The 144,179-nt window shown below is 42.9% G+C and overlaps 1 pseudogene; it reads right to left on the bottom strand.

Annotated features, from left to right (window-relative positions):
* Positions 1–38,581: 38,581 nt before the first annotated feature.
* On the bottom strand, positions 38,582–87,856 carry LOC107529469 (mitochondrial inner membrane protease subunit 1 pseudogene; annotated as a pseudogene).
* Between the last annotated feature and the right edge of the window lie 56,323 nt (positions 87,857–144,179).

Genomic DNA, 144,179 nt, shown 5'->3' with positions numbered 1-144,179 from the left:
TGGACATGATCTGCTCATTATTTTTAACTGTGAAGAAGAGTGACTTTTCATTTATTTTAAACCAAGATGGTTCAACAAATGAGAATTTTTTCTAGTTTGGGATACTCAGGAATAGGCTACCTTCCTTTTTAATAGCAATATGAACAAGTGGAAATAGTAATATTACCAATTTCAAAACACTTCAAGATATAAAGCAAGATGTTATATATATATGTAAATGAATGTATATATGTTTTGGGGATACTATATATATACATATGTAGTGTCACCCCACACACACCCTTATTGTAGCTTATTTAAATTAATATATGGCAATAGAATGATGCAACTCTTTTTGTTTAATCTTCACCTGAGGATATGTTTAGAGAGAAGAAGGGGGAGAGAGAGAAACACTGATGAGAGAGAAACATTCATCGGCTGCCCCCTGCACATGCCTCAGCTGGGGACAGAACCCCCAGCCTGGATGTGCCCTGACCAGACACTGAACCTGCAGTCTGTTGGCGTGTGGGCGACGCTCCAGCCCACTGAGCCACCTGGCCGGGGTGAAGGATCCCCCTCTTGGAGCAGCCTGCTCTCAGGTTACCATTCATGCAGACTGCTTGTAGATGAACGGAGGAAGCCCTGTTCTCTGTTAAAGGCCTTCTCTGCTGAGGAAAATCTTTCCAGGGCCCTGGATATATTTGACCAATCGGAGGTTGGTTTTCTGGCTCTGAGATCGCCTCCTATTGAGTCAATTCGCTCTGAATAAAATAAATGAGCAGAAACTTTTCTCATGCTCCACAGTGATTTATCGCAGAACAGAAACCTCAATTTGGCAGATCTTGAGCCATCATTCACAGTGTCGGTTCTCCTTGTAGATGACATTGCATTACGCTCACGTACAAAAATCACGCTGTCGGGAAGTGTATTGAAATCAAATCACAACTTTAATTATTTCACTTCAAATAGAAAAGAAAGCCCCTTGTTGGTATGTGTTTTGGTGTCTTATTGAATAAAGTAGAAATGTTCTTAGGATAGATTTAAGGCAAGATGCATTTAGGCATAAATCTGAGACTTGGACATCGTAGGAGTTAACACTGCTAGAGCATCTACCAGGCTTTATGTATTGCATCACCGTGAACTTCATGAGTAAAAAAAGACACTACAAGTAGTATGAGACTAAGGGCTTTAATATGTGAATTAAGGCTCACATAAGTGTAATAAGGTCTGGGAAAGTAAAGACATGCAAGACTACATCTCCCGGGATTTGAGACGTGTTCATTACAGAGCCCGAAGCACTGGATTTGGGAAGCAGAGTCATCAATCCGGAATCGATCCACTTAGCATCCTGACCATGAAGGGGAGTGTGTAAAGCGGTCTGGAAGCCTACCTCTTATAACCGCCCCAGCCTTCCAGCAAGCCATCCTGTCTGCTCGCCTAGCCTTCCACGGAACACAGGAACCCCCTCATTGGACAGCTCTCAGTTGGGACTTGGTAGCAAAGGGGATCCTAAAAATCGTAGTTTCCATTAAAAAATGGGGGTTGGTGGTGATGGTGCCATGTTGACAGAACCCATTCAGGCACAGTGCCCTTTGTCAACTCAAGGTCTCTATCCATCCCCTTGTCCCCATATATAGGCTCCAAATAAAAATTGTCCTCTGCTTCCGTTTAATGCGATGCCACTCTCCCATGTACAACTGTCTGTATTCTACCCACAACTGAAGACAAATGAGCGTCTCCCCAGCTGAGGAGACGGGCTGGTGGACTCGGTTCATCTCTGGTGGTCCGCGTTCCTCTCCCGGCTAATTTCCACTCCTCTGAGATTCTGTTACGATACTGAGATATGGGCTGGAACATTATTTATAATAGAATGGGATTAGGAGAGAGGGAAAAGAAGGAATGGGTAAATATATCCTGCTGTGATCTGAATGTTTGTGCCCCCCCACCCCCAAAAAATGGTATGTGTTCAAATCCTAATTGTCGATGTGATGATATTAGGAGTTGGGGCCTTTGGAAAGTGCTTAGGTCATGAGGGTGAAGCCCTCATGCATGGGATTAGTGACTTTATAAAAGAGGCTCCAGGGAACTCCCTTGGCCCTTCCACTATGAGAGAACACAGGAGAGGTGCCACTGTGGGCCAAGAGGTGAGCTCTCACCAGCCACCTCATTACATCTACTGGTACCAAATCCTGGATATCCCACTTTCCAGAGATGTGAGAAAGAAATTTCCATTGTTTATAATCTCCTCAGTCTATGGTATTTTGTTATGCAGCCCAAACAGATTAAGACAATGCAAATATCTTAATATCAAAGCAAAAGTGAAAATTTATAAAATGATTACAGTCCTTCCTTTTTCCTGAACTGGTCACATCATTTATAACTTCCTGCTTCCACTTCCCCGTTCTCTGTTTCCTTTGCTGAAACAATGAGAATCCCCCTATGGTTTTGTATTAGTCAAGGTTAGCCAGAGAAACAGAACCAATAGCATTGACTGACTGATGGATTGCATGGAATTGGCTCATGGAAGATTTTAGAGGCTGGCAAGTTCAAAATCTGCAGTGTGATGGGCCAGCACGCTGGAGACCCAGCTCCAGTCAGCAGCTGGCAGGCTGGAGAGCCAGGGGAGTTGATGGTGCAGATAAAGTCTGAAAGCAGGCTGCTGGAGAATTCCCTTTTGCTTGGGGAGGCTAGTATCTTTTTCTTTCCAGGCCTTCAACTGACTGGATGAGACTCACCTATACATATGGAGAGCCATCTGCTTTTCCCAAAGTTCACCAACTTAAATGTTAGTTTCATCCACAGACTCCCTCCCCCATGGTGAGACATGAAGTTAACCATCACAGGTGTGTCCACCACTTCTAAAAAATCTTACGAGGCAAGTAGTATATTATCCCTTCTTTATGCATGAGGAGCTAAGGTACAGAGAAATTAAATAATTTGGCCAAGGTCAGCCTATGAGTTAAAAATGAGGCCAGCATTTGAATCCAGGAATTCTGACTCCAGTCTGTTACCTACTGTACTCCTTTGGTAGAAATACAATGACCACCTGAGGCAACCCTTTCCTGCTTGTTTGAAAGGGTTGTACCCTCAGGCAGTAACAAAGGAAAATGTGATTAACACAACTAGAAATTTAGAATAGTCATTGAAGATAGACTTGTGACACCAAATTCCTGCTGGTTTTTCTGATGGAATGTGGAGGGGCTTGAGTTGTGTGAAGGATCTTCTCCATGGCAGGCATTCTGAAGGCTTTTTATCTGTATATCCACATTTTAATCTTCTTTGTTGACCACTTAGTAAGACAGCCATTGTTCTTAATTTACTTATGGGGAGAAAGGTTGAAAATTGACTTGTGGAAAGCCATGCATTTGGAAAGGTCCAGGCCAGAACCCAAAGCCAGGTCGCCTCTCCCCAAGGCCTTATAGGCCCATTTCCTTGACCAATAGTTCATGTCTACATATTCTGGTATATGAAAGAAAGGCAATGACTTAGTAAAAAAGCACAATGCGGGTAAAAATATTCAATGATGGTGTAGTTAATTTTTCCGTACGTCTTTATCTAAAATATTTTCTATCCTCTATAATTTTGGTCACTCAAGATAGTATTTATAAATACTATGAGTTTGTTTTATTGTTAAAATTCAGTGTTAAATATATGCTTAGCAAGTGGCTAGCTAGTAGACTTAAGCCTTTAAAAGTCTGTGTTTACCTGCCTAAGACACAAGTTATATGTTATTTTAAATTAGTCAGAAACAATAGCAACTCTCAAATCCACAAATCAAAGATTACTTCCAATGGAAATAATCACACAAATGCTCAATTTAAATCTAATTTATCAACCAAGACCAATTTTAATGTGTGCTTTTATTTATTAGCTTATCGTTGGTATAGCAAGCTACATTACTTTGGAAACAAGTCAAGTGAGCTTCCTTCTGGATTCATTTTAGTACTATGACCTTCCGGGGTTTCAGAGTCAGTTTCCCACAGACAGGGTTCATGCGTCAGGGGAGCCGGTTTGCAGAGCTGTGCATATTGTGATCGTGGTTTCTGAAGCTGACTTTGGAGCTTGTCTCTGTAGATAAATCTCCAGGATGCTGGGGCACTGAAATGTTCACTGTTATCTCTAACATGCTGCTATAAATCAGAACACTGCCTTTCTTTCAGTTAAATAAAATTGCTATTATTTTATTCAGTGCTTTTGAAATAAAAACTTAAAGTTGAATGAATATTGATGACACTTTCACCATCAACTTACTTTATATTTCAGGACTTGCACATTTCTCTGTGTGAACACAATGGGCAGGTTTGGTTGCCTAACCCAATGTCCATTCCCAAGCCCATTTCACTTGACCATCTCTAACACAGAATCTGAAAACGCTAGATAGGCACCCTCCCCACCTACACTGGAGGACATGCGATATAATTTTGTTAAGAAAATATAAGTGGGTGTCTTGTGAGAGTGGAGGGATGGCCATTGGGAAGAAATTACTTCTCTAGTGAAAGGGACAGTCACCACTTACACTGCCCCTCGGGCCTCTTCCTCTCCTTTCCTGAACTGAATGTAAGTGTGAGTGCTGGATCTCTAGCAGCCATTCTGAGGCCATGAGAATAAAAGAGCAACATGCTAAGCATACTGGAGTAAAAACAAAGAACTTCGGTCTTTGTGGGTATCATTGGGCCATGGAACCAAGGCCGGGAGCTGCCCATATCCAGGCCTCTTATTCCATGAGGAAAAAGGATCTCTCTCTTTGCTTAAGTCACTTCCCATTGGATCTCCGTTACTTGTTATATGCTTTAAGTAACAATAATGATAATATTAACACTAATAATTAATGCATATAGTGCTTGCTTGCTATATGACAGGCAAGGCTCTAAGTACGTCATGATTGTTATCTCCTTTAATCCTCTTAATCCTATAGGACCTTCATCAGTGTTACCATGCCCATTTTACAGACAAAGAAACAAAGGTTCAGTATGCTCAAGGTCACATGGTTAAGCATTTGCCAAGAAAATATATTTACCTCAAGCAAAGGGGCCAGGATATGAGGCAAAGACCTAAGATGGGGGCTCTTCACCTTGATTATGAAAGACCCACTCATTTCCCCACTCTGTAGGGCCGATCAATCACAACAATGGCTGCAAAATCAGACAGACCTTGGTTTAAATCTAAGCTCTTTCACTTGTTCCATGTCTGAGTATGGGTGATATATTAAAAATTTCTACGTCTCCGTCTATACATAGGCTGAATGTATAACTTTTTTTGCATTGTCTCTTAAATCTTTTTTAAAATTTGCTTTTTGATTACAGTTGACATACATTATAGTAGTTTCAGGTGTACAACATGCTGATTAGACATTTATATAACTTACAAAGTGATCACCCAGATAAGTCTATTACCCATCGTCTGAGTGTAACTTTTTTATATAAGACACAAAAAATATAAAAATATCCTGTGGCATTCACCAGTGTTTATGTGCCAGAGTAGCTCATCACCATCTTCAATCTCACCACCCTCACCACGTCTAACCTCCTATTGAGCATTAACTATGAGTCGGGGGGGGGGGGGCTGCAGTTTTATACCTAAACTGCCATTTGAACCTCAGATCGCCCCTAAGATGTAGGCAACTATTAATTTCCCCTTTTGCAAATGTAGGAAGTTGCAGTCACATGGCCATTAAGTGAGATAGGCAGGTTTCAGACCCAAATGTGGCCGACTCCAACATTCAGGTGTCCAAGCCCTGTGCCTTTCAACCCCAGGAGGCACTAACTAGAAACATAAGTAACACCCCAAGTTCCCATTCCCTGAGGAGAGTCTCTGCAGGGAGCCCAGTAAGGAAAGGGTGCTTTCAGCCCCGCTGGACGGTGCAGGAGGAAAGGCGCTCCATTTGGATGTCTACTTTGTGCCCGGATCCCATATTTTGCCAATAAGACATTGCAATTAAAATTGCACTGTGGGGAGCAGGGCAGGGTGGGGAGCTTTTCAACTGTTTTGCTAGATCGCATGTGTCATAGGCTACTGGCTGCTGCTTTTTGGAGAATAGAATGGAAGGGGCCAGGCAGGCTGGTGTGGGGGGAAGGGAGTGAAGTCCTTTCCAGTTTATTCGCTCCCTACCCTTTGAGTTCTAGAGTCACACTGACTGTGTCCTTGCAGAAAACAAAGAAATAATTAAACCCATTAATACTGAAGACTTTACTAGGGACATATGCTACCCTTTCTAGAAACTCTGGAATGATATTGTTCAAGTGATTTAAATTCCCTAAAAGATCATTCAGTTGTGTTATATGAAGAGCCGAGTGACAGAGAGAAGAAAATAAGACACTTGCAGTCTTCCTCCTGGATTCCAGGCCCAGCTCCTTTAGCTAAACAGCGACGATTGTCAGCTGTATCTTGATGTTTTCACGTATTTCAGCTGTGCAATTCAGTGATAGACTAGCAGGATCTACATGCAAATTTTAACAATACTTTTAAAACTACTTGGCAATTTGCAACAATTCTGACAAATTAAGTGAACATTATGCCCAGGAAAAATATTAACGAGAGGGTGTGGAACAATTAGTCTTTGCACAGCCACTGGGAACATATGGTGATGCATTCAAACAAAAGGCCACGCTCAGGGCTGAAACAGCCCTTGTGCAATGGGGCAGGTAGTGACTTCGGGCATTGATTACAAAAAGTGCAGCTCCGGGCTTCTCTCCTGGCTCACTGTTCTGTAGGTCCAAACTGACTAAGTCAGGATCAGGATCAGGAAAGCTGGGTGTGTGCTTAAGACTCACTAGGCAAATGGTCCATCTCTTCATCTTTGATTGACTCTTTTTTTCTAATTCCTTTCTTATGAGAGGTAACATGTATTGACTTACTGGGCCACCCTAGATATGGGAGTTGGAATCAACCCAGTTCACTCATGCCTAAAGAAATAAAAACATCTCTCTGGGGTCATTATATCCTTCTAGTGTTGACAGTAAAGGTTGGTTTTGTGTAGGCCTTTTAAAATTCTTGTTAAAGAAAAAACTTGTCATAGAACTGTGTCTCCTTATAAATACATGTTCCATAATCTCATTATAAAACAAACCTTAAGTCCACCAGCAGAGGTATAATTACACTACTACCCCTGTGCTAAGGACTGTCAAAACTATAACACATGGACCTTAACTGCAAGAATTTCACACACAGCTTAATTAGCTAGAAATCTTTTTTCCATTATCATCTTTGGTTGTTGCAAACTTTCCAAAATAAATTCTGTTTTAATAGGTGGAATATACTGAAAATAATTGTATTGTTCTTGGATAAGTGACCTCGAACTGGTTTGCATTTATAATTCATATTTGATCATTTACTTATTCATAAATCCAACAAAGATTCATTGAGCATCAACCGCTTTTCTGGCGTTATAATAGAGACAAGAGCTGAAACAGTGAATGAATTAGCTATGGCTGCTGCTCTCATGTAGCTTACAATTCTAGTGAGTAACTTATTGTATACGAAGGGCATGTCAATAAGACCGTGGGATGCCAGGAAACCTTGCGGGAGAGGCAGCAAATTCAAATTTGCATGATTAGGGAAGGCTTTCTGAGAGATGTCTGATGAGAGACCAAGTTAGTTATGCAGAGAAAGAGGTGCGAAAGAATGTTCTTGACAGAGAAAACAATAAGAATCTCAGGAGGTGAAAGCAAAAGAGAGTGTGTAGTGGTTTCCAAGTATTGAAATACATTTAGTCTGAATGGATGGTTGATTTCCAGATGGGCATGAGAATCGAGAAGGCTAAGGGAGCATGAGGCCAGAGCGTGCAGGACCTTATAAAGAAGGTCCTACATGTAAAGAAGTTTATAAATTACCCTGCAATGAGACAAAATCCTTTGAAGTATTTTAAACAGAAGAGTGACAGGAATAAATTTGTGTTTATCATTTTTTGCTGTGGATATGCAAGGGTGAGGATTTGCAGGGAAATGTGGACATACCACAGACAATACCCAAAGATGTTGATTACTTAACTTAAAGAATTGATTTCTGCTTTTTTTATGACTCGCTTCTCCCCCCTTTCTTCACCTCAACCTAAAAATAGAGAGGAATTAAAAATAGAATGTCATCTTACTTTAAGAAAGATAAGACTTGTTCTTTGCCATTTAGAATGAAAAGCATGTTAGAGGAAGAAAGATTCCACCTCCAACTTAATAAACAATGACCCAATGATTATAACTTCAGGAATGGACTCGACAACCTCAAGAAGCAAGTCCCCGTTCCTGGAAATATATTTGCAGTGGTAAGATGACCACAGATAAAAGGATATTGAAGAGGAGAGTGCAGTGCTGCCAGACGCTTAGACTAAACGACCCCTAGAGTTTCTTCCAGTTCTTAGTTCACTTTAACGTTCTCTTTGCTTAAATTATTGTTAACCAAGGTTCTAATATAATTTCAGGTTGCTGCAGTGTCTTAAATTTTTGAAACATCCCTGCTCTTTCTAGGCATAGAGGGTAAGTTATTTAAGATGTAAAGTCCCTGTGTTTTATATTATGGGACATGCAACGAAATGAGTTAGGAAATGAACTGTTTGTGTGCTGCGCTGAATTTTTATAGACCGTGATGCCTGGCGTAAGGATTATTTCCTTGGGTGCAGGTAGTTACATCTTTTGAAACTGCTGCCCCATTTTGAAAACATCTTGGAGAAACAAAATGAGCAGCATTACTCAAAGACATAATCCAGGAGGTAGCATTCCCCGGGGTTTATTACACACATTTGGGCATAGCAGTGTTTATCCAATTAACTTACGTGTGCAACCAAGACACTCTGTCTTCTGTCACTCCTCCAAATGCATGCGCGTGCCAATAAATGAACAAATGTATTGGATTTTCATGGTTGATGTAACAGACAGTTTTGCAAGATTTTCCATGAGCTGCAAGGAAGATACGGGGAAATAAAAGCTTAGCAGTCTCTGAATTGCCCGTGGTATTTAGCGCTTCTGTGTTTGTTTGTTTTTTAAGTCTGTGGCTTTTCAGTGGTTTCAAATTCACCAACCATACTGGAGGTGTAACTGAAGGTAAACTGAGTTAGGGTGACTTCACTTCTATCAATATCATGCTGTATAATTATAATTAAGGAGGCCTTTACATCCTTAAGATGCATTTAGCATATTTTTCTATGAGGACAGTAAACACAGAGGTTATTAACCAGCCTGATAAAGACTGCAGGATAAGATTTCTAGGATCAAATACACAGTTACTTGCTCCCCAGGTAGCTCATTCTTTTTTTTCTTTTTTTTTTAATTTCTCTTTACTGTTGAAGGTATTACAATGTCCCCTTTTTCCCCCATTGGACCCCTTCCACCCTGCACCCAGTCACCGCCCCAGGCCTTCCCCACACTATTGCCTGTGTCCGTGGGTTATGCATGTATGCACATAGATTCCTTGGTTAATCTCTCCCCACCCACCCCACTTTCCCTCTGAGATCCCTCAGTCTGATCCATGCTTCCATGTCACTGAATCTCTTTTGTTCATCAGTTTATTAAGTCCTTTAGATTCCACACATAAGTGAGATCATGTGATGTTTGCCTTTCTCTGCCTGGCTTGTTTCACTTACGTTGAGACTTGGGGTGAGTTAATTCACATATGATGCTCAGAGGACCAAATAATTCCATTGCACTCTTTACTCCAGAGGACGTTTTGACTTTGAAGTAACCTGTGTGTAGGGAATCTGTTCTGTTTGTGTTGTTAGGAAATGCCTGGGAGGATGAGCACATGAAACAAGTTCTAATTAAAACTGTATCATTTGACGATACTCTGCACTAAGGACACCACTAGTGAATTTAATAAACACAGATATTTCTCACGGCCGGCATGGCTCAGCGGCTGAGCATTGACTTAGGATCCAGGCGATTGGGGTTCGATTCCTGGTCAGGGCACATGCCCAGGTTGCCGGCTCGATCCCCAGTCAGGGACGTGCAGGAGGCAGCCGATCAATGACTCTCTCATCAATGATGTTTCTATCTCTCTCTCTCCCTCTCCTTTCTTCTCTCTGAACTCAATAAAGATATATATATATCTATATATATATCTTTATTGAGTGTGTATATATGTATATATATATATATATATATACACACACATATATATATGTATATATATATATAAACTTAAAAAAATACAGATATTTCTCAGTTACTTGCAGTTAATTATTTGGATATTTCTTACCTGTGCCTTTATATAGATTAAAAAGGGAGCTAGACAAAAGCACATGGAGAAAAAGGGAATTTATCATTACTCTTCTATCTCTTGTTCCAAAAGAGGGAGGTAGAATCATATAAACACTTTGCTTGTGGTGGTGATTTTCTATTGTGAACAGTCCAGCTGAGATTATGGGAAATCTCATGTTTCTACCGGCTGTGTTTAAGAAGGCCATGCTCAATGAAGGGGGAAAATTGCATTGACTTGGGGATGGAAAGTTCCTTGGTTTTAACTAACAAAAGCCTGTTTTACCCAGAATTTCATCTACCCCTGTGCATCCCATGAGACTCAAGGAAATTGGAATTGAGGATCCAAGGTCTTGGCTTACTTGGTCCTAGAGCAGTGATCTTCCTTGACAATGATGGACTCACTAATGAGAATTCATAGGATTGGGTGTGGGGGGATTCATATGGAGATCGTCATTTATGAATGACTTTCTATTTGTATTTGTCTGGATAGGTTGGGCTATCAGTGAGTTACAATAACAAAGGTGTATAAACTTCTCACATTAATTTCCACTACAAGTGGGATGGGGTTTTCCTCTGCACTGTCCTCTCCCCAGGACCTGGGCTGGCAGAGGAGCGACTATCCAGAACATCTCTCACCACTGTAGCAGAGCCCACAACCAGGAGTAACTTACATCACTTCCAGTCACCTTTTGCTAGTAAAAGTGGGTCACATGACCATACCCAATGTCAAGGGAGCAAGGATATACAAATCTACAGGTGCCAAAGAAGAAACCAGAAATATTTGGTAGCTAATACTAGTGAGGGCCACGTTTTCCCTCTGGGCATCATCCTTGGTCCCGCTAATGGACAGAGCAGGATGCCATCACACAGAAGACGGCATTGCCCAGAGGCTAGCAGGACACTTGGCCGGAGACCATAGAGTAAGTCAGCCTGGGGCCCATCCTGCCTCTGGATTTCTAACCTTTGGAAGTGATCAGTTTATGTAGGTTTTAAGCCATTCTCAGTTATGTTTTCAGTAATTTACAATCAAAATTACCTAAGCAGTACTTATTCATTATCAGATGCTTTTGCAGTTGATATCATCTGCCAGGTCTCATTGTAAAGAGAGAGATACAGCAGTTTATTGTTCAGGCCAAGTCCTCCCTTGAGGTCTTATACTCCAGTGAGACTTACATTGGAAACTCAGGGTGGTAAAAAGCAAACCCTAGCTCTGCACACAGGTAGTGAACTGCTCAGTTATGCTTCACTGGAGTACTTTTTCTTTTATATCGCCTATAAAATCCCTAGAAATCAGCAAAGGAGAACTTGCTAGATCTAACTGGAGAAATTGGAGATGCCTGCTCTCTATTTCCTGGCTTTGGATTTTGGCATGATTGACAATTGGACGTCAGGGACCTGAACGTCTCATCAAACTCTACCCTTTTTGAATATCCCAGAGAAGCAAAAAGTTTTAGTGGGAACTTGTACAATATTATAAGCTCTACCTAGGGTATGTCTTTGATCCATTTTGAATGATGACTTACAGCTCAAAAGGTCAAATAAAACCTGAATTAGAGGTGGTTGTTTTCTTTATTTAAAGGACATAGAAACTCAGAACCGTAGTCCCCCCTTATCTCTGGGGGAGACCTTACAAGATCCCCAGTGGATGCCTGAAACTCCAGATATGTTTTCCTATATATACATACCTATAATAAAGTTTAATTTATAAATTAGGCACAGTAAGAGATTAACCGTAATAACTAATCATAGCATAGAACAATTATAACGATATACTGTTATAAAAGTTATATGAATGTGGTCTTTCTTTCTCACTCTCAAATTGTCTTACTTGCCCTTCTTGTGAAGATGTGATATGATACAATGCCTTTGTGATGAGACCATGAAACATTATTAAGTAAAATAAGGGTTATTTGAACACAAGCACTGAGATACCACACAGTCAATCTGATAACTGAGACGGCTACTAACTAACGCAGGACAAAGGATGATGCATGTCGTGGGTGAGAGAAACAGCATGACGTGAGATTTAATCGTGCTACTCAGAATGGTGTGCCACTTAAAATAATGAAATATGTATTTCTGAAATTTCCCATGTAATATTTTCAGACCATGGTTGATCATGACTAATTGAAACCCCATATAAGTGGGGACAACTGTACTGTGAGTTTTTGAGGGAGTAAGAAGAGAGTGAGCTGGGGAGTAGACCTGAATGAACCATGAATCCCTCGCATTTTCTAGGTTCCATCATGCCAATCTCTATAGATTCTTACTCTGTTTGATCTGCACTCTGAGTACCATCCTGCCCTCAATTTATGCTAAAGCTATCAGCACACTCAGAAGCAGAAATTACTAATCCATCTAGATAGAAAGCCTGACTAGCCCTGGACTTACCAGAGGAGAGGCCCATTCATTCTCTTTATCTGTGTTCTCCATTTCGAGTTGCTTGCTTTTTTTTTTTTCTTCTTTTTTGACCATTTGAAAATAAAAGATCCCTAACAGTGACTTCTACAATCACCTCGCTGTTGTACACACATCACAACTGAAGAAATACTGCTGTGATGCAGAGGCATAAGTTGAGTAATGCAATGATTAGACCCTGCAGTAGACTACTCGACCTACCATTAGTAATGAAGTTCTCCCTGCCAACCTTTTTAATAGCAGCTTGTCTGCCTAGGCTCACATCATTCACATCACTCACTCTTTGCATTTTCTAACACCACTCCATCAAATTAAAAAGGGTTCTTTGTCTCTCCTATCACCCATATAATTAGCCAATGCTTTATTTTATCATAGTACTTTTCATACTTTGGGTAATTTTTCTATTTACATATATCCCCAAATATTGGGAGCTTCTTGAAGGCATACAATATGTGTATTTTGATTGATTTGCACAATATTGGTCTAAATGGAATTTAAAGTGATATGTAAATGTGAATATATGAAACATAATAGAAGTTCAAATGGTGGTAATGTATACAAAGATAAAGAAACAGAAAACCATAAAATATTACCAGAAATAAGGCTTAAAATGCAAATCATGGTGCTTTGTTGTAAGAATGGCAAATGGGTTTCATCCCTTGTTTTATCTCCCATAAATTGGTAGCAGTTGCCTGAAGAGCTATGTTGGGAAGGATTCTGAGTCTACACTTCATGGGCAATAGTGCTGTGTCTGATCAGTGGTGTCTAGAATAGAGACAGAAAGGGGGATTTTGTACCCATAAAGTGCCGTCATTTGCTATCCAGGATCTATGTACTTGCTATGGATGGAGAAAAATTTGGATCTAAACTTTTGACAAAAGAGGGAAAAGTGATTAGTTACACAAATTGCAGGCCCCAAAATATAAAGATGCACATATTGTTTAGGGGGAAGCACAATTTTTCTTGGTAGTCAATGAGACAGGATATTTTCTGGCAATCATTGTAAAATGGACACTTAGATATAATGAACATCATATCTGACAACATTCTAAAATGGGATATAGTAAGACAATTTATAATAATTGTTGTATCTGATATTCTTGTTATGCCTTACACTGATCCTAAGTAAAGGTAGGGGGAATTAAATCTAGTACAATTCATCAAAAATAACCATTGGTATGACCACTATGATGATGTAGCCTAGGTATTCTGTTCTCCACCCATCTAGGTAGATTAAAAATATATGTGGAGGAGTCAACAAACTGAATATTCTTTAAGCAGCCTTATATGAAAATTATTTCTAGAATATAATCTTTAATGCATAAGCTTAATGTTTTGATACTTTAAGCTTAATATTATGTTTAGTGATAAGAGAACAGGTACCTAAAGTTTAGATATTCTATGTGGCCAGGTAATTATGGAAGGTGACATTTGACTCCTATGGAAAATTATGTTTATATATAATTGTAATAATATCTAATACCTATTTAACACTTAATCTATAAGTAAATGCTGCTCAGCTCTCTACCTACATTATATCTTATTTAACTTTTACAAAAAAATAATTTTAATGAAGTGTTTTTGTGCTATTTTTTGAAAGAGAAAATTAATGTTTGGGAAGATTAAGGAATTTATATGGAGTTTGATGTAAGTGGGAAGAGGAGAATAGCAGCATCACACGATTTGAGTCGAGAGTCCATAATCTGAACATGACCCATTCTACCATAAATACATTTCAGCAGAAGATTGAACTGGGTGTACAATTACCATTATCTTGAGAAATATTAGTTGCCTAATAAGCCAGAATCATTTTAAAAGACAGTCATTCAGCACCAATTGAAGATGGGTGTCTTTTCAATTTCATGTCTATATTCCCAGTACCCAGCACAAGGACACACTCAAAAACAATGTTGGAATTAACTAATTATCTAATGAGTGAGTGACTGAAGAAGCGAAGATGGACATTTTTGAGACTCTTGTCCAGATAGACACTTTTGCCTGCATATTTTCAGTCAACAATAGATAAGCTCTATACAGTATCTGCCCAAATTCCAAGAGGTTTTCCTATAGAGGGGAAATATTTGGTTCTGTTAGTTTCAAAAACATTGTCTAAACATGCTTACATTAACTTCAAATACTGCAGGTAAGTTAAGTCTACTGCCTGCATCAGATGGTAAGGGGGTTAGTTAGGACAGAAGGATCCTTAAGTACATAAGTGTCATACTAGGAGTATTTTATGTCCAAGTATCAGTTATCTGACTTTTGTCTTCACTTAACACTGAGGTACACACCCAGAATAGTGCCAGTGTTAAATCAGACCATTTTTTCCCCACATAGTAATCTGAGGCAGGCAATTCAGCATGATCTTAAATGAGTCAATTTTTGTCTGGTCACTAGGCTTCTAACCAGAGAGTCTAGCAAAGATTCTAGAAACAGGAAAATTATGTTTTATTTCAAATAGGCTTCATAGTGAGAACTCACATATATTTGAAGTCACTCAAAAGTATAACAATTGATGAAAAGTTGATTAAAGTGAAGTTTGGGGACTACTGTTGATCTGTGAAGGTGACATTTGACTGCCAGCCATTTGTCCCAATTCTATCGCTTTATGCCATCTTCAGGGACAAAATCCTTGTTTTCCTCTCTGTGAATTGACCCAGGGTGATGGTTTTTATTTGCACACATTTGGCTGAAACTTCCACATAAACATTTCAATGGGTGTTTCATGTTTACCTCTTTAATACTCATTTTCTCTTTCCTTCTTCCTAGCAGGGCTCCAATTTTCCTAGCCATGTAGATGAGTAGAATTGAGCTCTCTTCCAGTTCTGTGATTTGTCCCAATTTTCTTAAGTCAGTCAACATATGTTATCTTCCACGCCACAGCAATAGACTCAGACATAAGCAAAAGACCCAAAAATGGGTCACTAAAAGTCAGTGAGACTCAAAGGTGTTCAGTTAAGCTATGAGAAAGCAGATAGGTGCTTCCCCAAGTGGCCGTGGACTAGGAAGCATGGTACTGATATGCTGAGAGCCGCCTTGAGATCAGATGGAAAGAGCCTCCCTGAGTAAGGAGCTAAGCAGAGAACATGTTGCTGAGAAGTGGTGTGGGGTGAAGGTGGGGGCAGTGAGAGAGAGACAGAGAGAGAAAACCTGAGAAAGTAGGAAGCCTTGCTAAGAAAAGGAAACTAAAAGAAGAAAATGGCTCTGGGATCATATGATTTGGTTCCTTGGTAGAGTCACATTGAATCTATTTTAATCCCTAAAAATCAGGAATTTACACCAGCTCTGTGTTTGTGTGTGTGTGTGTGTGTGTGTGTGTGTGTGTGTGTGTGTGTGTGTGCATGAACATGCGTGCTCATATGTTGTGTGTCTAGTCTGGAAACTTCAAGCCCCAAACCCTACTTATGAGAGTTTGTGAGTTTTATTTGAAACCCTCGTGATTTGCATTGGAAAATTTGGCAGACAACTTAATACAATTGACTCTTTAAAAAACCTGAAGTTCCATTTCTGAGATACTAATGAATATTAATAAGGCTGCAAATGATTTGTGGAAAAACTAGGGGAAAAGGGCAACAGATTGCAGCATTGAGAAAATGACAGTTCAGATTTTTAAAAAGTCATTTTAGTTTCATATTAAAATATAAATTGGACTAAAGCTTATGTCCTATATTGAAAATGTGGTGTATATATACACACATTCAGCACAGAGAAAGAAAACCCTGCCGTTTGCCACAACAAGGATGAAATTGGAGGGCATTGTGCTAAGTGGAGTAAACCAGACACAGAAAACAAATGCTGCTTTCTCGCACTTATAGGTAGAATCCAGACTATCGAACTCCTGGAAGCGGAGAGTAGGATGGTGGATGCCAGGGGCTTGCGGGAGGAAGAACTAGGGAGGGATTCGTTTTATTTGTGTTGCTGCTGCCTCTTCATGGATAAAACCACTGATCCATAGATGTGATTTACCGCTGGTGACAGTTTTAGTCCCCACATTTCCGGATGTGCCCATTGTGCACAGCTGGCTGGGACACAACATGGCCAGATAAGGAACTCCATCAGGCCATGGCCTTTATTTATTTTTATTTTATTTTTTTTGACAGGCTCTTTTTGCCATGTAAGCAGAAATTTGTAAAATTGAGATTGGGAGTATATTGAATAAATTAAATTTATATAATTTATTTTTCATGAGCAAATGAAGCCAAAATGATTGCAGAATCCTGGCTATGGTGCCCAACTTTTCTGTATCTGGTTCTCACCTTCCTCTCTTAGGCCCTTTCAGTTCATTTCCAATTGAATTCATTTGTTTACTTGCAGATACGTTAATTTTTTCCCCTTTTTCGGGTGTCTTTCTAAAGGGGTCACAGGAGAAAAAGACTGAGAGGATTCTGGAGGCCGGAGCCAGCGCTCACGGCGTTGGCAGGGCCAGGCCTCCTCTGCCGCCTGCGGGAAGGGCCCTGCCTTGCCTTGTCCTCGCTCCTGGTGGTCCGCCAGCGGTCGCTGATGTTCCTCGGCTTGAAGGCAGCAGTTCGATTTCTGCTTCTATCATCACACGGAGTTCTCTCTTCACATATCTCTGTATTTTCACATGGCCATCTTTCCTCTATTAAAAACATCTCTTCTAATAAGAGCATCGATCCTATTGGCCCGGGGGCCTACCCTGCTCCAGTCACCTCATCTTAATTTAACCAATTACTTCTTCGATGAGCCTATTTCCAAATTAGGTCACATTCTGAGGTATTAGAGGTTAGGACTTGAAAATATCTTTTGCGGGGGACACAAGTCACCCCATAACACTTGTAGTAGTGTACCGTATCTTCCAGGATCATCCAAGTTCTGCGGGCCATACTGGTGAATACAGGGCAATATGAAGGAAACCTGCAGCCCCGCACTTCATAGCGCCTTGAGGTTGGGTTGGTACGAATTTCGCCATCTCATGAGCTACCACAATGTGATACAGATTTATTTATTTTATTTTTATCTTGGCGAAAGGTGGTTGTTTTAAGGCTTCTGAGACCTGGGGATGGTTATCAGATATGTCTGCAGACCCAATAGATCCATCATAACCAAACCTTGGCCAGGACTGCCCACTGTCTCTAGCATTGGGTGCTACCAGTGTTTTGGATTTTGACCATCCTGATAGAGTAGTAATGTTTCCATGTGGTTTTAATTTGCAATTCCCTAATGATATGTGATGTAGAGCAAGCATCTTTTGATATGCTTACTTGTAAGCTGTATATCTTCTTTGGTAAGGTGTTTGTTCAGGTCTTTTGCCTATTTTTTAATCAGTCGTTTATTTTCTTATTGTTGAATTTTAAGAGTTCTTTATATAGTTTGGGTAGTCCTTTATTAGATCTGTTTTTTGAAAATACTTCCTCCCTGTTTGTACCTTATCTGTTTATTACCTTGACACTGTCTTTCACAGAACATAAAGTTTCAGTTTTAATGAAGTACAGCTTTTCAATTATTTCTTTCATGAATTCTACTTAGGGTGTTGTATATATAAAGTCATCATTATAACTAAGGTCATATAGATTTTCTCCTATGTTGTCCTCTGAGAGTTGTCATGGTTTTTTATTTTACATGTAGGTCTATGATCTATTTTGAGTTAGTTTTTGTGAAAGCTACAAGCTGTGTCTCAATTCTTTTTCCTTTCCTTTTCTTTCTTCCTTTTTTTTTTGCATGCAGATATTTTATTGTTCCAACACCATTTGTTGAAGAGATGATCTTTGCTCCATTTCATTGCCTTTGTTTCTTTATCAAAGATCAGTTGATTACATTTATGAGGGTATGTTTCTGACCTCTCCATTCTGTTCTATTGATATAATTGTCTATTTTTTTCCATCAATATCACTCCCTCCTGATTACTGTAGCTTTATAGTAAGAGTTGAAGTTGGGTAGTGTCAGTCTCCCAACTTTGTTCTTACCTTGCAATATCGAGTTTGTTGCTTGGGTCTTATGACTCTCCATATAAACTTTAGATTCAGTTTATCAGTTTCCACAAAATAACTTTTGGGATTTGGGTTGAGGTTGAATTGAATCTGTAGATCAAGTTAGGAAGAACTGGCATCTTTGCAACTTTGAGTCTTCCTATCCACAAGCTGGGAATATCTCTCCATTTATTTATTAATGTCTTTCGCCAGAGTTTTGTAATTTTCCTCATACAGATCTTGTACATACTTTGTTAGATGTATACTTAAGTAGGTCATTTTTTGGAAGCAAATGTAAGTGGTATTGTTTTAGTTTATTTTGGATTCCACTTATTCATTGATGAAATATAGGAAAGAGATTGACCTTTGTATATTCACCTTGTATTCTGCAACCTTTTACCATAACCACTTGTTAGTTCCAGGGTTGTTTTGTGTTTTGATTCTTCAGGTTTTCTACATAGATGATAATGTGGTCTGTGAATAAAGACAATTTTATTTCTTCCTTTCTAAGCTATACATATTTCCTTTTTGTATTACTGCAGTAGCTAGAACTTCTAGTACAATGTTGAAAAGGAGTACAGAGAGGAGATATCGTTGCCTTGCTCCAGATCTTAATGGGAGTGCTTCGAGTTTCTCACTGTTCAGTATGATGTTAGTTCTAAGTTGAAGAAATTCTCCTCTATTTCTAATTTTCTGAGAATTTTTATGATGAATGGATGTTGGGTATTGTCAGTGCTTTTTCTACATTTATTGATAGATCATGTGATTTTTTTTTTTCTTTATCTTAGTGAAGTGATGGATTACATGAATTGATTCTTGAATGTTGAGCCAGCCTTACATAAATAAATCCCAGTTGGTTGTGATGTTTAATTTCTTTTATACATTGATGGATTAGATTTGCTGATATCTTTTGAGGATTTTTAAATCTACATTTATGAGAGATGTTGGTCTGGTTTTTTTTTCTTGCAATGTCTTGGCCTGCTTTTGGTATTAGGGTAATGCTGGCCTCATAGAATGAGTTAGTGTTTCCTCTGCTTCTGTCCCCTGAAAGAGATTGTGGAGAATTGATATAATTTTTCCTTTAATGTTAGGTAGAGTTCACCAGTGAACCCATCTAAGCCTGGGACTTTCTGTTTGGGATATTATTAATTATTGATTCAATTTCTTTAATAGCTACAGGCCTATTCAGATCATCTGTGTCTTCCTGTGTGGGTTTTGGCAAGTTATATCTTTCAAGGAATTCGTCCATTTAATCTAGGTATCAATTTTATGAACATAGAATTGTTCTGTTTCTGTGCTGTTCCCTTCTGTCTTTTTTGTCTTTGCTTTTCAGTTTGGGAAGCTTCTACTGTTATATTTTCAAGCTCAGAGATTCTTTCCTCAGTTGTGTACAGTGTATTAAACAGCCCATGAAAGGTATTCTTGCCCTGGCAGGTGTGGCTCAGTTAGTTGAATATTGTCCCATGCACTGAAAGGTGGCCAGTTCGACTCCTGATCAGGGCACATGCCCAGGTTATGGGCTCCTTTCCCAGTAGGGGGTATGCAGGAGGCTGCTGATGGATGTTTCACTCTCACATTGATGTTTCTCTCTCTCCCTCTCCCTTCCTCTCTCTCTAAAAAAATTAAGAAAATAAAAATAAAAGTTTTTTAAAAGGTAGTCTTCATTTCTGATAGTTTTCTTTTTCTAATATGTAATCCTCACCCAAGCATATGTTCATTGATTTTAGAGAGAGAGGCAAGGAGAGAAGGAAAGAGGGGAGGGGGTAGAGGGAGGGAGAGAAAAATATCAATGTGAGAGAAACATCAATAAGTTGCCTCCTATACACGCCAGACTGGGGATCAAACCCGCAGCCTAGGTATGTACCCTGACCGGAAATCAAACCCGCAACCTTTTTGGGTGTACAGACGATGCTCCAACCAACTGAGCCACCTGGCTGGGCATATAGCATTTTTTATCTCTAGCATTTCTTTCTTATTCTTTCTTAGAATTTCTACCTACTTACATTATCTTCCTGTTCTTGCATGTCGTCTACTTTTTCCATTAAAGTCCTTAGCATATTAATTGGTTTTTTAAATTCCTCATCTGATCATTCCAACACCCCTGAAATATCTGAGTCTCCTTCTGATGCTTGTCCAGTATCTTCAGATTGTGTTTTTGCCTTGCATTTTTTGTTGACATGTGGACATGATATACTAGATAAAAGAAACTTAAATAGGCCTTTAGGAATGTAGTGGTAACGTGAGGCGGGGAGGGGAAGCATTTTATGATCTGTGGTTAGATCTGATTCTGGTGAGCCTGGGACCCTAGACTGAAACTTTACTGGTGCTTCTCAGTGTTTTTCCACCCCTTTAGGTGAAAGCTGGAGGAGACTGGAGTTGGGTTATTTCCCTTCCCCCAGGTATGTGAGGCTCTGATAAAACTGCAGATTAAGCTCTGATAAAATAGTTCCTCCCGAGGGCAGGCCTTGTTTAGAAGAACCCAGTGTTCTGACATACAGTATTTAAAAATGGTTCATTTTCCCTCCCTTTCTGGAAGCAGGAGGGGACTTTTCTCCAACCACTCTGAGCACCTGGTAGAACCTACAGAAGTGTGATTGGGCCCTCCTAAAGTTTTTCTCTCTCAGACATGTCCACACTGAGCTATAGCAATTCAGCAACAGCTCTGGTTCCTGTGGTTTTCTGCTCTGGTCATTTGTGATCCTCTGTATGTGTCTCTCCAATTTTTAGGGCAGCACTTTGCCCTATGACTTCACTTTTCTGATGGATGTAAAAAAAGTTGTTTATTTTTTTCAGATTGTTAGCTTTTTACGTCTTATTTGTTCTTTTTCATTATTATTTCTCTTGTACTTGGCTCATTTCTTGCAGAGTGTAGGTAGTTGATAGAGTATGTGAAAGAATGAATAAATGAATACACAAGGGCATGACTACCTGTAAACCTTGATTGACTTTGCTGCCGTGCAACTCAGTGTAGCTCATAGCTACTAGGAGACACACATCGATTCCTTGCTGCATCCACAGACTCCATCTCTGGGCCACTGACTGGTGAGATCCCCCTCCCCCCGACATCATCCTCTTCACAGTGGCGCAACTCCAAGAGTTAGGACACATGAGGTAGGACAGAAATCTCTGTCCATAGTCTTCCGTAATACTTGGCCTTTCTCCCTTCTGTAGATGAGTGATTTGTTTATTATGAAAGGCAGTCATTTCCAGCAAGGGAGAAATTTGTGTGTTGGAGATGCTCTACTCTGAAGCATGGGAGGGCTCTAAGTTAATGGGATTTTGAGACCTCAAACACAGGGCCAGTAGGAAGATTAAAATAAGACTCTGGGGGAAATGACAGAGGGGTAATAAATGAGGCTGAAGGAAAAACCAAGGTGTGGGGACCCACCATATATCATCGAATGTGAACTTGGCCTACACTAACTAACATATAATCTAGTATCTCTCAAGGGACACAGAATATATGTTCATCAATGAAGAGTACAATTTAATTAGGTTCTTTGCAGTAGGGATCCTTTTTCAGATTCTTTCAGACATTATAGGCCATAGCAACAGGGTTGCAGAGGCTTGGGCATCCTGCCTTCTGTGGAATTTCTCACTGTTGAATGGAATAGTCAGAAATTCTCACTTATCCTCTGAGAAGCAGCCTGTCGTTCCCTTGCTAACAACCCTGGGATTTGGTCGGCATAAAGAAAGCTACAAGATATTTTTGACCATGCCTCTCATTTGAGATCCTTTTGGGAAAACAAAACATGTTTTGTTTCTTGGCCAGACAGGACAATGAAAACATTAAAAATAAAAGAGCCACTCAAATGCTGGCGCATCAAACCGCAGCACCTATCACCAAAGAACAGGTGTTTCCTTGCTCCCTGTGCCCTGTCAGGAACAGGCAAAGAAAAAATAGAACAGTGCAGTTGAGATCAGCCACTTTGTCAGCATTTTAAATACCATAACATCAAAGTCGTATTCTTTCTTTCTAGCCTTCCTAACGATGTATGCTGACACCCTGTTTTTATAGGCATCTGTGAGATGAACGTTAAACAATTCTGGGTGCAGGTACAAACTTTTGGTAGCTGAAAACTAACCTCTGTGCCTCTACTTCCTCCCACGTGATAGCCCGTAGAAGGTATGGGGAGAGTAATACAGCATCACCTAGAGCCACTCAGTAAAGCTCAGGCTGGCATCCAAGGCCCCCTTGCTGTTTCCGTCTGCTAGTCACTAGTGAGTCTAGTGATCTGGTTCCAACCTCGCTTGGCAACCTGCAATGCTCCCAGGGTGTAGTCGTTTAGGGTGTGTATTTTCGCCTTGAAATGTCTTCCACTCTGATCGACCCACTCTGCTTATGCTGTTCAACTGGAAACTCCCCAGCCGCACACTTTAAAAGGCATAGGGCATGCGACTACAATTGATTTGCTACTAAGCATCTTGCTAAATGGATTCTTCTGTAATGTGATGAAAGACCATCTCTTTTGTAAACAAACAAATGTGAGGAAAACCATTAAGTTCTGGAGTGTCAGTTTCCCCATTTGCAGCTAGAAAAAGTAGTAAGGACTGTGCCATGGAGTCATCAGGAAGGTCCAACTTATGTGAAGTGTTTTGTATGGTTCCTGGCATATAGTTGGTGTTCAGAGTGGCTTTGAAAAGTAAACAAATTCAAATAGAAAGTCAGGTGTTGCAGAGGTTTAGGGTATGGGGCAAACATGCCTGAATTATATAGGGTTGATGTTTTAAAGGACATAACTAGTTAGCAGGGTGTGTGTATCTCTGAGTCAGAATTTTAGCATGCAGCTTAATGTATCCAATTGTTCAGAATAAATGAAATATCCTGCTGATTGCTGATACTTCAGTTTTGTGCCAAATAGAATAGTGTTCTTGTCAACAGAAGTCCAGCATAACACTTTTAAAACTATGCATGAACTATTTTCTATTTGGGGAGCTATGAGAGATTTGCTTGGCCATTTTAAATGAATTAGGTTGTTCAGATCAACAATTTGGGAAAATAATGCTACAGAAAAGTCACTGGATTGACCTTTTTTTCAAACTGGCATTTTTCTCTGAATAAACACAGCTGCGGGAGTCACAGTATTTTAGGGTTTTTTGGTGTGTTTTTTTCCTGCTTTTTGTATATTTTCCCAGAGAGGCCACCTTTCTCCTAGGATATGTTCTGCCATTCTCTGCACTGTGTGTTCATATCTCTGCATTTCCACTGACACTAATAGACTTGGAATATTGACTCTTTCCTGGTGGGTTGGCAGAGCAATGCTCTGATCACTTTTGGCTCAAGAAATCTATTTTGGGGGGATTCTTTATAGTCAGCTCAATCTTCCGAGGCTGATGGAGCACACTGTATACAGCTAACATTTATTAAAAATCATCTGCAAAAGGATCCTGCTGCTAAATTTCCAACTGACATACAAATGCCCCATCAGGTCACATAGCTGTTGTTGATAGATTCCAAAGAAGACATCATTCTTAATGTGTGGGTCTGTGTGTGAGATGCTGCCTTGGGGAGTTGGCTCATGAATGTGTTTCTGGATTGGAAGTTGATTTTCAGAATTCAGGCAAGTTTTTGTTTTTTTATGCTTGCACGAGGCTCATCATCAGGGACTCAGTCACACCCGACCTGTGAATGCAACCACATTGTTCCTAAGCAACCTCACGCATAAAAAAAGCAACGACATTTGCCTGTGGCTGTGGGGGCGAAATTTGATAAGGAAACAGATGGCACTTTGTGGCTTCCAGGAATTTTCAATAAACAAGCTGATATTGAAAGAGGTTGGGGGAAAAAAATCACATAACACCTTAGCGGTATGTATGTATTTTTTGAAATTGAGTACACACTTTGAGTGCGGAGTAGTATCGGTGTCAAAGCTCACAAACCTCAGGACTTAATAATTCTGGATTCACACTCTGGCACCCCGGCCCGTGAAGTGCATTAGTCTTCCTTTGCCTTGATACATCCATCACCTTCCGCACGTTGGAGCCCTGAGCACCACTCTGACTCCACAGCAGGTGGTAGAACTCCTACTACCCAGTGAGTCAGGAGTGAAGCACATTTTCAGCAAATGGTTGTCTCCCCTCACAAGAGGTATTTTTCAGGGGACACCAGCATCTGCACATGGGAGTGCATTAAATATGAGTATTTTGAGTTTTCAGAAGACATGCCCTAAATAAATAGTCTCATCATACAAGTATTTAACATATATGAAACCATATGTACTCACGCCTGTCTCATGGTATGGAAATATAAAATGATTCATATGTACACCTTATTATATTTTAAATGTTAATCTGTATATTTTATACACGTGTGATTCTACAAGGTTGAATGTAGTCAACTTTCTGTATGTGTTTATGGAGAAGTTTTAGACATTTTTAAAGATAAAATTGATCCCAGGTGATTTTTGCTGGTGCACAGTTTAGATCTCAAACACTTTTGTATAAGTTTTCCCTATTTTATTTTATTTTATTTTATTTTATTTTAATTTTATTTTATGTATTTTCTGTATTTTCTTTTCTTTCTTTCTTTCTTTCTTTCTTTCTTTCTTTCTTTCTTTCTTTCTTTCTTTCTTTCTTTCTTTCTTTCTTTCTTTCTTTCTTTATTTATTTATTTATTTATTATTTTTATTTTTTGCAGGTGTAAGTTTTCCCTCTTTCTGATTCCTCCCTGCGGCCTGCAGATGTTTCCCGGCCCACGGTTCTCACCCGCAGACTGCTTCCCTTTGGCCCCCTTCCCGGCTCGGGGCCTCGCCCTGTGCTCAGGTCTCTGCAGCTTCAGCCTCTCCCTCTGTGGTCACCGACACCTTCAGCCCTTTGAGCCTCCCCTCAGCTTATCTCCCAGCGTCGAAAGAGCACTTGTATTATTCACTTTTGGTGTTTTGTTTTCCTTTGACATGTTTCTAGAGTGCCTCGTCTAAGATAAGTGTGGGAGCTAGAGCAGTGAGTAGAATAGAGGCGGTCTCTGTGCTTCCGAATAAGCTTTCCTTCTGGTAGAAAGTGAGATCATGGGCAAGTACGCGGATAAGCAAGGAAAAGAAATTGTGACAGAATCTATAAAGAAAAGAGACAGCTGAAGAAGACCATATAGGGAGCCCTAGTTAGTGTGAATCCGAAAGCGCTTCCACCCAGCCCGGGTTGCAGGCTCGATCCCCAGCGGGGGGCGTGCAGGAGGCAGCCCATCAGTGACTCTCATCATTGATGTTTCTCTCCCTCTCCCTCTTCCTTCCTCTCTCTGAAATCAATAAAGATGTATTTTTTTAAAAAAAAGAAAGTGCTTTCACAAGAGGTGGTATTTAAGCCAATACCTGAGCTCAGGATTAGCAGAAAACATTCATGAAGAAAGTGAGGTCAGCAAGAGGTGAGAGGATGTGAGGTTCAGCAAACTTTGGCCTTCCAGAATAGCTCGGTCAGAGCTCTTGGAGGGGACTTCATGGGTCATGGGCCCTGACTTGTTTTTTTATAGTAGACAATAAGAATATGAAAGGAACTAATATAAAATGATTTGGATATTGCTTTGCTCCTATAATTCCATTTAGACCAAAAAAAATTACTGCTAATTCGACAAATCCAGTATTTCATAACAGAACAAAATGCATTAGTTTTGAAAAGGCCACCGCTACCCTGACGAGGTGTGGTCACTCGAAGTAATATGTAATTGTTTTGGGAAGTGCCCTCCTGGCAAGCTCAATAACCAGTTGCTGCATAATAAGCTGAACTGAGCCTGGAATTATTGGTCCAAACGAGCAGACTAGAGCTAGTCCTACATTCCTCAACACAGGGGAAACTCAGGGCTGAACTGAGCCTGGAATTATTGGTCCAAATGAGCAGACTAGAGCTAGTCTACATTCCTCAACACAGGGGAAACTCAGGGCTGGGCATGTCTACACTACTTCGATTAAGTCCTTTCTAATCTTGTGCAATAATACTTTTTATTAATCTCTTTCCAAAATATGTAAGAGCCCCAAGGAGTTTTGCCATGCGAGGAGGGACAGGTTAGGCTATCTTCATCTCTAAGTTGTTATGGGTAAGCAAGTATATCCGTTTTAGCTCTTTCTGTTGTAAGAGGTATGAACCCAATCCAAATGAAATCACATATTTTTTGTATGTTTGCTTTTTCACTGATGTTTGCAGCCAAACTGTGGAAAAGGGAAGAATAGAAAACATTTTGTGTAGGGTGGACTCAAGAGCTTGCCATCCATCAAGTTCCTCCCCTGCTCTCTGGCTATAGGCTGGATTCTCCCTGTTGCAGTTGGGTTTGTCCCACAACAATTTATTGAATCCTGTAAAAACTTAGTGAGTACCTACATATGTATGAGACGTTGTGTTAAGCTCTGGGCCTAGAGCAGTACTCAAGTCAGCTCTTTGTATGAATATACGGAGGTCCATACCCTGCATACCTTTTTATAGAGGGTAAAGATAGAATTTAAATTAAAAACAAATGCATACACAGAGGCATGGAGGCATGGAGCAGAATGACAGATCTCAGAGAGGAGGGGAGTGCAGGGGATGGGAAGAGATTCACCAGAGAACATACGCATACGTGCCTAACCCAGGGACACAGACAATAGTGTGGGGAAGGCCTGGGGTGGGGTGGGAGCTGGATAGAGAGGAGCAAAGGGGGGGAAATGGGGGACATCTGTAATACTGTCAACAATAAATAAAAATTTAAAAAAGAAATGCATACATGATGAATTTAAAATAGTAATGCATTCTAAAAATGAATTCATGCATGATAAAGTAATGATCTATAACTGAGGGAAGAGAGTGGTTTACTTTAAATCCAGCGGTCAGGGAGCCCTCTCTGAGTGGTGATATTTGAGCTGAGACCCGGGGGATTAAAGAGAAGCAGTCGTTCAGAGTTCTGGAACAAGAAAACTCCAGCAAGACGGCTCAGCAAATAAATAGACAGACCGTGATGTGAAAAGGATCTGAGAGCGCGTAAAGGGTGTAGACAAGGCTGGTGTGAGTGGAGCAAAGAGACCTATGGGGAACGTAGGGAGATGCTGGACTGACAAGGACCTGTTATCTCAGGCCCACATGAGTCCATTGTAAGGAGTAGAGACTTTATGTTCACTTTAGCAGGAAGTCATTGGAAGATTTTTAGCGGAGATGGAAAGAATTAGATGTAATCCCTAAAAACATCTTTCTAGTGGAGAACAGACTGTAAGAGATTAAGAGTCTTAGCAGAGAACACAGCTAGAAGGTAGGCGCTACAGTCCTCGTGAAAAGTTACAGCGGTTTGGACTAAGGGGGAAGCTAGTTTAAAGCAGTTTGGACTAAATTGGCGAGAAATCACACCATTCGGGATATATTTGGAAAGTAGAATTGAAAGGACTTGCTATTGGATTGGACGTAGGAGCTCAGAGAGAACTAAACTGTGCAGTTCACACAGTCTTTCCCTGAGGAAGTGGATGGTTAGGAGGCTGGTTGAGCCGTTTAGCGGTGTGGGGAGCATGGAGGGAAGGGGGGCAGGCTTGAGGAATACAGTGGGGGGCAATCAAGGATCCAGTGCTGGACGTGTTCAGTTCAAGATGCCCATCAGCCAGAAAGAGAGCGAGGGTGAGTGCTCTCTCGCGGCCAACGAAGTCTGCACTGGAGACAGATTTCAGAGCATCACTGTTAGAAATAAAAACATCATAACAAGAGCAGTTCTCAGCTCCCATCCCCTTAGCTCAGGAGCTCGGTGAGGAGAGAGCTTCTCATTCCAGTTTCCCTTAGAAGAACACGAGGCGGGGCCTCTGACTGGCCTGGCGTGGACCTGAGCTCCCTTCTCACCTGGATGGGTGAGAGGAGATGGAACAGCCCGGGCATACGGGCCGCGCCCCTGCCGCGGTGCCAAGTGTGCCAACCCAGCAGGCGAAGCAGGCTGCCTCACCTCCCTTGATTGCGTAAGAACACCTCCTCCATAGATACGCTATTCCCTGTGTTTTAAAATAATGGCGGCTTCATTAAAGAATAGTTTGTACTTGTAACACAGACCATGGAATTTGAAAGATGACCTAGATGAAATGTTCTCAGACTGGAGCCCACGTTAGAATCACAAGGAGGACTTGCCAGTTTCAGGTGCAGGAGGTCTGAGGTAGTCCAGGAATTTGCTTTTCTGGCAGGTTCCCAGCTGATGCTTTGGGGGTGGGGTCTTATCGGTGGGGTGCCTCCTGTGTCCCCACCTGTCACTGGTGGAGGTGGAGTTCTTGCGATGTCACAAGGAAAGGAATTTCCTGAGACTCGCACAGGAGGATGAGTGAGCTTCATCTCCATGGAATCAAACCCCTGGGTTTCTGATGTTGCATTTCCATCCAGCCTGCCATGGGAAAAGTCCAATCTTGTCTTCAGCAAGATGTGAATTAAGGCTGCTGCCCAGAGTCTCTGCTCCATATTACAGTCCAGTCCAGTCCAGCATCTGGCTAGGTTAGCTTGTGTTCCCAGCTGCAGTCCATTGCGTGTGGGGTCTTCATGGTCGAGGGCCATGTGGCTGTTTCAGGGTCAGGGAGCAAGAGAGTACAACAGCAAATGAGAGAGAGAGATGCCTTTGTTTGGGGATTATAACCAGGAGCTTAACCAATTAACCTTTCAAGATTTTGTGTACTTCCAGTGGCTTCAACCCCCAGCCAACGATCTTTTTCCCAGGTTAGACTGGCAGGCAAACACCTTCCCTACATCACCCTGACTTCACTGCGCATGTGCCCATCTCCCCCTTAGTTCCATCCCTTCCCCCAGTGATCTGCAGGGAAGGGTCTGGTGGTTCCCTGGGGAGCATGAAGTTTTAACTTCCTGGTGAAGCTTCCTAGATGACGACACTTATAATATCTGGCCTCCCCTTTGCTCTTTTTTTATTATTATTACTAATAAACTAGCTAATTATGATAACAGTACCACACTTTGAGAATGATTGATTTAGATCATATAAACCAAAGAAAATTAGTAATCAAGTAACTGAGGCAAAGGTTCTGCTTTTGTGATGATATTTATTTTCCGTTTTTACTTTATGCTGTGCATGTCTTTAATACCAAATTTTCGGATCATGGAAAAGTGCACACTACAGCCTGCCATTAATATTTTTTTCTATGTGATTTGGAAGAGCTCAGTGATTGAGTCAAGCGCCTATTATTTTTCATCCTGCAGAGTGTGTGTGTTGCTACTTTATTAATCAGTGCTCTCCAGAAATCAGAACCAATAATTATCAGAGAATTGTGTGGACTGCCTTTCTCCGTTACTAATGGGAGTGGGATACTTGGGGTGCTGTTGGAATAAGAATTTCCAGAGGCCCCCATGGGAGGATGAGGTCTGGTAGAAAGCTTTAAGTGGAATTACATCCCTGGGTTTCAAAAGTCTCAATTCCCTTAAACCAGTCCTGGAAAAGGTATAGCTGGGGATCCAGCAGATCTAAAAGCAAAGCCAGCATGCAAAATTTCTGTTCCTTGGTGGAGTTGGTTCTGATGTAGCATCGGGCTAGTTCCAGTCCATCAGTCCATTGTGTGTGGAGTCACATGACTGTGGGCCATGTGGGTGAGGGTAGAGTGTGAGAGCCCTGCAGCCAGGAGTTAGGTGGGAGCAGCAAGAGAGCAAGGGAGCCAAGAGAGGGAACCCCTTTGTTCAGGAGTTTATGTATCTCAGATTTTGTGCCCTTGCAATGACCTTGCCCGTCCTGCCAATGATCAGCTCCCAGGTGTGATTGACAGGTAATCATCTTCCCTAAGCCGCCCAGACCTCACTGGGCATACCTGTAATATTCGGCCTTCCCTTTTTCCTTTCCAGTTAATTAATAACTGGGTTAATTACAACAATATCAATAGCACATATATAAAAATATATGCTAATATATATAGAATATATTTTATATAGACAGAGTATATTATATATAGAATATAATTAAAATATATTTTCTAGCCCAGCCCGGTGTGGTTCAGTGGTTGAGCATCAACCTATGATCCAGGAGATCTCGGTTGGATTCCTGGTCAGGTCACATGTCCGGGTTGCAGGCTCAATGCCCAGTATGGGGCATGCAGGAGGCAGCCGATCAGTGACTCTCTCTCATCACTGATGTTTCTGTCTCTCCCTCTCCCTCTCCCTTCCTCAATCTGAAATCAATAAAGATATATTTTAAAATATATATATATTTTTCTCTATCTACATCTATATATAGATTCTATATATACATACTCCTTTATAGTCTATATTGATATAATTATACTCTATACATATAATTTAATTATACTCTATATTATTACATATTTTCTATATTATATGACTAAGTACTGTATATAGATATATGTATGCTAATCTTTATAATCTATTGTAGATATTATATGTAGGTATAATATCTATTTTAGATTATATATTATAGATATAGTATCTCTATATTTTATGTATGTATATGTAAATATATATAGAGAGAGATTTATTATGAGAAACTGGCTTACACAATTAGGCCTGAGAACCAGGGGAGTCGCTAGTGTAAATCCCAGTCCAAAGGCAGAAGGCCTATGTCCCAGCTCAAGCCAGGAGACAGACAGAAAAGGGAGCAAATTCTTCCTTCCTCCACCTTTCCTTCCCTTCAGGCCCTGGATGGATTGAATGATGGCCATCTACTTTACTAAATTCACTGATTCAAATGCTAATTTCATCCTTGGGAAACACTCTCACAGAAGCACACAGAAATGATGTTTAATCCCAGCACCCTGTGGCCAGGCAAGTTGATACTGTTGTTCTGCTCAGAAATTCAATTCATGCCACAGGAATCAGTCCATGCAGCTGACCAATTCTGTAATGATGATGAAAAATACCGTGTTGGGATAGCAGCAGGAATAAAAGTCCTATTGCAGAAAGCTCTCAGAGAGGTGATACCATTATCTCTTCTTTTTCATACAACAATTACCCAGGAGTGCCAGGCCCTGTGCTGGGCCCTGAGGAGATTTAGCTGAATTGTATATTTTGTCTGATTCTTGACATTTTTTTGTGTAATCAGTTTTATTGGCATCCTTACAGGATAGCCAAAATAATTTTAGGTGTAAGATATCGAACAAAGTGAATGAAAATAAAATACTTTACCCTTCGAAAGAATTATTTTGGCTAAAGAAGGATTTTCAGAAGTGAATTATTTCCTGTTCTCTCTTCAATTCATACATAGCCAGGGGCAAGGAACTCCCAATAAAGCATCTCTACTCCCACAATAGGTTGTAGCTTCCCCTGGTGCTGCACAAAATTCATTTCATTTGCAGCAGGCAACACTATTTTGCAAAGCTCTAGCTAATTATAGGAGATTTATCTACGTGGAAACACAGGGATTAAGCGTGCAGGAAAAATAGAGAAAATTTATTTGGTGGCCGTGTTTAACAAAAGACAATGAAGACAAGGGTTCTAGGAAGCAGAATCCGCCCCGAAATAAACACCCGAGCGGTGAAGGGAGTCAGGAGCACGCCCTGGGTGCTCTTATCCTGCCCTAGCAGAAGCTGCTGCCAATAATGCAGAAACACAGGACAGACGGTTTGCCTTCGAGCCAGTACTAGGACCTCCATTAACCTTCTCACTTTGACATACTTGTTACTAAACTTCTCGGTTCTTATTTTCAGTTTATGCCTTGGTAGAACTGTTGCTAAAGCACCTTATGGCCGTGGTATGCTAATTTTTCATATTATTTTAAGCATTTTTCATATTACTTAAAATATTACTTGAACCTGCAGATAATTACTTAGAATTTACTGCTTTGTCTGTAAGCCTTAATTTTTTAAAAAAATATATATATCTTTATTGATATCAGAGAGAGGAAGGGAGAGGGAGAGAGAGATAGAACATTAATGATGAGAGAGTCATTGATCGAGCCCACAACCCAGGCATGTGCCCTGACCGGGAATCGAACCCCGATCGCCTGGATCCTAGGTCGACGCTCAACCGCTGAGCCAAGTCCGGCCGGGCTGTAAGCCTTAATTTTAATTGTTCAACCCCCCCAGCACACATACACACACACACACACACACACAGAATTAGTTGTTTCCCTCTTATTATCTAATAATCACATATTATATCCTACTCTAATTTCATGTTACACAATTATTTCACTTTATCGAGGGGGAAAAAGAGACTCCAGTGTTTTATTTTGCTTAATACAGGGTTTTAATTTCCTTAATTTGCAATCTTAATATTTCTCTTTTCTTTCCTAGGCTTATTTGTAACATTTATTATCTGTGATGACCCTAATCTTTCAAGCATGAGAAAACAATCTTGAAAGCGCCCCGTCATTGCCATCTATTGTTTATTTGGGTGACATGCCTCTGTAATAAATCAGGATAAAAAATATCTGTTATTTGTCCTGGTTAAGGCAAATTTAACATATTTTCAGAATTTAATGCGCACCAATTTCTTCATCTTTACCATTCTTTTTCCAGAATGTTCTTCAAAGTAAAGCCATCCCTTCTGCTTGGAAAGGTAGCTACAGCCCTGGCCCATGTGGCTCAGTTGGTTGTGCATCATTCTGTGCACTGAAGGTTTGCTGGTTCCGTTACTGGTTTGATTCCTGGATTGTGGGTTCGATCCCTGGTGGGAGTCATGCAGGAGGCAGCAGATCAATGTTCCACTCTCACATCTATGTTTCTCTCTGTTTCTCTTCCTCTCCCTCTCCCTCCCTCTCTCTCTAAAAACCAATAAAAAATATTTTAAAAAACAGAAAAGAAAGGCAGCCACATAGTGGGCATCAGTATTGTCTGCAGTGGAGCAGGGTGCTCTGTGGCCTACTTGAGAGTTAGGGTTAAATCATGGAAATATCGGGAGGGGAGTACTTTGTGACATGTATGATTGTCTGACCACGGGGCTATACAGCTGAAACTAACACAAAACAATGTTGAATGTAAATTATAACTGAAAAATAAAATTTACAGAAACGAGAAAAAAAGGGTTAGGATTAAATCAGATCATACAGACCCCAGGATAATTTCCTTCCTCTTTAAGGCAACTGCTGTGAAATTGTCATTTTGGTGCAATACAAAGATTATTGCTCCTCTGGGGTCTGAAGGCCTGCAGTAGGCTCCTGGCCCCACGATCAGGGTGAGGGGCCTCTCCAAGTCACATCGGCTCTCTGTGCTTTCCTGGGACTCTCCTCTGTTACAGTTTCCTCATCTGTGAAATACAAAGAAAAAAATTATTTAAGGGGTAAATTGCCAAGAAGGCTAATGAGAGAAGAAAGAATGCAGAGAGAAAATGCTAGAAGAAGAAAGAATGCCTATTATGTTTTTAGGTCACTGTCATATAAAACTGACTAAGCTAATGTTCAGTTGAAATCTTTGTTTTGAGCATTGGAACTGCCAATAGTGCTGCATCCAGGCAGGTGGTCAGAGAATGTCCTCCTGGAAGTGTGTGATTTTGACTTGCACTTACGTGATGAACACAGTTTTTACTGACATTAAAGTTTGTGAAGGGCACCGCCAGGCTCCTTCTGTCTCCTTCACCCGGCCCCCTGCCCTCCAGGCCGAGGCTGAGCTGCGTCGGTGTCATCAACGAGCTCTCTGCGTCCTGGCTTCCTAGTGGCTTTGACAGCGGTGGGCCCAGCGCAGGCACTGGAGGGAGAGAGGAAACTGAAGCTGGAACATTCTTCCCCACAATCCCATCTTACAGAGCCCCTCCGGCTTGCTCATCTCTTGACCGAGCTAACAGCCCCTGAAAGGCAACCTCTCCAGTCAACTCTCCCTCTTTCTTTGAGTTCATTTTACTTCTTTTGTCTTCTCCTGCAGACCTAGAGGTGGTGGTTGTCCCCGTGCTGCGAGTCCTGACCTACTGCAGTCACTGGTCGCCTTGAAGCCTGTAGTAGGGACGGCATTGCGTTCCTAGAGTGCCCCGCGTGTGTGCTTTTTCCACCCCGGGCGGGAAGGATGAATGGAGGTGACTGAAGAGGCGAGTTTAATGTTGTAAACGAAGCCCAGAGATAGTTCAGATCTGTTTCGGTCCCCTGGACACTCACTTCTTTGGGGGGGGAAAATACAGATATACAAGTAAATATTTCCGAAAGATGCGGAAAGGCTCCAAGGTGGGGCTGCCAGAGGCCCCGGCACCCAGAGCACCCGAGCGTGGGCAGTGGCCGTGGTAATGACGATCCCTGCGTCCCCCTCGGGCCGGGTCCTGTTGTCTGTCACCCGCACTGCGGCAGTGGCCATCCAGTTGCCTTCTCTGCTGTCCATCTGATAAAAACCACTTTTCTGTTTACGTCGTTCAGTGATGTTTCTCATTGGTCTTGGTATAAGATACCATCCCCTTGTCGCGATAAATAGGGTGCCCTCCTCCATCTCGCTCTCGCTTACTGCCCTGGCCTCACCTTGAGCCCCACCTGGACTTCGCAATTCAGCAACATTAGGAGGCCAGTGATGTCCCAGGAATGCTTCCTGCAATTACCATCGCATACATGGGGGAGACCTGACTTGGGGTGGTAACATACCATGCTGGGGTCTGTGTCCATGGGTCGTTTCTTGGTGTGTGTGTGTAGTCTGTTCACCCTTCTCACCCAGCCCCCCAAATGCCTTCCCTCTGACAGCTTTTGCTCTGTTCTCTGTATCCATGAGCCTGTCTCCACTTTGTTAGTTTATTTTCTTCATTAGATTCCACATATAAGTGAGATCACGTGGTGCTTGTCTTTCTCTGCCTGGCTTATTTCACTGAGCATAATCCTCTCCAGGTCCATCCACGCTGTCGCAAAAGGTAAGAGTTCCTCTTTTTTACAGCTGAGTAGTATTTCATTGTGGAATACTGATGGGCACTTGGGCTTTTTCCAAATCTTGGCTATTGTAAATAACCCTGCAGTGGACATAGGTGCATATATTCTTTTGAATTAGTGTTTCGGGTTTCTTTGGATGTATTCCCGGAAGTGGAATCTCTGGGGTCAGATGGCCAATAGACATATGAAAAGATGCTCAACATTACTGATCATCAGAGAAATGCAAATTGAAACCACATTAAAATGTCACCTCCCACCTGTCAGAATGGCTGTCATCAATAAATCAACAAGTGTTGGCAAAGATGCACGAGAACCCTCGCGCACTCTTGGTGGGAATGCAGATTGGTGCAGCCACTGTGGAAAGCAGTGTGGAGTTGCATCAAAAATTAAAATGGACTGCCTTCTGACCCATCTGATCATTTAAAATAGGTGCAATCAGGATTTTAATGAGAATTAAATGGACTTTACATGTCAAACAATTAGCACGATGTTAAATACATGCAGAATAGAAGACATGCAAGAAATTTCAGTTCCCTTCTTTTTCTTGAGTATCTGATAGGTAAGCATCACTTTCTTCTGCATTCTTTTATCTCTATTTTAATAATTGGGAAGTGTGGGGGTGAATGTATGCATTCTGACATGTAGCCTGGATTCAAATTTTGGTGTCAGTCAAACCTGATCTTGTCATTAGGGTCAATTCCTTAGCCTCTTTGAGCTTTGGTTTTCTTTATCTAAACATTAAGGAGAGAAATCGGGTTTATATTGAAATTTTATGTTAATTTAGTCCAGATTAGAATTTTAGTAAAGTCTCTGACTCAAAATAAGAATTCATTAGTTTGCTGTTATCAACCAGAAAATATACATTGCTGGTTAGTGATATAGTTAAGTCTACTAAGATTAGGAGCTATCATTTTTTCATTATGTGTCATGCACTGTGTGAAATTACATTTTTTATGTATTATCTCCTTTCATACTCACAACTTGGTAGTTAGATACTATCATTATCCAATTTACAGATACAGAAATGGAGCCCTGGGGCCTACACGAGCCCAGAGATAAACGAAGAATCTGAATACAAGTCTGTCTGGTTGACTCCAAAGCCCAGGATTTTTCGTCATTAAGTTCTGTCTGCTAGCTTTATGCTCCTTCTTGGATGTCATCCTGCTACCTTATAAATATATGGTGGTGATAGAGAAATGAAATGTTGGCTCTGTTTACCAACCAGGGAAGTCGTTGTCTTGTGACACGCTGATGCCTTTCTTTCTTTCCTTCTTCCTATGGGTTGATGAGCAGTTTGTCCCAAATTGGTACTATTTGTGGAGATGGTTACGGATGTAGATTTTCCTACTGGAGTTTAATTTGGCCAGTTATTTCTATCAGTGCTTTTACATAGAGGTCTGCTTGGAACAAAAATATGATGGAAGTGCATCCAAAATTTTAAATTTTTTGGAGGATTAAATCTGTTGCACATGATGATCTAACTGGCAATTTGTTCGGACTTAACTGTGTTTTGTGTGTTTGGGGTTTGTATGGATAGATCAGTGAAAAAAGAATCAGTAAGCCAGTAGCTTGACATTGTGGCAGGAAATGACCAGCTAATTTTTTTAACTTTATTTTTATTGTTGACCCTTACAAATGTCCCCATTCCCCTCCCCGCTTTGCCCACACAGCCCTCACCTCCCAACTCGTCCCTCTGGCCATCACCACACTGATGTCTGTGTCCATGGGCTACGCATAAACGTTCTTTGGCTAATCTCTTCATCGTCTTTTATCCAGTCCCTCCTCCCCCTCCCCTCTGAGATCCCTCAGTCTGTTCCATGTACCCAAGCCTCTGTTTCTATTTTGTTCATCAGTTTATTTTGCGCATTAGATTCCACATATAAGTGAGATCATACGGTATTTGTCTTTCTGTGACTGGCTTATTTCATTTAGCACAGTGCTCTCCAGGTTTGTCCATGTTGTTGCAAAAGGCGAGGTTGTCTTATACAGGCTATGTTTTTATTTTGTGAGAAGGGCACCTTACACAGTTTGAAAAACAGAACAAAAATTTTCAGGAGAAATGTGTGTGTGCTTGAGTGTCGGGAGGAGGGTATACGGTGTTCATTCGGAATGGCTACAGTCGGCATTTCCAAAGTCATATTTCATCAGAGTTTAGAGACACTTGAAGACGCTGTCTGGGAGATAAACAGACTATCAGTCTCCGCATCACTTCAGATCACACGGGTCCTATATCAGAAAAAGCAGAACCATTTTGTATTTGGTTGCTTAGATCTGCTTTGAAATTTTGTAGGTCAGATAAGGCTTGTAAAAAACCTTGTTATGGCCATCATCGACGGATCCTAAATTTGAATAAGATTTCATAATAACGTGTATGTTTATTAAAATCTGCTTTAATTTTAAAAAATTAAAATATAAAATTCTGTAGATTAGGGTTAAATAATATTATGGATATTAATAGAAAGTGACAGAATATATTAATATTTTTTTCTTCTCATTTTCAAGGTGCAAAGGACTAGTGTTCAGTTCATACGAGCTGAGAACTTAGGGCAAGGCATCTAGTTATGTCCAAACTCTTGCCAGGCTTTAGCTATGTGCAATGCTTTTAGTCTGCTAGGCTTTACCAAAGTATGATTTTCCCCTTTGGGTGTTCAGAGATATGTCACATGACAACATTCTCTTAATATTTTTTACCTTAGGCTGAAGCACATGATGTTTTTCTAGTCATTACTATCTCTTTCATAGTTGCAGACATTCTGCAATGATGGGTGCCCAGGGCACGCACGCAGTTCTGCCAGCACATAAATCCCTACCCATCCCTGCACCATGTGGAGGTTTAACCAGTTCATGACATGATACGTTGCTATGCATCTTACTGATCTTCTTATATTTTTACTGCCCAAAGTCTCTGCATAGTATTTTCATTCTATCCACAGTTATAACTCCTTGAGAATATGTATTTAAAAAAATTGAGATGATTTATTTTGGATTACTTTTATCCATATATTTTGAATTAATATATAGGTTGCAGATTGTGTTATTCTTCTTTTTAATCCTCACTGAGGACATGTTTAGAGAGAGGAAACGAGAAACAGAGACAGAAAGAAGCATCGATCTGTTGCCTTTCGTACGTTCCCTGACCAGGGATCAAACCCACAACCCAGATATGTGCACTGACCAGGAATCAAACCAGCAACCTTTTGGTGCAGAGAATGCGCAGCCAGCTGAGCCACTCCAGCCGGGGTGCTACTTATTCTTTACATTTAACAATTTAAAATAACTAAAACTGAAGAGTAAATAGATTATTAGTAAATACATGGTTTCAGTGTCAATAATAAACTCACTTGAACAGAAGACAATAATCATATCGAAAGAATAAATGCTTGCTAGTCATCAGGAAATCTGTGGCCGTTAGGGCTATCACACAGAAATCCAAAGTCACTCAGAGGCCAGATCTTAAACAAGATACATCCTCTTATCCATAGGGTATCATAGATCCATAGAGTTCTATAGATTATCACCTTCTAACCAAACATGACTTGTTGGCACGTAACTATGGCTTTCAAAGAAATCTGATGGACCGGACTGTTGGTGAGGATCTGGTCTCCTTCCAAACCAATTACTCTTTTATAAATATTTGATTTTGGATCACTGGGGCTTTTTGCAACCACAGAGTCATCTCTTTGGATACCATAGAAATGTTGACTAAGATTTTCTGCAAAGACAATATCTGAATTGTTCATTGGAGGCTCCACTGATGGCCCAGAACACATGGAAACACCACCAACGTATTCAAAAGCACAGTGAGCCCCACAGCCACACTGAACAGTAGAGCCAAAAAGTTGAAAGCTTTTCCCCAGAACACCACGAGGCGTATTTCTGTGTAGACTCTGCCACCCTGCGCCATAGGTCTGTTGTACAGTACATTCAGGTTTTTAGGTTAGCTGCAGGGTTTCCAGAAAAAGCATCTAAAGCATGTCTCAAAGCGTATATGGCTGACCCACAGTTTCAGGATCCCTGGGTCCCACAGAAGTCTCCAGAATATGTCTTTTTAATGGTGCTCTTCTTTAGAAGCACTTTAGTTACCCAAAGTGACCTCGCCGAATTTATGAATAAAGAGCGCATTAGACTATCTGTTGTGTAGAATCTGTGAGAATCTGTTAAACTTTAATTTGGATGAAGATACTACACCAGTCTAGTCACTTTTCAAAGTCCCATCACTGGCTTTCCTACGAACAAATCCTAACAAATTGTTTGTTGTTGTTGTGCTTAATAATGAGAATTTTACCAGAGAGGCACCGCATGAATTATGTATTCAACAACTTATTATGTTCCACATTATTGGCTGAGCAATGGAGATACAGCAACAAACATGAAAGGATCCATGCAGTTGGGGAACGTACATATCTGTGAAGAAAGGAAACATCTGCTCCCTTAAATGAAGCTGTGAGCCCATTGCTTCCCAAACAGAAAAAGCAGTGATACCTGTAATGATATGAATATAGAGTTGCTTTTCAGTATACCCAAAGAGAGACAATACCCCTTCTATTTTCACAGCTAATTAGCAGTAGGCTGAAGTCCTAATTGAGAAGGGATGAACTGTTTGCTGTCCATGGATCTGAATACATCCAGTAGCTACAAAATACATGGGAACATAACACTGTTTATTCAACTGCTGGACTGAACATTTAAAAAAACGTTTTGAGTAATTTACTGAACATTAAAATTGTAAAAGCACACATGGCACAGTCATGATCAGAAAAGTGTCCTAGATCGTTACTATATTAATTATTCAAATAATAGTTTTCGTTCTAACTTGAGTATGTGCTACTTGAGTAGTTCAGGAGACCGAATAAAACTATTACTTGTGGACAGTGACCATACTGATTAACTTTCTTCATCTAAGATTTTTGCTACAAGTATATTTTTGCTACAAATGTTAAAGCGATAACTAGATAAGTATTTCATTTTTCTTTTGAATCCTCACCTGAGGATATGGTTGTGGATTTTAGAGAGGGAGGGAGGGAGAGGGAGAGAGAAACATCAGTGTGAGACAGAAACATCGACTGATTGCTTCCTGTACACCCCTGTGCCCTGACTGGGAATTGAACCTGCAACCTTTTGGTGCACAGGGTAACGCCCAACCAACTAAGCCACCTGGCCAGGGCCTAGGAAAATGTTTTAATAGTGGGTAAGCCTAATTTATTAACTGGTCAAATGCAGTAGTATTAGATACTTTTGCTACTTAAGGCCTTTATGGGTAAGCTGTGACTTTACAGTAATTTCATTTACTGCCATGGAATCAAGTATTAAATATATTAGGAATCTGAACCCTAATGTGATTTTAAAGTAACACTTTATAAATTTAACTTTTAATTTGCCATTTTCAGTGCAGCCATATTATATATATGTCACAACACATATTATATGTCACAGCCATATTATATGCATACATATGTCACAACACAAGAGTTCTTAAGATAGTCAAAATTTGTATAATGAACATATTAAATATATAAAATAGGTAACAGTGTAGAAATAATGAACACATGTGCAGATTCTGGATACAATTTTCACATGGGAGGAAAGTTCTAAATGTCCCTGCGTCTCTAAATTTGACATGAGCTTTGAAATATTGCTAGGGGACAATAAGATTTTCTTAAAAGTAGGCATGTTACAGGACTACAGCAGAGGAAAATTTCTTGAATATTTACAAGACAGAAGGTAAATAGTGATGAAACGTTCAAGTACATATTGGTGAAAGACAGAGTTAAGCATGTCTCCCTTACATTAGCACAACATAAGTAATGTGTGGATGGCTCCTTCAATGCGATACTATACTTTTAATGTAGAAAATGGAAAGGAATATAGCTCTTCATTGCGTTGGTTCGTGTATGATTATAAGTATCCCAGAGAATATTAATATACTTTATGGCAGCCCACTCTCACAGGGGAAACGTCAGAATTACAGTTTCACAAACTCAATGATTGTCCTTATAATTACTTACCTAAACAGACGTAAATGAGCTTAAGCATCTGCTTTCCAGGGTCCCGCTGAGGCTGGTGGGCTCGTCCTGTCCCTGAGCCCCCTCACAGCACCGCTGAAGCTGGTGGGCTCACATGCTCCACGCAAGGGCGCCCCTTGGGCACCTGGCTCTGGTGACACGGGGGATGTGGGGTTTGGGCCCCAAGAGACTGACTGAGTCTCTCGATCCCTCAGTTTTGCTTTCTTTCGTATTGGCTCATTTGCAGGCAGCCTTTGTCTTTGGGATGCAGAATTCAAATGCCACTGTAAAATAATTTGAAGGGAAAATTTCAAACCCTTACAATTTATGATAAATACCCTTGGGTATTAAATACATAGCAATCGACTACAGATTACGATCATTACTCCTGAGTCTTTTGAAAAGGGTCAGGTCGGTGACATTCCCCACTGAGATATTAATATGACCTCTTCTGACAGAAGCTCAGCCAAACTCCCCTCAACCACGTAGTTCTGCTACAGATGACAGAAAGTCACCGGCCGGAGACATTAAACCAGATTTATTTAACGTGCACCATGGAGGAGGCTGGAAATGACAAACGACAGGAAGGTTTTTATATCCTGTTCACCAGAAAAGAATGTAACCTGTGATAGATTTTCTTTCTTTTCACCGAGAGGCAAGAGACTTTGAAGGCATTGTCAGGCCACAGGCCACCTGGGGAGCTGTGCTCTGGCCCCAAACTCCACTGTGTAGCATGAATACCTGGGCAGGGGGGCTGACCTGGGATCACAGAACACAGATATTAATAAATAATGAAAGGTAAAGTTAGATCAAGGCTGCTCACAGAGCTGGAGTTCAACGATTCAACAGACAGAGGAGGGATGTATTTTTAGTTTCCAAGCTAATGCATATATTTCTGAACAACAACCATTGTGTGGAGACATGACTGGGAATCAAAGCGCCTTCTAATACAAAGGGCAGCATGAATAAGCCAACTGAGCAGGACGGCACAGAAAGGAGCTGAGCTGTCATGACAGGCGACGCGCAAGGAAGAGCTGTGCCAATTACCTTGTGCTGGAAAAGAGAGAATTTTTTCCCTTCTCCCAGTTCCCAAGAGTTAATACCTAAACTTGGGTTTTCTGAGTTGAACCTCAGACAAGAAATGTACCTTTCATGATCATCGACTTCGGGACATCTTCATCACACTGAAAAGTTTGAAAGAAATAGAAGGGGTGCGATTATGCAGTTCTTTTCACAATGGTTAATGCGACAGAAACTCATTTTCCAATAAAGTGTAACCAGAACCCCTGCGTACAGGTCAGAGAAAAGAATCAATGCTCTGAGCACAGATATCACTGGGTTTGGAGCCGGGAATGTGGATTTGAATCCAGGGCCTTGATAGCTGGGTAGATGAGCACAGCCACCTGTCTCCCTCAGTACTGTTCTTCTGTGGTACGGTGATCTCAGTGTGACCATGTACATTGAAAACCACGCACGGCGACGCAGGTGGCAGCCCTGAACGATGTCTGCGATAGAATGCAGGAAGGGGTCCTTGGTGGGCGCTGTCCTAATCATCTGTCCCTGTGCCATGAGTGCAGGTAGGTAAGCGGCGCTGACTCTTAAGACTTCTTCTAAGTCTTCTAAGAGAGGAGAGATCCACAATTAATTAACCTGTTGGTTGACCCCATTGAATTCTTGGAAAAATTCATTTTGATCATGGAGGAAAAGAATCATGTCAAATGTCTTCATGGGGCAAGTTGTAAAGAGATGGGACAACTAGGTAGGGGAGAAGACTGAGGCCTGTCATGGTAAGAATCCAAAAGACAAACTCCAATCCTTAAGGAAGATATTTGAACCATACGACAAGGAGGCAGATGGTGTTGTAACATGCTTCTAAATGGCTGGCTTTTAATTTTTCCCCCCAGATGTTTAGTGCCTTATAGAAAGAAAGTATGTGCATATGTAGTTAGAGAGATGGGTAGGTAGATATTATAAACTGTGTTGATGTTGTGAGGAAAAACAAAAAAATAAACAAGATGCTTGAAAATCCTAAATACATATTCTGGTTTATAGGCGCACAAAGATTGACCAGGACTTTTTCAGTTACAGGTGACAAAAAGCCCAACTCAAACTTGTTCATGGAAAGAGGGGCAGAGGGATGGTGGTGGGGAACCCGACCAGCATTATCCCGGGGGACCCGAGGCGGGCGTCTGGCTTCAGGCGTGGAGGGTGTGAGGTTCAGACGATGCCGTCCGTCTCCCCTTCACTCCCCGTCCACTTTCCCCTGGGTTATTCTGTTTTAAGATCGCTCCTCTCTGTTGCGTAGATATTGTAAACTGCTCCAGAGTTATAGTCTTAGGTGTAACAATCCCAAGAACCCTCTCCCCCTCAGTGGCTGAATCAGTTATTTCCAAAGAAGCACTTACCCTATTTGCTCCCTGTCCTGGATGGGACGCTCTGCTTGGCCAGTCTGATTAGATGCCCATCCCTGTGGCTGGGAACCGGGACCCTGGAGTGATAACCTTCGTCTCAGCAGCACGTGGAACAGAGGAGGGATGGTTCTTAAAAGGAATAAAATAAAAATAATAGCACAACATGGTCACTATATTTTATAGGCATAAGTATTGAGAAAGAAAATGATGACTCTTCAGTGATGCAGGGGTAAGCCTGCATTCCTTAGTCGGGTTGGTCCCCTCGAACGGTCATGTGCCAGTGGGATGTCGGGGTCTGCTGACAGCAGCTGGGACTTTATAAGGAGGTCAAAGCTGAAGCACAATTTGGAAGTTAGGGAAGTCAGACAATCCCTTTGACCCAGAAAGGGATTCATGGAGAGAAGCAAAGCATGCACTCCTTTTGCATCGGGTAGCAGAGCCCTGACCCCACCCTTGACTCTCAGGACTTCGCCCTCCAGGAATGCAGTGGCTCATCCCGTCGCATGCATGGGGGAGACTGAAGTAGCCTTTAAAATAGAATTTTTAAAAATGAACAGACATGTTCGGTCCTTAACAGCAGTACCCTCTTGGAGGAGTCGAATGCAGATGGAGACTATGAATAACAGTTTTCAGATTCATTGACATCAAGAAACAAAAACCGATTCCAGATATCTTAATAAAAAAGTCAGCTTAGTAGTTTCAGATGCACAAAATAGCGATTCAACATTTATAAACCTTACAGTGTGAGCACGCACTAAGTCTAGTAATCGTGTGTCTCCATGTAAAGTTTTCACCATAGTTCTGGCTCTGTTCCCCTTCATCTTCCAGCCATCCCCGCACACCCCTGCCCTTTGGCAACCATCAGTTTGATCTCTGTTTCTGTGAATCTGTTTTGTTTTATTCGGTTTGTTCATTTTTTAAGATCCCACATATAATCGAAACCATATGATATCTGTCTTTCTCTGACTTATTTCATTTAGCATAATACCATCTAGGTCCATCCATGTTGTTGAAATGGCAAGATTTTGTTCCTTTTTATTGCTGAGCAATATTCCTTGTGTGTGTGTGTATATATATATACACACACACATACGACTATGTATATCACATCTTCTTTATCCATTCATCTATCAGTGGACAAGGCACCGAGGTTGCTTCCATGCCTTGGCTTTTGTAGATAACGCTGTAATGAACACAGGGTGCATATATCTTCTTGACTTAGTGTTTTCCTTTTCTTCAAATAAATACCCAGAAGTGGAATTGATGGCTTGTATGGCAGTGCTGTTTTTAGGGTTTGTTTTTGTGCAGAATCTCCATACTGTTTTTCAGAGGGGCTGTACCAATTATGTTGTACACCAACTATACTTAAATTTTTAAAAAGGAAAAAAAGTCAATTTATTAAGAAGACTATGGTGCAGCCAAACAAATGAAGGCTATCTGAAGAAAAATGTAAACATAGGTAGCCCCGGGGATCTAGGCGGCAGGATGGAATGGACCGTTTCAACAGGAAACCACTGCTGGGGTGAATCACTCTAACTGGTGTTTTGCTGTTGGGTCCCTATACACCAAGAAGCAGTATAGCCTAATGGTAAGAGCATCGGCTCTCACATCAGACAGGACTGGGTTCAAATTCTGCGTCGTCACTTAACCACTGGCTCCACAGTCTCGGATATTTGGTTCAATTGGGATAATAATAGTGTCTAGTTTTTTGGGTTGTTGAGCGACACCAAAGGGCTTAGATCAATGCCGGTGTATATTCAAAAGTATTTAGTAGTAGCGTTATATGTAAGATTCGAAGCCCCAGAAGGTGAAGTCCAGGTGGTCAAGCATATCATCTTGAATATTGAAACTATCACGACCACACTGAAGGAGAGAGATTTCCCAAGAGAGCATTAAGGTACATTTATAGAAGGGGTAACGGGAGATAGGGGAAAGATGCAACAAACTTCCACCCGAGTTATCAGCCCAGGGAATTTGCCATTTTATTTGAATTTCCCATGTATTTTATCAGGTATGAGATGCAGAAGGGCAGTGGTTGGGTTTCGTAAAGGAGATCTGAACATTTGCTGACCTGATGGCAATAAGATGTTGATGTGGAAAAGGTCATCTCAGTATCACGTCTACACAAAGGACCAATTTGCACCAATGTGTCGTGATGCATGTGAGAAAACCAAATGATACTTGTTGGGTAGTACAGACAAGCTTTTGTTGGCTTACTCAAATGCCATTATATTGATCAAAGATGGGGGGCCTTGTTTCCACCTCCCTCTGGTTCCAGTCAACACAGAAACAGCCAAAAAGCGCTCTGGGCTAAGTCACTCTCGAGCTAAACTTTACTTGTTCGCTGCTGACGCCTTGGCTTTTTTGACAAGTTATTGAATGAAAATAAATAAATATGCAGTTGATTCTTTAGGGCTTACAAAATTTGGTAAATGCTCGTTTAACTTGTGAGAAATAAATAAGTTACGAGAAATAAATAAAGGAGCACCCTGAAGAAGGTTTGTACAAAACTTGCTTTGGTTTTGCTTACACAAAATCCCTGGGAACAGGGAATTGGAATATGTTTCTCCACTTGATTTTTTTTTTTTTTTCTTTCATCACTGAGCACATTTATTTACGCTTTTAGGCGAGGGCTGTTCTGGGCGGTTAGGTTGCTGCTTTGATTTATTTTAGTTTTCGTTTCACAGTGGAAGGAAAAATGAGCTATTAAGCACTTGGCTTCGGACGGAAGATCTCGCAGGATGCTATGAACGGCGTGTCTTTCCAAAACAGGCTTGAGAAGGAAAGGTAGCAATTCTAGAAAGTTCCAAAATGGGCTTGAGAAGGAAAGGTAGCGATTCTAGAAAGTTCCAAAATGGGCTTGAGAAGGAAAGGTAGCGATTCTAGAAAGTCTACAGTCTGGTTTGGGCAGCGTAATTTTAAGATACTGGGAGCCATGGGTCTGGATCTGCGGAGTAAGGAGACAGAGTTATTCTAACCCTCTTTTCCGTTGTCTAAGCCAGGAAAGTGTGTGAATTCACTGCTCCAAGGGCTGGGCGTGGGTTATCTCATTTCATCGCTCACTCATTCATTTGACAAGTCTTTCAGCTCAGGTGCTGTTCTCTGGGCCAGGGGACAGCAATCAGTAAGAAAGACAAATAGTCCTGTCCTCGTAGAGCTTACTGAAGGCCACCGATAATAAATAAGAGAAGTAAGTAAAATACAATGTTTGTTAAAGAGTGCTAAGAGTTGAGGGGGAAAGCCAAGCAGGGAGGTGGAATAGGAACTGTTGAGGGTGGGGAGGTTGATATTTTGGAAGGATAGCTAAGAAACTGGGGTTCAAACCAGGTCTGTGAATGCAAAACAGAGCTCTTAACCTGGCCTTATACATTAAGTGTCTACCTATTTCAGTCTGTATCCAGGGTAAGCGTAGACCACTCATAAATGAGGGAAGGGTGACAGTGAAAGTAGCAAGACAGTAGCCACCAGAGTTAAGGAACTTTCTAGAATCGCTATAAATACTCCTGGCGAGTATCGTGTTATGGGCACAACAGAAATGAGTGAGTTGTTTTCAATATCCACACTAAAGTTTCAATTTCCTTTTGAGGAGGCATATTTTTTAATGCTTCCGGGAACATCTTTGCATGTATCACAAAACTGAATATTTTTCTTTTATGAAGAAATCTCTCTGCAGCCAGCTTATCCAGCAGAAATACTTAGCAAACAAGGAAATATGTGCGTGAACTATAAGCACAGGTCAGAGCATCCTCTGGAAGTGGACCAGAGTGAATCAACCGAAGGCGATGCAACCGGATGGAATATTCCGCACACGGTATCTGGTTGCACGTAGCCTCACGGTGAGGAGAGATTAGGCAGCTGAACCCAAGGAGCTGTGAATTCCTTGAAGAGCTTGGCAGGATTAGGCTTAGCTGTGGGTGTAAATTAATTCACCAGAACAGTGAACAGACCTTGGAGACAGTGAGAGTCACTGAAAAGAGATTTTGATGGACGTGTCTGCCCTGGGTGCATGGTGCTCAGAGGTGCCCACGCGCCTCAGGAGCAGCCGGGCCAGAAACTGGGCACGTCGCAGGCACTACCTGGGTGTTCTCAGTGGAAAATAATTATTAGGAGTGGAAAGAGAGCCAGAGCTTGGGAAAGCTGAAAGGAGAGGTTAAAAAAAAATAAATTGGTGTTTTTTATCCTGGAGCAAGAGGCGGACATGACACACTGGTATTTTTCTATTGGAAAAGCTAATTCCTGTTCCAAGAGCAACCACCACACTGATGGGGTTCTGGGGGGACCAAAAGGTCTTTCTGTCCCCTATCTCCTCTTTGAGCCTGTTATACCTAAACCCCTTACTATTATTTTTTAAATTATTATTTTTAGCTAATATTCAGCAAGAATCCTTACTGTGGAAAATGCTGTACTAAGGACATTATATTCTTTATTTCAAAAGTTTCCAGAAGCCCCATGAGGTACAGGCGATTTTCCACGAATTTAGGTGACAAAGGGGAGGGTCAGAAACATTGCTTTTTGCTCAGAGCACCCAACCAACAAGTAGCAAACCTCAGAGTCAAATCCACAACGATCTGACTCCAAAGCTGGTGTTCTTTCTACTCCTTCACACTGTACTTAATTTTCTTAAGACAACAGAAATGTCTCTCTCAACCCTGTGGCATCACCAGAGAGAGCATGTGCTGTAGAAAGGACACTGGACAGGGAGTTGGGGGATGGAGAAGGCATCCATTCCCCCCTTTAACTCTTCCCTTATTTATCTGTGGGAACTTGGTCCTCAATTTCTTCTCTGTCAAAGGAGTGACAAAGTAAATAACTTCTTAATTTATCTCAGCTCTAATTTCTATGTCTCCAGTCCTCTCTCTAGTCAATAGGGTTAGCAGATGGTAGAAAACATCAAGATGCAGAGATTAGGGGATACATTAATAAAAGAAAACTTATTCTTTTTTATTATTTAATATTAGATGTGTTAAATACCACTGTAGGCCTGGTAAAACATTATCTCTTTGTGATCCTATAAATTTTTGTGTGCAGTAAATATTTTAGCCAATAAGGAAGCTGCGTCGTAGAGAGGCTACCTTCCCCAGGGTCATACCGCATAAAGCTGGAGCTCGGGGCTCGGTCTTTCTGGTTTCAAATTCCACCTTCTTCAGTATCAAATGGTAGCCTTTGGTGACTGCCTTCAGGCACAGTCAGTGACGGTCCTTTCAACCAATTGTTTTATTCTGGCAAAAGTACAAACTATGAGTGTCTTCAATAATGGGAAAAAGCACATTGTTTTCAGAGCTTCAAGAGCAAATCCAAATAAAGAAAATCCTCCGTATGGAAGAGCAGTGCACAGGCCTTTGATCAATGACTTGTAATTTTTTTGATTTTGTTGGTATCATTTGGGGGCCAGTAAAGCAAAATGATGGCGAATGATTAGGAAATCGGTAGTTTCACAGCATGGCTCATAGGCTGCTCAAAAATGAGCTCAAAATCAACCAGAACACAGCCAGTCTGATGGGTGAAGTGACAGCCGAGACTTGATATGGCTGCTCTCTGCCACGAAATAAATTGTGAATCAGGCCACAGGGTCGGGTCAGGTCGGTGCTGGGGGCTTTTCACAGCCTGGTTAGATCAGCTGCTGATTACTAACTATTCCTGAGTTATCACCTACCTTCATCCTCTGCAATCTCAAGGTGTTCTTCAGTGGTGACTGATGAATTTGATGGAGAGACTATGCTAACTGGGGGAGCAGCTCATTCGGTTTTTGGGTAGAAGATTCTGAGGAACACCAGGCTTCCTGAGATCGAACTGAAAGTTATTCCTTCATCTGCGCCTCCTCTATTCCTTCATCTGAACCATGTAGTCTTTACCTCACCTTCTTCAGAAATGCGTCATAGTTTTCCAGTGATTTTTTTTAAAAATTATTTTTGAAATTAAGGCCCTGCTGTCTTATAATTTATTAGATTACTGTGGATTCTTATTATTCCTTTTAGACCTAGGACCTACACAAATATAAATTAGAAACATGATCGTTTTACTCTCTCAGCTAAAATATATTTGTTTTTACTCCCAGCCATTGCAGGAATTTTCTTACATAATCTTCGCAGCATCCTTGTGACTTCTCATGATTATCTGCTTTCTGCAGGCAAACAAACTAGGATCGAGGGAGATTAATTAGCCCAAGTCCCACAGCTAATAACGTGGGCTTCACTCCCTCTGCTGTTCTGCTTCCTCCCAGACCGTGAGCCTCTCGAGGGCAGGGTCTGCGTTTTACTGGTCACAGTATCCCAAAGGGTAATGAAGTATCTGCTATGGCAATTAGCACAAATGACTATATAATTAAATTGGACTATAAATTTCAAAAACTATTCATTTTAAATCTCATATCACAAACGTTTGTCAGAGGATTCAGTGTAGCCCTTCAGTATTATCCGTGTTCAGCTTACAGATCTATTACTTCTTTCATCTCCCTTTGCCTTTTTTGTGTCCTGTAGAATATTTTAGAATACTTTGGAATGTTTGAAAAAGACGTTTAGTTTGGAATACTTGAAATAATTTTGCAAACCTCAGGTCATACAAGGCTATAGCTTCTTTTTACATGTCACCTCCATATGTTTGGTTTCATTCAGTCCCTTTATAAAATTGTAATATATCGCAGTTATGGCCAGAGAAGGAAATACATTTACCCACGAGTTTCCCTAAAAGGATTTTAAGCGTTGGCATTTTAAACCTAGAGTCATTGTCCTTTCAGGTGATGAAAAGAATATCATCAAAAATAGCTTCGTTAAAATGGGGATCAAAAAGTCATTGTCATGCCCAGCCAGCTGGTGTGGCTCAGTGGTTGAGTGCCAACCTGTGAACCAGGAGGTCATGATTCGATTCCCGGTCAGGGCACATGCCCGGGGTTTCGGGCTCAATCTCCTGTAGGGGGCGTGCAGGAGGCAGCCGATCAATGACTCTTGTCATTGATGTTTCTCTCTCTCTCCCTCCCTTCCTCTCTCTGAAATCAATAAAAACATTTTAAAAAAATTCAGAGTTTCAAGGTTTGCCAAGTAAAGAGGGATTATATGTTTTGCTAAAGAATAATTTTGTGCAATATAGGTATGATAAAAATTCTGATTATTTTTCTGTTTTTTGAGATAAATAATTGTTTTGAGCCTGTGGCTGCCGTAAGCAGCAGGCATGGGATGTGATGGTCGGCAAGTCCATTAGGAGGAGCCACAGTCTGCTCTCTCATTGACGCTTCAGAGCCCTGGACGTAGACTCCTTTGTACTGATATTGATGATTCTGATTGTAAACCATCGCAGCATCTTTTTTTTTTTAATTAAGGCAAATATCACTCAATTACTTCTGTTTTCATTCATTCATCAAGTTTTTAATTAATACCTGCACTATGTCAGGCAGCCTTTTAGGTGCTGAAGACAGCAGGAAGGAAGAGTTTTGTCCTACGAGCCTGCAGCTTAGCGGAGGGACAGACATGTGAAGAAACACATTACAATACAAAACAACACTCACTATAATGTAGCTCCTCATAGGATGGACGAGGCGAGAAGGAAGATGCCCCTAAGCTTGGACCAGGTAAAAGACAGTGTCCCAGACACAGTAGGGTTCGTGTTAAGACAGGAAGGTTAAGAAAACAGTCAGTTGCTTAGAAGCATAAAGGAGCCTAGGGTCTTTCAAGATCAATAAAAGAATTTGCAATATTGGAATGTAAGTAAAAGCAATGAGGCTAGACGAACTGACGCATGGAGGACCTGAACGTCTTTCCTAGGAATTTCTATCTAATCCGGCGAGCAATGGGGAGCAGCTGTAGAATTTCGAATGGAGAAATGACATCATTAGAAGTGAGTGCTCAATGCCACATTTATTTCAGAGGAATGACATTTGTGCTATTGACAGTGAGTCAATCTTAGGTCAGCTTTAGTGATTTGTGGGGCTCACTGTCTTGCTTGTTTGTTTGTTTGTTTTAAATATGTCTTTATTGATTTCAGAGAGAGGAAGGGAGAGGGAGAGAGAGAGAGAAACATCAATGATGAGAGAGTCATTGATCGGCTGCCTCCTGCACGCCCCCCACTGGGGATTGAGCCCCAAACCCGGGCATGTGCCCTGAATGGGAATCAAAGCGCGATCTCCTGGATCCCAGGTTGATGCTCAACCGCTGAGCCACCTGGGCCAGGCCGAGCTGTCCTGTTTTCTTGTACGCTGTAACCAGCGCTAGATTGATGAGAAGTCTTGTTAGAAGTAAGCGTCGCTGTCATTTTGGCTCTTGCGCGGTGTTGTAGGTGTTACTTCTTCTGACCTTCCATGAGCGTATTGTGCTTACATTGTCATGCAGCGTGATTCAATCAGACTTTCCCTGAGCCTCGATTCTCAGCTAATACCTGGAATCACAGATGCCTACTTGCCATATATTCCAGAGCTGAATGCTGACATTTGAAGAGAAGTAGAGCAGTAGACAGCTAATTCTCATCTTTTCCTGCCCAGAATCCTGATTATAATTTGCTTTCAAGAATACTGGCATCGGTGGCTGGGGGAGAGATGTCAGACACGGAGCACCACTGATAAATTAAGGCAATATAGCACTCCACATGTCAAAAGAACACAGTGGATAAACTTATGACATGACATGTGTATAGTTTTATTCATACCCACGAAGTCCCAATTTCAAACTGAAACTCGGAGGTCATTTTCCAAATGTTATTTTTTAAAAAAAATTCATTTTGGAGTCGTAAGAAGTAGGAAAAATAGTACAGAAAGGTCCCATGAAGCCTTCCCGCAGATTTCTCTAATGCTAACATCTTCCATAGGTAATACTGCTTTATCAAACCCAGAAAACTGACATTGGTACAGCATTATTAACTGAGCTGCAGCTCTTAAATTCAGGTGTGTGTTTTTTTCAGGATTTCAATCACAAAAATTCACCCACTTTTTAAAAAATTCAAGTGCTTCCTGATCCTTTCTGCCTTAAACTCTCACATACACTGTTCCATTGGCCTTGGACACTTCTCCCCCTTTCACCAGCTCCACTCCCGTGGGCATTGAATGTGCTTCCTAATTTAGCTGCCTGCCGCCTCTTTCAGTTCTCTAGCTCGTATATCATTTCCCAAGGGCAGCTTTCCCACAGCCTGCCCCCTCACATAGGCTATATCTGCCTGCTATGTACCCTTATGGCCTTCTGTCATTCTCCTAGCCACTTATGATCCTTAAAAACATGTTACCATCTAATTCATTTCATGACAATATATGAGAGTTATGGTGGTTACTTTTATGTGTCAACTTGACCAGGTAAGGGATTCCCACGGAGCTAGTAGAACATTATCTGTGTGTGTCTGTGAGCATGTCTCTGGAAGAGATCAGCTCTGGAATCAGTACCCTGAGTAAAGAAGTCGCCCTCACCCATGTGGGTGGGCACCCTGCAACCCACCGAACGCCTGAACAGAACAAAGCCAGGGGCAGGGTGAATTTGCTCTGAGACACCCATCTTTTCCTGCCCTTAGACACTGGTGCTCCTGGCTCTCTGGCCTTTGGACTTGGACTTACACCATCAGCTCCCCTGGATCTTAGGGTTCAGACCCAGACTGTTATACCTCCAGCTTTCCTGGTTCTTCAGCTTGCAGACGGCGGATCATGGGACTTCTTGGCTTCCATAATCGTGAGTCGATCCCTACAATAAATCTCTCATATATATTTTTATATATCTTATTGGTTCTGTTTCTCTGGAGACCCGCTGACGATACACAGATGGAGAAATTAGCTGTGTTGTTTTAGGGTTTCAGTTCTATCATGAAAGAATGAGATACACTGTTCCCTTTCTCTCAAGGTAAAGGAGGCAGGGCCTCGCTGGTACTTTCTGGTTTCAAGGCAGCACTCCCTTGAAAATCCATAAATGACATTGGGACACAATCGGGAGAGTTATAAAGGTTGACTTATAGTGTTGAAGGTTTTTAGCAAAGGAAATGTTTTATTACTTGCTTTGATCTTGGAGCCCCTTAAATACAGAAAAGTTATTTTTAATTCAACATTCAGAATTTCTGTAGCATTACTGGAATAAGTATACATGGAAGTGTATCTGTCTTCATTTTATTTTTTCTGATGAAGTAAACATAAGGTAAGTGAAAACTAGCAAATGCATCATTTATTTTGTTTTTTAAATTTTTATTGAATTTATTGGGGTGAGATTGGATAGTAAAATTATATAGGTTTCAGGTGTACAATCCTATAATATATCATCTGTACATTGTATTGTGTGTTCACTGCCCCAAGTCAAGTCTCCTTCTATCACCATTTATCCCCCCTTTACCCCCTTCTACCTGCCCTTCAGCCCCCTTTCCCTCTGCTAATCACCTTCCTGTTGTCTGTGTTTAAGAGCTGTTTTTTTCTTTGCTTATCCCTTTACCTTTTTTACCCAGCCCGGCAGCCCCCCTCCCCTCTGACAGCCGTGAGTCTGGTCTCTATCTATGAGTCTGCTTCTGTTTTGGTATTTAGTGTATTTTGTTCATTGCGTTCCACGTATAAGTGAGATCATATGGTGCTTGTCTTTCTCCAACTGGCTTATTTCACTCAGCATGATACCCCCCAGGTCCCTCCACACTGTCGCAAAGGTAAGAGTTCCTTCCTTTTCACAGCCGAGTCGTGGCCCGTCAGTAGATGAGTGGGTGAAAAAGCTGCAGTGCATTTCCACAGCGCATCATTCATTCTCGAATTCATTTACCCGTCCGTTCACATTCAACAAATCCTGGCATAGCAAAAGCTCTGTTTTAGGTGCTCCAAGGAATATCCAAATGAAATTAAACTCGTGACCGAAAAGAGCTTATAACATAGAAGCAATATGAAAAGTTGTGTGGGGTGATGGGGAGAAGGTGGGTGAAATAGAGACCGATAGGAATTGAAAAGTACATGTTAAAAGTTTTCATCTTAAAGAAAAAAAAGTGTAACTGTGTCTGGGGATGGATGTTAACTAGGTTTATTATGGTGATCACTTCACAGTATATGTAAATATTAAGTAATTATGTTGTGCGTCTGAAACTAACATAACGTTATATGTCAGTTGTACCTCAATTTAAAGAGCTCATGGATACAGAGAACAAATTATTGGTGGTTGCCAGAGGCTGGGGGAGGGAAGGCAAATGGGTGAAAGGGGTTAGAGCATAAACTTCCAGCTATGAAATAAGTAAGTCGTGGGAATATAATACACAGCATGGTGATGAAGCTAGTAATGCAGTATTGCGTATGAAAATTGCTAGGCAGTAGATCTTAAAAGTTCTCATCACATGAAGAGTGATTTTGTAACTAGATATAATGATGGATGTGAGCCTATTGTGGGCATCCCTTTGCAATATATACAAATATCAAAACATTATTTTATATACCTGAAACTAATATGATGTTGCCTGACAGTTATGCCTAATTTTTTTAAAGGGGAAAAAGTACCCCTGGGAGTCAGCGATACCTTCTTTTCCTATCTTGGCTCTGCCTACGGGACTTTAAACCAAACCCTCTAACCTTCATTTTCCCATCTGCAGGAGGGATTTAAAATAGAACTTAACTGGGGGGGTCCTGAGGATCCAATAAGGTCATGATTATAAAACTATTTTTGTGGTGCCAGGCACACAGTAAGCACTCAGTGTTACCTCTTATTATTTTTTCTGAATCTCATTTCTATTGTTTTCTACTAACAGCCTTATACCACCAATTAATGACTATTTCTTAATTGTTCCAACAAAAATACGAAATTTTGGTTTCTTAGAAATGGCAAATAAGAACATCAGAACTGTATTGAGAAAGGATACTGGGCGATTGTCCAAGCTATTGCACTGGCTAAGTCATTTATATTTTCTATACCAGCTCAAAGTGAGTGTGATTTAAATTCATACCACAACAATATGACAAATTACACAAACTATGGGCCCTTCGGGGTCACTTCTGAGGAGCTGAAGCTGGAAATGGTATATTCACAAGGATGCCAAGGATCTGCTTGTATATAATTATGTATAACTCGGGAAAGCAATGATAAATGTCAGTGGCCAGGACTGATCGAGGCTGGAGGAAGTTGCAGGACGGAAAGATTTCATTTTAAGGGCTGACTCAAGGCTGTGGTGAGCATGTCCTTCTCACAAAGCGCACATTTGTCTGTTGCCATTTGCTACCTGAACTCGGTGATAGCGGAACTGGTTTGAGTCCTCAGAATTGTATGAAATGAAAACTGGGCATGTAGGGGGTGGTTGCTCTTAGTTTCTGGTGGCCCAAGAGGAAGTGGGAACCTTCCCCTAAGAGCTTGTTTGAATGGTAAACATCACTGGTTATTGGCAAAACAATAAGAATTTCGACTTACTGTGTTCTGGGTCTTTCTATCACAGATTGTGGCATCCTCAGACTTTTGAATTAGACAAAACAGTACAACTAAAAATAAATAGATTAACAAGTCTCCCACGAAAAGTGTTACCATCATTATTTTATCACATAAATTTATAATTTTTTGAAGCTACAATTACTATAGCTGTCATTTTTTGGAAGAATAGCTTAAAGCCACAAGCAGCAGGAAGAACATAATCTATGTAAATAAAAGTAAGTTCATCTTTATAGATCTCTTAATGCATGTTAGTGACGTGACCGTATGGGTTTTCAGAATGTTCAGAGTGCACGTCCAGGGCAATCTGATTTAAAGTATAAGCTGAGTGTCATGCCTGAAATCCCCATTGGGAACCTTAGGTGGCCCCTCAAAAGCCATAGACACCGTTCCTTGGGAGCATCTGAAACTGAGCCTGGAGGAGACGCCCTCCTGGGGGCTGACAGGGAGACACAGGCAATGCATATTGAGATTGTCGCATGCCTCCGTTACAGGCAGAGGGAAAGGCGCTGATTTCAGATGCGAGCCCAGATTGGAGCCAGAAGGGCAGATGTTCTAAATTACAGCCTTTGATTACAGTCCGCGGCTTCTCAGGATTTGTGGGCTGCTCCAAGCCGACTTGGAGTGGCATTTTATTTATTTAATGGCTGTTGGCGATTTCCTCAAGCAATACTAGGGAAGACGGGTGCTCGCCCAGTAACGGACAGCCTTTCTTAAAGGCCGTGTTCAGGTTGTAAAATCCTGTTACCCTGACTTCATTTCTCTCTGTGTGCCGAGGACCCGTGAAAAACTTCTGAAATGCTGCTCTGGTCCTTGGAGGAAGCTGGGCAGACAGCGAGCTTTCCAGAACACATATGTGCCTGGAGCCAACCCTCTGAGAGACGGTGGCACTGGCTGTGGGTGGGTTGGGCCCCAGGGTTCCTGGACGCTCTCCTAGTGAGTCCGCAGCACCCCAGGCCTGAGCGCCCTGGGCCCGCAGCGGGCGAGGCACCTCCCCTCGGCCAGTTTTCCTCCAGAACTTGGGCACCGCTCAGAGCTGTACCTTAGCGCCAGTGCGCTGCAGGCCTCCTTTCCTGAGCTGCAACGCCCAGTGCCAGGCTCAAGGAGGGGCCTCTTTCCCCTTCCCCGAGACAAGGGAACCGCACCTCCCAGCGCTGCGGGAGGGGCCGGCCTCGGCGTGTCCAAAGGGTCGGAGCAGACCCCCATGACCAAGGGCCATTTCCCCTCGAAGCCGCCAGCCGGACAGGGCTGGAAAGGCACCCCAGGCAGAAGGGCCACGGTAGTTTAGGGGTCCCCATAAGGCAGAAGGGCTGTGGTAGTTTAGGGGTCCCCATAAGGCAGAAGGGCTGTGGTAGTTTAGGGGTCCCCGTAAGGAAGAAGGGCCGCAGTAGTTTAGGGGTCCCCATAAGGCAGAAGGGCCACAGTAGTTTAGGGGTCCCCGTAAGGCAGAAGGGCCGCGGTAGTTTAGAGGCCCCCGTTTGAAAAAGGGTGCCAGTGGCTGGAGTGTGGATCTGCAGAGAGAATGACAAACAAACAAACAAAAAACTTAACATCTGGCCGGCTTTTCTGAAGCCATAAAATGGAAACATCGTTACCAGCAAATACCATGGTGCTTGGCAGGTGCAGAGAGTGTAAAAATCCCGACAGGGAGGAAGTAGGGTGGGAAATGCAGCAGGAAACTCTGTAAATTGATGATGATGATGATGACAGTGGTGGTGGTGGTGGTGGTGTTGACATTAAAATAGCAATAAAGGGCCCAGCTGGTGTGGCTCAGTGGTTGAGCGTCGACCTAGGATCCTGGCGGTCGGGGTTCGATTCCCGATCAGGGCACATGCCCGGGTTTCAGGCTCGATCTCCAGCAGGGGGCGTGCAGGAGGCAGCCGATCGATGACTCTCTCATCATTGATGTTTCTCTCTCTCTCTCCCCCTCTCCATCCACTCTCTGAAATCAATAAAGATATATTAAAAAAATAAAATCACAATAAAGCCACATTTATTCCTACTCAATGTACCAAGTATCTACTTTTAAGCATTCAAAAATTATTTATAACTATTTAGGTGTGTGAGGCAGTGTTCTTGGATGTTGGAATGCCAGGGAGTAAAGATAAAGTATTGACTTCATGAAGCTTATATTCAGCAGGGGAAATTTCAATTATCTCTAATCTTTATGACAGAGCTGCAAAGTAAGGATTGGTTACCACAAATTTACAGGAACTTAAAACTCAAGAAGGTTCATTAACTCTCATTCATGAATACCTGTCATCTCCGTGAACTGGGACATGTCAGTGGAGTTATTATTTGCAACTCTAGCCAAATACTATGTCTCTTTATTGTAAATTTAAAGGGAAGGGGGTAGGAGAGAGGTGCTTCCTCCTATTTAGAGACCATTTGCCTGAGCACCGAAAGACCTAGATTCAAATGTTCCCTTGGTCATTGATCCACATTGTGATGTTGAATAGGTCTCTTCATTCCCTGAGCTTTGGTTTGACAGCTGCTGTGAGGTGGTTGACTAGACCAGAAGTTCTCAAAGTGTGGACCTCACATAGGCCACCTCAGAACCACCTGGGAACTTGTTTGAAATGCAGATGATCAGGAGCACCCCATATCGACTGAATCAGAAACTCTGGGTGGGGTCCAGCAATCTGTGTTTTCATAGGCCCTCCAGGTGATCCTACTGTGCACTGAGCTTTCAGGACCACTGGGCGAGGTAATCAGTTATAATTATGAAGAGCTTCAGAGTCAAACAGACATGGATTTGAGCCAAGCAGCACAACTCACTAGCGTCACGAGTCTTGGCAATTCACTGAACTGCTTTCATTCCTAAACCATCAAATGGGAGCAATCATAGCATCTTCCCTCTTGGTCTGTTATGAGTGAGATGACACACGTAAAATATACAAGCTAAAGCTTGGCATTTACGTGATTATATGCCCTCGTCATCACTTTCATGACCTAAAACACTTTAACACTGACATTTTAAGATTCTGTCATATTTGGAGAGTACATCAGGAATGTTGACTAGTCCAAAACAATGCCCAGGTGATTAAAAAAAAAAAGAAATTGTATTTTAACAACCTAAATGCAGACTCGAACTGGCAGGTTGCAGCAGCAAATGGTTCTGCAGCAAGAGGCAGTAAACAGTATCCCAAACACATGCTGCACTCGGCATCCAGAGCCTCAGCCGGCCGTGTCCCTGTCACATCAGCCTGCCCCAGTCAGGAGGTCTGTAGGCTTGTGGGTTTGCTGTCTAGTTGAATGGAGCCTTGGATGTAAATCCAAACATATATTAGTGATGATAAATGAATTGAACCAAAGGAGGAAGAACATCAATCTAATCAGCAGATAGAAGCTGAAGAGATGGTGCCATTTGAAAGCTGTGGGTGTCGCATCTCCTTTCCCCGCCACCGTTACCTGGCATCCCCTCTGCTCCTCGGGCAACATGGTCCAAAAGAAAACTCCAGGTTCCTCATAAAACATGCTAAACCACTAGAAAACAGAAAGGAACAGAGATGAATGGTGACCTGCCAACCGCGAGTAATTGAAAGGTGGTTCAATGTGGTATAAATCCACTTGCCCCCAATAAAGGAGTCAAGTTGAAGTTTAAGTCCAGAAAAAAGTGCATTCCCCAAGGTAATTTATTTTCTGAGCAAGCCTAATTACAGGAGCTCAGTACAACCAAATATTTTAGAGATGATATACGGCAGCGGTTAAGATATCAGTCCTTGGAGTCGGGCAGCTAGGGATTGAATCTCGACTCTGCCATTTACAAGGTGGATGATTTTAGACAACTTTCTTAATATTTCCAAGCCTCAGTTTTCTCTTAGGTAAAATTGGAATCATAATAGTGTGTACCACAGGAGGTGGCTGTGAGGATTAAAGAGTATTATTATACTTAGCATACTGTCTAGTAAGTTTTCAGTAAGTTGTAAAAAATTAATAATTAAATTTTTCCCCTGAATTACTACTATAACCATGTTGTAAGACATGGGAGACTTTTAAGACAGTTTTAGGAGGTCCTCTCTTTAAAACCTGCCACCCAGGGAATTTCCACCTCTCCTGTCCCTAAGTTTTGATGAAAATCATCAATCTGTATGAGTTACAAGTGGAACTGTCTCAAGTCAAAATGTAATTTGCTAGCTCACAAGACTGAGACGTCCTGAGGTAGATTGGCTTCAGGCGTGGCTGGCTGCGGAACTCAAACAATGTCTCCAGGACGAATTCTGCCGTGTTCGCTTTGATCTCAGCCTCCAGGATGCAGCGGGATGCCTGCAATACGGCAGCACCCTGAAGACTGTCCCTGCGGAGGGGAGAGACCCTTTGTTTCTCGTAGCTCTGATAGCCCTGTGCTTTCCTCCGGGCCTGCTTTGCCAGCTTGGGCCGGCCCTGGCATGCCGGGGTAGGCTGGGGTGCTCACTGGCTGGGCTGAAACCACATGCTCACTCCGGAGGCGGGAGGGTGCTGCCCAGGACCAGGACCTGAGAGTGAGGGAATGAAGAATGCCCGCTAGAAAATGCTATGCTGTTGCCCTGGAGGCAAACAACAAGGACACTCCATCTCTTCTCTCTCTCTCTCTCTCTCTCTTTTTTTCTTTCCAGCCAGTCCTTTTGTTGTGCACGCATGAGTAGCCCCTGACCTCAAGGGGTTACTCAACTCCAAGTCAGTTTTTCATAAAATGCAGCTTGTGGCCAACTTACATCAGAATTTCCGATAGTGCCCAGATCTCTCCCCACTGCAGGATCCCTGAAGATGAGACCCAGTGGTCTGTATGTTTAACAAGTTCCCTAAGTGATTCTTAGAAATACTCAAGTTTGAGAACCATTGAAACACAGTGATTAAATAAAGATAATTTCACCCATCATAAACCACTCATTTACTATATTACATTTTGCTGTCACTTCTTTTTAAAAATATATCTTTATTGATTTCAGAGAGAGGAAGAGAGAGGGAGAGAGAGAGAAACATCAATGATGAGAGTCATTGATCAGCTGCCTCCTGCACACCCCCTGCTGGGGATCGAGCCCACAACCCGGGCATGTGCCCTGACCGGGAATTGAACCCCGATCTCCTGGGTCCTAGGTCGATGCTCAACCACTGAGCCAAGCGAGCTGGGCTCACTGTCACTTCTTATACCTGCCTGTAAAATAGAAATACTAATATATAACTTCAGCTACCTCAAAGAGCTCTGAGGACCACTAATTTCATTTTAATGTAAAAATTTTTCCTGGTTCCTTAGAAATGGTGGTAAAATAAGTTTTATTAATTTGGCATGCTGCTGGTAATAGAGTACTCTCTTAAATCGAGAAGTAATATATATTATATGGGTGGTTTTATTTAATGATGATATTGGCTAAGTTGATGAAACCTCTCTGTGTCTGAATTTACTTATCCATAGTGAGGGAAAAACCTCTATCAGGTTTTAATGAGAATTAATTAATTCCTGTAACAACCTTAGGACGTTGGCCCATAGTAATCACTCAAAGGATAGTTACTCCTACTAGGCACTTACTATGTATTTTCACACTTAATCCTCATAAACCTTAATAGGTAGTTATTGTTGCACCTATTTTGCAAATGAGGGATCCAAGGCTCAGAGAGATTAATTCACTTGCTCAAGGTCTCAGAGCTAGTATGGTAATTATGTCCAAATATAATTGAAATTCACAACTATTCGGCGGGTGCTTTTTACAAACGATCCACTGATAATTCATGCGCTCTGAGTGATTTGTGTGTATTATAACTCAACAGTGTGACAGGGCTAGTTAATAGAGCACTCCAGTTAGAATGATGACCATATAGTTGATTACATGTAAGTATTACTATTTTTTCATTCTCCATCCTATCAGATTAAGAAAACAATATTAAAACCTCTGATATATAGTCTTGACGGGGTGTAAATGAGAATTATTTTATTCAAGATTTAGATCTCTAGGGAATAAAAGTTACCTAAATTACTCCTAAGGACTAATTTACAGAACAGGTGAAGGTGAAGGAAGCTCAATATGTTGTTTATTTTTTGCAGAAGGACTTGTTTATTCTGTTTTATTTTTTGTCAAGATTTCTCTGTAGACCATTTCCACTTTTCATGAAACCAAAATTACAGGCACGACTATATTTTACAATTTAAGAAATGTAAGTACCTAATAAGCTCTAGATTATCTACTCCGTCTACTCTTAATAGTTTTTGGGGGGGTTATTTTTGCATACTGCTCCACATTTTGATTCTGTAATAAAATGATTGTTGATTCCTTCTCACCATAACTTCCCTCAGCGGCATCCAGGCCCATCGCCTCACAGTTCTCCGCACGAGCTCCCTGCAAGTCTAAGCTTGCCAGGCGGTTCCCCTCCCTGCGCACCTCACTCATCCCTCCGGGCTCAGCCTGTCTGACCTCCTGCAGGCTACTGAACTGCTCCACCCTAAAGTGAACATAAGGTTATAACTTGTGATTCTTCTGAGCAATTTCTTGGCATATAGCTGGAGGACACTGAATTGGGTACACGAACAAGCTGTTTCCTTTGAATCACATGCTGGGAAGCTTATCACAAATCTCTGGGCTCCCCACAGAAGGGCAAAGACTTCACAGGAAGCACTTTTATCTGAGCCTCATTGCTGGCTTTATTTCACATCGAAATGTTCCTCCCCCACACACATAGCTTTTCTTTATCACACAGTTCTAATCTACGGTCCCTTTCCTATTCTGTGTATTTTCATAAACCTCCTTGTGTATTTTTTCTAGAGAGAGTGCAAACTGAAATACAAATGAGTAGATCTGTTAGAAGTCTTTGTGTTGCAGGTGACAGAATATAGCCCACCTTAAATTAGTTTTAGCAACAGAGACATTTGTTGACTCATGTAGAAAAAAAATCTAGAGGCTTTGGCTGAAGCTTGATCCAGAAGTTCAAATTATACCACCCCAAACCTGGCTCCTTTGTAAGTCACTCTTCTCTGCCTTCTGCAAAACCGGCTTCATTCCTGGACCTCACAAAAATTGTCCCTTGAAGTTCTAGCCTCTCTCTCTCCTCCTGGCAGCAAAATGAAGCCACACATCCAAAGCACCCGGCCCACTAATTCCACAGGAAGAAGGAAGGTTTCCTGTGGTTGCTTCTATGGGATAGAGAAGATGCTGTTCTCTCCAAAAATGAACGTCTCTCATCTCATTAGAATTGGGTCATATGTCTTTCCTTGACCAAATCATTTAGCTGCATGGCGTGGAAAGTTTTACAACCACCGGTTTAAACAAATCTGGTTTAAAATGGGGGGAGGGTGATTCTGCAAAGGAAATTCAGGGTACTCTTAGGAAGCTGATGTCAGAAACCTAGGGGCCCAAAGCTTAATCATCTTTATATAAGTAAGTTTGTACATAATTGATTTAATCATTTCAAGGTGTTAGCAATGTCTCTGCGAGGAGATGGCAGGATCTTCAAGGGTGAAGCTGGTTTTCAGCTTCGTCGGCCTCACAGCAGGCAGCGTGGACTGGGCGCCCAGCTGGTTCCCATCCCACCTGCTTCGGCCACTGCTGCAGTTTTTATGATGATCCCCTTGGGCAGCTGAACTCTACACTACACCTCATCACCACAAAGGAGAGCTAAGTGACTCGCTCTAGGGATCAGTGTGTGCAGGGGTGGACCGGCTCCAGGGAACGCTCAGACTCAGAGGACGTTTGAGCACTTAGGCTTCTGCCTGCGATCAGACAACGCGCACCACGAGGGCTGGGGGAAGATAACCCTGCCCTCCTGTACTTTGTCCTACCTGCACTAGGGGTGTTTTCTATGCCCACACATGCCCAGGACCACGAACGCGGGGGTGGCGCTTAGAACTCGGGTGAGAGCCGCGTTCGAGCTCCTTCACGCCCTCCTGGGACAAACGTCCTACGCAGCATGAGCAACGGATACTATCGCCAGCCTTGGCCAGTGAGAATACAGCACATTCAGTTACATTTGAACTGCAGATAAACAACAAGCAATGTTTTAATGAAAGTATGGCCCGTGCGCTATTTGTAGATGTGGTACTAGTCGTATTAAATCCAGCCCTCGTTTATGGGCTATCATGGTTTATATATCTGAGTTGTACTTCGCCTAACAGCTTTCATAATAATTCATGCTTCATGGGCGTCACATGTGGGGTGGAGCCCTGTTTCCATTGCTTACTAGCTATGTTGCCTTATGTCAAGTTTCCAAAGACTTTGAGCAATAGCTTTATTATCTACAAAACAGAGAAAACAATGGCTCCTACCTCATGAAGTGATTGTGAGGAGTAAGTGCTATACAATATATAAAATTTAATTCAGGGCCGGGCATATAGTAAACTCTAAATAAATAATAGGTATAAAGTATCAAGATAAGTATTTGCCGCTACTCATACCAGCCTTTTAAATTCTTTATAATAATTCACTTCCCTTTCTCAGTGTACTGTGGAAACACACAAAAATCAATGCTTAATGGGGAAACCTTTGACTAGGACTGAGTTACTAATTGCAAAAGTATTTACTCAGGGCTCACTTGGTACACAGCCAGCAAGACCAGATGCTGGTGGGGGGGTCAAACTGTGTACCTGCCTCTGCTCTCACGCATCTTTGGTTCATGTAGAATACACTGCAATGGAGGGAATATATAAGAAGATGGCCTGTGCCTGTAGAATTTAAAGATTTCAGTCAGAGAATGAGTTTATATAAATCTTCACAGACAATCTGTCTCCAAATAAAATGAAAACTGAGCGAACATTTTATCTTCAATGTATGTCTTTCACGGTACATGGCATATATTAGGGCCTCCATGAATGTTTGCTAAAATAGAGGGAGTATTAGATGAGAATTGCTTTCTGTCCCTTGGGGCACAGGATGTAGCTTCCAAAGGAAGTGGAAATCTATAGAATTAGGGTCTGTCTCCTACTAATAGGGTGACCATGTAATTTTTCATCCAAACTGGGACACTTTTAGAAGATTGAAAGCGGATGCTAATAATAATTAGACACAGCAGGCATATGCTGGAACTTTCACAGGTAAACAAGGACACCTGCTCACCCTGCCTACAAATACCGCCTGGCACCCAGTGACTGAAAAGTGTGAAGGGTTCCAGGTGCAAATACGTATTCTCCCATTGAACAAATACAGAATTCTGGCTTGAACAGAGACTGAGGATTCCCAGGCGTGGTTTTCAGCATGATCTGAGCCATGGCCACCAGGCCTGGAATTAGTATTTAATTGTTTAATTTTTCTCTGGTTGACAGTCACTAAATCATCCTCAGATAATGCACCGTATAATCTTAGACCATCAGTTCTGGAAGCAGCCTAGAGGTCATAATGGTCTCATTCCCTTCATGTTCCCGATGATACAGTAGGCCAGAGGGAGGCAGCTGGGAGACAGTGAAAAGAATACTGGACTTCATCAAAGGACTGCATTCAATATTTGTCAGTTATACCACAATAAAGCTGGAAAGAAAAAAAAAAAAAGAGAGAGAGACTGATTCAAATCTTTATTCTCTGACCCAGATACCAAACGAGACTCCAAGAGACAAATCCAACCCAACACGCTCTGTAAATAAAATCCTATTGGAACACAGCCATTTATTTGTTTTGTGTGGCTGCTTTCTAGTTAAAATGGCAGAGTTGAGTGTTGAGACAAGATGTATATTGTGCCAAGCCTAAAATATTGACTCTCTCATGCTTTGCAGTAAAAATTTGCAACCTCCTGCCCTAATCTAGCTGTACCGGCCAGTCTCTTCCGAATCTTTTTCTTCTAGCTTCTCCCCCTCCGCCTTTTCACTACTGGTCATTGACTGCAGCACACCAGTGACCTAAGGGCCCCCCACCCACATTCGTGATTTTGCTAAATTGTCACAAACCCCTGAAAGGGGGAAGGCCATCTGCAAGGTGGTTTGAATGCAGACTCCAGAAGCTGACTGTCAATGTTTTGCATCCTGACCCCATCACCAGCCAGCACCAAGAACTTTATCAGGTTGTTCAAACGTCCACATGCCTAAGAAGTAGAGCCTCTAATTAGCCCTCACGTTACAGATGAGAAAACTGAGGCTTACGGAGGATACGTTTCAGAATCAGCAGTGGAATTCAAGGTATTGTGGCCCCAGAGCGTAAGCTCTTTATATGGCCAATGTGAAGCTAAAATGATACACTAGACATTAAATGCCACTTGGAAGGAAAAAAAAAATCAGACACAATGCCAATATGAGGAGCACACTGTGGTCATTCCTGCATAATTGTTCTTTTTCTACACCATACAATCAAGGAAGCCTCACGTCTTGGCATTGATTCCAAACCAAATTAACTAGTGACTTGGGGTCATTGTTCATTGTTGCTCAATATAAAGTATCAATGACAGTGATGATAATTAGAGTGACTGGCCTCCAGATTATACCCTTCTTCCTGTGACCTAATTTGATTATATAATTTTCAAGTGGGTTTGCCGTCTGCATCTCTGCTGCTCTACCGTGAGCCCCTTCTCTGCCTGGCTTGTATTTATTTCACTGAATATAAAAAAAATAATCTTACTTACATTGCTTTGTGTTGTATCTTTACCCGAGTCTTTGTGCAGCATTTGGATAACACTAATTGGGAGTATTATTTATAATAAAGATGGCTGAGGAGAAGCCACTGAACGTGTTTACCTGTTGCAGAATAATTACGCCATTCAGTCCATTAGACCGCAATTTGTGAATAATATGTGTCTGGTTTTTAATGATACCTTCTTTTTATTAAATAAATTGTAGTATTTGGGGCAGGGAATTGTAGTTTACACTGCAAGAAAATCATTTGGCACTTTGATCAATCACTTTTACTCTGGGTGACTAAGAGCTTCTTTCTGTAACAGCAGTGTGCTAGCACACCTGAGGCGGGGGCCACACACTCCTTGCCTTCTGCCAGCAGTCATCACTGAAACTGAAAATGGAAAAAGACCATACCATGCCTAATCAATTCATCTAAGCCACTCGCTAAAACCAAACATTCCTTCTGTTTATTCCAGGACAAAGGAAACCACCCGTTCGGTGGGAAAACAAACTGCTGAACATGTGAAAACAATAAATATTACAAAAAGAATACATTTTATACTTTTCAACTTATCAGTTTGGGTTAAGTAGCCACAACTCAAGGTTGAATCACAATTATGCCAAAGATTTCATTAAACATAGAAGAATGCAGAGTACATCTAAAAAGCAGTTTTCTGCTGAACTTCAGACTTGCATGTCTTAGTATGCAGTAAAAATGCACAAGGGTATTCCTATACAGATTTATGGACTCCTTCCTTGTGTAGCTACTTTCTCCATGGAGCCTCAACCGCTCTGAAAACTTACCTCTTTGTCCTTAATTCAGCTGAGCTATCCCTGCTTTGCTTAGAATACCCTTCCCTACACAAGAGTCAGGCAAGTATTCAAAGCAGAAATCTGGGGTGCTCAAAGGGAATAATTATACCATTCATTATATATTAATTTTCTTTCAGGGACTCTGTGATACATAATTTTTAGAAGAATTATTTTGTATATGTTCATTTTTTTCTAGTTGTTTATGGTGGGGGATAAAAGAAACTTAAGATCTAGATCCCTCATAAATATAAATGCAGAAATACTTAACAAAATATTAGCAAATCAAGGTCATCATTATGTGTAGAGGATATTACACCATGGCCAATAACAGTTATCCCAAGAATGCAAGGTTGGTTTAACAGATGAAAGTCAATCAATGTTATTGACCATATTCAGGGAATAATAGAGAAAATGTTTTTGATAAAATTCAATACCCTTTATTATGGGAAAAAAAAAATCTAAGCAAATTAAGAAAGAACTGCCTCAATTGATTGGCAACTGAAAAAAATCTTTAATGTTATACTTAATGATGAAAACAAGCAAGAGTTCCAGTACTCATTAGTTTAATTCAAACTTTATCAGGTATTTCAGACAAAAGCATAAGGCAAAGGTGAAATTTTATATATCTAGATCTATCTGTCTGTCTGTTTATCCATCTATCTGTCTGTCTATGTATTAGAGATATATATGTATAGACAGAGAAAGAGGATTATGCTTATGGCTGAATATAGAGTTGATGGTGTAGGACTGACTCACTTAGAGACAGTCAGTGATGTTACAGGTGGAAATGTAGATAGAAACAAAATGACCAAGGAGAGGACTTGGAAGAATTTCTATAGTTCCAGAATTTGAATAAACTAGAAAACTAACAATATGCCTCTTTCTCTTGTTTCAACCAGATAACTAATTATTAATAGCACTGTCATGAAAATATCACTTTTTTAAATTTCCTAATTTTTCAACTTTCCTGTATCCCTACTATGACCTCCCCAGTTGGAATTTTAATCTCCCTTTGCCTTGAGAATTGCAATAACAGCCTTCAGTATTTTGCAATTCCCAGGTTCATAGATATATTTTCCATTATCTATTATCTATAATTTAGCCTAGTCACTCTTTCTAAAAATCAAACTTTAAATCCTTTAATAGTTTCTGCTTTCCTTTAAATAAAGACCAAACACCCTACGTAACTTTTAGAACTCTTCAAAACTTGGTCTGTTCCTCATACTCAACCCATAACTCTTGTCACTGCCCTACAAGTGCATTACCCTCTATGTACTGTAACTTCTTTAAGTTCCTTGACAGTTTCAAACACACTAAAAAATACTCTCCTTTAAATCCCACCATCCAGTTAGCTTTCTAAATTTATTGTAATCATTGAAGTGTCAACTTAATGTTACTTCTTCTGGGACAACATTCCTAATCACTCAAGTATGGGGCAGGTTCCCCTATTAAAGTTCCCGTAGCACCCTGTAAACCCCACCTCTGAAGGTACTTTCACATCATGATTGTTTCATTACTATTTTCTCCACCCACTTCCTGTGAACACAGTGCTTGGAACAGAGAATATGCTAATTGAGTAAATGTTAAATATTAAGAGAATCAACAAGAGGAGAAGTCAGTGAAGGATTGTTTGGGGAAAAAGAACCTGAATCAGCAAAGTAAGAGAAGTTGCACTTTACAAAACTTGCATTTGCCAAATTCTTTTAAAAATATGATTTTTCCATACCTCTTTTTTTATTTGCAGAAAATTTTCATCATATGGAATTCTTGGTGTTTACTATCCCCAGTGTACAAAATTTGGAAATAATTTTCTAACATAAATTATGGCCACATGTGACAAACCTCAGATTAGAAACATCTTTTGATTCTAAATCTATGTGTTTTAGTCAGGGTAGGTAACACAAGCTGCTGTAACAAGCAGCTCAGAAGTGTGGTAGCCTTACACAAAAAATGTTTATTTCTTATTAATGTTACAGAGTCCAGTGTGGGCAGAGGAGGTGGGGAGGGTTCCACTAGGTGGGTCTTCAGGGACCTAGATACTTTCCATGCTCTGAGCCTCTTCCATCTTAATAAGTGGCTTCAAGAATCTTACATCATATAGGAGTCATTCATTTGGCAGGGTGAGATAAAAGGGAGAGAAGAGATCAAAGGAAAGGCAACTTGATCATAGATGCTTAGGCCAAACAATGAATTATATCTTCCATTTATATCCCATTGATAAGAACCAGTCAGGTTACCCCTGCATACAAGGTAGGATGAGAAATGAGAATTAGCTGTGTGCCCAGGAGGAGAAACTGAGTTATAATCAGCCTCTGCTAAAACATATACATTAATTAATTAGTTCATTTATTCAGTCACACATGTATACATTTCAGTGTTTACTAAAACTGGGAACCATTCTAAAATATGGAGAAACAGTAGTGAATAAAATACAGTCTTAAACTTTATGATATCTATATCATACTGAGGGCATGCAGATTTTTAAAAAATAAAATTTTCTTTTGAGGAAGGAAGAACTGTATGTAAGGACAAAGGCATTATTTATATAGGCCGGTCAAGGAAAATGTCTCTGATCAGATAATATTTGCAGGGAGAGCTGTAGGAAGTAAAGGAACAAGCCATGTAGATATAGGGAGGTGGCATCCTGGCAGAGAACAGCAATACAAAGACCTCACAGTGCTTGATGTGTTTGAAGATCAGTCAGTTGGCTGGGAAAGAATGAGAGTGGTGGAAGGTTGTAGGTGATGAGGTCAGCAGAGCAATAGGCTAGCAGTTCAGGTAGACTTTGTAGGCCATTATGAGAACTGAGCTTGGAAAACATTGGAGGAGTAAAATGATCTGTCATTTTTATAGTGTCACTCAGAGGAAAATAGGGAGCTCTAGAATAGCCTAGTAGTTCTTTGACCTATAGTGGATTATAATGTCTCATCTATTTTTTAAAAAAATTGAGTTTTAATTTACATGAACTAGTATTCATGGTCTTTGGAGTAGCATTCTGTGAGCTTGGACAGGTACATGTAATCAGGTAATACCCACTACAATAACGATAAAAAAATAGTTCCATACCCCCAGAATTCCCTTGTACTGCCCCTTACAGTAGTCAGTCCCCTTCCCCCATTTCCGTGACCAGGTCACCACTGATGTATTTTCTGTCCCTGTAGTATTACCTTTTTTTAGCATGTCATATCAATGGGGTCATATCTGAGTCTGACATCTTTCAGTTAGCATTTTGCATTTAAGATTCATCCATGTTGTGTGTTTTGGCAGCTTGTTCCTTTTTATTGCTGAGGAATATGCTGTTGAATGGATGTACCATAGTTTTTTTTTTCATTCAACAGAATTTGTGAGTTTTCCAGTGTTCAGGAGTTATGAGTAAAGCTTCTACAAACATTAGTTTTTGTGTGTGTGTAAATTTAAGTTTTTATTTGTTTTGGGAAAATATCTAGAATGGGGTATTTGGCTTTTAAAATTCCAATACAATGAGACATTAAACTACAGAGGAAAGTATTTTATTAATTAACAGCACACATATGAAGTCCACATCATGTACAAGCTGTTAAAGCTACCACAGTGAACACATCACACAAGGTCCCTTTCTCTGTGGGAAATGGAGACATGCTTATACCTACTATATTCCAGGCATTAGAAATAAAACAAAGGACAAAATACAGTTACTCTTTCTGTTATATTAGGGAATTAACAGTCAAGAAAAGAACAGTAAAGAAAATATCAAGCCCTAATGATTACAAAAAATTAAAGTGGGTGTTGTGAAAGAGGCAGGATCAGAGGAGATTTCCCTGAAAAGACACATTAGGCAGAAGCTGGAGAGAGACTGAAGCACCATCCATCCTGAGATCTGGAACAAGGGTATTTAGGGCAGTGGAACAAATAGGACAAAGGTCCAAGTGTGAGAACTGGCAATGGCTGTTCAATGAGATAGAATCAGTGAAAGTTATTGAACTATACATCAGGCAATATGCTAAGTTATTAATCTATGTTCCAAGGTCTAGCAAAGTCTTCACTTGAATAGAATACCTGAATTCCCAGCAAAACTGTCAACCTGTAAAATATGGAGTAATAATTAGATGTGATGAGGAAGAATGTTCATGTAGCTACATATCAAGCCTATCATATCATGGTGATGGCCTCTGCTCCCCTAAGCTAAAAATAAATTGAAGCTTACCAAGTAAGTTGGAGTGAGCTCACTACATGGCTGTCAGCACATACAGTGGGTGTAATTTAACTGCAGTGCTTCAATGCCTTTCAAAATGGCATCTCACTTACTCTAAAAAAAAAAAAAAAATGGGATAGCAAGCCAGAGGTCTCAGGCAGTATGTCAAGATACTTTATAGAGACAAAGAAAGCTATAAAACAAAGCAAACCCACAACCAAAAAGTCACTGACAGCTAAAATAAATGGGCTGCTTCGAGCTGCATTTTCCGTGGTTCTGAGATTCAGTGTCCTTCCTTCCCAAATGTGTATTCTCTCTGAGACAGTAAAGCCTCATGGAGAGACCCATGGTGTGTTCATTTCAGAACCACTTTATACAGGCTTCACGATCTTCCATTGTGTCTAATTTGTGCTTTACAAAGAGGTGGCAATCGTGGGTAGAGCTTTGCCACAGTAGGTTAGAGAACTTAAGTTTGGATCAATCATATTATGTAAGCACATGGAAAGGTAGGTGGCCACAGCTCAAAAAACTAATCTAAACATTGCCATCTTTTACTGACTTCTTAGCTACAGTATGATCAGAAGGTAAATTCTGTTTGGTGTATAGTGATACCTGGATTTGAATCCAATCTAAAAATAGAGTGATGACATAAATAAGAGGGTAGGAGCTGGGCCAAGGAATATGTTCAAATTTCTGAATGTTGGTAGGGTTTAGAGGTTGGTGCTTTATTGAAATTGAGAGATAGGGCTTTAGGCTACCAAGAGGAATTATAATAGCATGCTTAACATGATCAATTATTAAGCATGTAAATGAGTGTTATAGAAATGAATGAGAGGACCTCTGGTTAAACGAGGTAGATTGAATGTACAGGTATGTGTTATGCTTGTGACCTCTCAAAACACCTGTGGGGAAAAGTGACAGTGAGAAAAAAAATAGAGATATAAGTGTACAAAGAAAAAGAAAGAGTGACAGAGGAGAAGACCCTAGATGAGAGATGTCAACAGCATACGAAGGAAGAAAATGGAGCTGAAATCTAGTACCTTATATGAAGAGCCAGTTTGCAACAAGCCGGTGTTAGCCCCAGACCCTCAGAAAGGTCCAGGCTGTGGAGCTATTGTGCAATTCTTAGGGAACTGGAGAGAGGTGAGGCTGAACTGAGAGGACTGTTTGCAAAACCTTGTAAGATGTAGTTACTCCATCACCACCCCACCCCAGAGCTCCTCCGTCACTCCTCACACCTGTGTGACCACTCCCGGCCCACCCTCAGAAGGCAAGAGCTTTACTTGCTGGGGAAATTGAACCAGAGGCCCTCTAGACTTGTACCAGGCTGTATGTCTACAACTTTCTACTGTAACACTTGTTTGTTCTATTGATTTGTTTCCATGGCTGCTGGCCGTAGGGCTAAACAGATGAACCATACTTACTGTTTTCAGTGAATACAAATATCCTAAGGTTTGAAATATTAGTTTGTAATTTAGTGCTAGGGGGAAGTTTTCTCTGAAGCAACTATTAGAGATCTTCTCTCTCTTCAAAGTTTTCCCCAACATAAGCATCTCCTTCTTGGAGTTGTTGTGTGTATTAAATGGGAAAATGGGAACAGGTCTAGGTGAAGACATGGTAAATGCTCCACAACTGGTCTCTATTCTCCTTTCTCTTGTGTCTTTCCCTTCTCCCCTGTAATAGACAACATTTTTATGAACCCAGTATCCGTTCCCCCACTTCTATAGGATTAGAACCTTACTTTTTTATGGGTAACACTTCTATTCAATTGCTAACCCTGTGGTTTGGAAAGAGCTGACCTCACTATGCCACCTCCAAGAGGAGGAGATGACACTTAAATCAAGCTAATCCGCCCCTAGGGCCACGTAAATGGTTATTGAGCTACATAGAGCACAGTAGTCATGCTGATCAGGACCAGTACATACAGCTTACAGGTCCACGTTGCTGCACAGTGAGAGGTCAGCCTGGAGCCATGGGTGGCCAGCATGATTGGGGAGCTGGCCTGAAAGCGAGGCCAACACAGAGGACAGAGGTGAAGCTTCGCCGAGTCCAGACAAGGGCATGGACCACTGTCATTCAGCTGGCCCTGACTTTTCAGTATTGCCGGCCAGCAAACCTCCCCCCAGTTTTCCTAAGTCAGGTCCAACTGAGTGTTTGGCACTTCCAAGCATAAGCAGGTGAATCACATTGTTGTATGCAGTCCATTCTTTCAAGAAGTTCTCTTAGATCTCTCTCCTCAATATTTCTTTGCACATGTTTCATTCTTTATCGAATTGTATGTTTCATTCAGAAATTATGCATCATTTAAAACTTTTTCATTTCCACAGCAGGACAACCCATTTGATGCCATCGATATGGAAAGTGACTTGCTCTTTGACAGGTCTTCATTGTGTGATTTGGGGAAAATCCCTGATCGGTCATCAATCCACTCTAATTAGATTTTTTGCTTTGATCACTGTAATGAAAGCTCTCTTGTCAAGGTCACTGATGTCATCCACATTGCTGCATTCATCACTCAATTTCCAGTCTTCGTCTCCCTGTCTTACCAGCAACATCTGGAGAGTCCGACTACCTCCTCCTCAGTGAAAGGCTCTTGTCAACTTGGCCTCCGGGACGCTACAGACACTGGTTTCTCTCCTGGTCACTGGCTGCTCCATCTTGGTGTCTTTTACTGGTGGCTCATCTTCTATCTCTAAACGCTGGAGGCCTTAGTTCTTGGGCTGCTTCCCCATCTTCATCTGCTTAGTGCTTTCTGCCAGTGCTCTTGGCTAGTCTCATGGCTGGAGGTGCACCCACAAAGCTGGCGGCACCCTCACGGGTCATCTCCTCACAGCCAGTCTTGGATGTCTACCTGCCTGCATGACGTCTCCTCTGGAGGGTCTGATCGATTTCTCACTCGGAACCTGCTCAGCACTGCATCCCTGTTCAAAACCGAGCTCCCGATTGTCCCAGCAACCTGTGTCCCCCAAGCCTTCTGCACTTCAGGTAACAGCAGCCTCGGTTACTAGGAAGAGTGCTTGACACACACTGTCTCGCACACAAGCAGGCTCTTCCCTCGGGGTCCTGGTACTTGCTCTCCTCTGCCTGCAGTGCCATTTCCTCAGATGTCTCCATGCCTCACTTTTTCACGTTGTTTAGGTCTTTGTTCAAATGTCAGCTTCTCAATATGGCCTTCCCTGGGCATGATATTTAAAATGTGCAGTCTCTGGAGCCAGACGGTCCAGATTTGAATCATGGCTCTGATATTCCTTAGCTAACTCTAAGTCTTTTATTTTATTTTTTTTTAACACATCTTGGGCTCATTTTGTTCATCTTTAACATAAGGCTAATATTTTGATTCGTCTTGGGTTTTGTGAGGACTGAATAAATTAACAGTTGTATAGTGTTTAGACTGTCACTATGGTCATTGTTATCCACTTAAAGTTAACAGGGAGATGATTTTATTAGAAAAGGAGACACAGGTTCTAACAACACGTACACCAAAGAGTATAGGCAGAGAGATATGCATTTTCACGTAAAGCAAAAACTCTGCAGAAAAAGGAAGAGCCCTGTCCTCACTGGCTCTGCCGGGGGTAGGTTTCTGATCAGTGGGCCGCCAGCTCTTCCTTTCCACGTCGAGGAGCTAGGAGGGCTCCCCTGGGAAAGGGGTAAAAATCAGAATTTTCTTACAGCGTGATACGCGGCAAAGATTACAACAGGTGAGAAGGATCTCATCCTCCAGAAATAGATGCTATAATAAAGAAAACCTCTGACAAAAGTGAGCTGCTTGAGATGCTCACGTTATTTACTTAAAGTATAATTTCCCATCCATTTCACAGGCAACGGGCTGTGCTGCTTCTCACCAACAGAGAAGCTGCGTGTTTAAAACTTCAAAGCGATCACTGATGAAAGAGACAGAACCACCGGGTTTCGTTTCAGATGCAAGCAATGATTTAGACAAAATTGATTAAATAAACTTAGTTATTGCCCCTTCCGCTTTCCAGTTTGGCATTACAGAAACCAAGGAAGGAGGGGAAGAGGCGGGTTCAAAATAACGCTTGATTTCTCTTTTATTTATTTTAAAGCTAATTTAAACTGTCAGTATGCCCCCTTAGATGCATGCGAACACTCACACACATTTGGGAAAAGTGAGAAGTTTACATGGATGAGATCTTAAGGGCGAACACTGACTTGTGCAGTCACGTTGTTTTCATTATTTGCTGATGCACGAAAGGGGCCGGGGGCAATTGTGGTGAAAAGTGGAATGCCTACCAGAGCAGAAGCCGATTTCGTGACTTGCTGTTGAGCACAAAGGGGGGACAGAGCCATTTGGGAAAAGCAGGGACTGACGCGGTCCTAACCCTGGAACGCATGCAATGTCCGTCTGTTTAATGCAGTTTGTTCTGCTGAGGTGGTGTGCGTGGTGTCCAGCTGAGGAGAAATGAGTGGTTTCTCTGGCTTCTTTCTAAACCACCTGGGTCATATCCTGGGACTACACAAGGTGTTTACCCAGCACCTGCCCCGCCACAGCTTCCAAATCCTGAACCACCATAGAACTTCTGGAATATCGTCCTGTGCTGCTGAACAGCATGATCTGGTGGGAAACAGAAACCCTCGGTCATTGAATGGCTTCAGTTTCTTATAAAAAATATAGATAAAAAATCTCCTCAGACAAGAAGAAAGTAGCTCTTTCTAAAATCTTATTTATATACACTGTTCTAGTTTAACCTTCTTTACATCTCAGCCTTGGCTTCAGTTCTGTGACGGATGTGAGTGCTGCTCTCTCCATCCGGGGCGAAGGCACAGTGAGTAAACGGCGATTAATTCCTGAAGCCACCTGCGGGACACGGACTGTTGCCTCTCGGTTGCTGTCCCTGTGGGGGTTTTAACCTAAAAACCCTATCTGAGGGGGTTCCTAACAAAAGTCCACTCCCATGTCCGGCCTTGGGTAATGCTTCTGTTTGTAGTGAGTTTTGATGCTTAGTTTTAATTCATTTCACCCTCTAACGAGTGCTTTCTGAACATCCACTCTGTGCAAGATGCTCTGCTCAGCACAGAAAGGGAAATGGGGAGGGGGTGCAAAGGAGAGAAGCCCACATCAGCTGTTCTGCTTTCGGTGTTTGGTGGCTTTACAATGTGTGTGTGTGTGCTCGTGTGTGTTCAAATAAGGAGACCCCATTCGATCCAGGGTGGCTTTACATCCCTTATAATAGTAGGCTGTGGTCATGGGCTCTACAGGCCTGGAAGGCAGGTTCCACACCATAAATGCGTTCACTTCACCCGCGTTTGTAAAGCGCCTGCTGTGTGCCAGGCAGAGCTCCAGACACCGAGAATGCCGCAGTAGAGAAACAGGCCACGCTTTGTGGAGTTTACAGCACGGCCCGTATGAGCTTCTGCTCCACACAGACCCAACGGGTAGAGTCCAGCCTAGAGTTTACTCAAGTAGGAGCCATGTGGAAAGATCCACAGACCAGAGGCTCAGCAAATCTCAGCCCCTTTTAACGACAGCCTGTGAACCTGAAATGTGCTTAAAGAGCCAAGTCTTCAGGCAGAGGGTTTGGTAGCTTCAGAAGTAATGGTGAAAAAAATACAGGGTGGGGGGAAAGTAGGTTTACAGTGGTGAGTACACAAAACACAGTTATTGTATTATTATTTATTATTATTTTCCATATGGACAACTGTCAACCTACTCTTGCCCCACCCTGTGATTAAGATCTCAACTGGAATTTAATTAATAAATGAGTTATTCCTGAATGTTGATTATAAAAACATTTCTTCTGTCTAAAACATCAACGAATATATTGTAATCGATTTATTTCACCATCCAGTTTTTTGCCTTACCTCTGGAATTCCTCAAATATTGTGTAAAGCAGATTGTAGCAGCTGAACTTGTGAATGTCAATGTTGCTCTTTCATTGGTGACATTTTAATTCCTGTCTCTAAATTTACAAGCGGGTTGGTTTGGGCAGCGAGACGCGGAAGCCTCGCACCGTGAGCAGAGTGGACGAGGCGCCGTTCGGCGTGATGTCATCTAGTTGCCATGACAGCCCTGTTAGTGCATTTATTATTAAATTCTTTTAAAAATAAGAAAAAAGGGATTAGGTAACATTCTCTAAGTCTGGCTGGTTATAAATGGAGAAGCCAGCCCCAGCCCCACATTGTTCTAGAAGTAATAAAGATATGCATGCAATGAAAACAGAGGTAAGGTGCTTTATACGAATTAACTTAATTAGTTCTCACTAGGATATCTAAAGAAAACTAACATTACTTTTTCAGTTTTATATTCTTAGAACCTGAAACTCAAAGAGATGAACTAGCTGCCTAATCCTACAGTTCTGATAAGAAGTAGTGGGGTCTGAACTCAGGCAATCGGATGCCACAGTCCCTGCTTTCAAACATTATCACATACTGACCCCAACAGCCCCTGGGAAATATATTCAGGCCCAGAACTAAACAGCATGTGGTTCCTGGGGGCTGTAAATATGTTATTACAATCAGAGCAGGTGTGTTGTTTGTTTTAATATGGGGCAGTGCTCATGAGGCAGGAAAGGAGGCGACCAGTTTGTGGGGGAGATCGTGAAGTCAGGCCGGGCTGTGGGGAATGGGAAGAGCCTGTGACACACAGTAACAGCGCCGGGTGGGCAGGTGGAGAGCTGGGATGCAAGCCAGAGGAGGGCACTGTGCCACGGGAGAAATGTCCTTAGGAATGAGGCCAGGGTCCTACGTGGTAAAATCTAGGACAAGAGTTGAAAGTAAGGAAACACACTCAGGAGCAAACCTTAAAAACAGTCTACGTTCAAAGTCCTGGGCAAGGAGACCGAACCAGAAGTGCCACTGGGCCCTTTATGGAAATCATTTCCCCATGATGAATAAAAGAAGGAGGGAGGGAGGGAGGGAGGGTTAGCCAAGTGTGTCCCACCTACTTCTAGCATTGACTTCCTCCATCACATGCTCGCCTTTTGTCCTGCTTGTGATAGTACTGCTAATTCTCTGCAGGCGGGGAAGGAGTTGAAGGGTTTGGTTATTAATAAAACCCTGTTTGTCAGATCGGTTTTTCTTGTGTATATCTCCAAGAGCAGCGTAGAGTGAGAAGGTACAAGGTGCTAGGGTGCGGAGTCAACAGGAATCCCACCACCAGCTCCCCACCTGGTCACCTGAGTGACCTCAGACTCTGACAGCCGGGCAGCCCCGGGAAATCAACTGCAGAAAAAAATGTTAGCAGATTATATTGATTATGCACTCACATGCACCAGGCCTGTGTGTACCCCGTCCCTATATCCTTTCACTTCAATCTCTCAGCATCCCCCCAGGTTGAAATTATCCCCACTTTAAAGATAAGATGATCGAGGCTCAGAGAGTTGATGTTAGTTCCCTGAAGTGAGAGCTAATAAGTGGTAGAGAGAATTGTGGTCCAGAACATTTCTTTCTAAAGCATGTGCTGTTTCGAATGAGTGCTTTGTAAGTACAATAAATTATTTAACCAAAGCCTATAAAGCTGATGCTATCTTGACCGCCCTACTGTAATGTTATGATAGAAATGTAACAGTATAATGTTGTAGTGAAATCAACTGTAGACACTAGCTCAGCAAACAGATCCCCCTTTTTCTGGGTTCTGGGTCCATCTTTTATCATAACCCACTGCGACACTCCCTCCTTGTCAACTAGTAGGTTTTTGATGAGACCATTTTAGATCCATCTAGAAATGTGTTATAAATTTTAGTATGCTCTATTTATTTAATGAAAGTTATTGAGACTAATCCCCGTTTTCTTGCAAGTGTAAAAAACAGATTTCCATTTAATTAAAATTAATGACCTTCGTAGTGATGAAGATTTTTGAGCTCAGAGAATGAAATTTAAGATGTAGTGCAGAAGGGGTGCCCAGCACAAGTGTAGTAAATCGGAAGACGCCTCCTTGGCACATAGGATGATAGTGTTCTTGGCAAGTTTAATTCTCTCATCCCCAAAAGCAGTGAAGGGAAGTTACAGTTTGCTAACGGAACACGGGGCTCCGTAGCAAGTGACACTGCTTTGGTTTGCGTCTCTGTTTCTCATTTATGGCAAAACATTATATTTTACTTAATTTGAAAACTTTCCCCTAATATGAATGGGTAACAAAGGAAGGGAAATGGGATTTAAATACCATAAAAGCCACCCTTACTATGGTGTGATTTTGTGCACAGCCAGGCTTTGGATATTAATGGGAAAATTAAAATAAGGGTTTTCACATAAAAGCAGAAGATTAGGCAAATAGCAAAAATATATATTTTGCTGTACATGCCTATTGAGAATATCCCTCAAGTAAAGCCTTCCTCGTATCCTTTAAGCTGTGTGTATACTTTATCAGCAACGCAAAACAAAGTGCCCTCCATGCTAAATGGCAGAAATGACTTTTTCTTCAAGTCCATAGATACAGTGAGATTTAAAAAATAAAATAGCTGAGATTCAAGGGCAAACGCAAGCCTCTCTTTCAATCTTAAATCAAATTTCACTTAACAGACATTGTGAACATTAAAAGGCAAACGCGTGGGAGTGATCACCATTTCTTCCTAAAACCACAGGTTGTCCGGGTGGGCAGGTCGCAAGGCAGTCAGCAGTCTGCTTCCCTCCAGTGTCGCTGTTTCATTCAGAAAGGGACAGTGTTCCTGGAAGTGGGAGGCGAGGGGAAGTTCCACCACGTGAAGCCCTAGACCATAGGCCCTAAGGACTTTATTCGGTCGGCCCTTGGGCGGTTTGGAAATAAGAAAAAAGTTAGCTGTCTGTGGCACACGGACTGAAGAAACACTCTATCTGTTAAATCGTGAAACACGGCTTTAAGTGGACTGTCTGTGGACGTCACCTGGACGGGCAGATGATTTATTGCTCCAGAGGAAAGCAGAGGGAAAAGGGCAGTTTCTTTTCTCACCCGTCTGTCAGTAGCAGCATTTGAGAGTCATTCTCACGGAACGGACTTGCAACCGGAGCAGGACACTGAAGGGTGGGTTGGCCGAAGTGTCAGTGGATTTACTCACAGGAGTGAAAGGAAAGGAAGGGGGGGGGAGGGGGGGGAGGGCTGAATCCGTTAAGTTTTATTTAAAAGAATTTGTTGCTGAAAGACCACCTGAGGTGATGAGGCCTCCCGGGGGCTGCGCGGACGGTGATCCAGTGCCAACGCTGCCAACATTCAGGGAGCTGGCAGCGGGCCTGACGGGGCTCCCACAGTACCCAGGCTGCGTTTCATCTCCCAGACCCGCCAGGCTTCGCAGCTGGCCTTCTCAAGAGCACTCGGACAGAGGGGAAAAGCATAACTAACCTACCCTGAGCACGCATGTCGGGCTCAGAAAGCAGCCGAAAGAAGGCCAAGGCCAAGGCCAAGGGCAGGGCTCGGGCTCGGGCCGCCCCTTTCAGCGCCCTGCGGGTCAGATGGGGAGACGCAGGTAGAAAAAGGCAAGTGAGTTTGCCGCGCAGAATGCGCTCGATCGCTCTCTAGGTGATGGTTCATATCCACGTGGCTCCCAATCCAGCCACCTCCTGGGGGGCCACACAGGAAGGTGCCATCATTTCACTGACAAGCAAACCAGTTACTTAATGCCCATCCCTGCGCTAGGCACTGGGGACATGGTAATAAACAAAGTTGTCACCCTTTGTCGTCTTAGTTTAGTGGGATATGCGAGGCATTAAGCAATCACAGCTATGTGTATATTTAAACACGAAATATGATACACCCTCTGAACAGAAAGTCTAGACTGCAGTGATTGATTCTAGCAGGGTTCCCTGATCCAGCCGAGGAAGGTTCGTTTTAGCTGAGACCCCAAACTAAGGAGATGTAAAGCAGATGTAGGGGACAGCCCGGGAAACGCAGGGAGCCGGGAGGGAGGCCTTGGCTTCCCGCTGCTCTCTGCTCGCCTGCCGCGGTCTCTTTAAATTGTTGTGACATCTCTGGGTATTTGCATTTCCTGTATAAATTTGCTAACTTTCTTTGCATAAAACCCATTCTCTGTTCATTTCCTATCCGTTTGGTGGAATAACCCATAGGACTTTGTGGTTCAACCACAATATCTTTAAAATGTTTAAATTTCGTTTTTGTCATTGCTTATTAGAAATGAAAGAATGGTAGGTGTAGATTACACAGCCTCTGTTCTCTCATTACGGGAAAGAAAACAGCTAGGAACCAACAGAACATTTTCTCAGAATGACCCTGCTGCCGCTCAGAATCCACATGGCTCCGTGCCCTGTGCTCACTGTCCTTGGAATGGGGGGAACTTAATCAGCCTTTGTCAGTTGCCCCATCCTCGTGGACCAATTACCACCTTAACAAAATGATATGAAACTCTAAAGGCAAATAAAGGAGGGGGGGAGGGAGGAGAGAGAGAGAAATCCAACAAGCTTTTTCCCCCCTAGTTTTTGTTTTTAATTGCTTTTTCAAAGACGGTCAATTGTTTTCATGGTCCGCCTGATAAATCTTCACAGTATGTTGGGTTTTGCAGAGTTGTAAATGGCTCATTTATTTTACATTTATTTTTCTGCCAGGGTTGAAGGGACGTATCTGACTGCCTTTGCCATGGACTTTTAGTGCCTTTTCAACTACAGCATTTACTCTCTTCAGTGATGTTGACTCTGTGAGAAGGCTCGTGAATCAAAGACGCCAGACAGCTTCTGGCAGTTGGCTTTACCTTCCTGTTACTTAGTACGTGCAGATGCACCTCCCCGGCCCTCTTTCAGAACCCAGGAGCTCCCCACGCTGCTGGGAACATTGGTTGGTCACAGCATTTTGGCAGAGTCCCTCTCTGGGTAATGCTCTTGGCCAAAGAACTTCTTCAAAGCCCAAGTTCAGGTCCCTTGTGTAGGGTCAGGACACATCCTACCCTGATCAATACAGGGTTATGAAAGCTGGGCCCCTTGTCTCAAAGGGAACCACTTGGAAGTCTCATTCCATTTCTCAGAGATTGACATTTCTGAGGCCTTTCCTGAGACTAATTCATAGGTAAATGCTCTCTCCTCCCAACCCTATTTCCACATCTGCCTCAACTATGTAGATCTTGAGAAACTTCTTCAAATAACTTCTGTTTTAATAAAGGTTTTACTATTATTTAGGTTTGATGAAGTCAACAATCAGGACATGATTGGCACTGAAAAAATAGTTAAAAGTTCTCAAGAGGCGGGGGCACACCGCACCCTGGGGCAACCCTGGGAAGCACCAGGGGCAGGGGCAGAGGGGGAGGAAGGAGCCGTGAGCAGGGGCCTTGACTATGACTTCCAAGGGAGGAACACGTGGCACGGGGTATGCACGTTCAGGATTTGGCTGGCTAGTGATAATCCCAGAGGGCTCTGGGACATAGAGGCTGCTCTTAGTCGTCTGGTACCTGGCCTTGGTGTGGTTAGGATGGTTGGTTGGGGGGGTGGATTCTGCGTTTTGGTCTGCATTTGAAAAGCATGCTTGCGAACAGGTTGTTTACTATCTCTAGGAACTGGGCGTTCCAGTGTCAGCAAAGCTGCAGATGACAAAAGCATTCAAATATAGAAAATAAAAGACATGGTTAATACAGCTTCCTACACAGAAATTTTCATTTCAGAGTCTGACTCTCTGGGACCCAGAAGGAAGATGCCTTCTGCTGAACACCCACAATGCATTTTAGGCCCCAAACCCTCCAAGGGCTGTACTTGTAAACGTTTAACAACTGATTTTTCAAAAGAAAAAAAGCCCTAATCTGTAGAATGTGTCCATTTCCATGGTGTGATGCTCCCATCATGGCTGATTTCAAGGTATCCGTGTAATGTCACTGAAAGAGTGGTTGGAAAGCGATACACACCACCCGTTCTGGGGGGTTCATGTCAGCTGGGTCCACCATGCCACTGGCTCCTTTTTTGGGAGAAAAGAGGCATTTTTGCAAAGGGTATTTGCCAACTAGAACTTAATCAATGAATCTGCCCTATTAACCCCTTTCCCAGCACTTCCCACATGTTATAGGTTTGGAAACCAATTTTACCCAGGCCTCCATGGGATGGGGATTGGAATCAGTTGACAATAACAATCTGTACTCCAGTAGCCTTATTAATACTTCTTCAGGACATCTAGGACATTGCATAGTTGCCTTAAGTATTTCCTTAGGCCTTCACTTAGACCTGCTCGAGAACTAGTTGGCTCTTGGAGGATGACAGCAATGAGTCCTGGCCTCTCCTTCCGCCCACAAACGCACTGACTCAACAAGTCACAGAGAGAGTCCCTTCGTGAAAAATCCAGAAGCTAGTTGAGAGGCTTGCTGTACCTTGGAGAAGTGTGAAACCAGACACACGGACCCAGTAGGAACATTCAGGACAGCCTCCTGCCAGAATCCCTCACGGGACAGTGCCTCACGATCCGGAGGAAACTCCCCAGCCCCCAGCTTCTCACTGGGGAAGGAAAGAGCTGGACAGAGCGGTCAGCGATCTGACTTCCCTGAGGGCTGCCTGAGCTGGCTTCAGCCTCAGTTGTCTCAGAGCACTGAGGAGGTCTGGGATACGCCAAACGCCTGGGGGCATTAAGAATAAAGAGGTGGCATCAGGGCCATACTACCCTTGAAATGTGCAGGAGAATCCTTCCTGGGTCTTCTTACCTCTGGTGGTTGTCTGGCAGTCTTTGGCATTCCTTGGCTTGTGGATGCATCACTCTAACCCTCTGTATTTACACAGCATTCTCCCCATGTGTCTTCACATTGCCTGCCTTCTGTGCGTACCCACCTCTGCGTCCATATTTCTCTCTTTTATAAGGATCAGCATATTGGAGGAAGGCCCACTCTAATGACCTCGTTTTAGCTTGATTACCTCTGTAAAGACCTTATGTCCAAAGAGGCCACATCCTGAGTTACTGGGAGGTTAGGACTTTGACATATCAGTTTTGGGGAGACAAAATTCAACCTCTGCCTGGCTGGCATGGCTCGGTGGTTGAGCATCAACCTATGGTCCAGGAGGTCCCGGTTCGATTCCCAGTTGGGGCACATGCCCGGGTTGCGGACTCGATCCCCGGTAGGATGGGCAGGAGGCAGCCGATCAATGACTCTCTCATCACTGATGCTTCTGTCTCCCTCTCTCCCTCTCCCTTCCTCTCTCTGAAATCAATAAAGACATAATTTTTTAAAAAATTCAACTTCTAATCACTATAAAAATTAATTATGCTAAATACTTGTAAAAAGAAGAAATATGAAAAAACCTAAACCAAGTCATGTTGCAATAAAATTTCTTGAAATAAGTGAAGAAAATCTTAAAATCAGCCAATGCAAAATTATGTTCAGAGGAACAAAGATTCTTTCATATTTCTTCTGCTTGGGGTTTGTTGAGTTTCTTGGATCTGTGGGCTTATAATTGTCATTAACTTTGCAAACTTTTCAGCCATTTTTTTTCAAATATACGTTTCTTTTTGCCTTCTTTCCTCTCCTTTGGGAGAGTAATCCTAAGTGTTTATATATTAAGATACATGAAATTGCCCCACAGATCACTTTTTTCTCTCTCTTATTCTGAATAATTTCTAAAGCTATATCTTCAAGTTCACTAATCTTTTTTTACAAATTATTATCCAATTTAATTTTTTTAAAACCTAATGAAAAATGTAACAGAATCAAAACATTTAAAATAAGTACATTTACTAAGCATTCCAATAACTCATTTAAATCATATCATCTATAAAATATGAAAAATAAATTCAGAGTATAATTACTTTAAAACACACTATATCCACTTTTGTCAAATTTTTCATTTATGTGTATATTCTATAGTGGAACCAGAAATTCTCTCTAAAAACATTCTCTCTGTAAACCCTTGAGGTGCCCATTAGAGCCCTAAGTAATATCTGACATATAAAATCTCAATCCAGGCCTTTCAAATTTGACATTTCATTGTGACTAAGGTATATAATCACTGCACAGTTGCTGGACATTCCAGTAAGAATCATTATTTTCTTTAATTCTGCAAGGGGCAGTGAGGTTAGAAATTCTATAGAGCATGCCCCAAGATGATTTCCAAATTGCACAATAATACAACTTTCTTCAGGCCATATTTTATTTGCTGATCAATAGAGAAAAGGCAATGCAATGTATTTTCAAATATTTTCTTAAAAGGCCTCACTTCTAAAATTCATGAAAACTTGGAAAGACTCATAAATAACTGAGACTTTACTATATCCTACACAATCTTGTTTGTATAAAAATACAAGTTAAATATAAAGCAATCATGATGATTTTATTCAAATCTGTTTTATGTAATCTTCCATGTAAAAGTTTCTCAGTTCTGTTATTTGTGAAAGGATCAATACCAGATTAAATTACTATCTGTTATTGACACAGATATTAACTTTAGAGTTAATCTTTTACGTGGTTAAATGCATTTCCAAATCGGAAATCACTTAAACATTGGAAAAAGGAGAGAAAAAGCTAAAGAGTAGTATGTCCATAAGCCAACAAATAATTTGGCTCTAATATATCATAAATCACAAAGAAACCCCATATACATGTATCTATACAATAGACATTATGTATCACACAATCACACACACACACACACACGCACACTCATGACCCAAAGCCTGGTGAGATGTAGCTCCCGGTTCAGTGCTCAGCTGTGCGGTTTTCCTTACCCACCGCGTGAATAGCTCCTGCCATCCCCCCATTCTTGAAGACAGTTTGGAGAAGATCATGACCAAATTCTTCAAGGTATCCCTCTCCTTCCTCCAGGGCAACATTGCCTGCTGGTGTCCCGTGTAAAGATAATCGGCCCTTTCTGGCCCTTTGAATGATCAGTAACGGGGACCTTCTTACCTAAAATATCCAAAATCTTCAGTACGGCGTTAAGGGAATTTCAAGAATCGGGCCTGATTAGTAGCGGCACCTCTCTCTGTACAGCTGGATGCTATGAAACGCCTCAGACCCTTACCCCCTGTTTTCTCACGCACATTACGAACGCTGTGGCTGCCCTGGCAGATGCAGGCTCTGATCACAAAGCTATCACTCTGGATTCAAAAGCATCCTGTGCATGGTCTTTTCTTTAGGTTGTTGTGGCACCTATCTTGCCACTGGATAGAGTAGCCTGGAGGAGAATTTTTTGTTGCAGAGTATTTTTAAATTAAAGCAATTCCTGCTATTGAACCTGTTCCTTTGCAGCTGGCCACAGGAGAAGACAATCTAGAAAGGGGCTCCTCTGTAGCCAAAACCATGTAACTCGTCTACCTGATCATCTAGGTGACTGGAAGTCTCTAACAAACATCCAGCAGTATTTGCTCCCGCTCTGTAGAACTTGCGGCCACTGTGACTGGAGCCCGGGCTGAGCCCGAACGGTTCCAGTCCAGCTTGTCACTCGGTAACTAGGAGCCTGCGTTTCCTACCGTGACGGGGACACGTCCTCCGGGAATGCAGGGCCCTCGGGGACAGCGGGCCCTTCCCGCGGAAGGTGTTCATCATATTTCTCGGGAATGCAGCTCCTTTCTACTCATTAAAGACATCGTCTCGGAAAGTTCACTCGTCTTTTATCCTGAAATGTCACGTCTCGTCTGCTGTTCACTCTCTCTAGTGAATTCCTTATTTAGGATATTGTCATTTTCATGCCTGTAAGGCTGACTCGGGCCTCTTTATATCTCCCATGCCTCTCCTTAGCATACTCGGCTTTCTCCCCCGGTGTGCTGGGCAGCTGGGCTGCTGGCAGTGTTTCGGCTCCTAACCTGGGTGGTGGATACGTGGTGTTTGCTTTACATTATTTGGTAATTTTTTAAAATATATATATATCTTTATTTATTTACAGAGAGGAAGAGAGAGGGGGAGAGAGAGAGAAACATCAATGATGAGAGAGTCGTTGATCGGCTGCCTCCTGCAAGCCCCCTGCTGGGGATGGAGCCCGCAACCCGGGCCTGTGCCCTGACCGGGAATCGAACCTGGATCCTAGGTTGATGCTCAACCCCTGAGCCACACCCAGCTGGGCCAAAGCATTTTTTTTAAATCCTTTTTTTCCTGCATGTGTGTTATATTTCAAAATGAAAATTTATGGCTCGAGAAATCATATTAGGTCCACATTCAAAATATCCCAAATGCGACCGCTTCCCACCACCTGAGCCATCCCCGCCCGACTCAAGCCTCCGGCAGTCACTAACCTGTCCGCGGCGGAGACCACCCACTGCGCTTCCTCCTTCTGCCCCTGCCCCCTGTAGTCCTTCAGCTCAGGTGCTAATGCCATTGTTTTAAAAATACCAGCTCAATCCTGTCATTCCTCTGCTTAAATCCCAGTGCCTCCCTCTCACTCAGTCCAAGGGAACAGCTTTTTGTAGCTACAATGCCTTACACGACCTGCATCCTCTTACCCCTCTGACTTCTTTCTTAAAACTCATTCCCTCTGCGTTACCCACACCAGCCTCCGCCGTGTCCTTCCAACTTGCTGGGCGGTCACCTGCTGCAGCGACATGGCACTTACAGTTTTCTCTTCCTCGAACATCTTCCCACCGATGCCCCCATGGCTTATCTCCATCGAATGTACATTCAGATCTTCTCTTCTTGGTAAGACTTCCCCGAGTTCCTCACTTAAACCAATCTCCTTTCATCAGTAACCCCTATTCCCTTCTCTATTTTTTTTTTTAATTTTTTGCCTAGTACTTACCACCATCTGGCATGCTGTATATTTTATATTCATTTGTTCTTTGTCTGTCTTCATCAAACTAAACATAAACCCTGTAGGGGAAATGATTTTTATCACTTTTTAAAAAATGTCATTGCTTGAAGCTCCAGTGCCTGTATCGGTGTCTTGCATGAAATATGGACTCAACAAATATGTGTTGAACGAATACTCTGAGCTGTTATTCTCTACTTTCAGGTAATGTCTCCTCCTTGAAATTTAAAAAATAAAAAAAGGACTTCCATTGTTTATCTCATTGGCTTGCACATAATGTGCAGTGAATAGATGTTTGTTGAATGAAAGACTCCATGCCTAGCTCCTGGCAATGCAGCCCTGTCACCCTGCTGGTTACAGATGGGGAGTGGGAGTCTGCACTCAGGTTCTATTCTGGGGGTTTTCTCAGATTGCCTCACCATGAATGAATATTCATTAGCTGTTTATTTTGGGACCTAGATACCAAACACTTATTTAGTAAACATGTTGGTGTGGAAAGCACCGGACAAGCCGCTGCAGGTTACAATAAAGCCCATGTTTTCTTCCAGGCTCCCAAAACCTGCTTGCAAAATGACAGGTGTCCCTGCATTCCAGGGTGTACCCCTGAACCCGTATTTGCATGTGCAGATGCCGGATTCTGCCAACAGATCAGTCAGTCGCAAATACAAAGCAGCCACTGAGGACATATTTACTTCTCTTGTAAAGGCCAGTGCAGTTGGGTGGACCACAGATGAAATGCATGCTGTTGGATTTGCGGGAATAGTTTTGGAGACTTGAAATGATTACCTCTTGGCTGAAATAGATTAGGGAGCTGTTGCTGTCGGTTGTAAAAGCCCCTGCTTTCTCAAACAGGAAATATTGCTTGTTTTCCATGAAAATATGCTGGTCAGAGAAAACCACCCCTGTGCCTCAACCCTGGCATGTTGCATCTCCCTTTAATTATCCCTAGAAGGGTGTTGGTGGCAGGAAAAAGGCCACGTGCTCTTGTTCCCAGGTCACAGGTCTCCCTGGCTGTGGTCCTAGCAGCCCCTACTCCAGACAGCGAAAGTCTCTGAAACACAGTGGCTGGCCCTGCAAACAGGACTTGTAAGTAGACTGATCGATGCAGAGCATAATGGAACCAGTATTTCTCGAATGGTGAGGGTTTATTGAAAATATTTGCAAGATGTTAGAGCAGGCGTGCGATCGGACATCATCACTTTACAGATGGGATAATGCGGTCCCAGATAGGTGAAGTGACGTGCCCAAAGCCACACAACTAGTTTACTGGCAGGGCGGGATTAAAACCCAGGTCGCCTGACTTCGGACACCGTGGTCTTGCCACTGTGTTACTCTCACTGTCAGGGGCCTCGTTGTTAGCCACGTTGTCTCACAAATGTTCATGTGCTTTAAAAGTCACCCATGGAGCAAATGAACAATGTAGGTCTTTGGGGCCTGCCTTCCAGAGACTCTAATTTGGAAAGTCGGTGATGGAGCCTAGGAATTGTGCTTTAGTTTGTACTCCAGGTGAATCCGATATAGGTGGTGTCAGGTCAGAACTTGAGAAATTCTGGTACCATTAGGAAGGATGTTCTGTATAATGTATAGACTAGTGTCCCTCTGGGAAGCCCAAAGACCTGTGTTTATAATCTCACTTTGCCACTTGCTAATCATGTACATCTGAATGAGTTCATTTTTCAGCCTCTCTGAGTCTGTTATCTTACCTGTAAAATGCGAACTCACTGAGCTGTTGTGAGAATTATCTCTCTACAGTTGTGTGTGTGTGTGTGTGAGGCAGTGAGCCTGGTGCATAGTGAATGCTTAATAAATGTTAGTTATTGTCATTATCATTAAAGTGCTTGTCGTATACCTTGTACTTGTAAATATTCCTTAAGTAGTGACATTATTCTGAAAGTCACTGAGTCATTTCCCAAATTCCCATATGTGAGCGTACACACACACACACATGCACACACATGCACAGGGTGGCGCAAAAATAGGTGTACAGTTGTTCAGATGGAAAATAATACAATAATTAATAATGCAAAAATAAATTCTGTGTTTCACGTACTCACAACCGTAAACCTCCTTTTGCCCCACCCTGTATATATTTGTATTTACCATGTGATATACAATAAATATAAGTATATTTTCCCTTTGGATGTCCCCGGTCTTCTTATGACTTCTCCCCAGTCCTGTCAAACCCACAGCAGAGGGTGCCCGTCTGAGACGGCAGGTGGATCAGTGAGATGGTTTGTGGGGTCTTTAAAATGTTATCTTCTCCCTCCTCGCAACGAGCCTTTACTAAAATGGCCAACTGCATTCAACAAGCCTGGCGAGAGCTCCCGTTTCCGACTGAGAGGATATGTGTTTAAGTAATTTAGACATTTCAGCATGAGCCTTCCCACCCGGCCTACAGGTCTTTCGGGCCAGCGAGCTCGTCAAGCGCAGTCAAAAATCAACTCAACCCCGGCTGTCATTTATATGTAAAAGATTACAGGATGCTGGAGAGTCTGCCCAGAGATAAAATAAGGGCCTCAAATCACCCAGAATGGAGACTTGAATGCTCCTTTATCATCAGTTGTCTAAAATAACTTGATTGCAAAGATTCTGAGGATAGATGGTGGAAATAAACTTGTGTGTGAAGTGATGGTCGTATCAGGATGGAGATGGATGTCGGGGGATCCTGAGTGACTCTGGGGCTCCCTGAGTGCTTTAGAAAGCACGGATCACCTGGGAATCAGACACTGTGATTGACTTAAAGTTACTGTCATCTAAAAGTATTGGGAATTTTATAAAAAAGTATTGAGAGTGGCAATCGGCGAGCTTGGCTACAGCGATGCATTTTATTCTTGAGAGTGGCCCTAAGCATCGCATTCTGGCTGCCGGCAGGAGCAGTAGTGATGCCAGTGTCAGCGGTGGAGTGAGAGGGTCTCCCTCTTTTTTTCTTCAGAAAATCTAGATGGACAGCAGGGCACTCGGGGTGCGCGTGGGACCTCGGGGTTGAGCACGACCGCGGCTGGAATCCGGCGTGGTGCTTCCCAGCGGTGGGAAGTTGGGCAAGTCATTGGGAAGCTTTAAATTTCAGCTTTCTAATCTGTGAAGCAAACAAATTACTGACCTTAAAGGGTTGCTTACAACATTAATTTATATAAGTACATAAAAATGATTTGACATGTAATTTCACCATAGAAAGTGCCTGAACCACAGATGATCGCTAAATGCTCCTTCCGTCGTAGTAATTAGTGGCAATAACAATGTTAGAAGTAGTCGGGTGTTTTCTTTCTTTAGATGTAGCCTAATTCTACTTTAATCTGCCGTCTGCGCCCAATATTTGGGTTGTTTGAACAATACCCTACTCAAAAATGAATTTTCCCAGTGGAATTGCGTAAATGATGAGAGTGCCTACGAGGAGGAGGTGCTTCGGAACAGCCCAGGCTGCTGTGAATACTTGGAGACCAGCAGGCTCAGATGCTGGAGCCTGTGGCATGTCTCTCAGATCTGCCTTCATTATTACACGTTCAGGGCAGTGGGAGGTGGGGTCTCCATCGGAATCCGCTTAAAAACAAACTCTAAGCATGTTATGCAGTGATACAACTGCCCAATGCCAAGACCTTGAGCAGAGTGCTTAGGCCACTAAGTTGCTGTCAGTTTCTTGCTGGGTTGGTGGAATATACAAAAGTCCGAGATTCCCACGGGCAGAGTGAACCTTGACGAGTGCACAGCACCTTCCTTTCAGGTGCCCTGGTCTCCTATTGTTCATCTTCCTTTGGACCCATCAGGCTTTGCTCCTGGGAAGGAGCTAATGAGCTTATTCAGACTGAGGTGTGAGTGACTGATAGAGCTTTGTCAATCTTCTTCTCAAGGAAGTATTTTCTACAGGATTGAAGAGGAATGAATCTCTAGTTTTAGGGTGTCAAACATCAGCAAGTAGATGAGGGGCAAAGACATAGGCGTCTTTTTGGACAAGGTAATCATATTTTAAAATGATTTGTTTGCTCTTTGTAAAAGTAACATTTATGGAGAAAAATTTGGAATATACAAAAAAACCCCACAAAAGTGAAAATAAGTGTCATCTGTATATTTAACACTCAGACTTGAGTGATTAAGAATTTCGCTCCTGCTTTGGTGACATGAGCAGACTTACATTTTCTCTCCCTACTAACAAGGACATAACTTAAGAACTTCCGAGGGCACAACCCCAGCGGGTTTCCTTTAAGAGGGAAACAGCCCATGTATGTGTCCTTCTATTTTACCAGAGCCAATAAAACACAAATAACGTCACAGTACTGCTAGAAATGAAATGATTCAAAGATAGGGCCTGCCCCAAATGTCAGTATGTACAAAAAAAATCCAATCACGGTTTGAATCAGATAAGGCTTTTTTCTCTTTGTGGTCAGTAGGGTGTTTTTAAAGATTCTTTTTTTTTTTTCTTTTAAGCTATGAAAAGCAAAATCAACTCTTGCTTTATTTTTATCTAAAATACTTATGAAAACATTTTCCCATCTGTAATCTGAAGTAGAAAAGCCAAACTACAATGGCTTTAAAAAAAAACCAAAAAAACCCTATGATGGAGAATTGCCCAAGCTTGTACTGTAACTTAGAGATACAAGGCCTCGTTTTATTTTTAGAAGCGATCTGACAGGAATAATTGGACACAAACTCTAGTATCATTTTCTTATTAAATAATAGCAAAATGAGAGAAAAGCCAAATCAGCGTTGCAGTGAATCAGCTCTGTTTTAGGCCTCTTGCGCTCACACTTTGTACGCTCCCGTAGCAATCTCAGCCACACCCAAAGCTTCAATCATTCATTATGTGTTTGCCAATGATCCTCAGATTCCTGTCTCTAAGCCAGGGCTCACTTTTTGAGCTCCTTGGACACCCGCTGCCTTCTCGCCTTCTCAGTGGGCAGTCCCCAACGGACATAGAACAAGAGCAGTCTGGAATCCACAGGCTTCTCCCTAAAAGCGAGTCTTTGTCCAGCTCCCCTGAGTGAAGGCAGAAGGAAGCAGTCCTGGTCACCTGTGACCTCCCCCGTCAGCGAGTAGGACCCTTTTCTTCCCCTAAACATGTCTCAAACGTCTCCGTTGCCGTCTCCCTGGCCCCCCTGGGATAACCCAGCCTTCCCTCCCGCCTACGAGAGCCTTCTACCCCCAGGCAGTTACATTTTGTTTCCGAGTCCAGGTCTTCCTCCCACGCCCTGTGCCCAGCCCTTTCCAACAAGAACAGGGGGAAGAGTCCTTTTAAACTTCACGATGATCATGTTGCCTCCAACTGAAAGCCCGTTAAGGGATTCTCATTATCTATGAGGCCAAAAAATGTCTTTAACAAGGCTGCAAGGCCACGGGGCTTCCTGCCTATTTTGCAGATCTTGTTTTGCAAGCCTCTCCCTCTCTCTCTGTGCTAAGACCACACGGCCCTTGTTTTAGTTTCTCGGTGGCATCGTAACGTCACCTGCCAGGCCTTTGCGGATGTGCCCCACGTCACTGCACCGCCACCCGGGGCATGGTGGGCTGGCCTTTTCTTCTAGTTACCCCTCCTTTCTCTTTGTCTCGCCTCAAGCATCACTTCCTTACGGAAACTTTTTCCAGGCCCAGGAAAGACTCCTCTGGTCTCCACTCTCATAGAATTGCATTTCTTTCCTTCGTGCTACTTAAGCTCAATTTTGTATTTATACCTGGTATTTGGAAGCATTTGATTACTGTCTGGTTGACAAGCTCTATGAGAATGGGGACTATATTATTTTACCAGGGGTGCTCTGACAAGGCACCGCAGCCTGAGTGGCTTAAACAGCACACATTTTTGTCAGTTCTGGAGGCGGGGAGTCTGAGATCAAGGTGCCAGCAGGTTGATTTTTTCCTGAGTGCTGGGATCCATCTTCTCCCTGTGTCTCTTCATGTCATTTCCTTCTATATGTGTCTCTGTGTCCAAATATCTCCTTTTCTTAAAAAAATATGTCTGTATTGATTTCAGAGAGAGGAAGGGGAGGGAGAGAGATGGAAACATCAATGATGAAAGAGAGTCATTGATCGGCTGCCTCCTGCACACTCCCTGCTGGGGACCGAGCCCGCAACCCGGGCATGTGCCCTGACCAGGAATTGAACCTCGATCTCCTGGATCATAGGTCGATGCTCAACAGCCCTGACCAGGAATCGAACCTCGATCTCCTGGATCATAGGTCGATGCTCAACGGCTGAGCCACGCCAGCTGGGCCAAAAGTCTCCTTTTTATAAGGACACTGGTCATATTGGATTAAGGCCCACCCTAAGGACCTCATCTTAACTAATTACATATTCAATGACCCTATTTCCAAATAAGGTCACATTCTATGGTACAGGGAATTCGGACTTCAACATATAAATTATGGGGACATAGCTCAGCCCACAGCAGGGACAATGTCTACTTTACCCACTGTTGTGTCTGCAGCGCTAGGCAGTGTCCGAGCCATGAATAAATACGCAGGCGAGGGATGCTTCGCGGCATCCCTGTAGCCAGCTTTGCCAGGAGCAAGAATTAGCTCCTTAACAAGGCAGGATTATTCCCGTGTTACTACTTCTCTTCTGCCTAACCTCAAAATTTGACTTAAAGGGAGTCGGGATACATGATAAGAGAATTTTTTGAGTATGAAGGAGGTGTACCTGAGACCATTACTTGAATTTAATGATGCGCGGTAACAGAGAGGCTTCCCCTTGTGGGAACTGAGTAATTTTTATGGAAGAGAAACGGGGAGGGGAAAGGCAGAGACGATGGAGAAATGTCATTACAGTGGACTTAGGATCTGAGAACACAACGTGGAACATGGACAGAGCAGGCCCACTGCTCTCCGCGCCTGAGGCGGCAAATGTGACATATTTCCAAAGACAGCTGCAATTATGTCTCCCATCCCAAGGCTCCTGGGCAGTGTGGCGCCATCACTCCCCATCAAGAGACAGAGCCCAGCACCCCATCCTTGGATCCGGGCAGGCCCTGGGGCTGCTTTGAACAATAGGATCCAGCCGAAGTGGCACTGTGCCAGCTCGGAGTGTCGCCTTCCACAGGCCCAGCAGTTTTGTGGGCATTTATTTTGGTTCTTTTATTACCTTATTAAATTTATTGGGGTGACAGTGGTTAATACGAACATATAAATTTCAGGTGTGGGTTTCTATGTTGCAAGACCTGTATATTGCTCTGTGTGCCCACCACCCGAAGTCATATCTTCTCCTGTCTCCGTATATTAAGATCCCCTTCACCTCCTGTCCCCCACCCCCCACCCCCACCCCATTCCCTCTGGCAACCACCACACTGCTGTTTGTGTCCAGGAGTTTCAGTTTTATATCCCACATATGAGTGAAATTACATGGATCTTAGCTTTTCCTGCGCGTAATATCCTCAAGGTCCATCCATGCTGTTACGAATGGCAGTCTCTCATCCTTTTGTGTGGCTGAGGAGTCTTCCATCCTGTTACCCAGTCCTCTATCACAGGACACTTTGGTTGGTTCTGTGTCTTGGCCACCGTGAATAATGCTGCAGTGAACATAGGGGTGCATATATCTTTGCAAATACATGTTTTCGAGTTTTTCAGGTGCATACCCAGGAGAGGGGTTGCTGGGTGATATGGTCGCTCTATTCTTAATTTTTTGAGGAATCACCAGACTGCTTTCCATACTGGTTATACCAGTCTGCATCCCCCCAGCAGTGAATGTGGGTTCCCTTTTCTCCACAGCCTCTCCAGCACTTGTTGTTGCTGGTCTTGCTGATAATAGACGCTAACAGGTGTGAGGTGACATCTCATTGTAGTTTCGATTTGCATTTCCCTGATTGCTCGTGAGGTGGAACATCTTTTCGTATATCTATTGGCTGTTCATATGTCGTCTTTGGAGAGGTGTCTGCTCAGGTCCTCTGCCCACTTTTGGATTGGGTTGTTTGGTGTTGAGTTTTATGGGTTCTTTATATATTTTGGTTTGCAAATATCATCTCTCATCTGGTTGGCTGTCTATTTGTTTTCTTGTCAGTTTCTTTTGCGGTGCAGAAGCTTTTTAGTTTTATATAGTCCCATTCATTTACTTTTGCCTTTACTTTCCCTTGCCTTTGGGGTCAAGTTCATAAAACGTTCTCTACGACCAAGGTCCATAAGTTTGGTACCTACCTTTTCTTCTATGTAACTTATTGTTTCAGGTCTCACATTTAGGTCTTTGATCCATTTTGAGTTAATTTTTGTACATGAGGACAAACTGTAATTCAGTTTCATACTTTTGCGTGTGGCTTTCCAGTTTTCCCAGCACCATTTATTGAAGAGACTCTCTTTACTCCATTGTATGTTTCTGGCTCCTTTGTTGAACATTATCTGCCCATATACATGTGGTTTTATATCTGGGCTCTCTGTTCTGTTCCACTGCTCTGTGTGTCTGTCCCTGTGCCAATACCATGCTGTTTTGATTAGCGTAGCTCTGTAGTATAAACTGAAGTCAGGTGGTGTGATACCTCCAGCTTTGTTCTTTTTTCTCAGGATTGATTTGGCTATTTGGGGTCTTTTGTGGTTCCATATAAATCTGATGGTTTCTTGTGCTATTTCTTTAAAAAATGGCATTGGTATTTTGATGGGGATTGCATTAAACCTGGATATTCCTCTGGGTAATATGACCATTTTAACTATGGTGATTCTTCCATTCCATGAACGTGGGATATTCTTCCATTTTGTTGTGTATTTTTCAATCTCTCTTAATAATGCTTTGTAATTTTCAGTATATAGGTCTTTCACGTTCTTTGTTAAGTTTGTTCCTAGGTATTTTATTCCTTTGGTTGCAACTGCAAAAGGAATTGTTTCGGTTTTTCATTTCGTTTTTCTGAAGTTTTGTTGTTAGTATACAGGAAGGCAGTGGATTTTTGTACATCGATTTTGTATCCTGCAACTTTACCATATTTATTTATTGTTTCTATTAGTTTTTTGGCGGAGTCTTTAGGGTTTTCTAAATTGAGAATCATGTCATCTTCAAAAAGTGACAGTTTTAATTCTTCCTTCATGATTTGTATGCCTTTTATTTCTTTCTCTTGCCTTGTTACCCTGGCTGGGACCTCCAGAACTGTGTTGAATAAGAGAGGTGAGAGTGGGCATCCTTGTCTTGCTCCTGATCTTAGAGGAAAAGCTTTCAGTTTCTCACCATCAAGTATGATATATTGGCTGAGTTTATCATATATGGCCTTTATTATATTAAGATCGTTTCCTTCTATTTCTATTTATTGAGTGTTTTAATCATAAATGGATGTTATATCTTATCAAATCCTTTTCTTGTATCTATTGATAAGATCGTATGATTTCTATCCTTTCTTTTGTGAGTGTGATCTGTTACATTGATCGATTTACGTATATTGAACCATCCTTGTGCCTCTGGAATGAACCCCACTTGATCGTGATGTATTATTTTTTGGATGTACTGCTGTGTTTGATTTGCTAGTATTTTGTTTAGGATTTTTGCTTCTGAATTTATCAGAGATATTGGTCTGTAGTTTTGTGTGTGTGTGTTATCTTGCCAGGTTTTGGTATCAGGGTTATACTGGCTTCATAAAATGTGTTAGGAAGTATTGCCTCTTCTTCAATTTTTTGGAAGAATTTGAGGAGGATAGGTTTTAACTCTTCTTTGAATGTTTGGTAGAATTCACTGGTGAAACCATCTGGTCCTGGGCATTTCTGATGGTGATTTCAGTTTCCTCACTGCTGATCGATCTATTTAGATGTTCCAGTTCTTCATGATTTAGTCTAGGGAGGTTATATATTTCTAGGAACTTATCCACTTCTTCTAGGTTATTGAATTTGGTGGCATATAGTACTTTATAGTATTCTAGTATGATTCTTTGTATATCTGTGATGTCTGTGGTAACTTCTCCTCATTTCTGATTTTGTTTTTTAGGGGTCTTTATTCTTTTCTCCTGAGTGAGTCTAGGTGGGGGTTTGTCAATTTTATTTATCTTTTCAAAGAACAAGCTCTTTGTTGTATTCATTTTTTGTGTTCTCTATTTCATTCAATTCTGCTCTAATTTTTATTATTTCCTTTCTTCTGCTGATTTTGGGTTGCTTATGTCCTTCTATTCCTAGTACTTTAAGATGTAGTGTTATGTTGTTTACTTGGGATTTCTCTTGTCTCTTGAGATAGGCCTGTAATGATACAAGATTTTCTCTTATTACTGCTTTCCCTGCATCCCAGAAATTTTGATATTTCATAATGTCATTCTCATTTTTCTCTATATATCTTTGGATCACATATTTTATTTCTTCTTTGACCCAGTCACTTTTTAGCAGTATGTTGTTTAATCTCCATGTATTTATGGATGTTTTCACTTCTTTTTTGCAATTGGTTTCTAATTTCAAGGCATCATGATTAGAGAATATGCTTGGTTTTACGTCAGTCTTCTTGAATTTGTTGATGCTAGATTAGTGACCCAACCTATGGTCTATCCTTGAGCATGTTCCATGTGCACTGGAGAGGAATGTATAATCAGGTGTTCTAGGATGAAAGGCTCTGTGAATGTCAATTATACCCGTTTGGTCTAGTGTTTCATTTAGGGCTGATATTTCTTTATTGATTTTCTGTTTGGTTGATCTGTCTAGAGCCATCAATGGAGTATTAAAGTCCCCAACTATGATTGGGTTTTGATCTGTTTCTCCCTATAGTTCTGTGAGTAGTTGCTTTATATATTTTGATGCTCCCTGGTTGGATGCATATATATTAAGAAATGTTATGTTTTCTTGATGTAGTGTACCCTTTATCATTATAAAATGTCCATTTTTGTCTCTTGTTATCTTTGTTGTCTTGAAATCTATTTTATCAGATATAAGTATGGCTACACCTGCTTTTCTGTGGATATTATTTGCTTGGAGAATCATTTCCACCCTTTCACTTTGAATCCAGCTTTGTCTTTCAGCTTAGATGTGTCTTTTGTAGGCAGCATATGGTTGGATTTTGTTTTTTGATCCAGTCTGCTACTCTGTGTCTCTTTATTGGTGAATTCAGACCATTCACTTTTAGGGTAATTATTGATGTATGAGGATTTCCTGTAGCCATTTTATCCATTATTTTCTGGTATCTCTGTGCCTCCACTGGTTCCTTTCCTTTGTGTTTCTGTCTGTTGTTTTTGTTTAGTGGTATTCCATATTTCCTTCCTCTGTTTCCTCTTTTTTAAGCTTTGGGTCTTAGTTTTGGGATTTTTGTGTTTGGTTACCATTAGGTTTATGAAAAATAAAGTTGCATATATACAGTAGTTTTTTTTCTTTCGAGTGCATCTGATGTTTTTTCTCCTTTGCCAGTTCTGACATTTACCCCCTCTACTGTTATGTTTTTATTGTCACAAATTATTCCTATTTATGCTGTAAGTTTTTTGGTGATCTTACTCATAGTATTGTGACCTTATGTTCTTTGTTTTAGGTAGAATAACTCCCTTGAGTATTTCCTGTAATGGAGGTTTCCTGGTGATAAATTCTCTCAGCTTCTGTATGTCTGGAAACGTCTTTATTTCTCCTTCGTATTTAAAAGATAACTTTGCTGGATATATTATTTGTGACTGGTAATTTCTCTCTTTCAGACATTTGACTATTTGGTTCCACTCTCTTCTCTGCTGAGAAGTTGGATGAAATTCTGATGGGTTTTCCTTTGTAGATAACTTCCTTATTTTTCCCTGGCTGCTTTGAGAATTTTTTCTTTGTCATTAATTTTTGACAGTTTTAATACAATATGCCTTGGAGAAGGCCTCTTTGGATTCAAGTAGTGAAGTGTTCTGTTTGTTTCTTGGATTCAAAGATCTAGTTCTTTCCTTAGTTTTTGGAAGTCCTCATCCACTGTTTGTTTAAATAGACTCTCTGTTTCCTTGTCCATCTCTTCTTCTTCAGGAGTGCCTATTATTCTAATATTGTTTTTCCTGGTGAAGTCAGATAGTTCTTGTAGAGCTCTTTCACTTTTCTTTATGTTCAGGTCTCTCTCTTCTTCCCTGTGTGTCATTTCTAGATTCCCATTGTCAATATCACTAATTCTTTCCTCTGGTTGGCTCTGTTTTCTGTGCTCATTAGCTCATTCCTAATCTCATTAATTGCATACTTCATTTCCAGGATTTCTGATTGGTTCTCTTTTAAAGTTTCAATCTCTTTGGTACTCATTTTGTTCATTGATTTGTTTTCTGAGTGCACTGAATTGCCTAGCTATATTTTCTCACATCTCATTGAGTACTTTCAGAACTGCTATCTCTGTCATGTATATCACATATTTCCCTGTGTTCCAGCTTGCTCTCTGGGGATTTTTCATTTTCTTTCTCATCATCCTCATTACCATGGTTGTTCATGGTGTTTGCTCCTCTCCTTCATCTAGGCATAAATGCCCCTTCTATAGCAGCATTCTCTGAAGAGGTCTTTCTACTATTTTTCCAGTAGATGGTGCTGAATCGCAAGATTGTTTTTACCTCTGTGATCTCCAAGACTTGACCTCCACAGGCTTCCCTAAGACAGTACAGTCAAGCTGCTTGGCAGTGAGGTTTGTTTTGCCCTCACGGTAATGGCAAGGTAAAACCTCAGTGGAGTCTAGCCCCAGGCACCAAAGTCGGGGATCAGTCATAGAGGGAAACAGCGGTTCTACTGTAATAGCTCTTGGTTTATAGATAAAATGTTTCTCAACTGGGCACTGAGGGCAGCGGGAGGTGAGTTTGGGGAGCCCAGAGGGCAGCAGGGCTCTGTGGTCCCATTTCTTTGTCAGAAACACCCCTGCCTGAGAGCGGAGAGCCACTAGGCAGAACCCCTCGCTCTGTCGGGGATCTGCTGGCTCAGTCACTGTTCACTCTGCTCGCCCTGCTGGGCTGCCCAGCTCAGCGCGCTCTCCCTCCCCACTGGCTGAAGGAAGCGCCTGCTACTGTTGGCTTCCTCCCCTCTCCCTGCTGTGCTCAAGCTCCCGGCTGCAGGGCTGCTTCTGAGGTCTCCTCCCTTCTCACCTCCACTTATTCCCAGTTGCCCCTGTTTAGATGTTTTGGTGTGCAGGCCTCTCAGGTGTGCCTCTGTGTTGAGTAGGAAATTCTTTTTGAATTATGATTGGTTAATTTGTTGAAATTTCAGTGAGAGAGGCCATGGGTATCTCTCACACTGCCATTGCTCTGATGTCACCTATCCACTCATCCAGTTTTGTATTTTTTTAAAGAATAGTTTGTTGATTTTTAGAGAGACAGGAAGGGAAGGGGGAGAGAGAGAGAGAAACATCAATGTAAGAGCTCAACATTGAGCTCTTACATTGGGCTCATAGGGGCCTCCTGCACGCCCCCTACCAGGGATTGAGCCACAACACAGGCATGTGCCCTGACCAGGTATCAAACCAGCAACCTTTTGTTGCATGGAATGACATCCAACCAACTCAGCCACACAAGCCAGAACTGGACAGCAGTTTTTATCTCTTTTTCCTCCTGGAAGTCAATCACCACGTAGAGAAGTGTGACCTCCCTAAGACTGCCATGCAGTCAGAAGACCAGGCCATATGGAGAGTCCCTTGGAGGATGAGAAACCATGTGGAGAGGAGAGAGGACAGGGAACACTGGGTGCCAGACCTGTGAGGGAAGAAGCTGCCTTGGATTCCAGCCTCACTGAGCCCTCAGGAGATTCCAGCACCAGCTGCCATCTGACTGCAATTAAATGAGAGACCCTTGGTGAGAACTGCCCAGCTGAGCTTAGTCAGCCCTCAGGGCTATGAGAGATGATAATTAATTGCTGGTTCAAGACACTCAGTGTTAGGTGGTTTGTTATGCAGCGGTAAATAACCAGAACCGCCCAGTAAATATTCTAGACATGCTCAGCATATAGCAGACACTAACTGCCTTCATGCTGTTAAGCAGATGTATTCATCTCTAAGGGCCAAAGGACATGAGCATAAAGAATATAGAGAAATCTTATGTGCAAGATGTGAGAAGGCTCTTATTATAGGTCTCCTGACAGAATACTTTTCTTTGAAAAGTCTCCTCCACTGGAAGTCTTCCAAGACACTAACAGAGTTGACCTGAAATGTCTCTTCCCACCGTCAGGTCAGGCAGGACCTCAGGCCTTGGGAGCCACGGAGGATTTGGGGAGGAAGTTCCTGATACCGAGGACTAGGAGTGTGAAATACTTTTGTTCGGCAGCTGGAAGCTGAGAATTTTACTCCTAAAGAATGTTATGATTTAGAGAGGGGCCTTTAACTGCTTCAATTCAATGGCTCATCAGAGTGCTGCCTCTTGATTACCCCAACCCCACCAAAACCAGGCACAGGTCTGGAGCATTGGACTAAGTTCAGTGTTTTTATATAACTAACCTGAGTGGTGAACAAAACTGACTATTGGAAAATTAATCAACCTCTAGTTGCCTTAATCTTCACTTGTTTAAGGAGGTGAGGGTGATGGAGAGAGATGATTAGTTCTTTATTAACTTTTAATAGGATTAAGAGAGCTTCATGTGTGCATCAAAGCTAACTCTTGCTTACAGAAAGAAATAAACAAATCTCAGATCCAAAAGAACAAAACGCTTTTTATATCTAAATACATAGTTGTCCAGTATAGGAAAAGTAGGCTAAAATTCTCAGAAATATACTTCTGAATACTTACTTATGTACCAGGGGGCACCACTTTTCTGTGCACCCCCAAGCAGGGGAGTAAATAAGCTACCTGTGACTTTTTCCTTGTGATCAAAATCAGGCTTGTTGGTTTGTAGTTTTTGAAATCAATTTAAAAAGCTGGCACACTATTTATTTGACCACTTGTGTGTTTTGTGAGATTTCTCATGCATTCTGAAATGTATTTCACTATTTGTGAGAATTAAAAGACAACAAAAGATTTTTATCAAAATGGAATTCATTTTTACTTGCAACTCTCTAATACCATATTCTTCTCGGGATTATCACGAAGACACAGAGTGGTCCACAAAAAGAAAAAAAAAAAAAAAAAATCCCCTGAATATCTCCTGAAAACCAGGTTCCTTTCTACTCTTTTAAATCCTGTCAGCAGACAGAGAAAGTCAGTATCACATAAGCTTTACATCAGAATTTTAAGCTCCTGCGACCGGTTGCTTCTGGCGTTTGTCTTTGAAATATTTAGTATCTTTGTTATCAGTGTACCATTCCTTGTGTATGTGGAATCTACACTGACTGGTTAGCTTCAAAGTCAGACTCTATTGGTCTCTTTGTAAATACCCTTTGGCCGTGTAATTGACTATATCCCAGGAAGGATGAATTAAAATAGAAACTGGTTTAAGAGAGCTTTTAAGCGCCTTAATTAGAAGTATAGTCAGTCGTGAAAAGCTGCACATGGAACGTTTGCGGAATGCCTGCTTACGAAGGCTCCATTCCTTCGTCCACTAATACTTAGCCTTCCTTTTAAATAAACTTAGATGATAAGAGAAGCCTCTCTCATCATTTTATATCTCCAAGATTTGGGTTTATTCTCTCAGATTTATTGAAATGTATACTCAAACATATGCAAATAGGCATTTTTTTACTCTTCTAAAACTGATTCAATTTGGTTCAACAATATGACCTAGAGATTTTTATATGTCATTACAGAAGAACTCATTCTGAAATTCTACAGAGTCTTCCGTTAATAAACTATAATTTTAGAAAAATATGTTTTTATTGATTTTAGAGAGAGAGGAAAAAAGAGGGAGAGAGCAAATGATAGAAACATTGAGAAACATCTTTGGGCAGCCTCCTGCATGTCCCCTGCTGGAGACTGAGCCCACAACCTGGGCATGTGCCCTGACCAGGAATCAAACCCTCCACCTCTCAGTCCATGAGATCACACTCAACCAACCGAGTCACACTGGCGATGCCTTAATAAATTATAATTTTAAACATTATAATGCTGGGCATTGAGAGTTTCAAATTTGTAGCAACTGCAAATTATGATAAAATGAAGAAAAGGTACAGGCTAGAGAATGGTTTCCAATTTTTTTACATCTTTTAACAATTAATAAAAGATGTTTTACTGGGTTTGTGTTATATCTCTTTTTATACTAATAATGAACAAGATAGGAATTCAGACATTTTAAAGCCACTTAAATGCTAGTACATATTTTAAAGGCCAGGGTGTTATCTGCCCACACCACAGCAAAAGTTTAAGTACATATTTTCAGGATGTATCTTGAAAGAGAGAAATGTGTCAAAATGAGATAAATGAAGATATTTCAAATGGCATTTACCATCCGATGAAGCAGACGTTACAGTGGATGCAGGAAAAAAGGAGGCACTGAAGGCATATATTTTTTGGATTTAAGGCAAAAAAGCGATGCTAGCCAGTCTTCGAGATAATCCGGAGAAGAATATGGTATGAGAGGGCTGCAAGTAAACATGAATTCCATTTTGATAAATGGTTTTGTTTTCTTTTAATTCTCACAAATAGCGAGATGCATTTCGGAATTCATGAGAACTCTTACAATATAGACAAGTTATCAGAAACTGAGCACTGTACAGATAAATAATGTGCCATCTTTAAAAATTGATTTCAAAACCTGCAAACCAACAAGCCTGAGTCTGATCACAGAGAAACAGTCACAAAGAGCTTATTTACTGCCAGGCTTGTGAGTGCACAGAAAATGGTGCCCACGTGGGGATCCACTGTGAACAAATCATAGCTTTGTGACAGTCTACTTTTTAAGCTGTTTTTCTAAACTTGCACATCACAGGAATTTCATCAGCAAAGTTTACCAAAACAGCAAAAAAAAAAAAAAAAAAAAAAAAGGACAGTCTTTCTTGCTCTGGCTGAGAGTAATGCAATGTGGGGATTCCCAGGTTTTTAAGTTCTTTGGAAGAATGACACTCAGGTCATTCCTTAATGACTTTACTGTATAAAGTTCACCAGTTATTTGGATGAAATCAAAAGGTGAACTCTATGTTTTTTAGAGGACTCAACACTAGAGAGGGCAAACGGGTACAGAAAATCAAAACTTTTTCAGAGTGACATGAAATACTAATAGAAATTTTAAAATTCATGAACGTGAACTCTTCCAGGGTCTTCTGTTCTCACCCTGCGTGCATCATGTGGCCACAGTCAGTGAAGAAAACAGTTTCTGTCCAGAGAACTGTGCAAAACTTGAGATAGCCGGACTGCATTTCTAAACCCATGAAAAATAAACTGTTCAACCTTAGGCAAGTCAATGAATAGTTTATTTTTAAAAAATATTAAATTCCCACAGATGCTGTTGCTATGATAGTAGAGGACGATCCTGCGGGTCTCCCTCGCTCCCTGGCTCCCTCATTCTTCCTGAGCAATTGATAGGAGCCAACTCTGTGGCAGGTGCTATGCTAGATGCTCCAGGAGAGGATATTTTGTAAAGGTAAGTTCAAAAGTGCCCTGTCACCAAAAAGTTTATCATTACGTAATGGTTGCCATGTGGTGTAGTGTACAGAGTAAGGACTTTAGAATAAAAAAGATTCCAACTCAAATTTCTGTGTTTCCGTTTCTAAAGGAGGCCTTTTGGGCAAGTTACTGAAGCTTTCTGAGCTCCTTCTGTCATCTGCGGAGTGGAGATAATAATGTTTATTGCATGGCGTTGTTATCAGAATTAAATACGATAATATATGGAACCATTAATAGTAAATGTTTAATAAAGGGTAACAACCATTTATACCCGAGATGTGGTTATAAATATTTATAGTAAAAAGGAGGGAACAGTGAGCACTGCAAGAAAGCTTTGCTTCAAATGCCCTTGGAACTAAGAGGGACTCTTTTTAATTCATTAGTCTCTACTTTGAGCTTTTATTTATAACTGTACATCATGGACACTTTCAGGTATACACATGGAGACAAACAGCACAACCCTCATGTACCCAGCATATACCTTCAACAATGGTTTGCTCATGTACCCAGCATATACCTATCAACATGGTTTGCTCATAATTAATTCTTGATTTTTTTACTCTGTTTATATTATCATTATTTTCTCCTCTAAATAGTATCATGCTCTTGATTCCCCAGAATTCCTTAGGAGAGGCAGAACAGCAAAGTAGTTAAACATGGGCGTGCGCACACACACACGCACACACACGCGCACACACACACACGCACACACTCTGTAATTCGACTGCTTGGTTTAAATCCGGCATGCATAAGTTATTACCTGAGTAACTGGGCATATCTTACATGATCTCTCTCTCATCATGAACTGATTCACCTGCAAAGTGGTAATAATAACAGTATACTCAATAAAGCCTGTGTAAGGATTAAATGAGCTGATTAAGACAAAAGTTTCGGAACAATGAAAGTATGTAGTAAGCATCCAGTAAATGTTAGCTGTTATTGTTTTAATTTCCAAGCCATTTGAATTGATTCCAAGTTATTTGTGCTGGTGTTATTAACTTGTAGCTTCGTAGCATTGACCATGGAGACGGTGAACTGTAACATTGCTTTTCTTGATTCTTGATGTATTGATTGAAAGTGTGCTTCTGAAACAATATAAGGCAATGTTTTGCAAATGGTCAGTGGGTCCTTAAAGGAGGGTCTTTTCTCAGTCTGTAGGATAGAGAAACTCAATATCTAGCTATAAATAATCTAATTAATTGTTTAATTTCTCCACTTTCGAATTTATTTATAGCCTCTTTGATCTCTTAAAACTGAAGAGCCTTTTAACATCATAGTTCATGTACTTGCGTGGAGGGCCTGGCGCTAGGTGAATGCCTCAGGAATCTGCCGAGGTTCTTCCATTCACCTGCCGCCCCCCTCCCCACTGTCCTTCCCCTGGATAGAAGCTCATCCGTAAAGCCTTGACATCACCGATCCCCTCATAAATTAGGCCCTGGTTTTATGCGTCCCTCATTCTGTGCTTTTCCTTCCTATCACGTATTGTACAGTTATAATTCTACAGTTATTTCTTTGATTACCTATGGGAACCTAGCTGCCTCCGGACTGTACTCTCACCCACGACGGGGCCTTGTCTACGCCTCCTGCACAGGCTCAGCCACAGACGCTAGTGTCCTGGCGCTGAAGCTAGTGCGGGAGTCAGGATGCCTCAGTTCAGACGCGGGCTTTGCCGTTTACCAGCCGTGTGACTTTGTGCGAGGCAATGGGCTTTTCCGACACTGGTTTTCTTATCTGTAAAGTGGGGATGGTTAATAGTATCGACCTTACAGGATCATTACGAGGGTTGAAAGAGATGTATTTGTAAAACAGAGCATTGGCGGCTACGTGCCAAGCATAGTCCTGGGTACTGTGGACATGGCAGTCGGCGAAGCAGGTGAGGCAAAGAAACGAGCTGGCCACGGGGGTCCCTGAGGGAGGACATTCTCGTTGGGGGGTTCAGTAAGCCTGTGCTGGTCCAGAGAGGAAGCCGGTGTAGCCAGAGTACCATAAGCAAGAGGGAAATTATCAGCAATAAGATGGGAGAGAAAGAGGGACCAGAAGGCACTTAAAATCCTGACAGACACAGAGTAAGCACCTACTAAGTGCTAGTGGCTAGATTTGCCATGGTTGTGGTTTCCGTCATTGGGAATAATAAATAACTTTTGAATTCACGAATCATCATTTGAAGAGGAACTAATATTGTTGTTCTCAGGGAAGATGAAAAACTGGGGCATGAGAAGACTGACTTATCGAGGTTCGCTCACCCTTCGCCTGCTGGAGAGGTGCTGTAAGGGGTGGGGACAGACAGAGACCCCTAACTTGGCTTTGGGCAAACCACAGTGGCTTGTACCATGGAGATGAAGGAGGTAGGGCCGAGACGCTGTGGGTGCAGAACACACTGCTTTTCCCACGGGCCGCTGGAGGTTTGTTGGGGTACCCTGATGGGCACAGTCTCCAGCTCTGCTTTGCTGGGTACCAGACCCTGCCTTTCTCGGGAGGAGTCCTTGGCATCACCGTCAGTGCTTGTGCCTTTAGTGAGCTGGCGTCCGACTCGGGTCTGGCTGTTTCAAACATTTGCATGTCTTACCGACAAATGGAAACATCAGATGATGAGTTTGTTTGGTCCTAAGCCATCTGGACCTTCGGCTGAAACTACTTGTGGGAAGGACTCTTTTCCCAGGGGGCACAGCATAGCCCTGCAGTTGGCACCTACCTTTTGGCCTCAAGAAGAGCTCCAGCTTAAAAGTGGAAGCAGGAAAAAGAAGTCAGGTTGTAAGGAGAGCAAACAACCCCTGAAGACGTTGCCGAGCACCTAGATCCCACCTTGTCTAAATGCCCCCGAACTTCTGAATGACAGATACGGTAAATTACTGTGATACTTGGGGCCCTTTGAGTTAGCTCTTCTGTCACTTGCAAAATAACAAGGCTTGATTGGAAGAGCGGTTTTAAAAGATGGATGATATTTGGATAGTCGGAGATTAGGGAAAAATGACCAAAATACCTGAATAATAGTAAATGCTAAACAAATGCAAGATGACTCTTTATATAACCTGCCAGACTCAGTTTTAAATGCATGTGTTTGGGAGTCCGGGGTGTTATTTTTTTTTTTCTTAACACAAAAGACATAAGTGGGCCACTGCCTTCTGTATGTCACTAGAACTGGTTATCCTTTCCCCTCAAGCATTTTCCCGTAATTCCTCAAGCTGACCCCTAATCACTTGGAAATTGCAAAAGGGATCATGTCAAAGCAAAAATTGCACCAACGTTAAACAGGCAAAGGAAGCTTTATTCAAGGCGACTGCACTAGAGCAGAGAGGCCAAAACTGAGACTAAAGTCAGCTAGGCTGAAAAAATGAAAAAGTGAGTCGTGATGCTCTGGGGAGGGAAAGGGTGGTCATAGGCCATGTGTCCTGCTATTGGCCTTACCAGGCGGGAAGGGACACTTTCTGGTAGCTTCATGGCAGGAGGTAGTTTTCAAGTTGGAGCAAGAGACACACAGAAGTTAGGCTCCTGATCTTCCTCGAAAACCAGGAGATAGGGTGTCATCTCCTTCAACATGTACATTCCCAGGACTCCCAGGTCCTTGAAAAAAGACAGTCCTCAGGGGCAAGAGGTTTTTAAGAAGATTTATCTCTTGAAGGAAGAAAGAAAAGACTTGTAATTACAAGTTTTCTAAAGAAAATGCTTGAAGAAAAGGGGGGTTAGTGCCTAGGGTCAAGAGCGAGCCTGCCTGAGTTCAGTGGAGCTGAGGGACCTGTCGCAGCTGCCGTGGGCAGTGCGAGAGGCCTGAGCGTGTCCCGCAAGCACGGTCTGTGCTCCGCCAGGGCAGCCGCGTAAATGGCTCCAGCAGCGTTTTGGGTTTGCCCAGTTATAACGGCGTTGAAACTGGACCCAGTTCTCTGGGAGCATAAATTCAACTCCACTCTGACTGAGTCTCTCGTTCCGGACTAGACAGTGACTGTCCCCCCGGACGGACATTTCCAAACAATCCCCACCTGTAACTTTGGGCATGATTGTTGCAAAGACACTAGACATAGTAACTGACAGCTAGTCGATTTTGAAACAATTTATACTTATTAATTACCATTATTTGCTTTAAGAAGCTATATTTTGAAGTCAAGAGTATGAAGGATCTGAATGGTTATTGAATGAGGTCGCGTATTGAGGGCCCCGGGGCTGAATTTTTCCTACAGCTACATTTGGCTTGGTCTGTATGGAGATTTGCTTATTGTATGTATGCTTGTTTATTTTGTAGATTTAGATTAGTTTACAATATTTTTTAAATTAGAGGATTCCAGAGACAAATCTAAGTTGAGCTATTTCCTCGTTGATGGATATTTTAGTTTTCCAAATTTTTGCTAATATAAACAGTGCTTGAACGGGCCTTCTATTGAAGACCGAGTGTCTCGGGGGTAGATTGCGGGGTGTGAAACTGTGAGATCCTAAGGGATGGGCATTTAACACCTCAGCAGATGTGACCAAATTGCCCTCCAAAGTACTGGGCCTCACCTGCAGTCTTCCTACCACAGGAGGCAGCACCCCTTCCTCCCCACTCATAGTGTTGTTTCCAACTTAACGGATTAGACTTGTAACTTGTTCCTTTGTTTTGCACCTTCTTGGGGACTTGGGAGGTGGTTCTCTCATACTTGTTAGTCGTTTGTGTCTCCCCTCCTATGTGTTCCCTGAATTTATTGTCTGACGGCCTTTCTTGGAGGAGGAGGCGTCTATGTTCTGAAGGGCTCGCCTCTGAAATATCCCCCTTCTTCCCACCTCCCTCCTCCCGCCGGGGTCCTTATTGATGATCTACGTCATTGTTTCACTCAGTCCCTTCTCCGGGTCCACACGGTGGACTTGGTGAAATGCTTACCACGTTTTTCAGATGACTTTCGTGAATGTTGGGGGATGCCACGGCAGCATCCAAACGCCAAAGACGGGCTGACTGGGTTTGGGGGGCTGGAGACACAACGAGAGAGTGGGGGTGCATCGGAAAGAACCTCTGCGATCCTTCCCGTTTGTCGGGTAACCCTCTCAGCAAGGGTTTGCTCAGTGAGGGGGTGTGGCAGAGCTCTGCATGAGGATTATCACAGTGGGACAGTTCAGCCTTGCGAGCCTCTCGTCAGGTTTGCCCTTCTGTCGGGGGCCCACCCCGGGCTGCCCCCTTTCATTGTGTTAATCCCCAGGAGGCGCGCATTTGGTGTGGCGCTTCCCGGTGTCTCGGCAAGCGTTTTCCTCGGTCACCCTGAATGCTTTGGCTGATGAGATGGGGCGTGGGGGGGCTTTGCTGGCTTGCTTGCAGTGTGTTAGTTTACCCCCCCCCCATTCCCCTGCCAAGCCAGTTATTTTCCTTCACTCATTTCGCACAGTCCATTCAACTCAAAGACAGGGACAAAATCGAGCATCGAGTTGTCAGCAAACACTCTGTCTTAAATAATTGAACAGCAAGCACTATTATCCCAAAATACCTCCAGAGGGGGGAAAAAAAAAAGATGTGCAGCAGATAAGGGGGAAAACAGAAATCTCTGCCTTCTACGGGGCAAACTGGGTGACAGCCTGAAATGTCACACTTAGTGTGCCAAGCAAGAGACCCGCGTTCCTGCCTCGTATGTGCTCATTTAACACAGGTGGCTGCCGCAGAGCAGGCCATCATTTCTGAGCCGCCGTAACGATCTGCATTAAATTGATGGGCTTGACAATGCAAATGAGCGTAGCATGGATTTGTCTGTCTCCTTGCCCCATCCCAGGATTTGATCTTTTCCATTATTTATTACGTTGGAGCCTAAATCAACTTATAAAATGAAGAGAAAGCAGCAACCTATCCTTGAGTCTGTAGCCCTGGTTTAAGTGAGAATTCGTTCATAGCAGCTTATTGAAATGCTTTGTTCAGCCCTATTTTAAATAACTTTCTGCCACTTCTCCTGGGAAAGATGCCGGTTTCAAGACTTGCCTGTTAGGGGAAACCTTGCTGATATTCAGCCTAACTCAACAATTTCTCTTTTTCTCTAATTGCTCTTTCTGTCTTGGGCTCCTTTGGGACCCACAGTGCAGGCGCCACTCGTGATCGCCCCTGGCTTTCAGTTTCCAGCACTCGGCCTACATGTCTTCCTCCGTCATCCCTGGAAGAGACCCCCTTCCTTCCTCTTGAGGTGTCTTGAAACATACCATGCTCTCTGATCTAACGTCCTTAGAATGACAAGAGGGAAGGGCAGGAAAGCCCCCTCAAGACTTGCAAAATCCCCCTTCTCTATTTGCAAATGAGAAAAGTACATCCCAGTTCTGTTAAATGACTTAGCTAGGCCTCTAAGTAGCTGGCGACAGAAGAAGAGCGGGAGCTGAAGTCTGTAATCCTGGGCTAGAAACCAAAAATGCCCACAAGGTTGAGGCAAGTGATATAAGTGAGCGAAGTGGGCTGGGTGTGGGCGGGGGAGCCGTGATGATCCGGAGAGCTGTGTCCCACGGAGAGGGGCAGCTGTTCGTCAAAATCACCGTTGCCAAATATTCCGAGCCTTCAAAAAAATCTGAACTCTGGATTTTTGTGTAAAATATCCTGGTTTTAAAAATATTTTCAACTAATTATTTTAAAATTCTCTATAGACAAACTAAAGCATGATTGAATCCTGCCTGCAGGGCAATAGTGTATAAATAGTGCTAGAGAATCTCATGGAATTTCTCCTACATTTGCAGAATGATGTCAAGAACCGGAAGTGTCCTGATAGTTATGAAATCCACCTCCCTTGGTTTATGGACATGGGCACTAAAGAAAAAGGGACCTGAATTTACTGGTCATCCGCATCCATGTCATGGCCTCATGGGGATGAAGCCGACTTCCCTCCCCCTTCCATTTCGGAGTGGTTCAGGTTTTGCTTTGGCCAATTATTTGGTAGACAGACGCGATGCCAGCATTTGAAAGGACCTTTCCCTTCAGCCTGTCTTTGGACACGGACAGAAGGTGCCTTAGGTAATGCTGGCCCAAGGGGGATGAGTGACATGTGGGGAAGACCCAGACTCCAGCAATAGGTTGGAGCCAAGCTCAAGTGAGGTCCACCAAGATCAGCGGAAACCCAAGCTGACCTGCACTTGCAGGTTCTTTTTTTATTTTTAATATGTTTTTATTGATTTTTAGACTAAAGAGGAAGGGAGAGGGGTAGGGAGATAGAGACATTGATGAGAGAGAAGCATCGATCAGCTGCCTCCGCCACGTCCCCGGATGGGGATCGAGCCCGAAACCTGGGCATGTGCCCTGACCAGGAATTGAACCGGTGACCTCTTGGTTCATGGGTCAGCACTCAACCACTGAGACACACAGGCTGGGCGCACATTCTTAAGTAAGAAATATTTATATTAATCCATCGAAAGTGTGTGGTTATCACACAGTAATAGCTAACTAATAGAAAGAGACTTTCTCAGTAAGTCTTTACACAGTTGCAGGTACACAGTAAGTAGACTGCAGAATTAGAAGTAAGTCAGGTCCAGTGTATTCTCTACACTGTTATGCTCTTAAACCCTGGTGACCAATCTGTCACCCTCTCCTTATTTCATATGTGAGTCTGCCGGATAGACCAGAGTAAAGCCAGCAAAATGGGCCTGCTCATTGAGTCTTCTTTGCAGGGCTTCCTTGCAGGGATGATTTCAGTCTCTGGGCACACCTACCAATGTTTTGAATGCAGCTTTGAAATTTCCACAGAGATAAATGAAAATAATCTAGCTGGATATGTCGTGAGACAATTAGGATTTGCACAACCAGAACTTGAATTTACATAAAAATTAAAGCAATCTTTATGCAAGATGGAGTAGTTTAGAATTACCACTAATTTAATTGCGGTTGCGTAGCTGGTCTTGGTCTATAATCGGGATGATTGTTGCCAGTTGCGTGCGTCTTCAGCGAGGTAATCGGAACCGCTCAGCAATTTCTGCCCCTAAATCAATTCAACTGTAAAAGACGTTCCCTTTCTTTTAAGAAAGTTTTATGGTTTTGATTTTACTTTATTTACAGTTAAGCCTTTCTTGCATTTTAAAATATTTTTCCAGAAAAAAACAACAAAAAAACTTCATTGTTTTTCATTAATTCTTCATTCATTTTCCCCAGGAATGGATTCTATGAAAAATATGCCCTCTTTCAAGCTACCAATAGTGATAATAATACCTACTCCTTAGGGTTGTGGTCAGGTATAAATTGTTACACTTACACTTACACTAACACACACACGTACAATTACAACAGCTCCAGACACATAGTAGGCTCCCTATTAGCAACTTCTAAAATTCTTATTATTATCATCTGCTCTTAGGTTTGCTACTCTGACCGCGTATATGTGTGTGTGTGTGTGTGTGTGTGTGTGTGTATATATATATTCACACATATAAATGTTTTGAAAGTATTCTGCTAAAAATTAATAAAGATGAGCTTGGGTACTTGGCAAGGGAATAAATTTCTGGCTCTCTCCCTACCCTCAAAACCACGTGGCTTGAAAAGTTCTCTGGCTGTGATTCTGAGTGACATCTATGGCCGGCTAGTGAGAGTGGTGACACCTACCTATCTGGGGTGATTTGAGTGAGGGGGAAAAAAGATTGTGCACATCTGAGAATTCTCTTCTGAAGAATTTTGGGGGGGAATCTTTCCTCGAGAGAACCTAATACCATCCTGGACAGCGCTTCTCAGTCGTCAGTGTGTGTAGTTTCCCTGATGATCGTGTGAAGCTGCAGATGCTGACTCAGTGGGTCTCGGGTGGTGCTGGAGATTCTTCATTTCTAGCAGCTCCCAAAGAAGCCAGTGCTGATGGCCCCCAGAACACACATGGAGGCAATAGTTGTCAAACCCTGGTGTGCAAAACATCGCCACTAACTTCCTAGGCTCTCCCCCAGGGTTCTGACAGAGGAGATGCAGGAATTTGCATGTTTAAGTCCCTCAGCTCTACTGGACAGAATGTGAGAAGCAGTCTTTTGACCTTGACTCTGAAAGGTCAGAGGCTCCCAGGAGTGTCAGCTTCTAAGTCAACGTCCCAGCAACATCCTTGCTGTTCAGGGGAGCACTTTTATATAACACTGCGCCAAATAATTCTTTAAGAGGGGGATTGTGATCACAGGCGTAAATAATTTTTGGAACACTCAGTCCACAGTGTGAAAATCTCTCGTTACTACAGGACCTTTCAGAGACGTGCATGGGGATTATATATATAATGACGTCCCCACTCGCTCAGGAACAGACCTCGTTAGTTCTGAACATGCCAAACAGCCTCTCCCAGAGAGTAGTTTCAGAAGCGTGACTTGGGCAGTTCTGCCCTCAGCTGGCTTGCATTTGCGGCTCCTGAGGAGAGGGTAAGGCCAGCAGCAAATGTTACCATGTTGGACTCAAAATCTGGGAGGGAGCCCTAACAAGTAGAGCGGTCAGAAATCCAAAATGAAACAGATTTCCTTTCAGGGCAGCCAGCTGTCTGCCATGGAGAGTTCTAGGGAACTAAACTTCCTACAGGGTGTTGTGGAGAGCATTCCTGTTCTATTGTAATGTTTAAATTAATAATCTAATGTTGGGGCCCTGGGTTTCATCTTAGTGTCAAATAAGCCTGTAGATTCAGATTATGCCAAAGGGAAGGTAAAAGCGGTGGAATAAATGTACTGAGCTCCTTGTGGGTGGACAACTTTTTAAATAATGATTTCTAAGTCTTGGATTAAGTGTAAAGATTCAGTGAAAGCCTTTATCTACCTGTTTAGTAGCATCTACATGCGCATCCCCACCTCCCCATCTGTTAACACAGGTGAGCTCTCCGTGTTCCTTTCTGAAGCCGGTCTCTTCACAGTGCACTAGACTCCAGCCCCCTCACCTATGCAAGGACATGGTTCCAGAAAGTCTCCCTCTCCCCCCACCATCCGTGTTGCCATCAGCTTTTAAACAGGCTGTTATTTCTGTTATCTCACAAAACACAACTTTGTCTTTGTTCTCCTTTGTTTCAAGACATTCTGAAAGTGTTATCAATCCAACTGTCTCCAACTTCTCTCCTCTGTTTTCCCCAAAACTCACTCTAATTGTGTTTTTTATCCCCACCATTCAAGGGAAACCGCTCTTGCCTAGGTCAGCCGTGGTCCATCCATCGCTACCGACAATCACATGCTCATCTTATTAGTCAGGAGCCTTTGCTCTGTGCCCTCCTGTCCCACTGGTCACTTCTTTCCAGTCCTTTGCTGCATTTTTCTGATCATTATGATGTTGAGTGTCTAGGATCAGTCTTTCCCTTCGTCTTTCTTTTCCTTGATTGCTTTTCAGTTTTCTCTTGCTTTCCCTTCTCTTTCCTCTCTTTCCCTTCTGTTCCCTTCTGTGTATACTCTCTCAGCGATTCTTATCTCACCACCTGACTTTGAATATTCTTGGTATAATATACCTCGGGCCCAGACCTTCCTCCTACACTCCTCATTTACGTATCTAATCACTCATCATCCACATGTGGCCGTATGATTTGACTTATCAAACTAACTGCACCCTGAACTGAGCTCTTGATCAACCCCTTTGAACCTACTCCGTCTACTGCCTCCTGCACCTCAGCTGCCTACAGTCACTGCGGTCAAAATGCTTGATGGACCTTGACTCCCCTTTTGCTCTCACATCTAGTGTCCAAGTCGTCAGAAAATCCTATTGACGTCACCTTCAAAATACACTCACGAAGCGGCTGCTTCTCCACGGTGCCATTACCTCACCCTGAATCATTTCTATAGCCCCCTCGCTGGTCTCCCTGCTTCTATCTTTGCCCCCCGTAGTATTCAGCACAGCATCTAGACTTATTCTGCTCATTTACAGGTCAACTTGTGCAACTCGTTAGCTTCCAGTTTTACAGAGTAAAGTAAAATGGCCTAAAAGCCCTCACAATGGCTTGAAAGACTATATAACCTCACTCCTTCATCATCTTTTTCTGACCTGATCTCATATTACTGTCACCGTGGACTTCTGGGTGTCCTTCAAACTTGACAGGCATGTCTCTGCCTTAATGTTGTTGCATGACCTTGCCGAAAATATCCCCAGAGCTAGCTTCCTCAGGTAGTTTATGTCCTTACTAAAAGTTTGCTTTGTCATCAAGGGCAGCCTTACCTACCTGGGGTTCCTGGTCACCCTTAGAATAATAGGCTTCTTCTTGTTTCTATGCTATTCATCACCTTATGCCACACTATTGTATTTTCTTGGTTTTAAATTAGCTTTATCGGGTTATAATTTACATGCAATAAAATGCAACCATTTTAAGTGTACATGCTAATGAGACACATTTATACATTTATGTACCTTCCAAAAGTTCTCTTGTGCCCCTTCTCAGACAATCTCATCCCACATTTCCCACCAAAGTCAAGGTTTGGTCTGCTCTCTAATACCATAGGGTTGGTTTTCTTTTTTCTATAGTTTACTATAAATGGAATAATACAATATGCAGCCTTTTGTGTCTGGCTTCTTTCATTCACTAGAATGTTTATGAAAATACCCGTGTTGTTTTGTGCGTTAGTCATTTGTGCTATTGAGTAGTGTCCCATTGTCTTAATATATAATTGTTTATGCATTCATTGGTTGGTCGACATCTGGATTGGTCCCAGTTTGAAGCTATTATGAAACTGCACATTTCTCTTGTGTAAATGCCAAGTATAGGAATGCTGGTTTACAGAGTAGGTACCTATTTATCTCTGTAAGAAGTTACCAGATTGTTTTCCAGAGTGACTGGATCATCTTGCATCTCTACCAGCAATGCACGGGAGTTCCAGTCGCTCTACCTCTTCACCTTCACTCGATATTACCGCTTATCATTTATTACCACTATCACTTAGCTTCTGTAATGGTGTGCAGCCACATCTCATTGTGGTGTTGGTATGTGTCCCCTTCTGCCTAACGAAGTTGAGCATCTCTCCATGTACTTACTGGGCACTTATCTTCTGTTGTGGACTGTGTGTTCAAATCTTTTGTCCATTTTAAAAATCGAATTGTCTTATTGAGTTTTTAGAGCTATCCTGGATGCAAGAGCTCTATCAAGTATACGCACTGTCAATACTTTCTCCTAGGGAGGAAGGGGGAAGAGAGCCCAGGCTGGGATAGAATGAGGGGAGCATAGCTGATTGTCTTCACCTAATGATGTGATTGGGATGCCCTTCCTCAAGGTTTGAGTTTTAAAATCCAACATTTTATTTCCTTGGCAGAAAATCTTTGTTTGTTTTCCGTCGCTCAGCAAGCCATCTCATAACTGTCAGCACAGGCCTGGCAGTGATGCAGGAGAACTGCAGAGCTCTGCCTCCTTCGAGGTAGCCACCCTGACCTACCACCCCTCCCAAGGCCCTCATTACAGAACGTGTCATCTCAGATAGGAAGCAGGTGTCCCCTCAGGGGCTGGACTCTCACTCTTCTTTGACTTTTGCAAGATTGCAAAACAGGAAAGGGCTCTTCAGGAGACAGAATGTATTTCATAAGAACGGTCCCCACGTGACCTTCCCTTCAGAGACACTGGCAGTGTCGGCACCATAGGCAGGCCCCAGGTCACTGACGGTGCCCGTCTCAGCCAGGTGAATGCAGAGACAGTGGCCAAACCATACTGCGCCAGTGTCCGTGCCAGAGTGGCCCCGTGCATGTGCTTCAGATGGGTTGGGTTTTGCCAAAGTGGAAAAGGTGCCCGTCAGAGGTTAAGGAGAAGGTAATTCTGGTAATTGTGACCGTGATAAGAGCCAGTGTGGGGAACATGCCAGCTCGGTATCGTTGTATGTTCAAAACTAAAGGTAGTGTTGAGTATTTAGTAAATATGTGTGTGATATTGTGGAATGTCATCAAATTAATCTTCATTAGCCACCAGTCACTGTAAGGCCTCTACAAATATGACCCCCCTTAGTCCTTACCAGACAGAACCCCCAGAACCTTGCATTAGGTGATGGTGTCATTTCAGTTTTACAAATAAGAAACTGAGGTTCAGAAAGTTCACGCAGCTATAAAGTCAGAATCAAAATGCACACTTCCTAATGGTTACCCTACCCAAAGAGTGAAAAAGAGTGAAATTAAAGCTCTTTTCTTACGACACTTAAAGTAGGAATTCTGCACACTAACATTTACACACACACACACACCCCTCTTTCTGGTCTGTTCTGCAAAGAACCTGTGAAGGACCTGACCTTCTGTGTTTCTTTGTGTACAGTCCAATTTACAAATCAATAAAAAGCATATTCTGAGTGACAGATCAGTGAAAGTATTTATTAAGCAGCTATTTTCCTGCCTCCTGTTGGAAGAAATGCATGTACGTACACTCAGAAACAACGTAAGGTCCTTTATACCGCGGGCGGCGGTGCATCGTCACCCCCACCGCTGCTGGCTTCCTTCTTGGCACCCTGCAGTGCTCGGCAATCTGCGGCTCCCACAACTCTATTGTTTTGTTACTTGTTTTGTTATCGATATATTTATAAATAATGACACTTCAATATCATTACATGTGCGTGTGTGTGTGCATGAGTGTGTGTGCATGAGTGTGTGTGTATGTGTGTGTGCATGAATGTGTGTGTGCATGAATGTGTGTGTGTGGATGCAAAATAGTTAAAAATCTCTAACTTCCACGAGCGCACATAATAGTTAGAAAGAAGATAACAAAATCAGTGAGTAGATCCTATAGCACGTAGAAGGTAACACATTACGTGGGTAAAATAAAAGCCGTGGAAATGTCTAGGGAGCAGTGAAGGGGAGGTTTCCATTTTAAACTAAGAGGTCAGGGAAGACCTCACTGGGAAGGTGACATTTAAACAAAGATTTAAAAGAGGTGAGAGAGGAAACAATATGAATTCATTGGAAAGGAACATGCCAGACAGAAGGAGCGGCTAGTGTGAAATCCCGAAGGTGAATTTGGGATTCAAAGAAGAGGCCCCTCTGGTGATAAACGCTCGGAATTGTCAGCATGTAAATTGTATTTAAAGCCAGACGATGGAATGAGGTCCACTAAGTGAGACGTGAGATGGAGAAGTCCAGGGACAGCCACGGGTGGGTTTTCCGGCGCTAAGGGGGCAGGGAGGAGAGAGCGGAGGGACCGGCAGCCGAGACGGAGGCAACGCAGTGACGGGAGGTCTGGGACCCGAACCACCAAGTGTCCGAGGGGAAGCAGTGGCGTGAAACAGTGACTGTGTCTCGCTCTTCCCGCGCCAGCCCAGTTTTTAGAATATAACCGGAGTGATCTCTCCAAGCCAAGGTCTCATCGTCACGGCTTCCTTAAAATAGCAGTGTTCCGGGTGCCAGGCAGGGGGCATGCGGAGCGCACGAGGTCTCTGCCCTGGCGGAAGGGCATTGTACAGGGTCGGCGGGAAACAACTGAAAGGAAGTAAGGGAGTAACTGAAGCAGATGCTAAGCTCCACGGGAGCAGGGATGGGCTCTGCCCCCGGCAAGAATGGCACACTCGGCGCAGACGGTGCCCAGTTCCTGTCTGGTTGACGAATGGCTGGGGAGAGGCGAGTTCGGGTGGCCGCGTGCACTGTCGAGTTCAGCACGGAAACTCACTGGCGACTGCCAGCAGGCCGCTTGGACAGTGTCATCGCAGACAGGGCGAGACCTCCATTCTAGTGTCCAGCCTTTTGGAACCTCCTTCAGCTGGTCAAAGACGACGTGTTAAAAAGCGCTGGGCTTTTAAATGTCCCGCCCTCTTTGCCAAGAAAGGCTCTTTCTCCAGAGCTCTAACACCGGGCTCCGCCTGGATGATTCTGACCTTACAGTTGGAGATTGAACTTGGGTTCCAGCGCCCCTGCAAAGCCTGCCTGCGCCCATCGCTCCGTCGCCCGGGCGGGGCGCTCCTCCTCCCGGCTCCGAGCTCTGTGCCTGGCCCGCGGTAGCTCTCACCTGCCTGGCCGCATTTTCACGGACAGTCACGGGGAGAGGACACGGGAGCGACGAGCGGAGCCTGCCTGATGAACGAAGACAGGCGTTGGGGGTGCTGGTCCTGCGTGGCTCCTGACAGGACGTAGGCCAGCTGGTCTGCGATGGGCAGCCCCGCTGCTTTCATAACACTCTGTGCATTGGAGGATTATGTCCCCTTCATTGCCTATCAGGAGCATCTGCCTTACCTATTTGTTTGCTCTTCTGCTTATTTATTTATGTACTTACGTGCACGGAGCCTCGTTGCAAATCGTCTCTGACTTGGGACGAGCATCAGTGCCCACGCGTGCCTGTCGGGGCAGAGCCGCTGAGGATTCACGAGCCGGTGGTGGAGGGGGAAAAGCCCATTTCATTCCTTTTCCAGGGGCTTTTAAACTATTATGGGTCATGAGAGGGCCCTTTTTGTTTTTTTGGTTTGTTTTTTAAATCTGATGAATTCTTCTGCCTGAAAAATGCATATTTTCCCCTTACACACATAAAATTTGGCATGCAGTTTCTAGGGGTTTAGGACCTTGGGAACTCTCATGTTTAAGAACCCCTGCTAGGTCTCAGCCTTTAAGCACGAAAGGCAAGGAAGCTTGGTTTTGCCATCAGGGTTTCAAAGGAGACGACTTTCGGAGTGAAAGGTCCTGCTGTCCTTCTGGTTTAGCAAGAGATGGACACCCAGCGCTCCCCTGAACGGCAGAACCGGTGACGTGCATACATGTCATCTTAGCCTTTCCTCGCTTCCTTCGGCGTGGGGGGGGGGGAAGATACAGAAGTTTTCTGCAGGGGAAGAGAAGGGGCCCATCAGTCCAGCGGCTGGGGAAGCGGGTCGGGCGGTGCAGGCTGAGACGGGGTCCAAGCCCCCGGGCCCTGTGGGAGCTCAGCCGGCGGGACAGGTTGATTTGAGGGCCGGCCCACTTGCTCTGCCAAACCGCCGGGATTCATTCGGGCGGATGGTGAAATAATGGAGTGTGGGTTTAAAATAGCCCGGAACGTATGAGCGCCTGACGCTACATTTACGAATGCGGGTGATTTATGATGTCACATTCAGCAGTGTTTCGGTCCTGACAGCACTGTTTATATTCATCTTCTTAGCAAACGATCAGAGAGTAGGTGTGTAACCAAAACCTCAAGCATCCTCAACTTCGCATTTGTCTCTGGTTGGGAGTTTGAAAGTGGCTTGCCTCCAAGAAGCAGGAGGGAAGAAATGTGCTTTTGATTAAGACTTTTGGCAAGTAATTGCACGATTGGAACACGATCTTTTAGGGTCAGCACTTTGTATCCAATTACCAGTGAACGTAACGGATGGTTCCTCCGACTTGTCATTTCTGCTCCGCAGGCACTTAAGATAATCCTCTAACTTTTCCGGGTCTAGTGAATTTATTGATGGCAGAAATATTTCTGGAATTGAATGCTGTCTCCCAATGAAAAATACAGTAAACATCACCGCTGGAAGGAAACTGGCTTTTCCCAGACTGTTTGTTTATGAAGAGGGAAGGTCCTCCCAGGCAGAAGAGGCCTTAAAAAAAAATTAAAGCTTAATGAGCACCATTTTGATCTGTTGCCTGGTTAGTGACAAAATGACAGGATTGACTTTGAGACCTGGGATGTGTCTCTGCTACTGTCTTTCTGGGATCCCCAAGGGACGTCACTTAAACCTCTCAGGCTTTCCTGTTTCATTTCAAATGCCCCCCCGGCTCTCATTAGGGCAGACGAGTCACCGGACGCCCCAGTTCCGTGGTCGGTAAGAGGAGCGTAACCTCTCCCAGGCTGAGGCCCAGGTGGATCGCGCGTTAAAACACAGCAGAGTTTGGCGCAAAGCAGGCACCCGGCGCGTTTGTCGTCACTGCCAGTGTCTCCAAGAAATGAACATACGGAGAAGCAAATGAATTGGTCACGGAAGGATAAGTTGAAATATTACTCAATTTTCTGGGTTGATGTTGTCCTGAAAAGTTGGTTTTGGAACAGAGTCTGTGTGCAAATCATATTTTCCCTTTGACTTAATGTTTTTAAATGAAGAAATCTTCCCACAAAAGACGATTTGGCTCCAACTTCAGTATTTTATGATGATTTTTTCTCCTTTGTTGCTTTATTTTATAAATACATAATGTCAGGTGTTTGCTCTAATTAAGTTAAGTTGGAGGAGCCAAGCAGTAAGTATCAAAATTTCAGAGCTGGACTAGAAAGAGCTCTAATGAGCGTGGCATTCAGACTAGTGCCCCTCCTCCCCCCGCCAAGGAATCTAGGTCCTAATCTCCAGAAACCATGGATCTGCAAAGTTGTGTGGCCAAGAGAAACTGTGGATGTGCAAAGCTGTGTGGCCACGAGAAACCGTGGATGTGCAAAGTTGTGTGGCCACTAGAAACCGTGGATCTGCAAAGTTGTGTGGCCAAGAGAAACTGTGGATGTGCAAAGTTGTGTGGCCAAGAGAAACTGTGGATGTGCAAAGTTGTGTGGCCACGAGAAACCGTGGATCTGCAAAGTTGTGTGGCCACGAGAAACCGTGGATGCATACAGCGTTAAGAACACTAATCACCTGCTGAGGAATTTTTCCGGGGTATCTAGATGGGCCCGATGCAGTCACAGGGGTCCTTAGAAGGAGAGAAAAGAAACAAGTGGAGGTGAGAGTCCCGTGATAACGCGACATGGGGAAGACTAGACTTCCCACTGCTGGCTCTGAAGGGGGAAAAGGGAAGACAGAGCAAGGAGTGCGGACCTCCAGGACCTGGAGCACGGCAGGAAAGCACGTCCCCCCAGACGACCCGAGAGGAACACGGCCTCGCGGGCACCTTGGTCTTTGCCCAGGGAAACCTATGTTGGATTCCTTTCTGACCTATAGAATTCTAAGACCATAAATTTGTATTGTGTAAACCACTCAGTTTGTGGGAATTTGTTATACCACTAAAAAGGAACTGATGTAACTAGCAATGACAATTCTGTCTTACTTGTACAAAACACATCTGTATATGACTTATTTGTAAAAGTCTGTAAACGTGCTTTCACGTGATTTTGAACAGTGGGCGTATTGAGCCACCTCGCCTCCAGTGGGCGGGGCAGCGAGGCGGCTATTGCAGTAAACCAGGCACGTGAGGGTGGCCTGACACCCTGGGCGCTAGCTATAGTCTGAATGTTTGTGTCGTCCCCACCCCCCCCGAAATTCATGTTGGAACACTAATGCCCGGTGTGATGGCGTTAGAAGGCGGGCCCCTGGCAGGTGCTGAAGTCATGAGGGTGGAGCCTTATGAATGGAACTGGTGCTTCTAGGAGAGACACCCCAGCGCTCCCCAGCGCCTCGCGCCATGTGAGGGCGCAGGGAGAAATGCGCGGCCTGGAAGAGGGCCCGCCTGACCACGCTGACACCGAGCTCAGACGTCCAGCTCCCAGACTGTGAAGAGTAAATTTATGTCATTTAAGAGCCCCCCAACCTGTGGTGTTTCGTTACAGTAGCTCCAGTGGACTAAGACTCTGGGTCAGTGGAAATGATAGGAATTGATCAGATTCTAGATGTATTTTGAAGGCAGAGTCATCAGTTTTTGCTAACGGATGAAACATGGGCATGGGAAATATAAAGAGTGAATATGATTGCAGTATTTTGGACCTGAATGTGAACAGAGTGACTGGATGGATCAGCTTGGGAACGTGAGAGAGGATTAGACGTTTAATTTTAGACACGTTGGGTTTGCGATATCTAATGGGCACAGAACAGAGGAGTCAGGGAGGCAGGGAGATCCGTAAGTCTGGAGTTCTCCGGCTGGAATGGTGTAAACTCGGGAATCTTCGGTGTGTTGCAAAGGTTGACGTAAGTGGAGCTGCTTTAAAGTGACGTTGGAGTTGCCATTCCAGGGAACTGACTTGCACGTCCTGTTCCTTGAACCTTGGGAATGTTTGAACGGGGCTAGACCTTTGGACTGGGCCAAACCAACGCTGTTGTATAAAAACTGCTTGGAAAGCCAGCGGGAAAACGGGCATCCGGACCCCAAAGACTGACGATTATGGGCCCTCTATCTAAGATGGAATCAATAACCAGCCACCGGGAGCTCAGTTTCCCAGCACCTGTGGGAATCCCTTCTTGTCCCTGCCCTTTTCTCATAAAAGCCTTCACCCTGTGGTCAGGACACTATTTGATTTCTGCCTGAATCTGTGCTTCCAGAATTGTAATTCTTTGATCCTAAATAAAGGCTCGTTTAATTTTAGGGTAACCATGCCAATGGTATTTAAAGTCCTGAGACAGTAGGAGATCACCCAGGGAGCATGTAGAGCAGTAACATTCAAGAAATGAGACCTGAGGCACTGAGACCTGAGACCACGGCAACTTTAAGAGGACAGGGCGCTAAGGAGAGACGGCCAGGGAGGCTCGTAAAATGTGTTGAGAGAGAGAAGACAACAGCAGGCGAGTGTGTGATCCCTGAAGCCAAGTGAAGATCGTGTTAATTCGGCTTAGCTGGTTCGGGTCAGTGGTTAGAACATGAGCCCATGGATTGAAGGGTCTTGGGTTCAATTTAAGTCGAGGGCACGCACCCCGGTTGCAGGCTCTCCCTGCCCTGGTCCAGGGCGCGTGCGGGAGGCAGCCAGTCGATGTGTCTCTCTCACATCGATGTTTCTCTCCCTCCCTCTCTCCCTTCCATTTTCTCTGAAAAGCAATGAAAAAATATCCTTAGGCGAGAATTTAAAAAAAAAAAGAGTGTTAATTCTTGGCCGTAGGCGCTGCTGCTTGTAAGCCGAGTGACAGGCCCAAGGTATGAGTGACTCTCTGCACCAGTTTCTCACCCGGCCAGAACTCACATTATGGGTCAGGTGATTTTGCTGTGAGAGTTTGTCCTGCTCAGTGCAGGGTATTTCACGATATTCCTGATTGACGCGTGCTGGAGGCCAACAGCATGGTCCCAGCTGTGACAACCAGTGTCCCCAGATGTCGTCAGAGTTCCTTCTGAAGACAAATTGGCCTTGGGCGAGAGAACTGCTGCTCTGCATATATTCCGACTCGCATTACCCCCTTTGCTTAGCCCCTGCCGAGCTGAAAGCCCAGCAGGCAGGCAGAGGGAAACCCTGGGGCGCGAATGGCCTTTCGGCGACAGCCTGACCGGCATCATTTCCTACCAGGGCCTCTTCAGAGCGCTTCTCACGAAGCCTTCAGGGGGAGACGGAAAGCCTCCAACGTGACTTTGCAGGCAAATGTCCAGGCTCCGAAGCGCCTAATTAACTTTGTTTTCTTGGTGTCCCTGTGCCCGGAGGACCAGAAACAGAAGCAGTTCTGCGCACCGGAGAGAGCATTTCCTGGCGAGGTCATTCCAGCTACTGCAGTCGGTCAGACGTCCCGTGCCAGTGACCGTGGAGGTCAGAAAACCAAGGACACAGACGCTTTTAAAGATGTGTCTTTGTCGACCTGCTTCGGCTCGGGTCTCGGCCACGAAGCAGGCCCTGATCCCGTGTTCTGGTCCCTGTCCTACCCCTCCGGGCTTTCTAAGCGTGGGCCGCCTAAGTACACTGCTCGGCCCCAGCTTCCTCACTTGTCACATGGAAACAGAGCCTGCCACCCGCCCGGCCTCCTGCTGTCCTCGCCGAGGGCCGCGTGAACTTAACGGTTAAAACGATTAACTGTTGAAGGAATTTGTCAGCCAGTTTTAAACTTCTAACTATCACTGGACCGCCCAGTGTCTAGAGCCTTGTGAATTAATGTTGAAAAACAAATCCTGTAGCTATAAATAATACGACACCTCAGGGGCTTCATGGTGTTGAAGCTGTTAATTTGTTAAATATAAAAAGATTTAAACTATGCCAGAGATCTGCCTGTAGCTTTGTTTTAGGATTTCCCAACCTTCTATTCTGAGAGGGGGGAATTCACACATCCCTGCCCACCTGGGGGATGCTGGAATCTGGCCTTTACTGAGCACCTACTGTGTGCCCGTTGCGCAGTCTCTCACCCACTCCTCCCGTGGCTGTTTCAGATATCTTGCTTCTGTTCTTTATCTCCAAGTCAGAGTTGTCGGATTTAGCACTGCATGGGATATGTTTATACTAAATATATACTATGCACTTCTACTAAGACAATTATTTGTTGTTTATCTGAAATTCAAATTTAATTGGGCATCTTGTAGTTTATCCGGCAGCCCTACTCCAAGTACAACGCCCACTTGCACTTGTCAGGTAAGACTAACGGCATTTTTATTTCCGGCGATTCCCTCTCTCCATAGAGTTTATTGCCCATTTATATAAAGATGTGTGGATGTGCGTGCGTACGTGGACAGAAATAGAAGAAAGCGTAACACCTCAGGATGTTTATGTATCAGCGATGCTGCGTAAGAGGATCAGAATACTTTTCATTTTATCGAAATGGCTTCATTTTTCCCAAATGGTTGCATAATTTCTACTTCTAACATCAATTGCGCTTCAAAAATATCACCGAAATTGCTAGAAATAGAAGTAATTTTCCCTATTGCCTCGCTCACATCATTGTAAACTAAGCCAGTGTAACCAATGGAGCCAGTCAACCACCTCAACACAGTTGTATTATCTGTGCTTGGAGCCTTTACAGAGAAATGAGTGTGTGCGACACACACAAGGGGATGGATAAATGAAACAAGTTGTCCCTGTCCTAGAAATGCACATTTCACACCTCAAGGACCTTGCCATCTAACAAAGTTACTATATGGAAAGGAAGGTGGGACCACAGGTCCCCTCAAAGATGGGGAGAGGCCCAGGTCCCCTTGTTATTTAAGCACCTGATATGCTAAGAGACGAACAAATCCCAAAATAGAGTTTCAAAACTTAAAATACTTTTTAATATTTACACTTAACAAATGAACCCTGAAAATTGTCACTCAGTATCATCGTAGTATTCTTCATTCAAAGATGCAAGATTTATTTTTTAAACATTTATTCGTATTTCATATAGGTTCTGGGGGGGTCCTATAGTATAGCAGATGCTCATCTGGACGTAGTCCCTGAAATTCTCAACTTGCAGCTTGCTGTGAATATGGGAAATAGATTTCCGTTCCCTCTGAATTTGGATCATCAGGGGATTAGAGCAGAATGACCCGGGGACTCAGACGGGAGTGAGGTGGCCTCCAGGTGAGCCTGCCCCCCTGGCCCCTCCTGCTATTTCTGATGGCTTCCGGTTAACCATCCTGAAATAGCATCTGTCAACTTTGGCATAAGAAACTCCCCACAATCATCCTTTAAAATGAGCAGATAATAACCCTTTACGTTTAAAACATTAATATGTTTCTGTGTCTGGCTATGCTGACTGATAGCAAAAGTTATTACCAGTCGTTGTTAAGCCACTATGTTCCTGGGCGCAGTGTTCTTTATAGAATCCCACTTAATCTTCACAAAAACTCACGGTTTTTATGAAGACTGGTTAGCTAATGACATAACTGATGAACAAAATAGATCCAGAGACACAGAAGCATGGAACAGACTGAGGGATCTGAGGGAAGGTGGGGGTGGGGGGTGGGGAGAGATTAAGCAGAGAACTTACATGTTTATAGCATAACCCACGGACACAGACACGGACTGGTTGGGGAAGGCCTGGGGGTGAGGTGGAGGCGATCAATGGGGGGCAAAGGGGAACATCTGTAATACTTTCAACAATAAAGATAAATTTAAAAAAAAGAGTTATAGGTTTACTCCTGATGCTAGTTGGTCTTTTTGTTTTTGTTGATTAAACACATTCAGGCAAAAGATGGAAACTTGTTGCTTTAGTCCCTGAAAGCTCAGCTGAACTAAGCTCCTGACCGCAATCATGAGCTATGCTCACAAGGATGACGCTGGTTTATTGTGGTTGTTGATGTTTTGTCTGGGAAAGTACCCGTGTGCTCAGTAAGCCACTTCGCCTCGATGTTGCATCAACCCTCGGGCCCCTCCGAAGTCTCCTGTGCACACCCAGTGCTCACATGAGGCCCTTGTAGAATCTGATGTGCTTTATAAAACAAAGTACAAACGTAGGGTCATGTTTTCCTCGCTGAATACTTTCCTTAGTGAGTTACCTCACATTGTGTCAGATCCCAAAGTGGGAGGGTTCCTGCAAGATCATGTCTCTCAAGATGACTTACAGTTAAGGACCAGATTGTCTAAGATGGACTGACACGAAGCCCTCTCCGGGCCATTCCACGCTAGAGTTCCCTTGGTTTTAATAGAGGTCTTCACAGTGTTTTCCTAAGTTCTTGGGAAGCAGAGGTAGTGGAATGTTTTATTGCTAGATATTTCTAAATGTTTTTGTGCCAGGAATTATAAATCAAAGACATCTAAGCAGATTTGACCTAAAGTTATATTGTTGTTGTTTGGTTTGCAACGTGATTTTTAAAAATCAATTAGCAAGATATAAACATCAGGAGTTTCACACATACACATATGGACGGATGGATGGATGGATGGATGGATGGATGGATTTGGATCTTAGCTTCTTTTGATTAACTATAAGTGTTTTGTAATATGGGATCTGGGTTCTGGCTTAGCAGCAATTGGCCAGAGCACAGCAGTGGGTTCCACGTTAGCTTGGGTGAATGTTCTCTCACCAGAGCCCTCATCTTCTTGTCCCTGGGCACTGGGCCAAGTGCCAGCTGCCTTACATCATGGTAATAACCTTCCACTTTTGTCTTCCAATATACCCAGCTTCTTGAACGTTTCTGGCACTTACATTTATTCAATAACACTTATTAAGTACTTACTACATACCAGCTACAGATCGTGATGCAAAGACCCTTGTTCCCCCATCAACGCTCAATCCTGTGAGAAAAATACATACACAGCTAATTCAGCTACATCACATGACATGTGCTTTGATTAAAGCTTGTCTGAAGAGGTGTGGGACTTTTTTGCTGGATACAGATGGGAACTTGGGGAGGGCTTCACAGAGGAGGTGATATTTAAATAAGATTATGTAGGAGAAGTAAGACTTGTCAAATGGAGAAGGTGAGATGAGATATTCTGTGTATACAAAGTCAGAGAGACATGGAGGTGTATTTGGGGCCCAGCAATTTGTTGGATTTTTGTAAGAGGCTGAAGGGAATATGAGAACAGTAAGGTAATGAGGTGGACTTTGAATGTTATGCTCAATAAATTTTGAATTGCTACCCACAATTTCCAGGGAAATGATTACTATTAATCATTGAAATCCTCCATGCTTCAATATGTGTCCATTTCCATATCTTACTATAGTTTTCAAAGATATTTTATTCCCAAAATACTCTTTTTGCACTGAAAGGCATTAATTTAGACAAAACTTTTCTTCTTCAAGATAAGTAGCACTAATTTATTTAATGTTTTGTTCTATGACCCATTTTCTCTCTCTTATGTCTCTTTCATTCGTGGCTCTGTATGCCTGGAAGATTGGTTGGTCTTTTTCTACAGTGTGGCTTTAATCACTCAGATTATGGAGTCAACAGTCTTTAGTCCCATGGTGTGACCTTGGGCAAATCTGCCTCAATTTCTTCCTCTGGAATGGACTTAGTAGAAGCTTTCCTACAGGATTGGAATAATTAAATATGATGAATGCAAAGCACTTAGCAAAGGGCCCAGAACTCCCTAATAATTAATGCTATTGTTATAGGATATACCCAATCTTCAGTTATACACAAGACCCTAAATTACCATAAACCCATAACTTCAGAATATTTTTCAACTTCTAAATTGCCTCACTTATTTTTTTAATCATATCTACCAACTTTTTAAAGTCACCTCTTAGTTTTGAAATTTTCTTAATACTACCTCAAAATATACCCTTCAGACTTATTAATTCATATTTCCCTCTTATTTTATTGTAAGAAAATAATAGGCATTCAGAATATATATATAAAGAACTTGTACAAATTAATTGAGAAGACAGGCAATCCAAAAGAAAAATGGGCATAAAATCTCAAATTGATAATTCATAATTCTCAAAGAAAACAACCCAAATGGTCAATGGAAATGTGAAAACGCAGTCAGCTTTGTTAGTTATCAGCTTACTGTGCATTAAAGCCACAATACACTATGTTCCTAGACACACACTAGAATGACTAAAATGAAACAGTTAAAAACAAACAAAACACCAAGTATTGGTGAATATATGCAGCAGCCAGAACTTTCATGAACTTCTGGTGGGAGTATGACCTGGGGTAACGACCTTGGGAAGTGATTTAACAGTATATACTATATACACGTGTCCGACCACCAAGTCCACGTCTGTGGATATCCAACAGAAAGGTGCATGTGGTGTCTCAGTATAAACACATGCAGAAGGCAGGAGGGATTCCAGAATGGTGCGGTTGGGCCTAGACGGATCCTGTCTCAGCAAAAGGAATGGGAAGTGGCCGACATGAAGGATCATGTCTTGTATGGCTCCATTTTCTGTCTCTACAGAAACAAAGAGCATATTAGTGATTGCCTAGGGCTGGGGAGGAGGGTGGGGGGAAATCCGGAGCGTCGGCCACTGGGTATGGGGTTTCTTCTCGAACGGACAAATACGTTCGATAAGCAGATTTTGGTGATGGTTCCACAGTCCTGTGAAGTTAATTAAAAAACAACGAATTACATACTTTAAACCAGTGCATTGTATGTGTGAATTATGTCTCGGTAAGGTTTTTTCAAATGTAAAATCAACAAATTACAATTATGTTAAATCTCGAAAGGATGATGTTGAGAGGAAAAAAAGCCAGGCATAGCAAAAAATATATACCGAGTAATTTCTTCTATAGGCAAGGAGAAAGGAAATAACAGGCAAAGCTAAGGCCGTTGGAAAACAGGGTAGGGGCCGCTCTCGCGGGCACAGGGCACTGACGAGCTGGCAGGAGGCTGACGATATTATTTTTCATCTAGCTTCTGGCTACCTGAGTTGACTCAATTTACAAAATTTCGTCAAGAGACACATTTATGATATGAGTATTTTATGTTTGCACATTTACAGCTTAATAAAATTATGGCGCTGTAATGGTTTTAATGGATACAAGTCAAGTACTACTCCATTGTGTGTTTTAATTTCCATAATTTTAACTGAAGCAATATTGGTCTGTGGTCCAATTTGTTCCATTTTATTAACTGATTTTTAAAATTCTTCCTGTGATTGATTTATTCAACAAGTACCTGTTGAAAGCACATGCAGTACAAGGCACGTGTTCAGGCCCCGGAGAAAGAGCCCTCAGGAAGACGTCACTCGCCTTCCCTTGGGGGTGTGTACGTCTACAATATATTTCATGTACTGTAACCACAATAATATTTATAAAATACAAGCCTGATCACGCAGCGCCTCGCTAATCCTCTGGGCGGCGACATTCCAGGGCAGTCTGGGCCTCTCCGCACTGGGCCCTCCCCTCTGCCTGGGGTGCGCCCTGCAGTCCCCCTTTTCCAGCCTTCCTGCAGGCTTCCCTGCTGGCCGAAGCCTGGGTTAGACGGCTGACCTCGCGGGTCTCAAAGCACTTAATGAGCTATGGCACAAGTGCCTGTTCACGTGGCTCCTTTCCTCAAAACCCTATAAACTCGGGAGCCACGCTCATCGCAGTGCCTCCAGCACCTAGCAGTGTTGAGCCACAGGAGCGATCCACTGCTGAATTAATGAATCAGTGTGACAAGGTGACACTGATCTTGCCCAAAATATACGAAAACGGAGTGAATGACTATTTGAGCAGATTTTTCCAAATAAAAGGAAAGGGAAAATAAAGCCGACGGATGCCATGAATGTACCTCTGGCAGGCTGAATAATGCCCCTTGCCCCCCAAAGGTCCATATCCTAGTCCCTGGAGCCTGTGACTACGTATATTGCCTTACATAGCAGAAGGGACTTGGCAGTTGTGATTGAATTAATGGCCTTCATAATGAGAATGATCTTGGATTATTTGGGTGCGCCCAAGAATATTTATTATGAGAGAGGCAGGCAGGTCAAAGTAAAAAAAAAGAGCCATATGATGACAGAGGAGAGTCCGAGATGTGACAACGGAAGTGGGAGAGAGAGAGAGAGGGAGAGACTGGAAGACTGTACACTATGGGCTTTGAAGACGGGGAAGGGGACAGGAGCCACGCCATCCAGGCAGCCTCCAGAAACTGGCAAAAAACAAAGGGACAGGTTCTCCCCTAGAGCCTCCAGACATAATGAAGCCCTACGGACACCTTGATTTTAGGGTTTCTGCCTTCTAGAGGTATAAGCTAATAAATTTGTATCTTGTTAACCACTAAATTTGTGGTAATTTGTTACAGTAGCCATAGTAAGCATACGGTATATTTAGCTTTAATCATATAAAGATACTTCAGAAAATAGGAGAGGACAGAGGGTGGGCACCAGTGACTGTAACTCTTACTTGTGATCTGGCAAACTCAGAACTGAGTCCATTTAAGTATGTTCTCTCCGCTCGCTCACTGGAAGAGACGTTCAAAACGACGACAGTTTTAAAAGGGAAATCTGAATCGGGTTTATGCTGGGGACGTCAAGGGGAAGACGGAACAGTCGGTATCATTAGACATTTTTATAAACTGTACTTGAGGTCGATGGATTCCTTGTTTGTAAATTAACTGGAGAGTTCAGTGAGTTCAGCTGGCGTTCGGATGACGCCAGAGAGAACAGGAAAGGAAAGGAAAATCAGCCGCTGCCAGATTTCCCCAGCCTAGCTGCACTTTAAATCAGTTACTCACTCGGCAGCAACAGGTGACCATTTGCAAAGAGTTAAATCGTGATGATTAATTCTGTTTGCTGCCGACCATCTAGCTGTACAGCTGCAGCATCACTATACAGTGGTTTTTTTCCAGCCTCAATCTCCTCTTTGAGGTCCATAAAGTATCTTAAAGTCAGCATGCAGCATGCCTGCCTACCTTACCTCAGTGGAGCGTGTTATCACCACCGGGGTTTTCTAATAGCTGCTGCGCTTTTCTTGCCACCAGCTAGTCACCAAATGCACCATTAAACCTCATGTTAACTCTCATTATGAAATCGCCCAATAACGTGTTCCGTTAAAACCCAAACTGTGCTGTGCTCGGCCCAAAAATAACCCGGTGTTGTATCCTATAATTATTTTAATTGGATTTTAACCTTCAACGTTGGCAGGTTTCATTGCAGATTTTATGGGTTTATTACAAATCTATATGTATTTGTTAAGTCCTGGCTTGACATTTTCCAATGACTACTACATTTTATTTTAAAAAAAATGTATTAGAATAAAAATTGCAAGGGACGAACCCATTGTATGAGGTGATTAACTGAATTCCAGATTTATATGCATTTTTGATGCTCTCCCGTAGTAGGATGACTGGAAGGGTGTGTCGGGGCACCGTCCTTCATTTTCATAGGTTTGCACAAAGTGCATGTCACCGTTATTATAGAGCAGCCACGAAGGTGTGGATTTCATTCCACCTTCATCCATTTTCAGGTCTGAAAAACTCAGCTTCATGAACTTGGAGAAAGAGAAAAATTACCCTGAGACTATAGTCCTGAGACTGGCTTCTGAACCATATAGGAGGAAAACAAATGTTTGAGCCACGATTTTCACCGTCTTCCGCCCTGTCAGTATTGGATGCTGTGTTCGGCCTTAGCCGTGATGCCGAGCGATGCCTGTGGACGGCTGCAGTGAGGCCTCCACTCCACACTCCACCCTAAATGAGGTCCCTCATCCATTTGCGGGAGCAAATGAGCAGATCGTTTCTAAAAGTCTGAATAAAAACCGGGCCATTATTCCAAATTTAGGACCAGAAGGCGTTTAGTAAGAGCCAAAAATTAAGGAAGTACATGCGCAACCTGTTTTAAAAAATAAATGAGATCAAAAAGACGATTAGCCAGGCATGAGAGAATATAAAGGAACTTTCCATCAACACCCATATAAGCCCTGTCTGAATATACGAGTGTGGACCGGATAACCTGACACACAGCCAGCCGCCCCCCTTATCCACGGGGGATGTGTCCCAAGACCCGCAGCGGATGCCTGAAACCAGGGGTGCTACCAAACCTATGTGGACTATGTTTTTTTCACTATACACACACACCTATGACAAAGTTTAATTTATAAATTAGCCACAGTAAGAGATTAACAACAGTCAGCAACTAACAATCAAGTAGAACAATTACAAGAAGATACTGTAACGAAAGTTATGTGAATGTGGTCTCTCTCTCCCTCTCTAAGTGTCTTATACCGTACTCACCCCTCTCCTTGTGATGACGTAAGATGATGAAATACCCAGACCTGTTCCTCAGGCTGTGGGCCATCCCCTGGCTGCAGTGAGAGGCTCGGGGTCACTCGTTTCAGGGATCCCCTGCTGAAGTCTTCCTGGAGGCTCAGGGCTCTTTCAACACGTTCCCACGGATGGGGACACGTTTTCTGTTCATGGCTCGCGCCCACAAGCCTAATGCTTTTCCTCTCATCAGGTCCCACCGTGCACTGTGGCGGTAACGTTGGCAGTTTCAGGAGCAACAGCAAAACCAGCAGGAACTTCTCTTTCCTTCCCTACAATCGCGTGGATAGATTCGCTCTCGCCATAGATCTTAGCAACCTCGGTGGACAATTTTTCTTATTAAGTGGAGAACGGTGTGCTTCTCTTTGGCATATCCAAAGAGCCACCATCACTCCTTTTGTGCTTTGGGGCCATTTTTAAGTAAAGTAAGGGTGATCTGAACACAGGCACAGTGATGCCCGGACAGTGGCTCTGATCACCACGCTGGCTGCCAAGTGAGGGACAGGCAGGTGGCGTGGAAAAGGGATGACTCGTGTCCCGGGCAGGATGGAGGGAGCGGGTCCATGGGAAATTTCAACACACTACTCAGTATGTTGTGCAATTTAAAACTTATGAATCCTTTATTTCTGGAATTTTCCATTTAATATTTTTGGACCACAGTTGACCACGGGTAATTGAAACCGTGGAAAGCTAAACGGTGGACAATGGGGAAATACTGTATGTGGCTTTTTTATGAAGGCTGCCTTTGTAGTAATTTCATTGAATTATAACCAAGATACTTTAAACATTAGGCTCTTCTGACTCAATCTTTTGATCATTTGGCTTCCCACGTAACTTGCTGTAGGGGGGAAATTGTGCTGTTGACGCTAACTCAGGCATTCTACGTCACTTGTGAAAGGGGGGTTTGGAAAATAGTGCAATCTAACATATGCTCCCTCACCCAATTCTCAGACCTAAGCCCGTTCACAGGCTTAACACCCCTCGACTGAAAGGGAGTCCGGGTCCCTTTGCACCAGGACGCGATGTCACAAACCTTCCACCCCCCCCCCCTTCCTTGCAGGGTCCTGCCTTTGAGAAATGACTGGGTACGGACTCTTGAGAACTACTGTAACCAATGAGAAATTAAAACTCCACTGTGGTTCACCAAGGGGAGTCTTATCAAGGTTGAGAATAAAGGCTTTTCTTAAGTCCATCTCACCGAGGGCCAGATAGGTTTAGGAATCCTATGAGGTGAGACCTTGGATGGTAGCAAGGACCCTACCTGGAAGCCTTCAGAACTGCCACCCTCCCCCTACCCCCCAAACACATGCACATCTATAGTCAGAAAACAGTAGGCCAAAAGCAATACTGCACTCCTGGGGAGCCGCAGCGGTTCCTGGCCGCGTCAGAGGTAGAACACGGGGGCGTGATGCCTACAACATTAACTCACCGTTTTGGTCTGTGCAGGTGCCATGCTGCAGACAATCAGGTTGGATCCTCATATATACAGGGGAGGGCAAACGTAGGTTCACAGTTGTTCGTATGGAAAGAGACATGCAGGTGGTGATTATTATATATGCAGTGGCTTCATTAACTCGAGAGACTGTCACGACGGCCCAGGGCCCTTAGGCTCGATCTCGTAAGTGCTCAAATCACCGTCTTCTACACATTCTTGCCGTCTTTGGAAATCAGTAAACACACCCGAATTCAGCGGCCTGCTTGGGTCAGCCCCACTGCCTCCTGAGGTAGTTCCATTCAAACGGACTTTTGCCCACCCCTGTAGAGTCAACTCATTACTCCAACTTCAGCTGCTGTTCCGAATATTGTCTCTTTATTAGAGCAAATCCACAGACTCCAGCATCTGGTTTGCAGCTACTGACCTGGCAAATGCTTTTTTACTTTATACCAATTAGCAAAGCCCACAGGGTATCGTTTCCTTCTATTCCCCTGACAGGGGAAGGAGTTTACTGCAGTGTCTTAGCTCAGGCTTAACAAATTTCTGGATTTTTGTCCAAATCCGGCATGCAGGAATCAATCATCTGGCCACCCCACGTGGCATCATGTTGGTCTATAAATGGATGATATGATGCCAGTCCGATCTGCTCAGCAGGAACGAAGGGTGAGATACATGTGTGCTAGAGAGTAAGAGTTAAAAATCTAAAACTGTCCAGGGGCCTGGGCCCTCACTGAGATTGGGGAAGGTCCCCGGGGTCTAGAGCATAGCTCTGTATTCCCTCCAACCCGAAAGACAAGTTGTTGTGCCTTTTACCTGCTTTAATAAGAAAGAGGCACGATACCTGGAGGGCCTCTTTAGATTCTAGGTCAACAGGCACCACATTTGAAAGGGTTCCTTCAGCCTGGTTATGAAATGATCTGTAAGACAGGCTGTTATGAGTGAAGTTCCAGCCGGACCAAGCTGAATTTTCAGCTGTTTTTCTATTGGGGCGAATGACCTGACTTATGGTGCTCAAGTGTCTATTACTAATCAGGATGCTCTGCCGGGCTGCTGGTAAACTGATAGGAGACTCACAACGAGTTGTGAGTCGACGGGTTGGAGGAAAACATCACACAATCACTGTTTTATTGAGAAACAGTTTCTGCTTTTCATTGGCACTGGTGGAAATGAAATAGTGCTCGATCGCTGGATAGCGCTTTCAACCAATTCTGCAGCCTAAGTTTCCTATCAGTAGCTGGGTGGTTATTGGTCATCTATTTGAGCACGCAGAGAAACCCTATTTCTCATGAAATAGAGAGAGGTAGTATGTATGAGGACAGGGTCAGGTACGTCCTGAAGGCACAGGGAAGCTGCATGAGCTATTGGCTCTGTCTTCCACGGTGTTCACTCCTACGGCATCGCCACCTCTCCTTCAGCCCACACCATGGCCTCGGGTTCTCCTTGAGCAGATGACATTAGCAAGTATATTGCATGACATGCTGACATTGGCTAGGAACAGACAGCTGTAGCATTAAAACCCCACTCAGGGGGGACCCTAAATTACCCTACGGAATGGAAACATTCTTGGCAAGCAGAACACGGAGCAGTGTATTTTGTTGAGCACTTTCTCTGGCAAGAGAGATGGCCAGAAACATAGTCTGTAATAATAGAGGAGCAGTGGCTAACAGTCTGAGAGGTGGCCGGGGACTTGGGAGAAACAAAGTTAGGGAACAGTGTGTAGACAGACCCCTTGGAATGAGCACAGAGTGTGAGAATTTCACATCTCACCTGAAGGTTTGTCAAAGGCCATCCCCTTCATGGAAGAATCTCAATAATCGGATGTTCAGGGTGGCCCATTCTGCGGATGCCATATATACTGTTTTGCCAACCCCTCAGTGCTTGATCAAAGGGTTTATGAAGGAAGTGGCCGGGGCTACACAAACGAGACACTGCCCGGCGCTCCCCTCCCCAGGGCTGATCGGCTACCACCGGTGCCGAGAGCCGGATCTGCCAGCAACAGGGACCTTACTGACATATCTCACCATGTATCAGGTGGCAGCTTGCTCCTATAGGTGCCCTTTCACTATGATTTTTCCCAACGGAAATAAACACGGAGAACATGAACTTCCCTTCGCTGCTCACACTGTTCCGCCCAACGCCCATCTATGAATTTATTAGCCCTTCATCTGCCACTGTGTCATGCATATCATTGCTCCTGACAAAGGAACTCGCTTTACAGCCAAAGAAGTCAAGCAGTGAGCTCTGGTTAAATCCCCTTGATGTGATTTTATTTATTTATTTAGTTAGTTAGTTAGCTAGTTAGTTAGTTATTTTAGTTCTTGGAGGAGCTTTTGGTTCTTATTGGAATTAGAATTTTTACAGAGGTAGAAAGCCAACCAACGTCCTGAAACTCTCATTGAGGTAAAGAAGGGAACAAGCTAGTAAATGCTGTTAACACTAACGCCTTTTATTTCTGCGACTCTGTCAGCAACCAGTGTCAGAGGCGTCCTGGCCTGAAGGTTCTCCAACAGATTTTATTTACTGTGGGTAAGCAGGTAAATAAGAAAACAGCTAGGCAGCATTGAGTGAAGCCACAAAGCCAGAGTTTAAAATATTTTTACTTACACCAGAGCCTGGCGCTCCTTGGGCACTGCGCATTAGTTTGTTGATTGACCTGAGGTTTGTCGTATGAAAGCGTCGTATGAATGGAGGCCGCCGGCGTGGCACAGAAGCGGCTTCGATCCCCATCTGGGTTTCTCCTGTTCCCTGGAAATATTACAGCTCTCTCGTGCTCCGCTTCCCGTCTTTAAATAACGTCCACTCTCCACTGTGAAGATGAAGTGAGACATTGCTTGTAAAGTGATTACCACAGTGCCTGACATATAGCAGATGTCAACTGATGGGGAAAAAAGAAAAATCTTCCCCCCAGGGATTCCAAAGCAAGCGCAGGAATAGAGGAAATAAAGTTGATGCGAGTTGAGAGAGAGTTTGAACTGGGCCTAAAGGTGTAAATTTTTTGGGACCACTAACCAAAACGGTACAAGTGTAAAATAAGACCGCTGAGCAGGGAGATTTAAACGTAGGGCCCCCACCCAGTGAGATAAGAGCCAGGTCGGATGCCACCCAGAAGCTCTGAGAGCCCTCAGTTATCAAGAAAATGCTTATGCTCCTCTGCAAGCCACAGAAAACAAAGGATATTTCTGAGGCGATGTTCAGGTTTGGTTCAGACGTTTGGCATCATGTAGAGACTAATCAGGCAAACTCTGACCTTATTTAGAAATGAACACATTTCTGGCTACAGCAAGGAATAAATGTTAAAAAGAAATGAAGTCAGCCTCTCTCCTTGTTTCTCTCCTTGATCCAAAGGGGATGCCTGGAGATCTGAAATCCTGCCAGTTAATTGGATGTTAGCTGAGCGCTGAGTTTGGAAATAACACTCTTTGACAAAGAATTATTTTTATTCTCTGATGTCGTAGGGATTCTCCCAGGAATTAACTGAGCTCAGCCAATTACCCCCCATCCTGTTTATCTCTCCCCAGACTGGGTGGAAGGGGCAGAGTGCCAGTGTTCAATTACTGACTTCATCCTAATAAAATCTAATTATTGAGGTGGCATGTTAATTCAGAGCTTTAGATAATTCATATCAGCTAGAGTTTGGTTTTTTTGCTCCCTTGGTGAATCAGGCAGTTTCTAAGCAAATTAATTGTCGAAAGTCAAAAGGAAAGAATGTGACTGAATTTAAATTTATCTTCAGCATCCTTGCCCACTTAGCAGCGTCATTTACACAGCAACGTGATGACCAATACCAGGCTGTTCTATTCTTCTTCCTCCCTAGACCAATTTTAACTTAACCACGTGTGTACTGGCTTTCTTGATGTTTCTAGAACTTGTGAAATCTGGGGCTAGAAAAGAGAAACGCTCTGGATGTTACCAATGTTTAGTGCACTGTCGAGTAAGAATCGTCTACGTGTGTCAGTTGTAAGCGTATTACACGGCTCAGTAACACACGGCTAAGGAACACCCTTACACATCTCAGCAACGCCGACGCTCTTTAACCGCACGCTTCTGTGCACATGACAGTCATGATTAGCCACAGCCTAATTATACCATAATCACGGAGTCTGAGAAACCTAATTATAAAATCAGAGAAATCGAAGACTGAAGGGGAAAAACTGAAGCAGTGCTGAATTTTTTGCCCAGAAAAAAAAAAAAAAAAAATCTAATCTATTATGCATCTGTAAAATCCTATGAGGTAAACTGGGCCCACTTTTTCTTGTGTTCCTGGAATTCACACAGCAAGATGGACACAGAAGCAACTTAAAACTGCTGAGATCTTAGCTAACTCACTTTCCAGGTCACTCTTCCTGTGTTTCTAAATAACCAGTCAGCTCGTGCATAAAAAGTAGAAGAGGGTTTCGTGTCTGCTTTGATTCCGGGCAGCACCGTGGCAGCCAGACAAGATAATGCATATCAATTTAGAAGTTATTTTACAAATATCTGAGCATATATTCTGGCGCAATCACAGGGTTTCCAAACAGCTATCCATTTATTCAACACATATCAACAATCTATATTAATTATATGTCTTTCTTGAGGCACGATTCTAAGGGCTGGGGAGATAGCAGTGATCAAATCAGATTTCCTTCCCTGGTGGGACTGACATTCCAGTCGGGTGAAGAAATTCGTTACCAACAACGTTCAGTTGGGTTTAGTGCTGTGAAGAAACACAGGGGACGAGGACAGAGAATGTTCTTTGGCTTGAGAAGCCTGCGAGGAATTTGGGCAGGGCACCTGCATTCCAGAGGCAGTGGGCCACGGGAGGTGGGGAGGAGCTTTCCCAGGAGGGGAAATACAGGGGTCAGAAAGTGACAGCGAACTCGCACCTTCTCGGAGCAGCCGGCCGAGGTTAGAGCCTGGCTGGGTGCATATTAGTTTGGACTTTAATCTGAGTCCAGTGGGAAGTCACTGCAGTGTTTTCTACAGGGACTCAAACGCATCCGAGTGTATTTCCTTCCCTTTTAATATTAAAGTAAAATCTGCATACAGTAAAATTTACTCGTTTGAAACATGTACAGTTCTGCTAGTTTTGACATACACAAATAATTGTATAATTATCACCAAGATACACAACAGTTCCAGGCCCCGAAAGAATTGCCCCTGGCCCTTTGCGGTAACCTCCACCCCCACCAAATCTTTCCACTGTTGATGCAGCCGTTCTGGGGGTCTGGGGACTGGAGGGTCCGCCACCCACCATGGGTTCTTGGCTTCGCAGGAAAGAATTCAAACTCAAGCCCGCGCTGAGTTTAAAGTGAAAGCGAGTTTATAAGCAGCAGCGAGATAGACTACTCTGCAGACAGAGCAGCCCCGCTTCAGAGGAATTTGCTTCCTTTCTTGAGGTTCATTTAATCAGAGGTAGGGGTTCCATGAGGGGGAGGGATATTCAGGATCTTCTCGGGGACCATTTGTGTCCTTCAATGGGCTTTCCATTTCTGATCATAGTGGCGCGAGGTGTGTGGTTTAGCAGGCTAACGTATTACAATGAGTATTTGATGAGACTAGGGGTTACCTCTACGTGAAATTAATCACCATGCTGGATGGAGAGGGCCTCTGCTTGTTTTAAGCCATAAATTTGGGGGAGGGGGGGTCTTCCTTCTTTTTCACGGCTCCTGTCGCTTTTATCGGTTGCAGCTGTCCTGCCACATACCCTCCCACCTTTTCCGAATGTCACATAAATGGAATCATATAGCGTACATCCCTGAGTCTGACTTCTTTCACTTAGAATAACGCATTTGGGACTCGGCCCTGTTGTTGAATGTGTCAGTAGTTGGTTCCTTTTGATTACTGAACAGTATTTAGTGTTGATTGTATGTTCTGCAATATATGTTTAAACTTTAAGTTTTAAAAAATTTAAACTTTCTCAGCCCTCCTTCCTCCCCCATGTACAATGTAATCTGCTACACACATCCTCAGACAGGTTTTTGAGTGAAAACAGGCTTTCATTTCACTTGGGTAAGTGCCGAGAAGTAGGATTACTCGGTGTGTGATGAGTGTATGTGTGAAAGCAGGAGGCTCAGCCAAACTGTTTTCCAAAGCAGCTGCGCCACCTTGCATTCTCACCAGCAGTCTGTGCGTTCCATCGCTTCAGGTCCTCGCCCACGGGTGTGTGTGTGTTTGTTTTGGGGGGGTTGCTGCCTTTCAGACTTGATCTTAACATCTCACTCTGGTTGCTGAAGGGAAACTGACGGTATTGGGCAAGGCTGGAAGACAAAGGAGCAGTTAGCACTGCTGCAGTAGTCAGGTGAAGGGGACAGAGGTGTGGATGAAGGTGGCCGTGGCGGAGACCATAACAAGCACCAGTCCTGGATATGATCTGAGGGTAGGGGTGAAAGGACTTTCCGAGGAGCTGAGCATTATGTGTGAGGCAAGAAGAAGAACCGGGACAGTGAGCTAAATGGGATCCAGAGATGAAGAATAGGTCCTGAGATGGGAAATCAAGAGTCTTTTAGACCTGTTATGTTTGAGGTGCCTCTTTAACATGAAAGACAAAGTGTCGAGTAATTAGATGACTCTACAAACTGGAGGTCAGAGGAGTGATCTGAACCAGGCGCTGAGTCTGTTACTCAGATAGGGTTGGAGATTTGTGTTGGGGAGTTACCAGGTCTCTGTGGTATTCAAACCTTTGTATAGGATGAGATTCCCCAGACAGGGTATATAGAGAAGTGAGCCCTGTGTCGCCACAATAATTAGAATTTAACGGGAAACGGAGGAGCTAGCCACAGTGACCGGCAGGAGGTGGCCGGTGGATTAGAAACCCACAAGGCAACTTTATAATCCAGTGCTTGCTGTCGGCCATGGTCAGGTATGTAGACAAAAGCTGGCTAAGCGCAGACAGTGCAAGGCGATGTCGCCCTCAGAAATAGCTGTCAGGTTTTGGTGGCGGGTGCTAGCCTTCCTCCTCTGCCCTCCTCAAACATTGGTAGCAATGATTTAAATATGAATCAAAGGCGATTCAGTCCCAGGATGAGAGGGGAAAGCAAGTCTGAATTCCTAGGGGCTGAGCTCACAACTCTTTGGTAGGACGATTGAAAGGCAGAGCTGAATGAGGAGCTTGACAGGAGCACCTGAAAAGAAGGGCACTTCTTATGCATCCTCAGTTTCTCCACAGCACAGACTACCCGGTACAAATAATGCGCATCGCCAAGGTGGAAGCACATGGAAGATCCCAGCTTTGGAGTCAGGCACGTTGGGTTTGAACACCCCTAGAGTCTCAACAGGCAACCCGGGTGATATTTTTTACAACATAAGCCAGGTCACGTTACCCCCCTGTTCAGAAGCATCCTCTGGCTCTCCATCTGTGCAGAATAAAATAAAAAGTCTTTACAAGGTCTGATATTACCCTGCCTCATCGGTGCACCCCCCTCACCTCTGATGTTATCGTCTCTAGGTCTCCCCATCTCTCACTTCCTTTCAGACACTATACGTGTGCTAATTGTTGAGCATCACGGGCACATTGTCAAGTATGTAGAAATGCTATCGAGGTACAGAAACGCTCTCCGGTCTTCCAGGGCTGTTCTCTAGGCAATCCTCGTGGCTCAGGCCCTGCCTCCGTTACGGCTTTGCTTGGTTACCTTCCTGTGAGCCTTCCTCCCCTGACTCCTGTAGGATGGCAGCGTCCCTCTGCTCACTTTCTCTGTTTTCTCCACAATGCTTTCCATCAGCTGACACGTGGTGGGTGTGCAGGTGTGTAAAATTTAGTATGTTTATATTTATTTTTATATACATGAATTTAATGTCTTTCATTTTCCACTAATACATAAGCTGCCTGTTGGAATGAATCCCGTATGTCTTTTTTACTGCATTCTTACCAGGAACCAGAACGGTCTGGTCTGTTGCAGTCACTCAGTAAACAGGTATTGGATGAATGAAGTAGGTGATGTGCGTGCGTCACTGAACACGGTGTCTATATATTGTAAAGCTATGACAAGTGATTGTGAGGCATTATTACTGTTATCATGATTAATAGTCTTTAAAACATGGAATTCCTTAAGGGTTAACTAGAATCAAATTCTGAGACATCGGAGCATTTCTGTTATATTGGTCTTGACGGAGAGCCGAGGAATTAGGCTTTTAACTTGGTTGCCTCCAAGTCTAGGAAACCTCGCAGGCCTGGGACAGGCTTGTGAAGCTGGGAGCTGCACCTTCAATGCAGCATGAGCTATATTTAGCTGCACCTGCTTCTGAAGGGCATTTCTGTCTGTGCAATAAGTGAGTTGGGCTTGCAGAACGCGTGTCTTTGGAATAAACCAGCTAGAAAACCAGACTGTGTTTCTAAGACAGTGAAATTGGATCCCAGAAACAAGTATATTATGTCCCAGTCTTATGACCCCTGAGCTGGGTCCCTTCTGGGTTTCTTCCCCAGCTCTCAGTTGTTAACAGGTTCAGGTTTGAAAATCTAACATTTTATTTTTCCCCTTCTCCCAGAGTCTAACAGCTATCCGTATTGGTTAGCAGAAAGACAGAAGTCTTGTCATAAAAGAA

The sequence above is a fragment of the Miniopterus natalensis genome, chromosome 4 (genome assembly GCF_054644295.1).
Source record: "Miniopterus natalensis isolate mMinNat1 chromosome 4, mMinNat1.hap1, whole genome shotgun sequence".
NCBI lineage: Eukaryota > Metazoa > Chordata > Mammalia > Chiroptera > Miniopteridae > Miniopterus > Miniopterus natalensis.
The sequence above is the reverse complement of the archived record's forward strand: the minus strand, read 5'-3'. Positions and strand labels throughout refer to the sequence as shown.